This window comes from Psittacula echo (genome assembly GCF_963264785.1).
Source record: "Psittacula echo genome assembly, chromosome: 5".
Taxonomy (NCBI): Eukaryota; Metazoa; Chordata; class Aves; order Psittaciformes; family Psittacidae; genus Psittacula; species Psittacula echo.
In genome coordinates this window covers 21,800,358-21,920,592 of record NC_137739.1, presented here as the reverse complement: position 1 = coordinate 21,920,592, position 120,235 = coordinate 21,800,358, and the positions used below count along the sequence as shown (strand labels likewise).

The 120,235-nt window shown below is 40.7% G+C and overlaps 3 protein-coding genes across 3 annotated transcripts; 2 read left to right on the top strand and 1 right to left on the bottom strand.

Annotated features, from left to right (window-relative positions):
• Positions 1 to 12,171: 12,171 nt before the first annotated feature.
• On the bottom strand, positions 12,172 to 22,643 carry DHCR7 (7-dehydrocholesterol reductase). Its single transcript, XM_080618838.1, has 8 exons — positions 22,553 to 22,643; positions 18,987 to 19,090; positions 17,868 to 18,090; positions 17,076 to 17,166; positions 15,893 to 16,106; positions 15,257 to 15,461; positions 14,204 to 14,335; positions 12,172 to 13,813 (listed from the first exon to the last, which is right to left on the bottom strand). The coding sequence occupies exons 2-8, from the start codon at positions 19,082 to 19,084 to the stop codon at positions 13,349 to 13,351; spliced, it is 1,428 nt and encodes a 475-aa protein (XP_080474964.1). The 5' UTR covers positions 19,085 to 19,090; positions 22,553 to 22,643; the 3' UTR covers positions 12,172 to 13,348.
• Positions 22,644 to 22,835: 192 nt separating this feature from the next.
• NADSYN1 (NAD synthetase 1) lies at positions 22,836 to 41,744 on the top strand (the record flags this gene model as incomplete). The annotated part of the gene is made up of 21 exons (XM_080618699.1): positions 22,836 to 22,920; positions 23,082 to 23,142; positions 23,600 to 23,716; positions 24,792 to 24,845; positions 25,207 to 25,296; positions 26,358 to 26,409; positions 27,108 to 27,196; positions 28,667 to 28,784; positions 29,103 to 29,234; positions 30,187 to 30,261; positions 30,437 to 30,561; positions 30,765 to 30,813; positions 31,518 to 31,620; positions 32,261 to 32,429; positions 32,794 to 32,929; positions 34,812 to 34,918; positions 35,726 to 35,857; positions 36,730 to 36,799; positions 37,539 to 37,667; positions 38,351 to 38,527; positions 41,281 to 41,744. 21 exons carry the CDS (start codon positions 22,836 to 22,838, stop codon positions 41,332 to 41,334), a joined length of 2,124 nt encoding a protein of 707 aa, XP_080474825.1. The 3' UTR covers positions 41,335 to 41,744.
• Positions 41,745 to 44,890: 3,146 nt separating this feature from the next.
• Positions 44,891 to 72,179, top strand: TPCN2 (two pore segment channel 2). Its single transcript, XM_080617911.1, has 25 exons — positions 44,891 to 45,019; positions 47,174 to 47,235; positions 48,462 to 48,538; positions 49,009 to 49,186; positions 49,847 to 49,963; positions 51,752 to 51,858; positions 52,755 to 52,827; positions 55,765 to 55,864; positions 56,163 to 56,228; positions 56,623 to 56,687; positions 59,612 to 59,709; positions 60,038 to 60,119; positions 61,458 to 61,544; positions 62,519 to 62,638; positions 62,932 to 62,991; positions 63,084 to 63,212; positions 63,845 to 63,894; positions 65,536 to 65,635; positions 65,834 to 65,905; positions 67,741 to 67,814; positions 68,174 to 68,264; positions 68,387 to 68,469; positions 69,571 to 69,652; positions 70,557 to 70,642; positions 71,361 to 72,179. The coding sequence occupies exons 1-25, from the start codon at positions 44,920 to 44,922 to the stop codon at positions 71,437 to 71,439; spliced, it is 2,238 nt and encodes a 745-aa protein (XP_080474037.1). The 5' UTR covers positions 44,891 to 44,919; the 3' UTR covers positions 71,440 to 72,179.
• Positions 72,180 to 120,235: the final 48,056 nt, after the last annotated feature.

The window sequence follows — 120,235 nt, the reverse complement described above, 5'->3', positions numbered from 1 at the left end:
GACAGAGATCTGAATAGGTCTGGGGGCTGTGTGTGCAGGGATTTCCATTCTGGTAAGCACAAACCTGGCCTGGCATTTCAGCTGTATTTCCAGCTCAGCATTGCTACCTTGGAGAAGGGATGGTCCTTCACAATGTTCCTGAAGGAGGTCATGCCATGTTAGTGAGTTTGCCAGCTACCAAACTTCCTCTAAGGTGTGATTGCTTGAACGAGAAGGAAAATTTCAGCAAGAAACACTTAAAACACTTTTTGTTGTTGTTGTTTGAAGGAAATAAACAGGAACATGTCACCCCTACAGCCCTCAGGCGTATCAAGTATCACACTGAAAACACTCACAAACCCCACCAGAATGCTGTGGAGAATGATGGGACCATGCAGAGAGAGCAGCTGTCAAGATGCTTTACAGTCACAAAAGCAACTTTATTTTTTTATGACTGCTGATAGTGCTTTGCACTTTATAAAAACTTCAGCTGAGGTTTTAAATCAGTTTACGTATGTTTAAGAGGTGGGTAAGCATTACTCAGAGCACTCCTATACTTGGGGTTTTTTTCTTTCCCTCATCTCTACAGTCTGATATTCCCATTTTTCAAGCTTCATCCTTATACCCTCCTTTGTTATCTTTTGTTCCCAGTTCCAATCCCCCTCTCATCCTCATTTGTCTGAAAGAAAACAGCTACACCGGGATCCACAATAGCTACTGAAAAGGAAGGATGTTGATGTTCATGAGAACACTAAATTAATGTGGTAAGCTATTCCCTATCAAGCTCTTTCCATCAGGTATTGCAAAGTTATTTCTCTGGCCTGTGCTGGGCTCGCTCTGGTGGGTCATGCACTCTACCTGGCCTAAGTCTCCTTCTACAACCCCACAAAGGTGCAGCACCTCCCATTCATGCTGCACATTTAGGGTGGAATATCCTTACTTGCCTTGGATAGGCTCCCAAGTTGACTGAAGGAACAAAACTAAGTGTTTTTTCTACTCTCAGAGAAAAGCAGCAGGAATTCATTTCATGTAGTCAGGCTATTTGAATTTATAGTTGATGGCTGATAATGCAAAAGGCAAGGTTCAGAGTGCTAGTGTGAGTAAAACTCTAAGCTGCCTTAAATGTTTCCTCAAGCACTCCTGACTCACAATAAGAAAGGGCACTAAACATTTTTATAGTCACAATTGACAAGTTTTGCTCATCTGGTAGCTTAAGCCTTTCATATTTCAAGAGCCATATAGCATTAAAAAAAAAAGGCAGGATAGAGATACAAATGACTGTTCAATTTTCCATTAATCCATATATGATCTACAATTGTATGTTAGCTTAAGTGTTGCACAATGCTGTGGGGTTTTTAATCTGGGAGTTACCAAACTGAATCAATTTCCTGCCTAAACAAAAAAGGCTGAAGGAGTTGTCTGCTGGAGTAGCAAACTATGAATCATAGTAGTAGTATAGTTAGGGTTGGAAAGGACCTTAAGATCACCAAGTTCCAACCCCCTTGCCATGGGCAGGGACACCTCACATTAAAACATGTCTCCCAAGGCTCTGTCCAACCTGGCCCTGAACACCACCAGGGGTGGAGCATTCACAACTTCCCTGGGCAACCCATTACAGTGCCTCACCACACTTACAGTAAAGAACTTTCCCTGTTTAAGTTTTAACACATTGCCCTTTGTCCTGTCACTACAGTCCCTAATGAAGAGTCTCTCCCCAGCATCCTTATAAGCCCCCTTCAGGTACTGGAAGGCTGCTATAAGGTCTCCACGCAGCCTTCTCTTCTCCAGGCTGAACAGCCCCAGCTTTCTCAGCTTGTCTTCATATGGGAGGTGCTCCAGTCCCCTGATCATCCTTGTGGCCCTCCTCTGGACTTGTTCCAAGAGTTCCATGTCCTTTTTACGTTGAGGACACCAGAACTGCACACAATACTCCAAGTGAGGTCTCACGAGAGCAGAGGGGCAGGATCACCTCCTCTGACCTGCTGGTCATGCTCCTTTTGATGCAGCCCAGGATACGGTTGGCTTTCTGGGCTGCGAGCGCACACTGAAGCTGGCTCATGTTCATTTTCTAATCGACCAACACCCCCAAGTCCTTCTCTGCAGGGCTGCTCTGAATCTCTTCTCTGCCCAACCTGTAGCTGTGCCTGGGATTGCTCCGACCCAGGTGTAGGACCTTGCACTTGACATGGTTAAACTTCATCAGGTTGGCATCAGCCCACCTCACAAGCGTGTCAAGGTCCCTCTGGATGGCATCCCTTCCCTCCGGCGTATCAACGGAACCACACAGCTTGGTGTCATCGGCAAACTTGCTGAGGGCGCACTCAATCCCACTGTCCATGTCACCGACAAAGATGTTGAACAAGACTGGTCCCAACACCGATCCCTGAGGGACACCACTCGTTCCTGGTCTCCAGCAGGACATTGAGCCATTGACCACAACTCTTTGCACGCAGCCATCCAGCCAGTTCTTTATCCATTGAATCAATCAACTCTTCTGTAACTCTTTTGAAATTACAAAAAATATACAATTTAAACTCTTTGTCAAAACCTTTAACTGAACCTGCATCATAAACCATGTTTATGAACTAATAACAGAATTGCAAGAGTTACTAAGTTTAGTTGTCTGGATTGTCCAGATAAACACAATCAAAAATTAAAATTCTTCATTTCCAGTAGTTACAGGCTCCATACTAATCGCAAAAAAAATGCTTCATTTGTTAATTTCAAGTTTTGCAAAAGCATGGTGGGTTTGTTTCCTTCTGCATTTCTCCCTTCTCAAGTAATCCCGTTGCAGCTTTCACTTCCTTCACCCAGAAGAGCCTTCCTATGGTTTATTCTTGTAATCATTCTCTGATCCTTCTACAATACTTTAGACATACATGGCTCTTTCAACATGTACTTCTTACTTTTTTTTGTTTTATTTTGATTTAAGCTAGGCTAAGAGGATGAAATATGTATTTAAAATGACACTGAATTGCAAATTTGTTACATAATTAAGAGAAAAAGATTAAACCAGAAAATATTTGAATAGCATAATTAAAGAAATAGTAGTTTGATTACCTGTCTACTCATCATAAAGTAGATCCGTATCTGTAACCAAAAAGTCAAACGCAGCTTTTTCCCCTTTCTGATTTGACACACATTTAGACTTCCTCCCCACCTCCTGTATGAACCGAAGCAGAAAAATACACTATTACAGTTTCACTTTCAACTGCACATCACTTTCAACCTTCAATGAAGACAATGCATTATTTAAAACAACAAGTAATGCAGTGCAGCTCTAGGTTAAGCTTAGCACACGATCAGAACTTTGATAATTTAGAGCAACAAATATTATGTGGCTGCCACTGTGAGGCAACAGCATGTAATTCTGTTGTCATTCACATAATCTGACTAAAACTGGAATTGAGCAATCCCATATCATTATATCCTAAGCACCAAGTTGCTCAGAGATCTAGATTTAAAAAGGAAATTTACATATTTATGAACATGTTTAAAGTCTAAATACATTATTGTCATGGTTTAAGCCCAGGCCGTAAATCAGAACCACGAAGTCCACTTCCCCCCCCCCCCTTTCTTCCCTCCGCTTCTGGAGGGACGGGGAGGAGAATCAAAAGAATGCAGCTCCCACGGGTTGAGATAAGAACAGTTTAATAACTAAGGTATAACACAAATCACTACTGCTACCACCAATAATAATAATGATAAAGGAAATAACAAGGGAAGAGAACACGATACTGCTCGCCGGAAAAGAGAGCCCGACCGAAAAGCGGACGTGCCCTTCCGGGTAGCTCCTAGTTACATCCCCTGGCATGACGTGCTGTGGTACGGAATACCTCTTTGGCTAGTTTGGGTCAGGTGTCCTGTCCCCGCTCCCTCCTGGCCCCTCCTCCTCCCTGGCAGAGCATGAGACTCACAAAGTCCTTGGTCAGTCTAAACATTTGTGTTATCAGCTTTGTTTCCAGGCCAAAAGTCAAAAACACAGTGCTGCAACAGCTACTAAGAAGGAGAAAAACTGACTGCTACTGCTGAACCCAGGACAATTATATATGTGATAGTCCTTCACTGAATGGTGTCAGCATTCTTGCTGCCTGGAAAGGAATAAACTTAAGCTGTAGGTTTGCATGGAGAGTTATAAATGCTTAACAACCCTTACGCTGCAAGGTGGAGCTGGGATCTCAGAAATGCTATCGTATTGTGATGCCATCTAGTGACAGGGCGTTTAAATCCCAGACTGGTTTGGGTTGGAGGGGACCTTAAAGCTCATCCAGTTCCAACCCCCTGCCATGGGCAGGGACACCTTCCACTACAGCAGGTTGCTTCAAGCCCTCTCCCACCTGGCCTTGAACACCGCCAGGGATGGAGCAGCCACAGCTTCTCTGGGCAACCTGTGCCAGGGCCTCACCACCCTCACAGGGAAGAACTTCTGCCTAAGAAATCATCTCAGTCTCTCCTCTGCCAGATTAAAGCCTTTTCCCCATTTGTCCTGTCCCTACAGGCCCTTGCCCAAAGTCCTCCTCCAGGTTTCTTGTAGGCTGCCTTCAGATATGGGAAGGCATCCTCCCTCTCTCCAGATATCGGAAGTTCTCTGCTCCCCTCCATCTGTAGATCCAATATTGACAGACCATAGTGATTATACAGTACAAAATTGTCTGTTATTTTTTCCCCTTAGGAAGATATATGGCTCAGCTTGCTAGGCCCTGCTCAGGTAGCCATGTCTTACTTTTCTTCCTACAATAATCCAAACTACTTTGTTACTGCTCCAAGTTGTTACCAGAAGCTTTTACTGTATTCTCCCATTAGTTATAACCCAAGTTAAAAAAGTACCGTTATACAAACACTGGCAATTCTGTATTTGAAATTCCCAACCTACTACAGAAATAAGCTCTCAAAACTCAATAGGTGATATTGACAGCATAGTATCAATAAATATTAAACATCAGGACAAAAGTTAAATCTAATACATGCACCCTCAAAACCTTCAAAGCAGTTTTGTGTTGGGTTTTTTTTGTTTGTTTTTTTTTTTTTTTTTGTTTTGTTTGTTTTTGTTTTTGTTTTAATTCTAGAGGAAGCAAATTTAACAGCACTGCCATGCATACAACAAAATGTGACACAGGCATCACCCTATGTGAAGCTGAGGAAGTTGATAGTAATTCAGATGATTAAGTTTTAAAGGACAACAATAATTGGATGCTGCTTACAGTATCACAGTATCACAGTATGTTAGAGATTGGAAGGGACCTCAAAAGATCATCTAGTCCAATCCCCCTGCCAGAGCAGGAACACCTAGATAAGATTACACAGGAATGTGTCCAGGCGGGTTTTGAATGTCTCCAGAGAAGGAGACTCCACAACCTTCCTGGGCAGCCTGTTCCAGTGTTCTGTCACCCTCACTGAGAAGAAGTTTCTTCTCAAGTTTAAGTGGAACCTCTTGTGTTCCAGTTTGTACCCATTACCCCTTGTCTTATCATTGTTAGCCATTGAGAAGAGCCTGGCTCCATCCTCATGACACTCCCCCTTTATATATTTATATACACTAATAAGGTCCCCCCGCAGTCTCCTCTTCTCCAAACTATAGAGACCCAGCTCCCTCAGCCTTTCCTCATAAGGGAGATGCTCCACTCCCTTAATCATCTTTGTCGCCCTGCGCTGGACTCTCTCCAGCAGGTCCCTGTCCTTCTTGAACTGAGGGGCCCAGAACTGGACACAATATTCCAGGTGCAGTCTCACCAGGGCCGAGTAGAGGGGAAGGAGGACCTCTCTTGACCTACTGACCACCCCCCTTCTAATACACCCCAGGATGCCATTGGCCTTCTTGGCCACAAGGGCACAGTGTTGGCTCATGGTCATCCTGCTGTCCACTAGGACCCCCAGGTCCCTCTCCCCTACACTACTCTCTAACAGGTCGTTCCCCAACCTATACTGGAACCTGGAGTTGTTCCTGCCCAGATGCAGGACTCTACACTTTCCCTTGTTATATTTCATCAAGTTTCTCCCTGCCCAACTCTCCAGCCTGTCCAGGTCCCGCTGGATGGCAGCACAGCCTTCTGGCGTGTCAGCCACTCCTCCCAGCTTAGTGTCATCAGCAAACTTGCTGACAGTACACTCAATTCCCTCATCTAAATCATTGATGAATATATTAAATAATACTGGTCCCAATACTGACCCCTGAGGCACTCCACTAGATACAGGCCTCCAACTGGACTCCGCCCCATAGACTACAACTCTCTGGCTTCTGTCCTTCAGCCAGTTTGCAGTCCACCTCACTGCCTGATCATCCAGGCCACACTTCCTCAGTTTAGCTATGAGGATGCTGTGGGAGACTGTGTCAAATGCTTTGCTGAAGTCAAGGTAGACCACATCCACCGCTCTGCCATCATCCATCCACAATGTTATTTCCTCATAAAAGGCTAGGAGGTTGGTCAAGCATGACTTCCCCTTGGTAAAGCCATGTTGACTGCCCCTCATAACCCTCTTATCCTTGACATGCCTTAAGATAGCATCAAGGATAAGGTGTTCCATCACTTTCCCAGGGATGGAGGTGAGGCTGACCGGTCTACAGTTACCCGGGTCCTCCTTCTTGCCTTTTTTGAAGACTGGAGTGACATTTGCTTTCCTCCAGTCCTCAGGCACCTCTCCCGTTTCCCAAGACTTGGTAAAGATGATGGAGAGTGGTCTAGCAATGACTTCCACCAGTTCCCTCAGCACCCGCGGGTGCATCCCATCTGGACCCATGGATTTATGGATGTCCAGATTGCTCAACTGGTCCCTAACCCATTCCTCATGGACTAAGGCAAACTGCTCCAGTGACCTGACTTCATCTGAGGTCTCAGGAGTACAGGGTTCTTCAGGACTGCCTCCGGCAGAGTAGACTGACACAAAGAAGGCATTCAATAACTCTGCCATCTCTGTATCTTCTGTCACCAGGGCACCCATCCTGTTCACCAGTGGGCCAACCTTGCCTCTGGTGTTAGTTTTATCAGCTATGTATTTGAAAAAGCTCTTTCTGCTGTCCTTGACCCCTCTGGCCAGATTTAATTCTAAGGAGGCCTTAGCCATCCTAGCTGCCTTCCTACATCCTCTAGCAGCAGCCTTATATTCCTCCCGAGTGGCCAGCCCCTCCTTCCATGACCTATAAACTCTGCTCTTCCACTTGAGCATACCCAGCAGTTCCTTATTCAGCCACGCAGGTCTCCTGGCCCTCTTCCTTGACTTCCTACGTGTCGGGATGCTCAGCTCTTGAGCTTGGAATAAGCAATTCTTGAATGTCAACCAACTATCTTGGGCCCCTTTACCTTCAAGCAGCCTTGCCCATGGGACTTCCCCTAGCAATTGCTTGAAAAGGCCAAAGTTTGCCCTGCTGAAGTCCAGGGTTGCAATTCTACTTGCTATTGTACTGGTCCTACCACACAAGATCCTGAATTCCACCATCTCGTGGTCACTGCAACCAAGGCAGCCCTCAACCTTTACTGCTTCGACCAGACCCTCTTTGTTAGTGAGGATGAGATCCAGCAGCGCTCCTCTCCTGGTTGGCTGATCCACCATTTGCATGAGGAAGTTATCACCCATACACTGGAGGAACCTCCTGGACTGTGGCTGGGTTGCTGAGTAGTCCTTCCAGCAAACATCAGGGAAATTAAAATCCCCCACGACGACCAGGGCCTGTGACTGTGAGGCCGCTCTCAGCTGCTTGTAGAAGGCCTCATCAACTTCCTCACCCTGATCTGGTGGCCTGTAACAGACACCCACAACAGTATCGCCCCTGCCAGCCTGCCCCTTAATTCTCACCCACAGACTCTCAACTCGCTCGTCCCCTGTTCCTGGACAGAGCTCAGTACATTGCAGCTGCTCTCGCACATAAAGAGCAACCCCACCACCCCGCCTGGCTGGCCTGTCTTTCCTGAAAAGGACATAGCCCTCCATGAGTATATTCCAGTCATGTGAGCTGTCCCACCATGTCTCTGTAATTGCCACCAGATCATAATCTCCTGACTTAACACAGGTCTCCAACTCCTCCTGCTTATTTCCCATGCTGCACGCATTGGTGTACAGGCATTTCAAGGAGGGAGCTGAGCTCACCAATTCCACCCTAGGATTATAGGAGGCCTCCCAGTCTTCATCAATCCTAGAGTGCTGCCCCACTGGGGCAAGCCCAGTTACAACCCCATCCCCCTTCGAATCTAGTTTAAAGCTCTCCAAATGAGCCCTGCTAATTCATGCCCCAGCATCCTTTTGCCTCTGTGAGTTAAACCTTTCCCACGTGCCATCATCCAGACTGGAGCCTTATAAAACCAGCCGTTATCAAAGAACCCAAAGCCCTGCCTAAAGCACCAGTCTCGTAGCCAATTGTTTACGGACTGAATTTTCCCATTCAGTCCCACATCATCACTGGAAGATGGAAGAACTGAGGAGAAGATCACTTGAGCCCCAGACTCTTTCACCATCCGCCCCAAGGCCCTGTAGTCTTTCTTCATCCCCCTCAGACTGCGGGAAGCAGCTTCCCCCCCACCTGTCTGGAAGACCAGCAGCAGGTAGTAGTCTGTCGGGTGCACCAGGCTGGGGAGCGCCTTGGTGATATCCCTGATCCGGGCTCCAGGCAGACTACACACTTCCCTATGATGAGGGTCAACTCTGCATATCGGGCCCTCTGTTCCTCTCAGAAGGGAATCGCCTACGACAATGACCTTTCTTTCTTTCTTGTCAGAGGCAGTCTTGAGGTGCGAAGTCGACCGCTTTTTCCTATGTGACCTTGTAGGCCGGCCTTGCATCACATCCTCACTTACCTCTCCATCAAGATCCAGGGCCTCAAACCTATTACGGAGGGGCACCTGGGGAAGCAGGGCAGGAAGGGAGGAACGTTGCCCACAGTTCCGAACTGGAACTTGCTTCCAGCCCTCATCGTCTTTTTGGTCCCCTACCTCTGCGCGACAGCTACAGGGCAGGGGCTGTCTCGGGTCATCCCCCTCTGTCTGAGAGGACAGGGCGTCCATCCCCTTGTGGGGGGTATCTCCCTGGAACCGTTCCTGCTGACATGCTAGGGAGTTACTCCACCAGTCGATCTCCCTTTCACAGTCCCTGATGGTCCTCAGCGTCTCGACCTCCTCCTTAAGTTCTGCCACCAAGCTAAGCAGATCTTCTACCTGCTCACACCTCACACAGGTGGAATGCTGGCCTCCCTCCCTCGGCAGCAGCAGGCTCTGGCACTCCCTGCAGCCAGAGACCTGAACAGCCACGGTTTGGGGCAGGGTCTCTGTCTGAGTTGCTACAGTCTCCTTACTGCAGGCTCTCCTTCTGGAGGCGACCATATTGGTCAGCAGTCTGGGACACCAGCAACAGAGCCCACAACACGACCTGCTTGTTCCTCCCTGCGCCAAAGGCTCTTTCAAGGCAAAGGGCAGGGGTGCGGTCGCCGTTACCGCGGGAACGCCCCCTGCCACGTCAGCCGCTCTCTCGCAAGGGCTGCTGGGGCTTCGGGGATCGGGAGATGTCGGGAATCGCGATGTCTCTGCGCTGTCCCCTCTGATTTTCCTAATCTCTTCTGACCCTCGTGGTCTCTGCAGCGTGCCGGCTCCGGCTCTAGCTGGGCTAGCTCTGATCAGCTGACTGACAACAGTACTGGTTACATATTGCTTATATTAGGATGAAGCTAGCAGAATAGGTAAAGTGTTTTTTATGCTTCTCCAAAAATAATTTATTTGTAAGAAATACAAACCTGAACGGAATTAACACTTCCTTTTCCAGCCTGATACAGGCCCCTTCATACATATAGTACATACTTACTTGGTCTGCACTCCACAGAGGTAGAACAGAAAGATATCTGTATGGACAGCAGACAAGTCTGAAGAAGCACCATCTGTCATCTTTACAACAAACAAGATGTGAGTTTAGCCTGGTGATTGCCTTTTGCTTGAAAAAAACTCAACTAATTGCTTCCTACTATGAGTTTGACAATCTGGCTGACAATGAGCTCTCACATGGGCAACTAGGCTATATGCAGGGTAGAGTATTCTCAGCAGGAGTAGCAGTCTGCATCAGAGACATAAAAGTGCTTATTCTGTGCTCCAATGTCAGACAGTACAGAAAGTCCTTTGAACAGTATTAGCTGTAACAGAAATCACTTAAAAGAGGCATTTGAATGCATAAAGCTTTTATTACTCACAAGAATGCCCTTCTGCTTCAATTTTCCCCAATTGAAAGTGCTGATCATTGGTCTTAAATGGGCAATTTCTTCCACTAATCTAGGATTTATCAGTGATAAAAAGACAGCATACTGTGCCACACAAGGCTACAGTGATTTCAAGTCCAGATTACCTTGCAATATTTAAGTAGCCTTGACACTAACAGCAAACTGACAGTGCAATTTCCAAGGCTACATAAGAAAAAGATACAAGTACAGGGCCTTAAAAAAGCTGAGAAAAAAAACTATCCAGTTACTCCAGTAAAGTCAAGGGCAGCCTGAAGTAATGCACTGCCAGAGACTGATGGGGTCCAACAGTCCTAGAAACCCACCGCTCAAGTTTTCCCTTCTTCTGAATTTGAGTTCTCTCAAATCAAGCATTGTGCCTTGATGAACTGTTATGAAATTGGGCTGTGTATTTTCTATAAAGGCAACTGGCATTGATTTCCTCCCCCATTTCAGTATTAAAAGTCTTCTTAATCCATAGGAGTTCAATGTTCAAATGTTCTAACACAGCAATGTGTTGCCAGTGACTGCATTATTGTTACAGCCATCATTCCTTCTCTGTTATTAACAGCACCTTCATGTATTAAAATTCTTACCCCCAAACTTGCAGTAAAACAGTTACAAGGTCTGCAGATAGTACTGGTAACTAGTTAGGTGTACAAGAACTCTCTCTTAGAAGGCAACTCTATGCATCCTTCTACATCCAGCTCTTAAACAAGCCAAGCTACAACATATATTTGTTTTCTAGACTTGGGGAGACCCTTTTTCTCCTGCCAAAATGATCCTTCCAAGCATCACTGCAACAAAACCAACACACATTTACCAGCTTTTTCACCATGAAGATCACTGCATTTAGCAGCTCCTACAAAGAAAAAAAAAAAACCCAAACAAACCAACCCAGCTGACACAGTTATCTACTTACAGTAAAAACTAAGCGTATATTTTTGTGTAAAAATGACCAAAAAAAAAAAATAAATCTAGTCTTTTAGCTTGAATGAAACTACCAAGCTTGTTACAAGATACATGATTAATATTATGATATCTCTTTATTTCTGTGTCCTTTACACATTCCTGAACCAGATCTTGGAATTATACTCATTCTAGAGCTCCTTTTGAATCTGGTAACTTGGAAAGATAACCATGTAATAAGAAAAGAAATAGCTGAAAGTTAGCAATATTTTTTTACTTGTCTTAAACCCAAGAATTTATTTCTTAATTTTTTTTACAAACATTAGTTCATACAAACAACAGAGAACAGTTTTCTATCCACACTAAAGAAATCAACGTGGCCGTACCCATGGCTGCAGTCCCTCCAGGGGTATACCCATTCTGTCATGGGCTTATCCATGGCCATACACTTTGAGGTACTCTAGTGTGACCTCATGCATAGCCACAGATACTTGGAGGTATACCTCCTCCAGCGTGGGCTTATCCTTGGGCCACAATCCCTTCAGAGGTATACCTGCTCTGGCACAACCATGGCCACAGATACTTGTAGATGTACCTGCGCTTGCATGGACTTATCCATGGCCACAGATGCTTCAGGGCATCCTGCTCCCATGTGGACTTATCCACAGGTGACAGTCCCTTTGGCTGAAGTTCACAGTGGAGTTCCAGCCTGCCCAGTAGAGCAGCACAGACACAGAAGCCATGCCTGGCCATTGCCAGCCCAGACACATGGCCATTGCTGTTATCAGATCGTTCCCAGGCGCAGCACAGGAAGATAAGCACTACCGCAAGCATGGAAAGCAAAAAGCAGCCACTAACAAGCACTAGGCTGTAATGTACAGTAAAGCAAGCAAATCCTATGGCAAGCACAGAAGCCTGCCAATGAACAGCTAAACAGCAATAATAGCTACAACTTCCATCTAGCACATTCCAGACAAATCCGTCATTATCTCAAACCCTTCAAGACCTACAATGGGCACTAAAAAGAACTGCCATGGTTTAACCACAGCAAGCAGCTAAGCCCCATATAGCCACTCACTCACTCCCCCTACCGTGGGATGGAGAACTGTAAGGGTAAAAATGAGAAAACTCATGGTTTGAGATAAAGGCAGTTTAATAGGTAAAGCAAAAGCCACATGCTCAAAACAGAAAACCAAGGAATGCATTCATCAATTCTCATGGGAAGGCAGGTGATCAGCAATCTCCAGGACAGCAGGGATCCATCATGCATAACGGTTACTTGGGAAGACAAAGGCCATCATACCAAACATGTACACCTTCCTTCTTCCCCCAGCTATATATACTGAGCATAACATCTTATGGCATGGGACATCCCTTGGGTCAGTCACGGTCAGTTGTCCCAGCAGTGTTCCCTCCCAGCTCCTTGTGCCTGCTTACTGGTGGGGTGAGGAACAGAAAAGGCCTTGATTCTGTGCAAGCACTGCCCAGCATAACAGAAAGATCCCTGAATTATCAACACTTTTTTCAGCACAAATACAAAACATCACCCCATACCAGCTACTATGAAGAAAAGTAACTATCTCAACCAAAATCAGCACTACTCAGTATCTTCACAAAGCAAGTTTGGTTTCAGTCTCAAAATAACACTCAGTTGGTCATGCACCATATTATCAGGCGCTGTAAACTAAACTAACTTCTGAACTATACCAATTTATACCAATTTTCACAAGCTTTATATTAGATTATAACAACCTTCCCACACACCAGTTTATAAGGTCCCCCAGTTAACCTCTTGAAAAGCAAAAAACAGTAAAACCTCCTTTGGGGGTGTTACTGACTGTAGGTATGACCATCACAACCAACCATATCAACCAACTTCTTTCCTACATGGATCACACAACTGTTTTACTCTTCTAAGTCACAGGAAGCTTATTCCAGGAGGAACTCTGTTCCTTCCAGCTTTGGGATATTTCAAGAGTCTCAATACATGAACTTTTCTTCAATTCCAAGTTAATTTTGAATAGAAGGGAAAAAGAAAGTTCCAGGTAAAAGAGTCCTCTCAAAACCCAGGACATTCCAATACCTCATTTCATTTACTTTAAATACAGTCCACCTGCATGTTCCTTTAGTACAGTAAGCATTATTGTCCAGCCACTCCTTCTCCTTCAGAACAGTATAAGTGCCCTTCACAAAAGTGTTTTTGTTAGTTTAACAATGTGGATAAACTCTCTTTGCCTCCAAAAAGTCTTTATCTTTCCCTTGGTTTCTGTGTTAGCTTTAAAACACTCCTGGTAGGAGCCGGTAAGGGACCGCTGCAGTGTAGCGCTTCCAGTCCTTCCCGTATTTGCTGAGACAACGGTGTTCATCCCTAATGCACCGGTGGGTTAGCAGAACAGTCATATAAACTATGTAGAAGTAAGGCAAGATGTGCTCAAAGCCACAAGCCAGGCAGTAGGCCAAGGAACCCATTAGGTCACCTGTGTAGTTAAAATGACGTGCCCACCCCCAGAATCCCGAGGTCATCAGCTTGCTGTAGTACTTGGTGCCTTCTACAGACATGTAGGAGCACTCTATGTACTCTGGTTTCTTCCCCCATATCTTGCAGTTGCCGTTGGTACGACGGAAAAGGTCCTTCTGGTGGTTGGTCATTCTGAAGATGTAATAGCCAATGAAGCCCAGTATCAAGATCCCTATGGCATTGGCTGTGCCCAGCTGGACAGGGTGGTAAACCAAATACAAGCCCTGGAGGGAATGAAAATAAACAATTAGTGATTTACCTTAAATATATGCTCCCATATATGAATTTGTGTTAAAAAACGAACCAACACCCACCAAAAAAACCCTCAACATGCTGGAGTGCAAAAAGGAATTAAAAGGATTTAGAAAAACATAGATACAAGACAGTGATAGAAGAAGACACTGAAGGAGGGGGGGAGAGGAAAAGACATCAAGTCTATGCAAGCACAGTAAGCCTTCCTACAAGTGCATCATTACAAAGGATGTTGTAATGGTTACATTCAAACGTTCAAACTGTCTAGAAACAGTTGAAGATACAAATCAAACTGTCAAGGAGAATGTTTCTGGAAAGTTTCTTTCCTTTTAGCCCCAACACATATTGTATCACATTTTTACCTGCAAAGTGTAGAGGTAAGGCAACCAAACACAGTCTCCCCAGCCCAAATACCATCCAAAATGATCATGGCAGATATCAATGGTTTTCAAATACCAGGCTTCATTCCAGAAGAAGTCCAAAACATAAATACCCTGAAACAGACCAACAACATTATTCACATTAATAATAGAGCACAGTCACCAATTACCCTGTTTAACAGCATCAGCCTCATCTTTCTGTGCTGTCTTGTGATAAGAGCATAAAACTGACTTGTTTTTTTATGTTAACACCTCAAAAATAGGGTAGTAAGAGGAACACATCACACAAATATACTTCATCCAGACGGATAAAGCAATAATAAGTCATGCAAAGCAATATTAACCAAGATGACTAAGGAATTCAGTAAGAAGTTCTTCACTGTGAGGATGGTGAGGCACTGGAACAGGTTGCCCAAAGAAGTGGTAAGTACTCCATCCCTGGCAGTGTTCAAGGACAGGTTGGACACAGCCTTGGGTGACATGGTCTAGTGCGAGGCATCCCTGCCCGTGATGGAGGAGTTGGAACTAGATGATCTTAAGGTCCTTTCCAACCCTAACTGTTCTATGAGTCTATGATTAAGACAAGTGGAAACAGGCATAGCGTGATCTTGAATCCAAAGAGAGCAATCGCAAATTCTATGGCTTTAGTTTGAGCTAAATTGGACAGGTTTTTTTATTGGGGGCAGCACTGCACCTAAGTTGGTTGTTTTGTTGTGGTTTGGTTTTTTTTTTTCGTGTGTGCGTGTGTGTGTGTGTGTATATATGTGTGTGAGCATTTCTTAAGTTCACGCTGAAATCTGCTGGTGCAGGTATGACCATGCCACTAGTGGCACTGCATGAATACAACAAAGTGTTTACATTGGCACTCTAAATGAACGCAAGTGTCCAAAAAAAACTCAAGTTCCATTGCATGTTCTCTGAAAGAGGTTGTTCAAGCCAGGAAGAAAATTCAATTTCAACATGAAAATTTTTTTCTACTTAAATAAAAATAGTTTATTTCCAAATGGAGTTCTTACTTTGCTTCTCTGAATTTACCTGAAGGACGTTGACAAGGATCATGGAGTTAGTTACTTGGCCATACAGCTCCTGTTGTTTAGCAGCATAGGAAAGGTTAATTAGAGTCCAGGCTACAATACCAGGGCGCCCATTGAAGAAGAGCTTGAAATCAAACCACTTTCCTATTCGAGGGTTAAATTCAATCCCCATCATGTAGTCGTAAAAGAAGTTGCCAGTGAATTTGCTAGAAAGCATAAAAAATTGGAAATACATGCAGTTACACACAAATACTATTCTAACTACACATTTCAGATTCACTTGATGTAATGATAATAAAACTGTAAAACCATATAGTGCTGTGCAAGACAACACAAACTGACTCAACCAAAGCATTCCATTAACAGAGACAAATTTTAGCTTCAGAGGTACCCTAGTTTTTTTCTTGGCAACATTTTTGAACAGTTTAACTACAACCTTCCCTAGTTGTCACAAATAGGATGGATTTATCTGTGACACTGAGGCTACCAGTCACATGATATGTAGCATGAAACAGGGGAAGGTGCTAACGAAGCAAAACACCAGTCATATATTGGTCTATCTGTGCCAGTAAAATATATTCTATCATTATTCTGTGCAGCATTCAATTTATATGTCCTATTGTTACAAATCACTTACCAGTCTTTCGGATTGGTAGGGAAAAAGTAGCCTTTAATCATTGCAAATATAGAAACTGCATATCCCAGGATATTGGCACACCACATGAGAGGAATCCAGTTGTCAAAAATGATGGTAGGGGAGAAGTAGTGGAAGTAATAGGCATTTGCAAGCCAAAGCACGTGGGTAAAGATCCAAGCCTGAAGTCCATTTATTTCATACTTATTCACTATACCTAAAATATGAAGAAAATACATGTGTTTAGTGGCATTGCATTAATACAGCTTTTTATTTTAGACATATGCATACAATAGATAGAAGCTTAACCAAGTACTATGACCTTACTCTCCTCAGCCTCCCAATTAAGTATCTTGACATACTTACCTGAAAGTTTCATTAGACCCCACTGTAACCATCAGGCTCTGCTAGGCTGAGTTTTTTCTCTTCAAGCAGTCAAGTTACTGTCTCCCTTAAAATTGCCTAAGGTATGAAGTTACCCTTTCACATGCTAAGTTCACATCACACATTTTGTTCAAGTCCTGTGGGTTAACTTCATTGTCAAATACCAGCAGTAGTCCACTGCTGATTCCAAGTGCCAAAACTACCAGTCTGTATTCTTCCATTGCTGGTGCAGTGCCTGCCACATCATTACTTTTACTAACAGCAAGAGATGGAAATTCTGTAACTTATCCTAAAAGATGACATAGATTGCTTTTTATTTTCCTTTGTAGTGAACACGAGGAAGGTGAAAGCATTTATAGAATCATAGAATAGTTAGGGTTGGAAAGGACCTTAAGATCATCTAGTTCCAACACCCCTGCCATGGGCAGGGACACCTCACACTAAACCGTGTCACCCAAGGCCTCATCCAACCTGGCCTTGAACACCGCCAAGGATGGAGCATTCACAACCTTCCCAGGCAACCCATTACAGTGCCTCACCACCCTTACAGTAAAGAATTTCTTCCTTTTATCCAATCTAAACTTTCCCTGTTTAAGTTTTAAGCCATTGCCCCTTGTTCTGTCACTACAGTCCCTGATGAAGAGTCCATCCCCAGCATCCTTGTAGGTCCCCTTCAGATACTGGAAGGCTGCTATGAGGTCCATGTTTCCTTCAGCTCCACATGGGTTATAAAGAGTAAGTACAGAAATACTATAGTTTTAAAAGATTGTAAGGTTGGCAGGTATTTTAAGGAAGAACTTACCAGCAGGGGTGACAGCACCTTCTTGTACACCTCCTACATATCCAGGAAGAAATTTATGGCAGAAGTCAGGAAGGCCTATATACAAAACCACCTAGAAGAAGAAGAATGTACTAACAGCAAAACAAGACAAGACAAAATCCCCCAAACCATTGTCCTTTTCATGCACATACCAAATATAACACATGGCAGCTTCAAATAAGGATTGGATAAGAAATACAGCACAATTTAGCTGTTTAGTTATTAAACAGCTCTAAAGATGTACTTCATGTATGGCTGGCATTCCTTTTCGGTGGGGAGGCAGGACATTTGGTAACTAGATTCCTTATCCTTTTACTTTGAAGTTTACCTGTATTACAAGTAAGTTGTTCTCAAATTCGGGGGGGGGGGGGGAGGAAGAGTGATATGGTTAAGTCTGAAGATATTTTACAAATATATGTAATGTCAGTGTTCTTTTACAGCCTGTCTATAGAAAATATCACCCCTTCTGCAGTGTTAGTTTACGATTATTTATTGTGTATTCATTTAAGACAAATGGGTATTGGTCATATATAGTTGCTTTTTCTTAAAAACCACATCAAGGAATATATCACACCAGGAGTATTTGTGCATATTCCCTACATACTTATTTTTTGAATGCATAAGTGGCATTTGGATTCCAAAAAGCCACGGCATACAAGACACAGAAAAAGTAAATGCCACTGCGACATTCCATTATCCTTCATGTAAAAGGATTCATCAAGCAGCTGTTTGAAGAAACAGCCACTACATTTAGATTTTAACTCAATAACGTACCTGGAAAGTGACCCAAAGGGCATAGATGCCAGCAGCCCTATAGGTCAGCATAGGAGTCTTGTTCCAGATGTCAGACAGATGTTTATTGCCCGTTAGCAAGTCGATGAGTGGATTCATCAGAGAGCATTGGTACTGGTCACAGGACATTATGAAGTAATATACGATAAGTGGTGCAAACATAAGCAGGAAAAGGACGCTTGCCAAGGAAAACCAGTCTACTTCCCTGTAATCCAAAATAGAGCAATTTTTACCCCCTCAGTTTTCAGTTAGACTAGGAGTTTGATGAAGTCAGGCAATATTTTCAGTGGACCTCCTTGACTAACTGGATGAAAACTGAAAATGTTTTCAGGGCACTTATATTTCTTTGGGTCAAATAGGGTGTTACATACCTTACCACAGTCTGTTACAAAACTATGCTAGTTGATCAGAGCAACAGAATAGATAATATCTTCTTCCCCAAAAGCAGATTATTATTACAACCTTCAATCAAATCACATACGATTGTCTATGATATGGCAATCATAGGTACAACTGGTATTCCGTTGGGAGTGGTAACAGATTCATAAGAATATTGTGCAAAGCTTCGAAACACAGAACAGACACACCTTGGGCAGCCATGAGTTGTACTTGCTCTACCACACACTGTAGTGGCAACCCATATAAACACCCATGGCTGTTTCCAGCTGCAACACAGTACTAACACTTGCACAACTCCTTGAGAACAGGGATACAAGTCATAAGTCTTGCTGCAGCATGAGAAGTCAGCTGGCAATATTGACAGATTCAAACAGATGGATGCCTGTTCTTGAAATCTCAGGAAATATTGAGATTAAAGTTCCGGCCTTGAAGGAACTACAAGTTTGACTAATTTTTATGATCTGCTTTTTGCAAGGACGACTGTGTTTTAACCCAGGCCATCTGGCAAGCTGTTGTCCTAAAAATCTTCAAGGACTCTTCTTTGGCATTTGTTACTACAGCTCATTATCCATGAGCTTTCAAGAGGAGGGCAATGCAACAATCTGTTATTAATAGAGTTAAGTTTAAAAGGAATGTAGCATCTATAGGAGTGTGAACCAATTTGAAATACAATGACTAATTAGAGTCATCAGCTTCTCTCACCATGCTCTTCCCCACTGGACTTGAGATGTTTGGGTATTATTTTGGGTACTTTTGTGTTTTCTTTCTTCAGAAGGTTTTTTCTCCTGCTGGGCTCCCATGATGTCCTGTATGAAATAAAATATTCATGGTATTACTCCAGCTGGTTCTCAGTAATTCTTATGGCTCTACAGAAGAGAAACACAAATAGAAGTTATTAAAAAAACTATCATGTAGTCTTCTGATTACAAGAAATTTGGGAGAAGAGGATAGGAAGGAAAAAAATCCTTCCTACTTCCTTATGATCTGATATTCAGCAAAACATAATCAGAACACTGATTAACACCATTTAACGTCTTCCTAGCAGGAAATTTATTTTAAGATATATTGTATAAGGCCTGGATTATTACTTACCTTTGAGATGCAAAGGGGAAAAAAACCTGGTTTGCCACATGCTTACAAACCTCTGAAAATAACCATCCGTAACTAACTGCCTTTTTTAATTAGAGAAATTCCTACTGTTGCAACACTACCTGTACTGGACCTTGGCATATTATGTACTTTTCCCCAGACCCCTTGCTCCATACCTGTCAGCTACATCACAGAAAACAAGATAGCAGTTTATGATCCCATCTAAATCAGAAATCAGTGGCAAAGGAAAAGGACTTACTAGGCCACACCTAATTCTCTCTGTGGAACATGCATTATAGCTTTCTTTTGCTTTGCCCACATACTTCTGTTGTTAAAAATCATCATTCCATAATGTAAATATTTGGTCATCCCCTCTCCAGCAAAAAAAAAAAAGGGTCTTGTGGGACAAGACAGACTCTAAGACACAGGGAGAGTTGTAGTTTGCCATTTGGGGGGCATTTGCTAAATTGTTAGTTTTGTACCTTTTTGGGCTTTAATATTTAAACTCAAATCAGAAACCAGCAGTTATTCCACTGAAACAGAAATTATAATATAACACTGGCAGTGCCCTGAGGACACTAACAGGCCTTACTGTCCCTGCCCAGCCTGGCCCAGGGCCTGCCCTGACCCATATCAGCCCATCCCAGGGCCATCAATCCCTGCCCCAGTGATAACAAGAGTACTGGTCTCCAGCTCCACCAGAGCCCTGCCTGACCATGGGTCCTGCTGATGTCCCATGGCCTGATGTCCTGGCCCAAGTCTCACCCCCATAGTCCTGTCTGGCCATTCTGAGTCCTTGTCCAGCTCCCTAGGGAGCAGCATTTCACATTAACACAAAGTAAGGACTCAAACAGGATCATCCCAGCTGCAGGGATAACACGCCACACTCAGATTAAAACTACATGGTATGTTACTCTGCAGTGATCTCTTCCACACAACACATTTCAACAGAAGTGCTTATTTTCAGAAACAATCTAAAAATAACATTGCCAGCCTGGTTAGGCAGAAATCCTAATCAAATAATGCAAGAAGATACATGGGTGGCAAGAAGCCTATGTTACTTGCTACTACAGTTATGTACTATTTCAATTATTCCAAGTGCTACCACCCTATCCTTCAGCAGAAACATTCCAAAATACAGTCAAACTTCTGCTTCAATTTGAGTCAGAAGTCTGCATCTTCCTCAGTGTCAATACTTTCACTACAAGATTTCTAAAGCAAGCAATGAAACAACCTCTAGATGAGGTTATTGATCACGTACAAGAAACGGGAATGGCAGGAGAATAATCATATCAAGATTGCAGTGTGTGAGCTTACTCCAGTTATTTGTGTTGGTTTTGCTTTACAACAGTAGTCCAAATTCTTACAATAAGCAGTTACAATAGTAATAAGGATTTTACCAAGATAGAAAGGCTCTTACTCAGGAATTATCAGAACTGGAAATCTTTGGCTCAGATGAAACCTTTGACATCATTCAGTCCTCACTGAGAGCAAGGACAACTTACAACAGGTTGCTCAGCACCTTGCCCAGTTATATTTTTAATATTTCCAAAGATTCCACATGACTTGTCAGCCCTACTGAGAAAGAGCAGGCCTCTTTTCTAAGAGGCTCAGAAAAGAAATTCTAGGTTGAGAATTTCCACAGTGTTTAGGCTTGTAGTAGCCAAATAGCCCAGCTACTCTGCTGAGCTCAGCATACTCTATGTGAGAGCTGTGCTCAGTGAGCTGAGCACTCACAAAAAGCCTGCCTGCAGCCAGCAGCACATGAGATTTGGTGCTACACCATTCTGTGTAATCATACACAGAGCGTATCATTAATCCTATCAGACAACACAGAGACAGGATAATCACCAGATTACTCGTACTGGGAACTAGCTACATGAGAAGTGCTGGCATTCCTTCCCACAGCCTGCAGTTCTTCATAAACTGCTCCAGTATGGGTCTCTCACACGGGGTGCAGTCCTTCAGGAACAGACTCCTCCAGCGCAGGTTCCCTGCATGGTCACCAGTCCTGCCAGCAAACCTGCTCTGGCATGGGCTTCTCTCTCCATGGGGCCACAGGTTCTGCCAGGAGCTTGCTTCAGTGTACACAGCAGTTCTCATGGGGTCACAGCCTCCTTCAGGCATCCCCTTGCTGGTCCCTGGTGTCTTCCCCAGGCTGTAGGTAGATATCTGCTCCACTGTTGGCCCCCGTGGGGGCCTAGCTCACCATGGTCTGCAGGGGAATCTCTGTTCTGGCGCTTGGAGCACCTCCTCCCACCTCCTATACTGACCTTACGGTCTGCCAGGTTGTTTCTCTCACGCATTCTCACTCCTCTCTCCAGCTGAAATTGCACAGTTTGGCTTTCCCCTCCCCCCGTTCTTGAATATGTTATCCCAGAGGTGCTACCACTGTCACTGATGGGCTCAGTCTTGGTCAGTCCATCCTGGAGCTGGCTAGCATGCAAACCCAATAATTTTAACCAGCTTCTTCGCAAGAGCGTGAAACAAAATTCACAATTCATATATCACCTGCACAGAGAGCTCACACTCTTCCTCGGAGTCCAGACTTCAGGGCTTAACAATGAAGTACTGCATTACTGCTCACATTGTGTTAAACTAGTAATCACATCAACCACACAACTCACTTGGAAGCTCTCCCCATTTGGTGCCTAAGCTGCAGATCTAACATACAATTCACAAAGTAAATGTCACATGAAGCCCTTGCAAACAATACACATGCTTGATGCTTTTAACCAGCATGCTCTAAAATCACTGGAGGAAACCTTGATGAGGAAGCATGGTAAACCCCCACATTTTGTCCTACAAAACCAAGGCAGACTCCTGTTCAAGAATGTGTATTTTCAAGAAAAGTCCCTAGCCAACATGTGATATGCTACATAGCCCCGTGCTTTACACAGGAGAGGATCAGAGCAGCAGGCTGCTCGGGGCAGGGAGGCTCAGCATGCCCATGTAGGCAGGTAAGGCAGCACCTTTCACACACCAGGCCCTTCACGAGACACGGGCACTATTACTAGGAAAGGGTTGCACGTTAAAAACACCCTCCGGAGCCAGGGAGCACTTACTGAGCTCCGTACCTGCCCTCACCAAGAACCCGCAGTTACGCATCCACGGGCGGGCTCACCAGCCCGGCAGACAGTCCCCACTTCCCGAAAACAGTGCGGGAGCAACTTACTTACCGGTGCAGCTCAGCACAGCCCGGCCGGTACCACGTTTCCTATTACACCAACAGGCTCAGCTCAGCGTATATCACCTGAGCCGCTACCCACGGCCGTCCCGCTCTCCTCAGGGAAGCCCCGCCCCCGCCCTGCCGCTCTGACCAATCCCCGCCGCACTCTTCTCCCCTCCACGCCACCCCATTGGTGGAGCGCGCTCAACCCATGGGCCGAGGGGACGGAGCGGGCGTGGAGGCGGGGTGCCGGCTCTACGGCACCGCCCCGCCCCGGAAGCGGCGAGGTCGCCATGGGCAGATCTGTGACAGTGGCCGCCTGCGCCCTCAACCAGTGGGCCCTCGACTTTGAGGGCAACCTGAAGAGGATTGTCAGAAGTGAGTGTGTGCACCCATCCGCTCTCGCGTTCCTTATCGGAGCGGTAACGGAGGCAGTGTCTGGTTTCTGCCTTCCTGTTCCCCGAGGCGCGGGAGGGTGGGTGATGCTGAGTAGGGTGGTCCGGTGCTCCCGGCTGGTGTTTGATCCAACCTTCTTCTAGGTATTGGCATCGCAAAGAGCAATGGAGCCCGGTACCGGCTTGGTCCGGAGCTGGAGATCTGGTAAGAGCGCCTGGTTGGGTCTGGGTTCGGTTCACTCCCAGTTAATGACTGAGGGACCATCAGTAAGAAAATGAGCCGTGCCATTGGTCTTTCTATTGCCCGAGATGTTACTTAGAGCACACGGCTGTCACTGCAAGGAAAAACAAGGTAGTTGAAAGCACAACATTTTTTCTCTTGTCTTGGAAACGTGGCTGGTACCCACCACTTCTGTTTGACCTCTCTCTCCAGTGAGTCTTCCTCCACAGAAACCATAGTGCTCTGAATGCCACCCAGGTTGCTGCTCTGGGAAGGAGTATCTCAGGAATTCCATGGAGTTTTAAATGCCGTCAGCAGGGACTGCTGCTTCTTTCTGTTCCACATAAATTCCCTGTATGGATGAGATGTACCTTGCCTGAGGAAGTTCTGGTCCCTTGGTTGCGATGATGTTTTGGCTTATTTTTTCTCTTTTTAAATGCAGTGGTTATGGGTGCTTGGATCACTACTATGAGTCTGACACACTCCTGCATTCGTTTCAAGTTCTGGCAAAGCTTTTGGAGTCTCCAACTACCCAAGATATTATCTGCGATGTGGGAATGTAAGTTTGGTTGTGTACATGTGGTCAAGGGTTAGGTCCTTGGGAAGCGCTGCCTCTGCTGTGTGCCTGGATAGTGAGGGCTCTGCACCAAATGTTTAAACATCTTGGGACCTGCACTACTTTCCCTTATAAATACCATGACTAGGACTGCATCAGGCAAAACACTATTTGAAGGATGATCCTTTGAAAGATTTCTGGTGGTAGAGCCCTTCAAGAGACAAGTAGGAACCCTAATGCCATGGGTAGAACTCTGTACTACATATAACGCAAAGGTCTCTATTAATTGATTCTCCTTCAGCAATATCAGAGCTAACATAGCTGGCTTTGACTGGCAGACATCTTTAACATCCATGTATGTCAGAATGGCTGAAACTGTTGCAAGTCACGTGCTGACAGTGAAGAGTGATAAATTATAGTTATTATGTAGACCTGCTTGTTAGTATTGATACAAACACGTAAAGCTACCTGTATTTCAAACTAGCCTGGTACTATCATAGGAAGTCAGGATTGATTAAATCATAGAATCCCAGAATGGTTTGTGTTGGAAGGGACCTTAAAGCTCATCCAGTTCCAACCCTCTGACACGGGCAGGGACACCTTCCACTAGACCAGGTTGATCCAAGCCCCATCCAGTCTTGCTTTGAACACTGCCAGGGATGGAGCAGCCACAGATTCCCTGGGCAACCTGTGCCAGAGCCTTACCACCCTCACAGGGAAGAACTTCCTAAAATCTCATCTCAGTCTCCTCTCTTCCAGTTTAAAGCCCAAATTAGTCAGCCCAACCAGGGAGATTCTTCTGGTCTGCTTGTTCCTGATGCAAACCAGTGATCTGGTAGTAGCTGATATGTTTGAGACTGACTGAAGGGTCAGAAACTCTGATTTTGGCAAACAGCTGTTTGAGTTAAAGTATTAGAAGCTAAAATTCAGTATCTTGTCTTGTTTAATTCCCTTTTGTGACGTAGCATAGAAGTCCTGTCTTAAAAATAGGTTTTGTTCAGTGAAGTAGATTCTGTGGCTTATTTAGATTTTGTTTAATGAGCTGAGGTGCTGCTAACATTGCTTCTTATTTTCACAGGCCTATTCTGCACAGAAATGTTCGCTACAATTGTCGAGTGATCTTTTTAAATAAGTAAGTTTTGTGAGACAATACATTAGTATATAATTTCAGAGACTTGCGTGACCTTCAAGAAAGATTCTTCAGTGCTACGTAGAGTGATAGAGCTGTCTTCCTACCTGCTACATTTTAGAGAGACAACTAATGTTTTCCTTTATCTCTTTTTTCCTTTCTGAATTTGTGGAAATTTTCACTGTTTTCTGAAAGATTCCAGAAACAAAACAAACCCACTCACTCTGCAAACGGGAGCTTTAAAAATTAGTGTATGTGGTAGTTATTTAATGTAAATAATAATAATACTAAAAAGAGTTGGTATTGTTCTATTTTGTTTGAGTGTACATCAGGTCTTAACTCACCCTTTCTTTTTTGTTGTAAGAAAAATTCTTCTGATTAGACCAAAAATATCATTGGCAAATACGGGAAACTACAGGGAACTTCGATGGTTTACCCCGTGGACCAGAGCAAGGTAGGCTGGCTAGCATTAAAATTGTGTTTAAAACCACAGTTTGCTGCTTGCAGCGCAAGCAGGAGGACTGAAATCTCTATAGCAATGACGAGTGCTGCTGCAGGGTGAGCAGCAGGGCAGAGTCAGCAGAGCTACATAATTGAAGGTCAGTTAGAAAACTTAAGTGCAGTGAAACTCTTGAGTTGCTGAGCTGGAAGGAAGCATTTTCTTTCTGTTTACTTTTAACTATACGTAGTTTGGGATTGGAAGAGCCTGTGTTTATCTGCTCAATTGCTGCATCCTCTTCAATATCAATTAAACTGGAAAGCAACGTGAAATGGATTAGCTTTGTCAGAATCTTAAATAACTGCAGTGGATGAAAGCTGCATACCTTGGGATGCTGCAAAATACGCTTGGTGCTTGTCTCTGATGCTGTGCACTTATTCTGTAGTCCAGAGAATGGTTTTAACGTGATTGTGTTGGTGAAGTACTTCTGAGAGAGCCTCAGAGCATCTGTCCTCTTGACCTCAGGCAATTCCAGATGGATTCTGAGTTACTCATGTAGTAATACTGCAAAAAGAGAAACGTTTATTTGGTGTTCGACTTGCAGAGGGTGTTCAGAAAACCTGTGGCTGCCCCATCCCTGACGGTGTTAAGGCCAGGTTGGACAGGGCTTGGAGCAACCTGGTCTAGTGGAAGGAGTCCCTGCCCATGGCAGGGGATTGGAACTGGGTGAGCTTTAAGGTCCCTTCCAACCCAACCCATTCTGGGATTTTATGATTTTATGGTATAACTGATTCTTTGTCAGGTCTAGTTTATAGTTAGAATGCAGCAGCGTTTACCATGCATTTCTGAAGCTGAGTGTGATGTTGCTATCTTATAATCTTAGCATTTCTGATTAATCTCACAGTATGAATTTCTTTTTTTTTTTTTTGATTTTTTTAAACATGCACAGCTCTGTAGAGCTGAAGTACAGTTTCTTTAATCAGTGTTAGAAGGTGACAAAATGTGGACATGACAATCAGTTGGTATGCTGTGATTTACATAACTCTGTATATTAACAACCTATAAATCTGCTTTAGGCATGTAGAGGAGTATTTTCTACCCAGGATAATTCAGGAAGTAACTGGTCAGGTAAGTTAAAAGAAATTTTTAGTTTTTCTTTTTAACTTTAGCATCTTCCAAATTCAGCAATTTAAATGGATAGAACTGGTGACATAAAACTGTAGTACACCAAATTCTGCTTTCCATTGTGTTGCAGTTTCACAGGTTTCAGTGAGTTCTCAGTTAAGTTATAGAGCATAATTTAACCTTTTTTATGTTAGCATTTGTCAGCAAAACAAGTAAACTTTAAGTTTGCCTGAGTCATTTGTATATACTGGACCTTGATTGTCTCATTTTGCACAATTCTGAGTTTATCTGGGCTGGAGACTAGAGATGACTATGTCTTTTGAGGTAAAAAAAATACCCTTCTTGATTCGGAAGGCTCTAAAACTTGGATTGTTTTCAGCTAAAGCATGAGCATGATTCTTAGCAAAAGACAGTCTCTGTTTTGTAGATTGTTTATTTCGGAAGCAGTTTTCCTGTCCTGGAGCAAGGCACTAGATATGAATACTGTCAACACAGAATATTAGTACAGTCCAGAAATTTGCAGTTTAGAGCTTTTTTTTTTTTTTTTCTTTATTTGGTATAAAATGAAGGAAAGTGTAATGCAATTAATGTGTCACTCATTCCACATAAGAATTCAATTTTTGTATAGTTTTAGGATTTGTGGTTAACTTTTTGAACTGAACAGATTTTTCTATTATCTATGTGTTCTTGTTTTTTCTCAGGAAACTGTTCCTTTTGGGGATGCAGTGCTAGCAACCAAAGATACCTGCCTGGGGGCAGAAATATGTGAGGAACTCTGGGCACCAAACAGGTAAAGGAGATGAAATGAAAAGTAACCTAAAACATACCCTGGACGTGCCCAAAATAAATGTTTGGGGAAAAAATATGCTTATTATTCTGCCATGTAGTATAACCTTCAGAAAGTGCCAGCAAGCTGAAATAGCATTAAGAGCAATAAATACATCATGGGGAAAGATTTCACTAGGCTAGATGCAGGGTAGGTAAGCTGAATTCACCTGAAACAGAAAGTAGAAGAGAAATACCAAAAAAAAGCAGAATGAAAAAGGTGACCTTAGGAAACAAATGACAGATGATTATAGTGCTTGCATTCCAGATATTGCTCAGCTTTTAGTTCTACCTGAAGTTGAAATGTCCTCTCTGGATCCATACTGAGTCAAAATGACAAAGTTATTTTGTATCAGTTTATAGTATTTATTTTTTTGCCTACTAATTATAATCCTGTATTATTCCCACTTACTGTTCCTAGTCTCAGAAATCTGAGACTAATAGATGTTCTTTTTATTTTAATTACCTTATTCTTATCTTTGGCTTTGACCAACTCCTCCAAAGCATTCCACTTAACAGAGGGGGGTTGGAACCAGATGATCTTTAAGGTCCCTTCCAACCCAAACCATTCTATGGTTCTATGATTTGACAAGCTAGAGCATAAGCTTCTAGACAATATCACTTTGAGATACATCACTTACATTTCTTCTATTTAGCTGTTAGCTTAATCCTGCTTTACTTTTTAAGCAGCATCAGACAATGCAGCAGGAAACAGCAAAAGGTTACTGAGGGCAAGCAAAACTTAGTGCCCTTAAGCAATTTTTCCTGTTGCTATTTTAGTTCCTATTGCAATTCGAAGTTCTTCCCAATGACAAAGTAGATCCCATTCACAAAGATCTGGAGTGAGTGGAGATGCGGTTGCATGAAAGCTGTTGCAGTCAACAGAAAATAATATCTTCCCAATGATGTTCAAAATTTTCCAGTTACAGACATGCATTTCCCTGTAACTGCAGGTGTGATATGTTACAGACAAGGATGAGGGGGGTGGTTTCAGTGGTTCTTTTGACATTGGAGAAAGAAAAAGAACAGTAAAATTTTCCTTTTCATGGTTCTGTTTGCTTATGCTTTTGGATTTACTGAGAGAAAGAAAATGTGCCAACTTACCTTGTAAGAATATCTCTGTGTTGCCCTTTCAGACCAGGACTGTCTTGTTCTCTCTTTCCTTGTGACCTGTGTTTCTATCAAGTAGGAGGCGTTTAATTTAGAACAGAAGGAGCAAAAGCCCTTCTGCCCTCTGCAGTCGCTAGTGCTCTTTGAGAGAAGAGTGAGGCAGTGCAAGAAAGCATGTTTTTTAGAATCCTGTCCTTGTTTGAGCCTTAGCTCATGTCTTAACATGCAGAAACCTGTCAGAGATGTTTACTTGTCAGTGATTTTAAATGATACCTCACAGCACAGTATCACCAGCTCAATTTATTTCTGCCTTTTGCTTTGACAGCCCTCATATTGAAATGGGACTGGATGGTGTGGAAATCTTTGCTAACTCTTCAGGGAGTCACCATGTGCTGCGGAAGGCTCACACCCGGGTGGATTTGGTGAATTCTGCCACAGCAAAGGTATATGCTTAAAAAAAAACCCAACAAAAAATCCCCGGTTTTGGTTATGCATCTCATTTATTTTATTTTCTCAGAGCAGTTTTCTGTGACAAGGACATAGCATGAGTGTGGGGGCCTTGACAGTCTGTGTTGTTAAGTTTCTTGTTTTCTTATCTGCAATTACCTTCTCAGCTGTGGGGGACTGTATGTCTTTGGGGTGCCCTATCTATAGCACAAAATTGTTAGGAACAGAGAAATAACGTTTTGCCTTTTAACATTTTGCCAGGTGCAATGTTCTGAAAAGCACTTTTTTTATCTGCATGTTTGTTTTCCTCCCAGAATGGTGGAATATATATTTTAGCTAACCAGAAAGGCTGTGATGGTGATCGTCTGTATTATGATGGCTGTGCCATGATTTCGATGAATGGAGAAACAGTTGCACAAGGATCCCAGTTTTCACTCGATGATGTGGTAATACATTCAACCTATAGCTGCTAGTTACAGCTGAAATTAGTATGGCTACATTTATGCTCAACATTTTCCAGACATTCCAGATACTAGGTCCATGTATCTAGACTAAAGAAGATATATTTTTCTTATGCTATTTAACTTGATCTAAGCTTTTCCTAGTAAAATTGCCCTGACCTGATCTACAGTAGCTCTCCTGCTTTTGTGAGCAAGGAAGAGCTGTCACAGTGGAGGAACCTCATGAAAATGTTAACGTGTGCAATCACTGTGTGTAGGAGAGACCCTGTGAACTTGTATTCAAGACAAAAGGTTTGATAGGTTGAGTTTTATTTCAAGAAACCCTTTCTCAGTAGGTTGGTTATCCAAATTCTAGGTTTCCTCACAGTATGTGCCAAATTAATCTCTTTCCCCAGTGTGTTTATTGCCTTTTCTTTTTTGTCTTTTGCCACCACTGATGGTGAACCTATTTTTTGGCCATCTGATGAGCACTGTAAATTTGCTGTGATTTATGAGTGTCCTGGTGTACTCAGTGAGGAAAGTCAGTTAGAATCATAGTCAGAAACTGGTTTTGGTAGGAAGAGACCTTAAAGTTCATCCACTGCCACAGGCAGGGACAACTTCCACTAGACCATCTCCAAGCCCCATCCAACCTGGTCTTGAACACTGCCAGGGATGGGGCTGTGCCAGGGTCTCACTACTCCCACAGTGAAGAGTTTCTTCCTTATATCCAACCCAAATCTCCTCGTGTCCAACTTAAATCTCCCTTAGTTGCGCTCTCTTGGTAATGTAAGTAGCTGTACCAAGTCAGAAATGACCTGTGAAGTGAGCATGAAAATCTGTATTAAAAAAAAAAAGCATGCATTCTTCTTCCCCAACAGTTTTTGTAGTCCAGGCATGTCAAACATTGTGTATCTGTTTGTGTAGAAGCAATCTAATGTTGCAGACCTTTCCATAGGAGGTGCTGGTGGCCACTCTGGACTTGGAGGATGTTCGAAGTTACAGAGCAGAGATTTCATCTCGTAACTTAGCGGTAAGAATTCCTGATGGAAGTTTGTGTTTTTAAACTCTGCCAACTTAGAACAGTTGCTGAATTTTAAAAGTATTTGCATGTCTTGATTTTCACAGTATTCTATAGATCTGATGTTTTACATGTATATGTTACATTAAAACCGATGCCTTCCTAATTCTTCTGTTCTCTTGCTTAGGCAAGTAAAGTAAATCCTTATCCCAGAGTAAAAGTGAATTTTGCTCTGTCAAGCTCTGATGAGGTAGCTGTACCTACTTGTATGCCAATCCAGTGGAGACATCATAGTCCTGAGGAGGAGATAAGGTAAGTACATACTGAATCTGTTGCTTGAAAATTATTTTGATTTAGAACAAGCAAACCCCAAAACTCAAACAAGAGGAATAAACATAAGATCTTATTTATATTTAAATAAGAAGATGTCTAATTGGAAGACCACAGTAAAAATGTTGACTGGCTTAGGTCTTATTCCGTAACCCTCTTGGAATAAGCATGTTCTCTGATTTCAGCCTTGGTCCTGCGTGTTGGCTTTGGGACTATTTAAGGCGTAGCAAACAGGTAAGAATTGTCTCTCTGTGTTGTCTTGGCATACACATCATCTTCTATGCCATAGGGACACTACACATTGTTGCGCTTTCTGCTGTTAATGGAAAGTGATGTTAGTCCGAGGTGCAAGGTTTGAGTTTTTCACTGGTAGCTCAATCAGACTTAAAACCTGTATGAAGAGGGTGAACTCAGTATGCTCTTCAGATCTTTTCCTTAGGAGACATGCTTTCTTTGAAAGCAACAGTCAAGCTTACTTAATAAAGAGGATTTATTTTCCTTTGAAACCCTGGTTTGTTTTGGGGTTTTTTTGGGGTGTGTGTGTGGTTTTTTTTTTTGTGGTTTTTTTTTCCAGATAGGATAATATTTCAACAACATAATGGAGATGTTTAAAACAAGCAGTGACATGAACTAGTAATTCAGTTTAGCAGTGAAATAGATCTGAAAAATGTAGTATTAGCTTTTCTGTCTTACAGGAGGGTAAAGACATAATGTAAGATTTTCTAGCAAGGGTTTACACTGACTACTTGTTTGATTATCCTTTTGATGAGAGTTTAAGGGAGTTTGCTAGGTCTGGTTAGTTTGCTCTTTCCTAGCAGAATATAGGCAGACTTGAACAATGCATGTGTAATTTTTTTACAAGAGTATGTTTCTGAACAGTACAATATATATTGTTCTAATTTTGCTATTTGGAATGTCTTTCTTGCTCTGTTTTCAAGGCAGGGTTCCTCCTACCTCTTAGTGGTGGAATTGACAGCTCTGCTACAGCTTGCATAGTGTATTCTATGTGTCACCAGGTTTGCCTGGCAGTCAAGAATGGAAGTAAGTAGATATGTGTGTCTGGCTAGCTATGCTTACTAATGGTTATGGACAAGTTAAGAGTAGTTGCAAGAGGTCATTAGTGGTGGGCTCTTGCCCATTTGTTCTAATGGAATCCTTTGTATCTCTTCAGAAATCCCAAATTTTAGTTCTTCGAATTGGCTTAGTAGTTTTCATTTTGGGTTTAAGGATTAGATGTGGAACTCAGACTAGTTTCTGTCTAGGGTATTGTTCAAAATGTTGGCTGTTGTAGTTTTAGGATTTCATTCTATCATGAGCATTTACTCCTTTTGTTGAATTCAGCACTACAAAACATGATTAGGTATGGATCGAGCTCTTTAACTGGCTTTAAGTAGGCTATATGCATTTAGCTGTGCTGTGTACATATGGGATCATATTTTGTATGATGTTTCTTTAAGGCATAGAACAAAAGGATTTAATATTTCTATGCTCAAAAGTAGGAGCAAAATCAGTAATTCTTTTATTCAATATATGAAAATGAGTTTGGGGAGTTAAACGGTGGAGTCGTCTTACTTGTGATGGGCAGTGTAAAGCTTAATTGGAATACAAGACACATACCAGGTATTTGCCTAGCAGCAGCACAATTTCTGTGCTTGCTCTGTTTCTTTTGCTCTGTCCTCAGATGCAGATGTGCTGGCTGATGTGTGCAGGATTGTGAATGATGAGGCCTATGTCCCTGAGGATCCTCGAGAGTTTTGCAAGCGTATCTTTACCACTTGCTATATGGCTAGTGAGAACTCCTCCCAGGATACTTGCAACAGGGCAAAACTGCTAGCTGAGCAAATAGGCAGGTACAAGTTGAGAAGTGCTGGGAGTGGGAAGTCATGTTATGGCATAGACTTTAATGCAAAACTTTCAAACTCTAAAATGGGAAATTATAGAAGTGGGAAAATAGGTACGTTAAACAGCTGTACTACAGACATGACTTACTAAGTGTGTAAACGTGAGGCAAACTTAGAAGCAGTTGGTGGAGGATATGGACATTTGGAAACAGAGTCTGGAAAGTCTTATTCTTCCCTAAGTTTCTTCATACCAAATTGGAGATGGTAGCAGCCTTAAAATGTCATTTGATGGGTGGGTTTTTGGCCTTTTTTTAATGCTGTGTTATCTGGCCAGATGGTGCCAGTGAGTCACTTCTGCCTGAATTCTTCTCAGCTACCACATCAATCTGAACATAGATGCGGCTGTGAAAGCTATTGTGGGAATTTTCATCATGGTGACGGGTCGAACTCCCCTGTTTTCTGTCTTTGGAGGGAGCAAAAGAGAAAACCTGGCTCTCCAGAATGTGCAGGTGGGTTTCATGTGAGCTGCATCAGGTCAGACCTTTGCTTTTTGCCTTCCCCCCCCCCACTTTTTTATTCTCCTTTTTTTTTTTTCCCTCCTTCGAAATGATACATGCCTATAGCTCATCAATAGCACTGGTACAGATGCTGTTTGGAAAAATATCCCAGTAAAAAGGAATTGCCAGGTCAGTAAAATGAGCAGCAAACTATTCTAAGAGACAAATCTGAAATCCGGTAGGATGATGGCAGGTCAAGACTCAAAATTATTGCTGATTGATACTAGACTTTTCTCTGGTGAATGTTAGCAGCCTTTGAAAGGCTCTGTGTGAAGTGTCAAGTTTACCCATCCCAATTCCTAGATGTCCTCTCTTTTAGAAGGAAGAAGAGAACTTTTTTTTTTTTTTTTTTTTTACATTGGAAGGTATTTAATCTTCCATAGACTCATAAAAAAACAACTTAAATACGCATTACCAGTTACGCATTTTCATTGTGTTGGAACAGACTGGTACTGTGCCTGGGTAGTGCTGGTATACATATCCTATAAACTCATGGAAAACAGCTTCCTAGTGACTTCTAGTCCCTGGCTCCTGTACCTTTTGTTGTCTTGACGGCTTTCTTTTCGGCCTGTTCTTAAAAGCTCCCAACCTAACCAGCAGTTCCGTATTGATTCTGGCTAAATGTTGATTGTCGTGTTTGATTGTTTTTGTTAGCAGGAGACTTAATCTTTCTCCCCCTGCTGTTACTGGATAAATCCAGCTGTCTCCTCTGGAAGCAAACATTGAATCCTTTATCAGCTTTTTGGCAAAGGGATAGGCTTTAGTTGCAGAGGAGTACAACAATTTGCCTAACAGCACACAGTTGTGGCTAGAGCTGGAGGCTGAATCTCAGGTCTGTTTGGTGTTATTACCACCTATCCTGGGTTCAGCAGTAGCAGTCGTTTTTCTCCTTCTTAGTAGCTGGTGCAGTGCTGTGTTTTTGACTTTCAGCCTGGGAACAACACTGATAACACTGACGTTTTTAGCTGTTGCTAAGTAATGTTTACTCCGACCAAGGACTTTCTGAGTCTCATGTTGTGCCAGGGAGGAGGAGAAGTCGGGAGGAAGCAGAGACAGGACACCTAACCCAAACTAACCAAAGGGGGTATTCCATACCACAGCACGTCATGCCCAGTATATAAACTGGAGGCAGTTACCCGGAAGTGCTAGATCACTGCTTGGGTCGGGCTGGGTATTGATCGGCAGGTGGTGAGCGGTTGTATTCTCTTCCCTTGTTATTTCCCTTATCATTACTATTATTGGTGGTAGCAGCAGTGGTTTGTGTTACACCTTAGTTACAGGACTGTTCTTATCTCAGCCCATGGGAGTTACAGTCTTTTGATTCTCCTCCCTGTTCCTCTGGGAGTGGGGGGAGGAAGAACGAGGGGAGTGAGCGAACCGACTGGGCTTAAACCATGAGATCACCCTTAGAAAAGGTTGAGTTTCAGGAGACAAAATCAAAGAGAACTTTTTACATATTTTATGTAAATAAATCCCTTTAGTTTAATGCTCTATAAAAGGGTACAGTAGACAGATGGTTTATCTGCATGCTTTATCCGTCATAGATCCTTACTGAAGCTTGCAGGAGGTAGGAAATGGCAACTATTCCCCATTCTGCAATTTGTAATAGAATGAACTTGCTTGGTCATGGAAGTCTGTGGCGGTAGTGGATACTGAGCCTGGCTTTTCTACATGTGTTTGGCATCTTTTCCGCAAGACCATACTTCTTGCAGTAATGCTTGCCCCTCTTGCGTTTTGTCCTTGTGGGTTTGTTTAGGGAATTGATTAAGAAAAGGGATTTGGGAGGAATTATTCTGCTTCGCAAGTTAGCTTTATTTTTCATTTTGCTTTGCAGGCTAGAATAAGAATGATCCTTGCCTACCTGTTTGCCCAGCTGACACTATGGACTCGTGGGATGCCAGGGGGACTTCTGGTGCTAGGATCAGCCAACGTGGATGAAAGGTTGGTAGAAGTTAGAGACCTAAAACCAGGTGAACTGGGAGCAGGTCACTGCATTTTCTTGCAACTCTACCAATCCCAGCGTAGTGTTACCGAGAACAGGTAACAAGCTAAAAGTACACTGATAGCAGTAAAATTAATGAAAATAGTTGGATCGGCCTCAACAGAAAAATGTGTAATTTTCAGAAATTTAGCCAAAGTATTGTCAAAGTCTTCCACTAAAATGTTCCTTTCTTAGCTGTTTTCAGTAGAGCTTGCCCGTGTAGTTATCAGGTTAACTTCCCAATCTCTTATTGGTTGTATCAGTTGCTGTATCAGCAATTCAGCTATGAACTGTCAGCTGAAAAAAGAGCTTTTAGAAACTTGGACTATTGACCTTACAGCTGGCTATTTGAAGATTAAAGCAATCCCCATAAAACTCTGGGATTGATAACCTCTAAAGCTGTGAGAATAGTATGTGCTGGTTCTGTGTTTTGTTGTTAATGTTTTGGGTTTTTTTTAGTTGATCAGGGCAGTATTTTGGAATGTTTTGCATCTGATCTATTACCTTAGCGTGGGCAGTTTTGAAGTGCTTTGGAATGGTTTAAAATATTATTTTCATTCTCCTGACAATTTCCTGGCTTTAGGATAACCCTGTTGCAGCTGAACATGTTTGCCTCTGATGTGTAAATACATTAACAACATGCAGTCTGGTTTTCCCTGTATTCATACTACATATATATATTTTCTCTGTAGTATAAATTGTTATAGATTATACTCATGTTACATTATTATTTCCTGTTCCTCTCTAACATGTCCTCTCTTACTCAGTCTCCGAGGTTACCTGACAAAGTATGATTGCTCAAGTGCTGATATCAATCCCATTGGTGGAATCAGCAAGACTGATCTGAAGAACTTCATTCAGTATTGCATTGAAAATTTTCACCTCACAGCCCTCAGAAGGTGAGTAGTGAAGCAGTGGTGTTTGGTGACTGTATTTGTATGCAGCACACTGTGGACAATATGCTTTGGTGGTTTTTTTTTCTATTAATAGAGTTATGCTACAGTAATATTGCAAATGCTAGTGAAGAAGAGTGTTCTGCACATCGCTCTGTTTTTAAATGATTGTGTAGCTTACACAATGTAAATTGCTGGGTGTTGAAAATGCTGCTAGGCTTAGGAGTTACTGTATGCAAACATTGGTGGTGTTAATCATAGAATCACAGATGCATAGAATGGTTTGGGTTAGAAAGGACCTTAAGATCATCCAGTTCCAACCCCTTGCCATGGGCAGGGACACCTTCCACTAGACCATATCGCCCAAGGTTCTGTCTGATGGGGCAGCCACAGTTTCTCTGCGCAACCTGTGCCAATGTCCCACTACCCTCACAAGGAAGAACTTCTTCCTTATATCTAACCTGAACTTCCCCTGTTTCAGTTTAAACCCATTACCCCTTATGCTATCACTACAGTCCCCGATGAAGAGTCCTTCTCTGGTACCCTTGTAGGCCTCCTTTCAGATACTGGAAGGCTGCTCTGATGTCTCCATGCAGCTTCTCTTCTCCAGGCTGAGCAGCCCAACTTTCTTAGCCTGTCTTCATACTGTGTGAACCAGATGCTTTATGTTTTGGTATAAAGCATTGCTTTTTAAACTTGGAACAGCTTGCAAGTGTCACTTCTTTAGCATTATCTAGTTCTTCAGTAGCTTATGTCCTGAAGAAGTTTTGAATAAAGCATTTGATTTTTAACAAACCAGGCTTAGCAAACTAGTTTGCTAACTAATATTCACAAAGCTGGATAGAATTAACGTTTTTCTTTTTACCTTTTTCTTACAGTATCATGTCAGCTCCACCCACTGCAGAGTTAGAGCCCCTGGTGGATGGACAAGTGGCTCAAACTGATGAGGTAATGGGCAGTGACTTTAAAATGCTCTGGTAAGCCTTACCTCCAAATTTGATTTTTGTCCAGTAACTACTGTTTGTTCTTGCCTGTATCCATGCTTATTGATCAGCACGTTGTAAACTATCTTAAACCTGCTGACAAGACACTAGTATCCCACACCTGACTTACCTATGTTTACAACAGTTTCCAAAACGGCAAAATAACTTAGTATCAAAAGGGAGTCAGGGCCTTAGTGCTGTGGAAATAACTGGTGGCACAGCCCTTCCTCTTCTCCCTGTGCTATCCTGTGCTATGGATAAGAGAGGATGGGGATAGTAACAACTACCCCTGAGGGCTGCTTAATATTTAATTATTAAAGACTGAAGGTCTTTATGATACAGCAGTAGGTTGCTGAACTAGAATTAGTGGTTTTCTTTATTTGGCCTTACCTTACTGAAATACACTATGTTTAAGCCACCTAGAAGGGAAAATGAACAAATATTTGTCTGAAAAGAAATGTTTTCACTGGCCAGATCGAATACAAATCAAATACGTTCATGGAAGGATTTCACATCTCCTATTTCAGAGAGATTTCAGTAGGTACTTTTTCTTTTGCTTGTAATTTGATTAACTATCTTTTTGATCAGTGACGATTTTATTTTGGTGTTTGATTAAACTAGGTTATTGTAATTTCTCCATAAAACTATGAATTATAATTTGCATAGTTAAGATTTTCAGTGACTTCGTGTGTGTGGGATTGCAGGTGGATATGGGAATGACATATGCAGAGCTCTCCATCTATGGCAAATTAAGAAAAATTGCAAAGGCTGGACCATACAGTATGTTCTGTAAGCTGATTAATATGTGGAAGGAAATCTGTACTCCAAGAGAGGTAATATTAAAAAAAAAAATGAAATCATGTAATGTCTTTTCCAAAATAGAGTATGTTTGAAGAAAGGTTGAGTAGAGTTCCTTTGAATGGAAAAGCATAGTTTAATTATTCTGTGTTTAGAGATAATTCAACAGCTATAGCATAATATGCTGGAAGAATTGGTATGCATCTCCTAAATTAATGCAGCCTGTTGTCTGTGTTGCACGTTGTTAGAACAATAATTGGGTAACTTGAAAACAATTACTTCAGAACTATACCTTCAGGGGAAAAGTATTCTCTGAAATACACATGGCTAACTACTCTTGAAGCCTTGTGGTTTACTATTCTGAGACAGAACTTGGCTCTTGCTTTGAAAGAATATCTGTGCTGCGGAGCTATCTGCTTTGCTGTTACGTAGTTTTTCCCTTTTTGTGCATAAAGGAAGAAGGTCAGATTTTCACCTGAATTGGAGAGGTTGGTGTGTACTTTTAAACGTCTTCTGAGTGTCTGGAAATGGTCTTAAATGCCTCTTATAGGCAAGGTCATCCACAGGGATTCATACTAGTGGTAGATAATTTATGAAAATGTTAATGGAATAAAATGGATCTGTAAAGCTAGAACACAGTCTCCAAAATATAACTCTCTAGATTTTTCAAATACTAAGAAACTTCATGGGATTTAAAGCTATATTCTTTGTACACCAGGTGGCATCGAAGGTTAAGCATTTCTTCAGGATGTATTCACTTAACAGACATAAAATGACCACCCTCACTCCTTCCTACCATGCTGAAAACTACAGTCCAGATGACAACCGGTTTGACCTGAGGCCTTTCCTTTATAACACTGCGTGGTCCTGGCAATTTAGGTGTATAGATAAAGAGGTAAATGCCTTCTGCTTCTTGTGTAGTTTTGTGTTTAAAGCCTTCACAATGGGACAAGCTCAGTTCCAGTGAATCTCCAATAGAAGACAGGTAGCTTTTAGGATGTAATAATTATAACAAATACTTGTGAGTGTTCTGTTCACATAGCTGTGAGGCTAAGAATTCTCTGGGTTCAGTGTAGGCCGTGTCATTTGTTTTGTTTTGTTTCTGTTGTTAAGTACAGCATGTTGTAATACTATGAAAGCAAGAAGAGGGAAAAGAAAGAGAATATATGTACTGAGGCCAGAAACTGATAGGTGTATCCATACTCACTGTGCTAATGCAGAGAACGAGTTTATGTGTTTCAGTTTCAGTTCGGGATTGAGATTAAGACTTGACCTGTACCTGTGTAGGAAAAGCCAGTAGGAGGCAGCAATTTGTTGTGAAAGCTTTCCCACCTGCTTCTACAACCTTAAGTCAGTTCACTCACAAATCCGTGTTTGCTCAGATACAGCAATAGTAATGGTACAGTGCTTAGTTTGAGCACTGTGAATTGTGGAGGGGCTCAAGCAATTATCAGAACTGTGCTTAACTTTGTATTTTTTAGTTACGCCTTTGACGTTATTTTAATGCATTTTTTAAGGCAAAAGTACTGAAGAATTTTAGCACCTTGAAGGTTTTTTTTTTTCTGCCAGAGATTTTACACCTCAGTTGCTTTTAAGAATATGTTTATATGTGTAATAAAATATTAATTCCCTCATCTGTGAAATGCCAGACATGTTGAAGTGGTTTATTACTTTTAAACCTAGGATGAAACCTGCCATGTGCAGCACTGTTTTGTAGGTCTGTATGATGGAAGATTTTTTTCCATCATTTTGGACTTTTTCCCACTAAAGTCCGTGACAAAAGTTCCTTTGGCCTCAGTGGGAGTTGGGTAAAATATTTTTGTAGGATCTGGACCAAAATGTGATTATTTAATGCTTACAGGAACTGTGATAAAGATCTTCTCTTCATGATCCAAGATATTATTACACTCTTTAAGTAGATGTGTATGTAATAGCAGTAGTGCTGTGCAAGGGTACTAGCCGTTGCAACTTATTCCTGGAAACTGGGAGTCAAGTTTGGGGAAGAATCTGTTATGTAGGCAGCAGTAACCTGAACTGATATCCATAACGATGAGTTAGCTTTTTGCAAGACTGGAAGATGATGACTTGCAATAAGATGAGTCAGATCTTCCCCATTCAAGAAAGGTTATACTGTAAGCTTTTCCACTTACTGTGCATATCCAGCACAACTGTAAATCTGAAGACAAGCACTCTCTACTACAGTGTCTCACTTATAATTGTGCTCCTGGGACTTAATCTGCACTTAAGGCTTTTTTGATGTAGTAACAGGACTGTGAAAATAAGGCATAAACTCCGAATGATGTAAAATTCACCTTTACTTAGGTAATGCTGGGTTTTTCTTGTAGAAGAGTCAAGTTACATCTTAAGCCCATGTGTGAAGGGAAATGGTTTGGAGTGCTAATGATAGAGAAATCTGTTGGATTTGTGAAAAGTACTTTTCTACTTCGGATGCTTGTACTGTAGTCAAGCCAATGTAGTTACCAACTCTTTGAAGTGCAAAAGTGCATCTGTATTTGCTGCAGAAAGAACAGCAGTAAGAGGAAGTTGAGATAATAGCATTTGCTGGCAGTTGCCAGATTTGCCCTTGGAGTCTTAATATTATTAACCTCTACCTAGCTGAAGATTCCACCTGGGTGATAAATTTCTAGTGGTATAGAGAAGCCCTAGGAACTCCAGTAGCTTCTGCCTTTGAGTTATACCTTACATAAAGGATATGTGGTCAGAGCATGCACTTTAACACTTTTAGGTAACAGAATGTTTATTGGGATTTTAATAGCTAGCATAATATGAAGGACCAGTGACATAGCACAGAAGAAGGCTGGCACGCTTGCCCCTGAGGATTAGGTATCTGCAAGTCTATCTTCTGCTTTTTCCAGTGCTTACACGAGATCAGCTGCATTTGGCCAAACCAAAAGATTTATCAACCTGAGTATCTTTGTGTGTGTCTCTTATGACCAGTAGCAGATGTTGAAGGAAGAACATAAGACCAGGGAATTTTTAATATGACCCTCCCTGTATATCCCCACAGATCTGGGCAATGTACAACTGGATTTTCCAGAGTTACAGATAATGTGGAAAGCACTGGGTTTAGTTCATGCTCTTGTTTGAGTTTGTAGATACTTTCTGAAACTGTTTATATTGTTAGTCTTAACAACAGCTTAGCTTAATAAAAGGTAATATAAGCTTAATAGAAAGTAATTGCTTTTCTTAAGTTTTAAGAACAATGAAGGTCAGTGTTGTTAAATTGTGTATGTGTGTATGAAAAGCATTTCCTCTCAGTTTTAATTACTCTAGACTCTTAGAGGCAGGATTTCAGGTTGTGGCCTGGTCTGATCTGACTGGTATGAAGTCGCCAAACTGACCAAAACACAAAAAATGGGAACTCAGATATGGGAAGGTTAGGGAGGTAGGCAGGAAGAAAGTTTGATCTTATGTTTTGACTGCAACACCCTGTTTAGCTCAGTTGTCCCCAGAGCATACCCTGTCAGTTACTGTGAAATCTGGGCTCTACACTGCTTTGTGATGGAAGTGTGAAAAGACCAGAGACATTAAATGCAAACTTACTTGTACTATTACTTTTTATATATGCATAAAATGTATATATAATTATTTCAATTGTTACTGAATCAATTTCCTTTTAACTTGCAGGTATCCAAGCTAGAAAAAAATGAAGAAAATTCTCTAGTTGAAGATACGGACTGATTTGCTGTCTTGTTTAACTGTGGTAATTAACTTGCTAAGCAGAATGTTCAAAACAGGAGTAATATTGTGATGACGGGCAGAGATGACCGAAACAGTTGTTGACATGACCATAGTAAATGGTATTTATAATTTTTTCTTTTGTTTGTTTGTTTTGTTTTGATTGACTTCCCATTTTATTCCCAATATGCTTACACTGTAGTTTGGCTAAGGAATCATTTATTAAGGATTTTCTTCAACTTCTTGAGTTAATAGCCTTTAATTAAAAATATTTGGATATCAACCATAAATAAATGCAGAGCACTTACTCTTCTGTGAAAGTGAATACATATACAAGTATTAAGTTTGGTTCTGGCAACTTGGGATATGATTTTTGAGTAACATTTAGCCGAAAGTATAAGATTTTAACAGCTCTGGCATGTGCTGTAGAAGGGAAAAGCTCATTTTACTTTGCAATAAACTTGTAATTTTGTAATGCTAATTGGCTCAGTTCTTACTTCACGTGTTTTTTATTTAGCTAGCATGGGCTGTGCAGTTTGATCGAGTGTTTTCAGTGGCCACATAAGGTCTAATTTGGCAAGGGATTGGAAGTAAGTCTAACTTGAAGCAGATGGGTAATCCCATTGTTAGTGGGATCTAAATTAGAGTTCAGCTCCTTGTTTTGCAGGTACTTGCTGTGTAACCTGTGACAATAAACTTTAGTATCTTTGACTTAATTTTCTCAGAAAGGAGCAATACCTACTTCATCAGGATGGTTATCGGATTGCTTCATTGTTACTGCTCACCAAGATCCTCAGTTGTATTTTAAGGAATTTGAATAAAGTTGGCTTGGTGTGATTTCCCTTCTGGCATTTTTGATGTGTAAAGGTAATTGATGTACCTGAAATAAGAAATATCTTCTGGTGCATTATATCTTGAATAGAAAGGACACAAGGTTGGTATCTACGCCACTGTTGTTATTCCTATATGCTCTGGTGCTGTTTGTTTGGGAGGTGTGATCTGTTATCAGTGACCATGCCAGCAGTGAGTGGTTGGACTTGTCCACATAATCCCTTTACTGTTCGAATCAAGCGCGCTTGGGTGTAAACCATCTGGAAATGGAGTCAGTACTGCAGAATGAAGTATAAAGCCAGCTTCCTTTCAGCACGTTCCATCTACTGTTTGCAAAAACTTATTTTAACTTCACAGCTTCATCAATCTTCTAACTGTGTCCTGTGCTGTGGAATAATAAAAAGGTACAAAGATAGGCTTGTTCCTTCTCGTGAGTCTCTCTTCTGCTTATTCATTTAATGTTTGGCCAGTTCTCCTGCTTTAAAAACAAAAAAAATTGAGTTGAAAGGTTGTGCTTTTAATAGGGAAAACTAGAAGTGCATTTCTGAGATTCTGGGCAAACAATGCTGTGACTGCGACAGCAGGAGAGCTTAGGCCAAGTGAGACTCTTAAAACTGGTCATATATTGTGTTAATGAAAAATGCCTGTGGAAAGGGCACGTTCTCCACATTTGTTTTCCACAATCCAGAAAGTCAGAGTTAATTCAGTTGCAGTTAAGGATGCTGCATTGTTCTTGGTGGGTTTGTTATATGGTATGCATTTAGACCTTAGTGGATGTTGCTGGTACTAAGATGTTTGACAGAAAATCTCAGCTGTGATTCATCTTCCTTCACCATGGTTTGAGCACTTCTACTTCCTGTTCCTGCCAGAGGGAAGTGGATGAATTTTGAACAGAAGTTCACTGTACATTTGAAGGCTTCTTACTTCCTTTTTTTTTTTTCAATTCCCTGGAGTTACTGATTCTCTTCCCTGACAATCACAGAAGAGGAAAAAAAGGAAACATTTTCTTTCATTCAAATAAAAAATAATAGCAAAAAATAAAACAGTGTTTACATGTGTTCCCTGTTACTTTGGTTACTCTGAATATTTCAGACATTTAATGACTGGACAGTTGTGCTTCTCAGGAATGGCACAGAATGTATGCAAATTGCATGTTATTTCTTACCTGCTAGTGCTGAATATAGATTGTATTGATACAGAGGTTTAACTAATGTACAGGGGGGTTGCACAGGGGGGTTAAAAGAATTTTGCTTGTTTAACAAAAGTACTGATTGCTCATACTCATTCAGTGAATACTTATCACGCTTACCATGCAGTACCAGAACATAAGCTACTGATAAGGGGGAGAAACAGTTACTTAGTTCCAGTTAAAACCAGCTTTGCAGTTTGGACAGTGACCAGACCCCTAGAGAGCATGCGTGACAACTAGAGGTGAAAAGTTTAAGTTGAGGAAGACTCATTTACCTCATCCTGAGACCTTCACCCACGATCACCAGGAGGCACTGCGCGAGAGCAAAGGACTTTCTAGCTCATTATAATACGAAGCGGGAATAGGTCATGAATATGTATAAGCGCGTTGAGTAACCTCATGCATATGTATAAATCTAGAGGATAACTGTAGTGGGAGACGACACTGAGGTGCGCATGCCTTTGGAGGAGCGATCCCCCGTGCGCCTCAGTGCTGAATAAAGCATACCTACTTTACAACTTTAACGAGTTGTGGAGTCTACCCGCATATCAGTACCAGCCCACCCCTTACTTTCCTTTTACTGTTCTGAATTTTTCACTGTAGTGTGTAGCCCCTAGTTGAACCGTTATCAATACTAACTCCTATTTTATCGGTGCTGAGAACAGGAAATAACTGTAACATGTATCTGCTGACATTCACTGTTTAGTAGTGATGACTTATGGTAAAGGTCATGTCATGGAGGTTTCCTTTTAGCTTCAGCTTCTTAAAAAGGGTGAATTATTTAAATGTCCGTGGAAAACCGATGTTTGACCCATTGGCTGTGTAACTGAAGGTAAAAACTACCCCACCGCTAACTAAAGAGTAGAGGATGGACCTACTTTTGGTGCTCAGGTTGGAACACTAGAGTGAGGGATGGATAAACTTCCCTGTTCATCATTATGCTGCCACAGCTCCCACCATGTGGCAGAAAAGTGTGTAGTTGTAAAATCATCCTCTTTTGAAATCGCAGCTTTATTATATATTGTGTATGAAGGGGACCGTGAGGAAAAGGGGGGGGAGCAGCAAAAGTGAAGCATCTTTTAACAGTCAAAGCAGCATGAGCTAAATATATAGTTGCTTCTGGGCTAAGTAATTAAATACAAATTAAATACTTTCTGCGGCCAGGAAGGTAAACGAAGAGGTATGTGACTACGAGCAGAACGCAGCTATTTCCTCTATTTCCTGAGCCCAGCCCCGAGCGGCGGCAGGCTGTCCCGCAGCTCCCCCTGAGACAGCGCCCAGCCGAGAACACCGGTTTACAGCTGCCGTGAGGTAAAAAATCTCCAGTTCCTCACGAGGGGTGTTTTTTTTCACACTGTAGACGATGCCCGCAGCCTCTTCAGTTCGGGTGAAGAAAACGCACTTTGTACCACACTTACTGTCCGCCCCGCCCGACGCCAAACACAATGGGCCGGGTTGCAGGGCGGGAGGAGCCCCGTTCTCGCCCTCCCCCGGCAGCCGGTCACGTGCGGCGGGCGGTGCTCTCCCGTCTCGGCGGTGGCCCCGGCGTATCGCCGAGAGTGTTGCTGATGGAGGCCGGTACTGAGGCGGAGCCGCTGTTGCCCCCACGGAGCTGGCGAGCGGACCGGGGGCTCTGGCGGGCCGGTGCCCGCTCTGCCGCCGAGGACGGTGAGTGCCGCGGGGCGCGAGGTGGCGGCGTGCCCGGGGGCCCGCGGGCTGGGTGGGAGGTGCTGAGGGAGCCGGCGCCTGAGGCGGGCGGCGCCGCTGCTATTGCTGTTCTTCGGAGCTTGCCCTCCGCAGGGAGCGGGGCGGGCGCCGGAGGAGAACCCAGCCGGGTTTTCGGGTCTCGGCGTGGGGCTGCCCGCGGTTCCATCTGGGACTGTGCTGAGGGACCGGCCACGGCAGCCCCGGCTGGCTGACCTCAGGTGCAAGCCTTGTGCCGATTCGGCTGCAGGGTGACTATTGTTCTTATTTATTTTTAATAGGAATAAAGGTTTGTTGTTTGTTTTTTTTTTTGTGTGTGTGTTTTTTTTTTTTTTTTTTTTTTTCCCCCCCTGTTGTTTGTTTAAAGTTTCTGACAAGTTTTTTCTCTTACTCCGTGAATGTTAGAGGTTAGATTTCTCAGTTACTTCAGGAAAGGATCGTTCGAACACCTCGGCTTCTCTGTTTTCAGGGTATCGCGTCACTGAAGTGAGCCTTCTCTTTTTGTTGCCTGCTTGTTTGGTGTCAAAACTGATGTGGAGTCTCGGGTAGATCTGCACACCCAAGCCGAGCAGTACTTCAGTCATCACTGTGACTAAGTGTCACTTGCTGTGATTAAGAGTTGCAAGATAAATTGAATGTTCTTGATAGCATGCCTGGAGAATGTGTGGGAATTTTTTTTTGTTTGGTTGGTTTTTACTTTTTAATGAAAATTTTCAAATTAATATGTCTCAGTAATTTCCCTGTTTTGTGTTAAGAACAGCTGCTTAGATTCTGCCCTTTCAGAATTGTTGGGATCAATGCCAGGCTTGCTGTGTGCTCCGAGAACCTAAAGTTTTGCTGTTCTTACTATTTCTTTAACTACTACTGTTCGTTTAAACAACTTTGTTTTTCATCTCACTGGTGTGTCATGTCTCGGAAAAGATAGGATCTTCACTGCATGAGTCTAGCTTGTCTCCTGTTTATGCTCAGTCTTTCTTGCACTGTGATTCATATCAGAATTGGTACAAAACTGTGTTGTTGCTCATGCTCTGATAAATGGTGACATTTAAAAACTGTTTGCAGTCTTTGTGGAAAACTGATGCTGTTGAATCATGTGGAAGATAAAATCATCTGGGATGCAAATCATTGGTGTTTCTGGGGTTGCTTGGTGTCTGGAGAACATTGTGCTGGCACTGGGACTGATTCTGTCTCATTGTATCCAGTCTGTGATTGCTGTCTCCTGAGAGAAGATGGTATAAAGTGCTCTTCGGGACTCTTCCCCTCTAGGGGAAGGTTACAGTAGCACCTATTTCCATATCTCTATCTCCCTCAGCTTTCTCTTTTCCCACTTATTCACCCCTTTTTTTCTTTTTCCTTCACATTTGGGGCTTAGCTGCCTTTGTCTCTCTTGTTGGCTTCATTAACAGGTTAGTTACTCAAAGGTCCTTCAAGTGAACACAAATCATTGTCCTTTATTCTTCATACAGACTTCCTAGTAATGGTTTTTGAAACATTGTGTAGTAACTAACTTGGTGATAATTTTATTTCACTTTGTGTACTTTCTCTCCTTTACGTGTCTCGATCAGTTTGATACATTAATAATAATTCTCAGGACAAATTGAAAGAGGACTTAATTTTATTCTCAACTGACTGGAGAATTGTATTGGTTTTGGAGAGAATGAGATCAGTTTTAACGTCAGTACGTTTATTAAACAGAAGTAAAAATGCCTAGAATGCTAGTGTCTTGATTTCTCCAGCTTCAATTGGCTGTATGCTTTGTTAAGGAATATTTTGGTTGAAGCTCTGTTACAATGCCTGTTACTTAGGAGTTGTCTCTGTATAGAAATATTCCAGTCTTGTGACAGCTATTTAACTACTCATGTAATCTAGTTGCCTAAGTTACTTAAGCTAAACATAAGAGAACTTTTTCACAAAACATGGAAACATGCATGATGATGATTATTTAATTTATGCAGGGTGCTACTATTGGAGCACAGTGGCAGGAGCTGTGTCTCTACTTTTTGCACAGTGTCCTTTGTCATGAGAGCCATGGTTGTGAGTTTACGTTAACTAATAAGCAAGCTGTAGGCTTTATCCAGAAACCTCCCAAATGATTTTTATTTCTTTTTAACTTTTCAGGTACTGGTGATAATGACCTTTATATAAACCAAGCTGTAGTATTCATTGAAGATGCAATACAGGTAAATATAACTTGTTTCCTGGCTATTACGCTTCCCATGCTGGATACTTGTCACATGTTCTGCTAGTTTTTGAGTCTGTCTGTTCAGGCAACCAGCATTTCACATCCTCTTGGTGTACAAGGCAGAATCAGAATTCCAGATTCCTGTGGTATGCAAATTCCAGTGAACTTTTGCCTGAGAGAAACATGTTTGTCCACATAATAAAATAGATAGTGTCTTCTCTTCAAGGCTGTCAAAAGAGATGCTGCTTTATGGGGTGTTTTTTTGTTTTGGTTTGTTTGTTTTTTGTTTGGGTAGTTTTTTTTTGGTTTGGGTTTTTTTTGAGAGTGACTGGCCTTACTGCTAGGACAAACTGAGCAAACTCTGGAATTTGCTTCTAAATCTGATTACTTGCTAAGAGGTGATAGAGTTTAAGGCTAGCTTCAGGCACGAAGCTTGAACTGTTTTGCTTCAGCTGAACTTAGTGTCTTTGGAAGTCTCTGTTCTCTCTCTGTCTCTCCTTTACTGGCTTTTACTGCAGATTCCTAGATGCTGTTATTTCTCAGTTACTAGTTGCAGGCAGTGGGAACCCTGGAGTGCAGTTCTTGAGTTCTCTTGCTACTTTTGGTTGGGAGATTTCTGAGGAGCAAGTATATTTAAAGTGCGCAACGCCTTTCTGTAAGTGGATATTTATTAGCAGAGGCAGGGTAACAGTGGTCAAGGAGCAGTCACAGAGGAGGGGCCCATTCTGAAGAATCACAGGTACTTTCTTGAACTTAAAGCACATTTTATTGAAAGATATAGGTTGAGGTCTATAATATTCAGAATTGTTTTGCATCCTATGGCTTTTTGGAAAAGAAAGACAAAAGATCCACGAATGGAATGAGTGCTAGAAAGGTGAATTAAATAGGTGGACAGTTGTGGTGAGTACCTAGACTAGGCACTGAATTATTACAGATGCTGTTATTTGTACTGATGATAATGGCTCTTTCAGGTAACTGCCACACAGTTGGATTATCTGAGCACACAATATTATTTTAGTCCATGCATGTAGAGTACAGCTGTGGTAATTGGTGACTGATACTTTAATAACTTATGCAATAATTTCTCTATCTTATTGTGAAACTGGAATTATTTCAAGACTTGAGATTTGTTGATTAGAGTTTGGTTTATTTTGGTAACCTTATCTTTGTCTTTGTTTCAGACTGAATATAATGTCTGAATTATCCCTTTTGCTTTTCTTTCAGTACCGATCTATAAATCACCGTGTGGACTCCAAATCCCTGTGGCTTTATCGATGGTATTATTCAAGAACTTGCCAGTGGTAAGATCTTGCTATTCTTTTTGCTTTTTTGTTTAGGAGTAAGTCTTAATAAAAAAATATTCTTCATCTTTCATTGTTGATAAATGATTAGATAACTGTGCTTTTATCCTTCTAAGAACTTACAGTAGGAATCAAGTGGATTGACTACATGTGAACATGACAGAAATGGAAAGCAACAAATTATATTAAAGTATGATCGTGTAGATGGCTCTTTTAAACAGGGCTGTTTCATGAATGGACTCTTGGCGTGATTTACAGCACTGTGTGTTAGAGTTTTCCGAGTATCTTTTTCTATTTGGTGGTCAGCAGTTATATTATTCTAAGCAAGTGCGGCATTGTTGCCAAACCCATTTGTGTTAAATGTGATATTGTAAAGCTTGGTTTACTTCTAAGAAAATTGCTTTACTGTAGGTATTTTGTTATTGTTTTGACTTATTCTGGGGGGTTGTGTTTCATCTCTATCCAAATAGGATTTTGAGTTTAATCATCACTATAATCCTGGCTTTGGCTTTCATTGAAAACCCTTCTTCGCTTACTGTCACATCAGATGTACGATACCGCCTTCCTGCATGGAATCCTCCGTGTGGCCTAACGGAAAGCATTGAGCTCCTTTGCTTTCTTGTATTCACAGTTGATGTATCTGTGAAGGTGAGCATCACATTCATGAGGTGTTGAATGAAATGCCAGGCATACTGGGCAGATCAGTAGGTGTAGGCAATGTGGCTTTTCTCCATTTTATATTTCAGGAAATGCCTAGTGTTATGCTAATCTTGGATTTGCATGATAAGGTTGCTTTGCTTTATTAAAGCCTTACTTTCAGCAGAAATTAGAAAATACAGATTTTCTAAATTTTAAAGATTGTATTTTTTTTTAATCTAAGAAATATAAAAATTTGTGTGGAAAAAGTGAAATTTGCTAATAATACAGTGATTTTGGCTTAGCTGCTTTTATTAGGTTATAAAAATTGGTGTATATAATAATCATATATATGCTAGCCATTTAAACTTAATAAAAAGTCAGAAACAGAACCTTTATTTGGATACTTATTTCTGGAAAATCTATTTTATGCTTATGAAATAGACATTTTTCTTACATTCAAGGGGTTCCTCTTGCATGGCCAGTGTACACCTCTCACTTCTACTGACCTTTATTTAGCTCTTGTAGAAAATGTCTCTGATCAGTGTATTTTGGTTTGCATTTTGGGGACTTCTTTATGAGCACTGACATAAAACTACAAATACTTTGAGAACCATCGGTATTGGAATTTATTATTAAAGTAAGTTGGCTTTTTGTTTTTTCCCTTCCCAGAGTTACTTAATTGGATGGGCAGAATTTTGGAAAAATAAATGGCTAGTGGCGTATATACTGACATTAATTATTTCCCTTGCTGATTGGATAGTTTCACTGAGTTTTTTCTGCACAGAGGTAAGAACTGCTTTCTGCAGAAACAAGCAGCTTCACTGTGGACAATGGCAGAGGAGAACAACCTGCAAACTGATGGTGGTTTATTGGAGAATTAAAGGAGGAGGGCAAGATAGTTTGTTTTTGGGTTTTGATAGCTGGAAAATACACTGACCCGTAGAAAATGTTTGGTGTAATGTAGCTTCTCAAGGGATTCTGTTTGTTTCTTAATAGAAGATGTGAGTTCTTTGCTAAAATAAAGCTTTGCTGCTATAATCTGTCAACAATCAGATTATAGAGAGAACTCTGGTTGCATAGCACTGATTTTATTGTACAGTTGGAGAATTATGTTCTTAACTTGATTCAATGGCAGAGTTTGTGTAGTGACATACAAGTAAAAGGTAATTGTACAGTTTTTAACAGCTGTTTCCTAAGATGAGCTTGTGTTGTTTTTGAAACAGTTGTGTCCTGAGAGGAATGTCAGTTTTGTGAAGCTGTTCTTCAAGTGCCCTCTTTTATGGAATGATGCAATCTCCCTATTGGTGGTCTTTGCTATGACATAAATCTGCATAAAATTAGTTGTTCACTTACAGTCATAATAAAGAAAATACTAATATGGTAAAAAGGCTGGGAAGTGAGGCAGGAATCCTAATTTTTGCTGCTTGACTAAGTTCTATTGACTAAGCCATTATCTGTTGCCTTCAGGTAACTTTCAAACCTATTTCCAATAATTGTCTGTATTAGTCAGGGTTAGGTTGGATGAAGTTGCTACTATTAGAAACTCAGTGTGTAGTTGTGGATACTTCAATGGCCATAGTTGACCACTGGACACTGCTGACAAGGTTGTGATGTAGTATCAAAGAGATGATCTTAAAATGCTGAAAGAACATGTCAGTTAAGCTTATAAGCATCTAACTATAAGAAAAATGCATATGTGCTTTTCATATTCAAGTCAAATAAATATAATGCAGCTGAAAGAGGTTAATTACAACATGGGGAATGTGATTTGGAAAGAAATGATTGTAAAATCTTCAGGTGTGGTAGTGAACAAGTTGTTTGACCAGGAGCCTTCCATACAAAGCAGTGGGAGAAGAAGCAGTGTAGCTGCTGCAATGCATGAACAAGGGAATACCAAGGAGGAAAGTGACTCTTTTTTTTCTTTGCTGTGACTGAGAAGGCTGATGCTGAATGCAGGATGCTGAAATACTTGAAGTAGCTGATAAATTAGAGAAATAACTTGAAGGCTGACAAGTGTCTTGAATGCAAGAATCAAAGAGCTTAATTGCTTTAGTGCATGTTAAGGAAGGTACAGGCAATCACCAGAGAGAGAAATTAGAGTAATAAGCAGACCCTTTAATTGTAAAAAGGTGCAAAAAAAAAAAAAAAAAAAAGTGTGGAAAATTGTTGTCAAGCACTTATTTTCAGAATGGGAATCTGTTTTTTATTGAAAGGAGCTTGCTATTAATTCCCTTCTTGAAGTGGACCTTGGCAGAAGATCTGAAAACGCCCTCTCTTGAGCTGCTTATGTCTACTGAGCAGTAAAGCTAGTTTATAATTAGTGGCCTGATGAGGCTATTGAAATGTCACTGTGCTTTTTTAAAGCAGTTTCTTATTCTTTTAACGAGGCACCCATAGGTAGAAAATCTTTTGTGAGCACAGTGTGACAGTTTGAGCTTCTGACCACAGCCTTTTTATGTTAAACTGCTGACTTTGTTGGTATGTGTATCACTGTTTTTTGACAGATTTATATTAAAAAGATTTGTGATGCTAGTCTTAATGGGATCTCAGTATCTGATCTGCTGGCTTTTGCAGAGTGTGAGAATAAGAAGAATTCTTCGGCCTTTCTTTCTGCTTCAGAATTCTTCTATGATGAAGAAAACATTAAAAAGTATCAACAGCACGTTGCCTGAAATGGGGAGGTGGGTAACAGTGTAGAAGACATTATTTCGCAGCAAGCATGTAGTAACCTTCAGAATTCTGGAGTGTGACATGTGAGTAGCTTTCTTCTTGATGGCCTAGCTAAGAGGCTGGTGAGATAAGTAGCAGTGGATGGAGGTTGTGTTAACTTTTTGATTCCTTTACTGTGTAAAATTTCTCTAGAATGCATGCAATGTGACTCTGTATATGACAGATAAGATTTTTTGATGCTAGTTGAGTGGGTTTTGTAAAAATCTGTATGTTATGTACAGCCCTTTTGTAATGGGAGAACTGAGGCATCATCTGGGCAAAGGTCTATGCTGTGTTTCTCTAAGAAGGCCTCTTGGAGGTATGGGTAGACAGATGTGTATTTGTCTTCCAATCATGAGTGCCAGACAAGAAGATCTCTTTCTTTACATCTTCAAAGTGCTTTACTTCATCTTTTTAATTTCTAAATGGTTTTAGCAATAGATGTGTTCTTAACCAAGGCAGCATGATGCTTTTTGAAAGAGATCTTTTCCTGTGACATGGGTCTTGTACGTGTACAGCTTATAAGACTTGCTGTCCATGCCTATTACTTTTTAAGTAACAAGTCCTGGGAGAATCAAATGTATATGCATGCCGGGTTGTATTTTGGTTGGAGTGTGTAAGTGTAGTCCTATTGTTGAGAAACGAATCTCATTGACCTCCCAACTGTCTAAGCTCATGCTGAGGAGTCCTGAGCAAGTATGATTCTTACTTTGAATCAAAACTCAGGTCATCTTCTGTTATCCTCATATAGCTGCCTAAAACTACCCCTGGTTTTCTCTGTACAGCATCCTTTTGCACTTTTAGCAAAGGATATTAAGAATAAGATCAAGTTGGCATTAATGCATATGATATGTTTTCTTTCCAACAGTGTTGTTCTTCTTCTAGCTGTTCATCTGTCTCTCTTTGCCATGTTTGCCATGCTGCTGTTTGCTCGAACAAAGGTAACCAATGATATTTATGCTTTAGTACATCTCAGTGTTGGTTTTTTGTTCTTTGCTCACTTAGCTGCTGCATGTCGAGTTTTATAATCAAACTAGTGAAACCTGTTTCCCCAGAAAAGGTCATGTTACTTGTCAAACTTAGATGAGTTTGAAGTCCATTTGGAGGGATTTAAGGTGTGCATAGTATTTATGTAAAGTGTTGTTTCTGTAAGTGTGCATTAGAAGGCCCCTCAAAATAGTGTTAGAATCTCTGTCTTTTAGTGAAGAATTTATTTTCCCTGTTGTGCTTTTCTTCTGAAGTGATAATGCTCCTTCCAACTCCATAGGTGAAATCTTTCACTCTTGCTGTAGGTTGTTGCATATTATTTTATTAGTCTGGCTCTGCTTCTCAGGGTGAAATAAGATGGTTCCATGCTAAAATGTGGTTGACATCTTTATGGTCCTGCATTTTACTGGTATTGATGCCAGTATCATGGGTAAGAAATTGAAAGTTTGTTTATACAAGAGGCTTCCTTGGTACAATTCTCCATTTTAATCCTTTGGATTACTTTCTCTGCTTTTGTTGAAAACTTCTACGCTGTTCTGTGTCCAAAGCTCTTAATCTTGTCACTTCTTTGTTTGTATTATCACTCATTTCTCTTATCTAGCTTTTTGCTATGCTTAGTTTCCTCTGTGTTTCCTTTTATCATCTAATACTGCTGTCCTTGGCCATGCCTTGGTAGGTTTTCTGATCTCTCTATGTTTTCCTCTGTGGTTTTTGTTTGTTTTTTTCCCCCCCTCTTTCTGCTTCCAGAAAGCAAATTTGAAATTTTGTGGTTAAAATCACTTTTGTGTCCCTGTGTTCCTGGGATGTTGCCTCTCTCCTAATCTTCCTGTATGTTAATATATCATGCAGATCTTTTTTTGTCCTTACTTTAAATGCCTTCCAATAAATGTGTTCCTCTGAGCACAAAGTCACACACTTCTCTCGGTAATATTAGTCCTCTCCTTAACCTCAGTTTTGCACCTTCATTCTTACTGCAGTTTGCACTTGAGCCTGCCTCTAGTTTCCCTTGTGATAGGCAAATTCCTTGAAGTCCCATGTTAAAGAAGTTCTGAATTTAAATCACAGCTCTATTTTCCCCCCTTTGTTTAGTTGCATACTGGATCTTTGTTTTATCTTTGTGTGTCGCATCTAACATCAGTTATGAGCTTTCCCAGCAGATGAGAATATGACTTGTACACCTGAACCAGTCAATTTTGTGTACATCTGGGTGAACAGTAACAAATTAGAGAGCAGTCTCTTTACTTTTTTGAATTGCTAGTCTAATACCATTACAAACTAATAGTACCTAACAAGGCAAAGCACTGAAAGCAAGTTCTGAAAATCTAGTAGTAAAATTCATGCCCACAGATTTTGCATTGTCTTGTGTATGTCCTCTAGAGGTACATTTTTTGTTATTGCAGCAGATTCAGAGGCTGTTTGTTCTGTGCTGTGTGATTAATGTTTGTATTGTTTGCACTCTGCATCTTTTTTTAGCTGTCTCTGCTTGAACTTGGGGGGGAAAAATAAATATGTGAATGATCCAAGATCAGCCTCCCAGTGGATTTTTGATGAAAATTATGATACCATCTGAGCTTCAGCGGATCAGCTGATGCTGCCACTGAGCCACAGAATAAGTTTGATGACCTTAGTCACCATAGTATTTGGAAATAATTTTTGAGTGCTATAACACTGCTTCTCCCCTACTCCATGAAGGAGTTTAAGTGCTATGTGATGTTTTTATTGATAGTGTACATAGCATTTTGAATCTTTAGTCTCTTGAAAACAGAACAGTTCCCTGTTTTCTACCTGTTCAACAGCTCCTGAAATGTGCACTAATTCTAGTTATAACATATTGCTTTATATTGTGTAATCTTACTTGTGTAAATATTTATTTAATTTAAAATAAGATGAGGACTATCCTTGCACTCCTTCTTTTAAGTACACCTTCAGGTGTGTTATTGAAGAGAGTCCTAAAACTTGTCTGGCTGTTCTGTGTAGATCTTACTTTAATTAAACAAAAAACCCTGAGAATGTAAGGGCATAACTGAAGAAAGGGAAAAACTTTTGTTCTGAGTAGTGGTAGTAACATTTATGCAAGTAACTAATACAGAGGATGTTAAGTTTCCTATCTGGAAGTCAAAGGTGAAGCGAGAGACACATTTCTCCCTCAGTGAGTGTGCTAGTAGGGCTGTAAATGTTTGAGAGTTGCTTCTAATGTAAAGGCAAGATTCCTTTGTAGCATGGTAGTTGTTGAGGCAGCTGTTCATTACTGAGGAAGCTGTTTTGTTTCTGTTCTTCAGTATAGACAAGATCTATTTTAATATTGTCCTTAAACTGTATTATACTTCTGGACAAGTCCTGGAGTGTAGTCCTGCAGTATACATTTCAGGGTTGACTAGGTTTCTATCTACAGCATGCTGTAGGGCAGCTTCTACTCTATGCTAATTTTATAATGTAAGTTGAGACTGAATTAGTATGTGATTATTTTTTTAAGTTACATTTTTAAAATCATGTTTAGGGAGTCCTTGTATCTCCAATACACTAATATCTCTTGTGGGCTAAGAGGTGATGCTTTTTATATCAGGGGTGGCTTCAGATTTCTGAATGTTTGTGACATTACTGTCCTTCCTGTGTCCGAGGTGCTAGCTATACATAATTTCTACATTGAGCTTCCTGTGTCTGTCTTAGCTTGCTGTTCTTTATGTTCTTTAATAGCTGTTAATAAGTAAAGTGATTGCACTGTATTCTTACACGTTGTCCTGATTTTTATGCTTGCCTCATGGTTTTTTCATGGGGTAGATGTGATTATGTTTCTGAAGACATTGATTGATTGATATATTTAAAATTTCTTTTCTCCTCCTTGGTAAGACAGTCTGAGTGATTCTTTGGTGTTTCTCCATCTCTTTGACTAGGATGGCCAGCAGGATAAGGAGTGGGTGGGGTATTTCCGGAATTTGCCAGATTCACTGACATCCCTACTGGTCCTGCTGACTACTGCAAATAATCCTGATGGTGAGCAGTCTCTCAGAAGTAACTTCTGTATCTCTTTTCAAAGAATAATAGAGTAAGGTTATCTTCAGACTACTATAACTATTCTTTCAGCTGATAGTTCTTAGCACAGCTAGAGGAAGGTTATGTAGACATTTTTCATGCCTTTAGTAACTTGTTTCTTGCCTTTCCTTTGGTGTAATTATATATGCATCTCTAAAGTGGAGCCATATAAGAGCTTTTACCAATTTGCCAAAAATTGATAGAGTTATCTGGTTTTTATCTTAAGTGTTAAATAATTTGTTTTTTGCTAACTCTACAGTGATGATTCCTGCATATTCTAAGAATCGAGCATATTCAATCTTCTTCATACTTTTCACTGTACTAGGTAAGCTACTTCCTGTCCTCAGTCATTTAAGTGCACTTTGACACTTGTGCATGCCACGTACAGTGTTTTCTAGGAAAGTTTAATTGTAAAATTCTCCTTTTTTTTTTTTTTTTTTTTTTGTGGCGGTTGTATGTGTGTAGTGTCTCCAGTTACTGTGTAGTGGCTTGTAAGATAACTTTCATGGAAGGTAATTTGGTTTGGGTTTTTGTCAGTAACAGGTGATAGGGGAATGGATACGTTACAGCACATTCAGACATGAAAAACATTTTGGAAAACAAACAGAAGAAAACCAATCCTTTTTAAATTTTACATCTGACTTACAATATATGTATCTGTTTGTCAAAGAAGTTTCAGTGTATTTTTGTAATTGTTATTGCCTCTTTTTCTCCAATAGGCAACTTATTTTTAATGAACTTGCTTACAGCAATAATATACAACCAGTTTCGAGGTTACCTTCTGGTGAGTAAAGCATTCCTAATTTCTGTGTTCTACCATAATCTTTAAACTGTGAAGCCCTGAGTATTAAAAGTTTCAACTGTGTTTTAAAGCAGTATGCCCATCCTGGTTGTAAATACAGTTTTAAGATACTAAAGATTCTTTGATGTAGATACTTTTTCCCTTATATGCTGCTGTAGCTTGAAACCCTTCCATGACAAAATTACCTGCTTGTATACTTCCATATACTTTGAATATTATAGGGGGGGAAATAGCCCGAACTATTATAAAATTGAACAAGGACAAGTGAACAAAGAACTTAAACTTGGCCTCTGGGAAGAAAACCTGCTGTACTATTTAAATAGCCGTTGTTGCAAACCCTAGCACTTACTTTCTCTGAGTAGCACAGCATTAGAAGCCTTCAATAGAACAGAATTGCTGATACCAAACAGCTTCGTGTTTGGTATTTTTCACTTCATCCTTACTATGGTGGGTGGATGTGATTTTAGAATGATTAGGGCAGTCTCCTGCTACTGAAAGATGGACTTGAGTTGAGCCTTGAGGTTGACTTGTACCAGAGTAGTTGCCAGTAGGCATAGTAGGTATTCTTGGTAGTATTCAGTGTTAAATAAAAGGGAACCTGTGCTTACTGTCCATGCAATGACAGTTATTCGTGTAATACTTTAGTGTGATTCTGGAAGGTGCCTGATCATTCATGATTCTCCCCATTTTGTGCACTGTGAATCTGAAGTGTATTGTAATGACCTCTTGACTCAGGTATTTATATTAGAGAAGTAGAAGCTGACAAAGTAAGTGTATTTCTACATGTTGTTCAAGAAGTGTGTAATCTGTGGTGACAATTAAACTCATCACTAAAAGTTCTTTTTCCTTTACTAACAAGCTGTGCAGTGTGCTTTGTTGCATTATGTACATGAGTTGTCTGTTTTCCAGCTGAGAGTGCAGTCTGGATTCCCTTAGCAGGAAATAGCGTAATTGCTTTTGTTTTTATACAAGATAGTTCAGTTGAACAATCTGGGAGGAATTTTAATGAGCTGAGGCAAGAGTGTTTTGGAAAGCAGGGACAAAGTAAGTCAAATGAAAGATCATTTCAGTTACTTCCAAGAAAATGTATTTCATGCAGGAGGTTAAATTTGTGACTTTCCTATTGCTGTTCCAAAAAGAAGTAACTGACTGAATAGGTGGTGAAAGGAAGAGGCTGCATGGGTGCATCTGGAGATCTCCAGAATTGGGTTTATTTCCAGGACTGAATACAGAACATCCAAGGCACACCGCAGCTACTTAGCAGTTAACACACACAGTAGATTAGTAGAAAGAGCACAGTGCTAGGCTAAGTATTAATGTTTATCACGCTCATGGCACACAACTGAATCTTTGGTCAGGCAGTCATCAGTCAAAAGGGGAGCTGCCGGTCTCTTGCTCCATGGAACAGGCCGAGTCTCTCTGCAGTGTTATCTTCAAAGTGTTTGAGAGTTTTCTTTAAGCTTTGTAACTTCCATGGTGGGTTTTTCTTTTTTACTTTTGAGTTAGTTCTTCAGCAGTTTCAATTCCACCTCTGTTTTTTACTCTCTCTTGCATATTTTATAAAACTTCACAGCTCAGCAGCAATGTGTTTGGTAAAGCTGAGTCAGGGTAATGCTATGCAAAAACATTGGAGTCTGACAGCTAAATCTCTGAGCTGTAGGTTAAGCTTTTTTCCCTTTGTGCCAGTATGGGAATTGGTCTCTGTAGCTTGGAATAAACAGTGTGGTTCCTGGTTGTGTATGTGCCAACTGGTCTTTTCTCATGTTTATGTTTTCCTTCAGGTTTAGTGGCAGAGAAAACTGGTAGCTTTGACTTTGGGTATCATCTCCCTTTGTTTACATATGGTTTTATAGTTCCTTCATTACTTCTTTTCCCTTCTACTTATATATAGTCTTATAGTTCCTTCTCCTTTCCTAAATACTCTTATAGTTCATTCAGTCCTTCGAGAGGTGGAGTTGAGGGATTGGGGGTGAAAGTGAAATAATAGCTGCTTTGGTAGAGCTACAGACAGAATGTAATGCTTGTTGGATAGCAAGCCTTAGGGCTCTTAGTATTACAGAAAAGGAATTGATTCCACCTTCTTGTGGGAGAGGGGTGTTTAATAAATACAAAGAGGAATTTCTGTAATCCTTTTGTCCTTCTTGGTTTCTTCCAAGAAAAATCTTTATCAGTTTTTTGCTTTCCCATGTGAGAGTATGCAATAATCTGACTCTTAATAAAGCAGTTAAGTTTGAAGGGGGCAGGGGGAGAGGGAAGGGAAAACAGCATGAAGAGCTGTGGCTCTGGCTTTCTTTTTGCTTGGCAAGAAGCTGGAGTTAGAGAACTGGCATGTCAATCCAGAATTAAAAATAAACCATGACCTGGATGTTTACTTGACCTCCAGAGACTTGTTTGCTTGCTTCCTTCCTTCTTGTACAGGGAGTTCTTGAGGGGAGTGAGGCCTAGGGAAATCTCCTGTTCCAATCTCTAATCGTAAATCTAGGGGGTGTGCAAGAGGATCAGTATATTTTCTGACCATAAGACATAGCACTGCATGAGGAGATGAGTAGCACAGATCTTCCTTAAGTTCTTCTTAAGGATACGAGTGAGCTTTGCTGATTTCGGCCCATGACTCTTCATGGTAGTCCTTTTAAACTGTGGAGTGTCTGTCTGGTTGGACCTCATCTTTAGACAGCTAGATCTAGTGGCTGACAATGGGGACTTTAGCAGCAGGGTAAAGAAACCCCAGTATTTTTCCTATGTGAAAAATTGCTCTAGTTGAACAGATATGGCTCTTTCTGAGGCTTGCAGCAGGTTCTGCCAAAGAGCTGGGCAAATAATTTACTGGTCTTACTTATATCATCTAGTTGGGTTTCCTTTAAACAAGTGTGAGTAAGTTGTCTCCCCCTGGTGTTTTGACTGTCCAGAAATCAGTTCAGTCCTCCCTCTTCAGGAGGCGACTGGGAATCCGGGCTGCGTTTGAAGTGCTTTCTTCCCTCAGAGAGACTCCTACTAATGCACAACAGTAAGTGAAGAATGTTGAAACAGTTGATTACCTAGAAGAAAAGAGCGGATTTTTTTTTTTTTAATCATCTTATTTAGTATAATTACTGAAAATCCTGTCTTGGAAAAATATCAATTTGCTTATCTCCTTTTTTTTTTTCTTTAACTGGATGTTTAAAACACACTGTTTGGGACTCCTATGGGGTCTGTTTCCTTTTTATTTCTATGTCTAATTTTATCTGCTTTTCCAAAAAAAACCGAAAACAAAACCAGCAGCAGGAATGCATTTGGAACAACTGTTTTTGCCATCAAGACAGTTACCTCTTTCTTCGGCCATTCTATTTCAATAGGTTGCGAGTCAACACTGGGGCCTTACTACAAGTGCTGCAGAAAGTTGAAATGGATTCTCGCTGCAAGCAAGCCATCATGAGAGTAAGAACTGTATTTTCTTAGCCTTTATATTGGTGACTAGCAAACGCTGTGATAAGACAGCTGTAGAAACTGAAGTTTCCTTAATCACACTGTTGATGTAGGAGCTTTCAGCTCAGTTTCATTAATGCTACTTAAAGTGTGAACAGAGGGCCAGCTCAGTGTTTGTCCTCAGAACAAAACCAGTGTCCAGGCAGTGATTTCACTTCAAGTGTGCTGCAACTTTGATTGGTGTCATGAGGAATGCATTCACCTGTAGAGAGGTGTAGAGTAATGAAAACTCTTGTTTTGGCTAATTTTTTCATTTGCTTTACTTTCTAAGTGAGGCATTTCTCACTGTGCTCTAGAACTGCTGTCTGTAGCAGCTTCCCTCTGCCATTTGAAAACATCTTTTTTTCATTGGATTTTAGCTATGCTGTTCCCTCTAGGTATTAATATTTGTATCAGGGTACAGAGGGGGTGGTTTTGCTTAACTGAAAACTTAATCAACATTGCAGTTCATGCCATGATTTGCAGGGACTAGAGAAATTACTTAGCTCTATCAAGAGATGCCAAGATTGTTGGTGTGGTTTCAGAAAAAGTATCTGAAAGTGATGTTGCTTTTTGAGAACAACATTGTGAGTCCTTTGAAGTCCATATTGTAAAATCTTCTGCAAAAAGAAGGTGGCAATTCCAAGCTGACAGTTACAGCATAAGCAGTTGTCTGCCTCTAATGTGAAGATTGGAGGAGGTACACATGTATTGTTTCTGAAGGTTATTGACTGGAGTAGGGGATGTATAAACAGAATTGCATGAAAATACCGCCCCTGCCCTGTAATTATCCTTAGATGTCCATGGCATTAGTTACACAAATACAGGTTTTAGTTTTTCTTCTTGTAGCTTGCACGTTTTTTCCGTTTCTTTTATTATTATGTGTGCTACAGTTGTAGTTAGTATTTAGCATGCTGTGGACGTGTTTATCATGTTAGTGTGTTGAAATAACTCTATCCTTCCAGGTAGTAATTTCTGCAGAACAGTGATAATTGACATAGTATCTTAATTCTTTGGATCATAACATAATGGCAATACTAGATGACACTAAAAGTTCAAGTACGTCAAAAGAGCATGCTCCTTCTTAACCAGCATGTGATCCCGGAGAGGGAAGATAGAAATGGTGAGAAAAATCCCATCATGTGGCAGTTTTGTGTTAAAGCAAACTAGTATTGAAGCTCACTCTAATACCTGGTGTAGGTTTTATTATATCTCTATTCCTGGACTTTTAAGATAGTCTGAGAGTGTTCACTCTCTTTGAAGATGCATCTATTGCAGTCGTTGATCTGAATGTTTCTCTTTCATGTGAAGTCGCTCAAAACATGCTCCTGTGACCAGCTGTCAGCTGCCCAGTTTCAGAAGCTCTTTGAAGAACTAGACAAAGATGCCATTAAGCAAGTATGTATCTGACAATCATTTACAAAGTGTCATAAGTTGAGTATGGTCTTGCACAAAAATAAGTGATGATATTCTGCTATAAAGCATATAAGCAAACTTCGCAACTTTTTGAACTTACTGATTTTTGAAGTTGCTCATAGATCATTGTTATAGTCACAAGCAGCATTGCTTTGGAGGCTTTTGCAGAATTAGTTTGTGGTTGCCAGGTAGTGTTAAATGTACAAGAAGCATGGTTGTTTATGTTGGGAAGATTCATTGCAAGGAAATGGGGGATAGGATTTAGACCTTATGTCATAGACTTTCTGAAAAGCATTGTGGAGAAATGAATACCTCTGTAGTAAACTGGTTTTGGTGAAATGTGAAGAATTTGTCTTGTTGTGACACTCCTATATTAAAGGAATGCACCTCTGCTATATATTAGTCTTTGCGGGGTAACACTTAAATATACTCAGGCAAAGTCTTTCCTCCGATCCCTGATTGAAAAATGAAATGTGGGTTCTTTAAGTGTTCAGAATGCTTTCTCCAGTTGGGGAAAGAAAGAAAAAAAAATAATCAAACTTTTCAAGGGTTAGGAAATGTTCTCTTCTCTGCTTGCATGTAACTAAGACTTCTGAATCTTTTAATGGAGATAAAATGTTGAGAAATAGGGTAGGAATTTTGCAATTAGTAGCTTGGTGTTCAGTTTAGATGCTTGGGGCATTGGGGAGAGGTTGGATTATCTCCCTTCTTTGCCGTTATCTTGTATTATGCTATAACAGTCAACCCATTTGCTAATCAGAAATGATCTCTTGCTGCTCATAGCCAAAGCTTGAAAACATCTTCCTATTAAAATGTCAAAATAAGCCTGTGGCTTTTAAGTTTTGCTTTGAAAATGTCTGTTTCTTAAAATGAGATGTGTGTTTCCTGCATTATTATTAATATCACTAAAATGCTTATGCTTTGTGCCTTAGCAAATCCTTTATGTTCTTTTTCAGCATCCTCCCAGTCCGGAGTACCAATCACATTTTATGCAGAAAATGCAGTTTGCCTTTGGCCATCCCTACTTTGGCTATTTGGGGAATGTTGTAGCGCTTGCAAATATTGTTTCTATCTGTGTAAGTAAAAGGGTGTCTATGTGGGGGAGGGGGGTTGTTTAATTGTTAGTTTTCTCCCCTGCTACAAACTTCAGTTATTCTTTAGTCTCTAGTCTAATACCACTTTTTGTATCAAATGTCCATGTTTGGCATGCTTTAGTCATGCCAAGTCTAAGAAGAGAATACCTGCAGTTAAAAAATATACAAAAAGTATGTATTAAAAAGATCTCTGGAAAGCATGAAAAACTGTTCTTGTGTTCAAAAATCTACAGCAGTAAAACAGTGGATTCATAAAATATTTCTTGTTGGTTTAGGTGGTTTTGGTGATGGATGCAGATAAGCAGCCATCCAAAAGAGACGACTTCTTCCTGGGGGTAAGATGCAACGTTTTGCTGCAGTTAGTTCTGTTTCCTGAGGTGTCAGTAATTCTAATTCTTATTTTTATTTTTATTTTTGGGGGGTGAAGGCTATCAACTGCTTCTTTATCCTATACTATCTGCTGGAAATGTTGTTAAAAATCCTAGCAATGGGCTTAAGAAGATACTTGTCCTACCCAAGCAATAGATTTGATGGACTTCTGACTGTAATTTTGCTGGTAAGTTCTTTTTGACTTCTGTATTCCTGGATTTATTGGCTAGGATGATTAGGAACTGCAAGAACTATGGGATTGCTTTTGATTCAACGCTAATATGCTAAGCTAAGCATCATAAGACAGTGTCGTGGTTTGCAATGGCTTGAACATTTGTTTCTCTTAAGGTCTCCTTTCTGGAGGTAGGCTTTTCTTACATTCATGGAAAAGGTGAGCTTTCCTATAAGCAACCTTTTAAATGTTGTTTGGCAAAATTCAGCTCTTGGAGTAATTACATAAGGAATTCTGTTACATAGCTAAAAATCACTTTACTTTTTGAATTAAAACTCCCCGAATTCTTCTCTATCTTCTTCTTCTTGTTGTTATTTTGTAGAAACCTGAAACCTGTATAGTGGAAAGCCAAAGTCATGGTGAATGTAATGCACTGTATATCCTTTAATGTGTCACTGTTGGATGATGTGTGTGTGTTGTATTAATTTGGTAAATACTTAGTAAAATATGACAATTTCAGTGCTTCAGAGTGGGTGAATTTAGTTGTTTAAAGCTCTTGAAGGTATTTCTTGTCAAGGAATTTATGTACCTTTTGAAACTCAGAATTACAAATTAAGGTTTTGCCTTTTTTTCTTCCCTAAATTAAGGTTTTGGAGGTTGCAACTTTTGCCGTGTATGGATTTCCTCATCCTGGTTGGTATGTAATCTCTGAACTGTTGCACTTTGCGCGGTGTCTGGGGTGGGTCAGGGGAATATACATACAAGTTCGTACACACTCATGTCATGACGCTACGATTGTCAGTGCAGGCAGAAATTTACCAAACCTAGGAGAATTTCTCATTATTGTAGTTGCTGGTGGCCTTGCAATATGGCTGACTCAAAGAAAATTATAAATTTTTTAAAAAGAAATTTATAGCTACTATATTATAGACTATATATTGAATATAGAATAATATATGCTATTCTGAGAAGGATGCGTTTATATTACTTGCAATCTGATGTAAAATAACGTATTAGCAAATCTATCTTACTGAAGGTGCAGGAATGGGAATTTGGTACACCATACACAACCAGCTAACCTAGTATGTTTCAGTATCGGATTGTCCATAAGATCAGTTACAAATTTGTGAACAGCTGGTGAAACCCCTTGAAGTGTGAGTTTTGTGCTGTAAAATTTAGAGAAAAATTCCCATGGACTTAAACCATTTATACTACCATAACAAGGAGTTATATTTTGATTTTTCTTAAGTTTAAACAGTTCTTGGATACCTATCCTGTATTATTTTTGTTATCACAAGCATAAAAATCATTGTTTTGTCTCTTAAAACTTGAAAACTGCCACCACAATGAAAGAGGAAAGCAAAGGGCTTCGGGAAGATTTCCTAAATCTTGGATATTAGTTGCTAACAGTCTAATGGCATTAACTATTGACCTAAGTTTTAGTTGTTTATATTTGGGTTTGATTTTTTGTCGTTTGATTCTGTTGTAGACACTAGTTTGCTCTACAATAGTATCTTGAAGCACCAGTAGTACTTGTTAGTTTTTTGTGTCAGTCGCCGCCAACAGATAACAACCCAGATGAGTCATTCCAAGTCCTAGCACTGCTTACAGTGTGTGCTGGTGGTAATTGCTTGGTCTGTAGATTAACACCTTTAGGACAGGACTAATGTGACTGTGTTCTAGAATGTGTTCTACGTAATGTTGTCTTAAATAATTTCTTCCATTATTAGGGTTGAAGATACTAATGCTACAAATCATGATTTAGTATCTGTGTTACGAAGGACTTTTTCCATTAACGTCTTCCATCCCCCCACCTTTCCAGGAAAGAAGTATCCAGCATGCCAATGTAAAAGTCTGTTAAAACTCAGGCTGACATTTGAAGTGTATATATATAACCTGTGGAATATGCATATAGGGAAGAAGGCTGTCAAGACAGCCTTCTAATTGGTACTTCTAACTCCAGACAAACATATCCTGAAGGATTAATGCACATATTTGTGCAAGCTTCTGAAGTATCTCACTATAGCAATATCTTTGTATTGCTTTGTTTTCTAAAAGGACCCCCTTTGGTCCCTGTCCCCCAAAGCGGAAGGAAGGCCACTTACTCAAGTATTTTACTACAAACATGCCCTTTAAAGAGCACTGTATGCATATTCAGGAGCCCAGGCTAAATGGACCTCTTCATCAATTATTAGAGTTTACTGTAGCTGAGATTGCTGCTGAGTAAATTAACCAAAAGTTGTGGGGAGTTTAAAGTTACTTGCATGAGTAGATTTTACTGTGTCTTTCTGTCATGAGCTGTTTTCTCTGATTTGTTACTTTCTTCTGTCTTTCCTAGGAAACCCGAGGTCATGGGCTTATTGTCCCTGTGGGATATGGTGCGATTGGTGAACATGTTAATTGTGTTCAGGTTCTTGCGGATTATTCCTAATATGAAGGTGTGTGTTTATTCCTCTGTGCTTCTCACTTCTTTGTGGGCCAAATTGTAAATTTTTAAAACCTTTTGAAATAATGTAACAATCTCTTGCATCTGAGTGGGATTATAACTCAGCTCTAACTACTGCTCCAGACTACTGCACAGCACCTCACAAACTCAGTTTTACCTGTCTTGCATATAAAATTCTGTTTTGTTTTAGTTCATGGCTTTGGTTGTTACTACATTGCTGGATCTGGTAAAAAACTTGAGAGCCTTTGCAGGAATTCTTGTGGTAAGTCATGATGCAAGGTTGTAATTTCCTTTCTTATAGTTAGCAGTGTAATAAGGGTATGTCATCACAAAAGCAAACAAAGTTCTTTGGCAATCTCTGTGAATGGTCATATTGCACCTTAACCAAATAGTTCTTCTCCAGGGCGTGTCTTGCAAAGCCCCAACAAACTACTGTTTTGTTATGGGCTACGCATAGTGGCAGTACCTCAATTATGAGTTTCCTTTAGGAATGCCTTTAAAAAATAGATCGGAACTTTCTCAGAGTGCCTCCCTCAGGCTGGATACTCTAGTTTCAAATAAAAATTCATCCAGTGTGAAAAGTAGCCTAGTTTTCCTTACTCTGGCTTGATTATGTTATATTAAATAGCAAAACAACTTTAATATTCTTTTCAGTTGAGAAGGTCCTCAAATGGCATGTTTGAACATGATTTTTAAAAGCCTCTGCCGTCCTGTTTTTGATGTAGCTGTGTAGAATATGTGTAGATGTGTGATTAAAGGGTGGATCACAACATGTCCACTACAAAAATCCTCCATTCCCCAACTCTTGAGTTTCTGGCTTTGCAACGATGTCTTCCTGGTAGAGCAAAGAAGTGCCTGGGTAGTTTTTCTGTTGCTTGTAGGGTTTTTTAGGGTATCTTAATTTGAGGTAATGGTTAGATACCAAGGATTTGCCTTGTGTTAGTATTGTCTAAAAAGTTGTTCTAGTCTGTATACTTAGCATGCAATTTACCCAGAGTAGCTGGTTTTGTCACTAGTAATCTCTGCTTTTTTTTGTAGGGGAGGGGCCCTAAGTTGCATTCTAGGAAGATGGCAGGAACCTGTAGTAATAGGCTTGATTTTATTTTTAGGAAATATGCATGTTTCAATGAGGTGTCCCTATCCATGTATGTAAGACACAATGCTTGTGAAGTGGTTTAAATGTCTGCTTCTAATTATCCTTAGTGCTGGGAGTGTGAATTATAGTTTTGCACCAATCATGAGGCAAATCTGCCACTTCCATTAATTTAAAGTAAAATTGCTTTTGCTTGAGGCTATGTGGAGGCTATTACTGAGCTTATACTGAAGTCTGACTCCATTACCAGCTGATTCAAAGCATCTTTCATAAGGTTAGCCTGGAACATGTGCTGGGAAAGTCACTGATTAGCTAGTTTCTTAAGCAGTGAGTGTGTTAAATAATTTTTTTTCAAAGAATAAAATTACCTTTATTATTGCCAAGCCAGATACACCATCTTCTGGCAGGCTGTGGAATGTCAGCTTCAACTCACTCTGATAGTGTTCAAAGTGCTGTGGTTCATAGGTCAGGGCTGTTCCTCTTCTGCTGTGCCCAGACTTCCCCCTTGGGTCTGTTTTGTAGCGAAATACAGAAATGTATTAAAGAAGTTTCTGATGTAAATTTAAATACTTAGTTTTATCCTTGGTTAAGATTAGTTGAAGCTTATTTTCACTAAATCTAGCTGGAAGCTCCTCAGATATTTAGATTCGTCCTTAGGAATACAGGTACTGGTTTTGTTTTTTAAGTCGCTATTCTGCAGTGTTAAAAGCTAATTATCATCATTCTGAGACACAGGAAATTAAAATAGATGGTAAAGTAAACTGATCTAATGTGTTTTAACAACTGAAAGTTAAATACGATATTAAAAAGAAGAACAAACAGTTTAATACTGTTTAATACAGTATTTAATACAGACATTGAGAAGTATTTTCACTTAAATAGCTTCAGGCATTGTTTGTTCATGAAGTTCCTTGGACTGTGGTGCTCATGTGAATTCCATATTAATTGCATTGTTACTTAGTGACAAAATACTCAAATCTAATACCTACTTACATTTCTTCCAGGTGGTTTTCTATGCATTTGCTATATCTGGCATAATGCTTTTTAAAGGTGCTGTTGTCCCCTTTGGAAATATCAGGTAACATCACCACTCTGAATGTGTTTTTTCCGCAGCATCTGCAACTCAGTATCTCTGAGTTGTTGCTTGTGGTTGGTTTTGTCGGTTTTTAGCTTGGAACCACCCTTCTTTTAATGTTAAATTACATAGACTTTTCAGCTGTTACTCCTTCTGTTTCTTCTTCCTGTATTGGAATTACAGGAATGCTTATCTGTAGCTTGAATTTTTACCCTTCTGTAGCTTAAATTATACTTGAACTATTTCCCTTGTTTTCCCCCCATATGAGATACTTAAATTTTATAAGGCACTCAGAAGAATCTTGGTTTTAAGGTGTAATGCATAGAAAGCTATACTCACATCGTCCTGTAATTCTCTTATAGTGCTATTAATACAACATATGATAATGGGACTCTGCACTGTGGGACCTACGAACAGCTGGAATATTGGCCAAACAACTTTGATGACTTTGCTGTGAGTCTGATCACCAATGGAATCTGTCCCTTTTCCCCTCTCTGCTTATCCCTTCCCCTCATGTTCTGAGCCTTAGGTGTGTAATGTAGCCACTCAACTCCTGTTTTACTCGTGTTATTTAGGCAGCAGTGGTGACCCTCTGGGATGTGATGGTGGTGAACAACTGGCAAGTCTTTCTGGAGGCGTTTTCGAGATACTCAAGTCCGTAAGTAGCAGTAATGATACTGAAGAAGTCCTGTATAAATCTAGCTTATAAAGTAACTGAATAAGTATTATACACATAGCGCAGTTCCTACAATCTGTGAAGAGGGGTGCTGCTTACCTTTCTTTTGTGTCAATTCAGGTATACTGGAAATGAAGTTAATACTTCATGGCTGTTCTTTAACTTGAGTAACTTGATGGTTGGCCTGGCACTTGTTGGATGCCATGAAGTGCTTTGTCATGTGCAGAAGGGATTGGAAACTTGCTTGGGAGTCATCTTGTTGCAAAAAATGATGGTGGATGACTTAAGTGGGTTATAAACTTGCAACATGTGTCGGATGGGTGGTGCTCTCTGTAAAGTCAATCTCACAGAAGTGAGATACTAGCAAATCACTGTAATTCATTTTGGGCTGATACTGTATTTTCCCTGTGGGTGAACAATCTTTTGTAGAGTTAAACCTTGGACATGTATTTCATTTGTATTTGTTTTATGGGAATGTTTGAAAGGACTGGCTAGTCTCTGGGTTGAGCTGTTCCAGTGGTCCTTGGCTGGTTAACCCAGCATATAGTGAAGTTGTGGAGTGGTCATTTACATCTTGTGTGTGATAAATGGTTAAACATGGTCTGGTGAAGACTGCACAGGTTGTGAAAGAGAAATCCATTGGGATCTGCAATTAGTGGAAGCTACTTCTAGGTCAAGAAATCTCTGAACTGTGAATGGCTTGAGGCTGGGAGAGCACTTAGGGGGTAGCATCTTAGGTATTTGGCCATGATTTTGCATTCTTTCCTGCACTTCTGCTTTGACCACTCTCAGAGGATACTAGCCTAGATGGATCTTTTGCTGTGATCCAGTACAGTTTCTACTAGAGCTGCTTTTCTGTCCCTTCAGACTTCAGATAGGTATGTTAAATGGGGGGAGTGAGTCTCTTTGGCTAACTTAATGAAAGGCTAAGACTTTTTATTTTTCTGTCCCAGACCTCCTTAGACATTAAGATTCATTATACATTATATTTCAAGGAAAAATGTGTTTTCATAGAATCATTCATGGCTCTATTTGGTTGCTTTCAGGCTGAGGTTGTTTACTGTCTACTTTACTTTATTTCAGGTGGGCAAAAATCTATTTTGTAGCCTGGTGGTTGATCTCTTCTGTCATCTGGGTTAATCTCTTTGTAGCTTTACTTCTAGAGGTAAGGTAATGTGTTTATTTGGTATTAGATACTAAAGACAGGTTCTGATTGGTGTGGGGAATGAAAAGAACTCAGACAACTTTTTGGGAAAGTACCTGTAGAGGGCACTTCACCCCACCTTTAAACCTATGCACATTTCTTTTGAAGATGCTCTTGTCTGCATTGAGAAATAAAATTTACTACTTACTACTGCAGGCAGTGGCAAATATTTAGACAGAAACTTAGGTATGAGTCTCATGTGGAGCCTTAGTCTTGCCCATGAGTGTTTCAGAAAATACTTTCAGTTCTAGCTGTCGGCTAACCCCATGAAGTCTTCTACCTGCTTGCTTCTGCAGGGCTGTGGCCTAAGTTTGCTGTGATAGCCAAGATGCAGCATTCTGTAGCAGGAGAGTAGGATGTCACTGGTTTTCTCCCTTTTTTTGCCTCAGCTGTCTGTTTACTCCCTAGGTGTTGATTTGTTAGAGTAGTTCAAAATGGAAAAGGGAACATGACAAAACTAGAAGCTGAGTTTAAGTTGTGATGTCTGGACTTAGGAGTCTGTTTATATATGATCGGATTTTTATAAGAGGAAAAAATTCCAAGCAGGTGAACTCATGTGGGTGGTTCACACAGTTTTCCTGGGGAGGCAGTCCTTGCTAGGAGTAGAAGGCAGCAGGGCTGTTTTTGCTCTGCTGTTCTTCCAGTGTGTGAAGAGAAAATGATCTCATTCTTGAACAACAGGCTTTACTAAAGCAGCCAAAAAATATGCCTGAATAAATCAGCGCTCTGACACTCTGCATTTAAAGTCAAACTTCACCCCATCCCAAGCCTTACCCATAAACATACTGACCAGATAGAACGTCTGTTCTGATGTCACCAGAAGTAGCCTTTATTTTTTTTTTTCCCTATTCCTTTTACACTTCAGAACTTTATTCACAAGTGGGACCGTCGCTGTCATCGAGAGCCTCTTTCAGACATTGAATACCAGAGGACAGTTGATCTCATGTTCAGGTGAGTTGATGTGGGCTTGATAATCAATCTAGTGCTTGATGTTCATCTGTTTTAAAGAGAGTAGGCTGGCTGCAAGAGGGTAAAAGGCTTGTCTTCTGTTTCCTCTCTCTGAAGCAAACTGTGTCATCTGTTAGTTTTGGAAAGTACAGTAAGTATTTTAGTTAGGCCTGGTTTCAGCTGATTTGGTCACCTAACCTTCATATGGTTTTTGACCATAGCATGCTGGGAGAAGAGGTATTGATGGGAGGGGAAACTGTGCTGGCAGGGAGAAGAAAAGGGAAGATGAGCAAAATGATGCACATAGTTGGCTTATTAGGAAATTACGGCTGGTGAGTTGATACTTGATGATCATGCATAAATGGAACTTCTGGTGCACACTAGATATTCAATAGTAGCATTGGGAACATGTTCTCATTTGGGAGTTTCTTCAGGAAAACTCATCTCCTGACCTTCAGTTGTATTGTACTGTGTGCAGGAAATTGCTTCCCTGCTTCTTATGGGAAAACAGCTGCTGGTTTCCATGACACATCTGTGAAGGATGGATCACAAAGGAAAGATGCAAGGAGATGCATCTTTAGGGAGCATCAACTTATTGTAACTTTAATTCCTTGTTTCATTCTTGAAACAAGCCCATGTTACATCTCAGTATGTGCATTGCAAAAATAAATGCTGAGAAGTTTGCTTTGCTGCCCCTAACAACTCGTGCGTTTTCTTGTAGAGATGTTTTGGAAGAACCTACAGAGGAAGAGCTGATGGAAAAACTGCACCAGCATCCACACCTGCAGTTGTGTAGGTGACTGCTGGGAAGGACTGACTTATTTAGACCTCTGTTTTCTTGAGGTTGTCAGCTGGAAGAAACTGAATGGATTTTCTGGGAGGTGCTGTTCGGAGAGAGGCTTGTAGGACAGCATGTGAGGTTTTGCTAGGCAATTTACTGCAGAAAGAGGGTTTTATTTCTGGTTCATCTTTTTTTTTTTTTTTTTTTAATATGAAAGATCTGAATCTTGCTGATTGGATTTGATTTTTAAGCTGTGATTTTAGCGGAGTTTTGCAGCTGTTATTTTTATAAACTGTTGATATCTGAACATTTTTTTATTTAAGGAAGAAGGGAAAGTGTGTTTAAAATGACTATGCACTTTAAAACATGAATTTTGTAACCACTGAGCCTGCTACTTCTTTAATCACAAGAAAATGGAGCTGCCTTTTCTGGTAGGCCCGCGTGGCAAGGGCTGTGCTCTGCAGTTCAGGAATGGATTAGGCAGGACCAGAGCAAAATCCGTGAGCTTTTTGCAGTGAGAGTTGAAACACTATTTTTATTGAAATAAGACACCAGCATATCTTACCACCTCCTGAAAATCTATTCATCATGTCAGAACACAATCTCTTTGTTTTTGATCGAGGGTTGCATCATGCTGGTAACTTTGTGAGCAGTTAGAACTTCAAACAAAGCAATTGCACTTGTGGTTTTCAATGTGGTAAAAATAGAGCTCTCCTTTAGAGTAAGTATTCTCATGTTGCAAATGTTTTTGTTCTACTTTCTCCCAAGTCCTGTTCTACACTGTATCATATTCTGTGAAAAAGCTGAGGGGAATGAACTTTGGCTGGAATGTAGCACTGTGAGTCTCTTGCTTCAGGGTTGGGGGGGAGAAGAAGAGGGAGAGAAAAAAAGGTTGAATGGGATAATCGAAGTGCTTAGCAGTTCAAATTTTCATATGTGTCTGTGGGAATTGGAAAGGCTCAACCACTGTTGCACGATCACATTCTTTTCTGGCTTAATGAACCACATGCTGTATTCCACTCACTTTCACCTGGGTAATGCTTTTTAGGTAAATAACTTTGTCAACAAATCTAAAGTGGAGAATGAACAGTAAGCCATGGCCATGTGCTTTTCATTATCCCTTAGTATTCCGCTAAAAAAGGTGTGTGTGCCTGAATCTTTGTCATGTAAGTAGTAAATCACTATGAAGAATAGAATCGATCCCAACTACTATTTCTGTGTGTAAAAATGAAACTGCCCTTTGGGGTGCTGCCTTCTCGTTGAGACACTGGTCACCAAAATAGACATTCTTGTGATGATCTCTGCATTGATAAAAGCACTGACACTTTTCCTCCTCGTCATTCTTCCAACCTTTCCTTCTTTTCTGCATAAGGGAGAGAAAAATGCCTGGTATGCTGGTGCATTTGATCTCAAAAGCATAGTTCTGTGTTATTGCCTCACTGTTCAGAAGTTGCATAGTGATTCTTGTCTCCTTTATCTTCAGCTTCTATTGGTGTTCTGCTGTGGAACAAAATGTATTGCAGCTTGCATTTATGTACCACAAATCTGAATGGAGCTGTATGCTACTCCTGCAATCTTTCTTTACTCTTGTAAGTTTGCCCTTAAGCCATCCTCTTGTATGTGTTTGGTCTCTGGTCTCTGTTCCAGAATAATCCACCCAGTAACTCACTTGCACTGGTTTCTGAGGCGTTACCATGCTTATTTTCAGCCATGCACTTGCAACACACATTGTTGCAAGTAGATAGAAGCACTGACCCACAATTTTTTTGCTAGATTTGAGTTTTTGTTCAGTATGGCTTTACATCAAGATGGTTTCTGCTCCTAGCATGATGTCATCACTGCCAGCAATTCATTGGCACTTATTAGCAGAGGTTAAATAGTCTATTTTACCTTTCTACTAAGAAATACTATTTTTATTGTCCATTTTTCTAAATACTTGAAGAAGTAGCTTTGTCTTGCCAAAAAGGAAGTGGCCAGTTCTTATCAGCCTGCAAGCTTAATTGTTTTTGTTTATTAAGGTTGTTTGGGTTTTTGTGTTTTTCTTGGGATTTTTTTTTTTTTTAATCATTACATTCCATTGCAATCTACCAAAGCAGTGCAAATTGGTGTGGGATTATCTTAAACATCACAAATGTCTCCATTATGCAGCCTTTCCATCTGGACAAATGTGAAGAAGGCTTTCTGAATGGAATTGTCTTAGTCTTGTTCTTGTTTCACATTTAATTGCCTGAAAGTATAACTAAAATTTAACACAGAATTGTGGTACCTGATGTCACTTGAATTGGAAGATGTAAATGACCACAAGTTTTATGCAATAATTGTATAAATCATGAAAATGAATGTATGTAACTGGGTGAACTTTGAGGTTTGCATTATTATTAAAAAAAAAAACCCAACAGTTCCTTCATAAAATATGAAAATAACTGGGGTGTTCAAATGATTCTTATGGTTTGGTTTCGCTTTTCCCCTTGTGACTGATTTCTGTGGTAATCAGCATCTGTGCTCCCATTATCTTTACTAGTTGAAAGGCTGGGGCTGTGAGAGAAGTTAAATACAAGAGGGTTGCAACTCCCTGGTTTCAAAATACAGGACCTCATGTGTGCTACTGTTAGTCCCCAGTTCTAGAAACACATAGCAGCATCTGTGAGTACTTGATATGCTTAATTATTAAGGTGAAACTTTGCTAGAACTGAGCATTCAGAGTGTTGAACAGCTTGATTTCCATTTGTGTTTCAGTCTTTGCATCTGCAAACTAGGTATTACTTTATCAGTTTTTGTTCCTGAAAAGATCAGTGCAAAAAGCATTCTCATAGCATTTCAAATGGGGCAGATTTTGCACAGAATTCAGCAGGATCCATGGCATTCTTTTGAAACAGGTTCTGGTTTAGAAGATTTTATTTTATTTATTTATTTAAGAACAGAACAAAAACAATTCTAGGTCAAGCTAAAGGCTTAAACTTGCTGTTGCCTCTGACAATGGCTGTTGCGAATGCTTAGGTGAAGCATGTGAAAGCAAAAGCAAGTAGATCATCTTGCATTACAAAATAAGGCTTCTGAAGGGTGGCCTTCATCACCAGACTGTTGGCTAACTTGAGTCCTCAGGTATTACATTTTTGCTTCCTGATTTGCTATGGATATGTATTACTTCAAGATTTAAGAGTGGAAGGAGAGGATGAACACAATTTAAGTGTTCTTGATTCTTTCAGTAGAAATCCAGAAAACCAGTGTCGGGCCTCACAAGCACACTTAAGTATGAAGAAAATTAAAGAGCTCATATTGGTCAGAGCTGCAAATAGGGCAGTTAGAATAACTTAGCAACTGTGTAGAAATGACAGGCAAAGAAAGAAATACTGCCTTGGGTGTCAGGGCTTTATGTGATAAAGTGCGTGAAGCATGCCTTCTTGGCTTCTCTTTGTTGGTGAGACTGTACATCTCTTGACACGTGTTTAGGGAACGTTGCTTTTTCATCCCTCCAACACTTCAGTATGCACAAAAGCACAGGGACATACAAAGCTTTTAGAAGAAATGGGGCCTATAGGAAACTAATGCAGGGTATAGATCAGTTATTTCTGAAATGTTAGGTTAAGGTGTCTCTTTTCTTGTTAGATGGTTTCTCTTTTTACCTGACAGTGTATTATAAGCAGTACATAGTGTTACCATGGCTTCTGCTGTTGTTCAACATGGTGCCTTAGTTAGATGAAGTCACTTCAGTGCTCCAGATGCCTTGGGTTTTTATTGAAAACAAAACAGAAATAGGTATTTGTCTGCTTTTTCGTGTAGGTTTTTATGATTTGTTTTGTTTTTCTTTTTTTTCCACTAGATTTTAGTCTATTTAAAAGCCCATTCAGCCAATAGGAATTTTCCACAAATCAGGTGGGTTTGACTTAATCTGCAGTCTTTATAACAAATGGCTCTGAATGCTGATGTGAACCTTGGGTAGAAATAATTTGGAGATGGGGAGGTGTAGGGGTGAGATTTGGTTTCTGTTCCAACTGTAAGCAGTTCATTGTATAGGACACTTTCAAAATTATCTTAATAAACTAGAGGACATGGGCAAAATTAGCAAGATAAAATTTGAGAAATAAACATGGACTGTTTACAGTTTATAATCACAAAATGTAAAAGTACATTGCAGGAACTAAGTGGTATTAGAAGACAAACATTATAGGGCTTACTAAATATACTACAATTAAATGAGCTAACAGCATCTGAAAGAAATCAAAAGAAAATTGCTTTTATGTAATTAGTAACAATACTTCCCTTTAGGCCCCACTGTTCCTGTTTTGGACCCTGCATTTCAAAATGGGTGGGGTGAGGCATTTGTTACAGGACAGTAACATAAGTCTTAATTTGGAAGGTTTGAGTTGGGAAGAACTCTGAAGGAAATAATTTCAGGGAAACAAAAGATAGGCAAAGAGTTTTTAAAATAATATTTAAGTATGTAAATGGTTGAGGGGCACAAACTCTTTGTGTTGTGTAATCTCTGTGTGCCACTTGTAGAACAAGTTGTGCTTTAGATTTCAGCAAAAAGAGTGATTAGGTGTGAGGGATGCTTCCTAACTCTGAGCACTGTACTGTGCATAATTGCTGCAGACTCCCCTTCATTGGAGTTCCCTTTTAGGAAGGGTTAGACAGTCACCTGCTGCAGCTTGGTCTGGATGTTTGTGGACCTGCTCCTGCTTGGTGGTGCCTCAGCTGGTCCCTGAGATCCTGTTCCGCCTCCCTTTCTGTGGTTTCACTGAGAAGAATTCCCATGGCTGTAACAGACCTAGCTTTTGTTGTTACAGCATGTGCTCTTGGTTCTAGCTAATGGCTTACAAATGTTTACAGCATGCACGTACTTTACAAATAGGGACAGAGAGAAAAAAGTGAAACTCTTCAGCTTCCCATTATAAACAGGAAGATGAGATTTAGTTCCATGTGCTCTGTGGCTGATATTTAACCAGCATCCCTGTGGCTGATACTTGACCTAGTCCCTGCATAGTTGTTTATGCAGTTCTTTGCTGAGTTGCCTTTAATCTCATTTCTACACCTCTTACCTTTTTGGGCAAGAGAAGGAGCATGTCCTTTTCCCAGTTTGTCTTTGCTCACTGACAAGCTGAGCACATCAGATAAGTGTTCTCACCAAGGGAAAGATGAAGTTAATTTGTGCAATCTGCTCTACTTGCTACCAATTGTTGCAAAATGTGTGACGCTTCTGTCTTTGACGCTTCAGCTTGTGTGTCAAACTTGGTTTGGTGAATGAAATTAAAAGTTGTTACTGGGGAAGTGAGGCTGTGTAATGGAGCAGCTAGAAAATCTTAGAAAAAGTAACACTTGGGAATGATGTTAGTTGAAGTTGGTCTGATATTTCACTGGATCTGAAGCCTTCCAATGAGAATTGAGCATTTAGACTCCAGTGAAGAGAAAAGGACATGGTCCAGAGACTTAAGCATGCTCAGTATCATTAGTCAATTTGTAGAAGTGTGGGCTAATATGTTTTCATAACCGTGTACTCTGCTTTCCTGCCTTGCCCACGGATACCATCTCTCTATTTGAAAGATAAAATAGATTATGGAGTATCTATGTAAAAATGTTAAAATGTAGAAGTTAAGGTCATGGGAAATCTGTTGCTAATTCAGGAATAAACACTAGATTCTCAAACTTGCTTACTGATGAAGTTATTTCACTCTGTACTTAAATCTTTTTCTGTATTTGTAGAGGTACTATTTTCCCAGCATAAAGAGAGAAAATGTTCAGGAAATGCTCGAGGCTGAGATGTCACTTTTCAAATACTAAGTACATAGTGAAATGTACAGCAAACTACTGGAGGAACTACCTATCATTTCCTCCTGAAAAGAACACAAAAACACTTCAAAACTGTGTATAAAATGGAGTCACAAGGCAGAATAAGTCTATGTGTTTTTTAAAAGGGTCTTAGTTAACTAAAATTGTAGCAATTCTGAAGGAAAAACTGGTATACAGTTACCTCCATCATATATGCACTTGTTTGCCAAAATGATGTTTTGTCATAAATTGCCCACATTACCTACTGTAAGGGAAAACCTAAATGTCTTCTCTGACTTACAATCCCAGCCCAATTATGTAGGTTTGTTTGGTTTTTTTGCATTGAGTTTCACATCTAGTCCTATACATGGAGTTTTTCCACAGTGATTGTATAAAAAATGATTTACTGGTGCTGATTTCTTTTCTTAACTTTGAACTGTAAGTTGAAGACTTGAAGTTGTCCTTTAATGCTAGAAACTGCTTGTAACAGTCCCAGTCATCTTTTTTCCATTAAGCTAGTTGAGCAGGTGTTATCTTTGTTCTGTACAGATACTTTCATGGTCCCCATCATTGCATTGTTTGAGTGCCTCCCAAGTACTTTCCTGAAAACATCCTGCTGGGATAGGAAAATATTGCTATCCTTAGTTTGTGGATGATCATCTGAGATATTTGGTGATCTGCCCAAAGCCGAGCTTGAAATCCATGGGAGAGTTAAGAAGAAAACCTGCAGTCCCTGCTCACTGCCTTTACTAACAGACAATGCTGCCTTCTTTTTTTGCAGCAGCTGTGAACTTCACTTGTGTGTTTATTAGATGATGTTGACATTTCTGCATCAATTAGTTTCAAGTTTTCCTACTGCTTATTCTTGTATGTAGCTTTTTTTTTTTTTTTTTTTTTTAAATGGCAGAAAAAGTGAAGGAAGCTCTGAACTTCTCACTCTATTTCCCACTGTATCAAAAGAAGACAGGTTTGCATCTGATTGATAAGTATTTAGGAGGGATGATCTGCAGCTGGCACATGTGCTGGAAATTGAGTAAATGTGAATAAACTAGTACCAGTAGTTAATGTACCAGTAGTTAAAGGTACTAGTGTAGCTGCACAAAAATACAGGCTGCCCATCCTAAACAGCAGTTATTTGACAGCTCCAACTTTGATTTCTGTCAGTTCTGAAACTCACTTCAAGAATGCTTGAGTTTCCCTTTAGCCTCATCTACCTTTCTACTGCATGTTTAGTTCTTTCAGGTGAGTGAACGGTCTGATTTTTCAGAGCTGGTGGGTGTTTGCCAACTCATACTGAATTTGGAAGACTGTCTAAGAGGCCAGTTGCCCTCCATGATCTTGCTGACAAAGGATCATCAGCATCTGAGAGAATGGAAATTCATGTCAAAATAGGAACTGGAATGCATTTTTATGACCAAGTCCTATTGTGTAGCAGGTGTGTGCTGGTGTAATGTGAAATACAGTCTCTAACACGGCTACAGGTTGCTGGGCTGGGTGCATAATTACAGAGTCAAATTGTAAGGATTCTGTTACGCAGCCTGTCATGGCAGGTAAGACCAGAAAGGATTTTGATTTTTATGCTTCAAATTTTGTAGAATTCTAACTCAGCTCATACTGGTGTCTGTTAGCTTCCAGAAAAGAATGACTGTCTAGTGTGTGATACAGAACTGTAACGCTATAGCATTGAACTGGCTAGTGACGGTGTAACTATGACCTTGTACAAGGATCATCCTACTGAGAGGAGTTGGAAAGCCAGTCTAGGCTGTCTTATTTTATTATATTAGGTCTCCTTCTTGCATTTAGGGATGAATAGGTTCCAGACACAATGTCCTGAACTGTTGCCGGTGCTTTTATTAAGTAATGATCTTAGAAGGTAGAACTTAAGTCTTTTAATGTGTCTTCACTTACCTGCTTAATACCAGTGAGAATAATCTTGTGTTTCACCAAAACTACAAGTTTTTAGTTTCCAGCATCCTGGATAACTGGTGTTTTCTCTGAAAAGAGTTGAACAATTACTTGGTATAGAAAAATGGCTCTAAAGCAGTTCTCTGCAAAAATCAAAGGTGAAGTTGTTAAAGCCAGACAATACTTAGATCAAAGTAGCCAGCAGCAGGGGCCAGGAAAAGAGCAGATTGTCCTTTAAGCTTCACTGTGGTGTGTAAGGTGTTACCTCTCTCTAATCAGATTTCATGAGGCAAGCAAAGCTATTCTTTCCTGATGTAATTCAATCAGGGGCCTCAGCTAGATCAGCAGGAAAGGCACCTGCTTTTCTTGCTTTAGATTTGGTTGATATACCCCAGTTTTTGATAGGAGTTGGTTAATCCATAACCCAAGCATGTGGCCACTGTAACACCTGCCATGCAGGTGAGATTTTAGTCTTGTTAATATACAAATATAGTATAGATTCTTGTGTTAACCTTGCAGACATACACACCCAATGGTGATCGTCATAAGTAGGAGATTTTAATAAAATGAGATCATAAATGTCTAATGTACTTTTTGTTGGGCAATAAAGTTGCCCACATGTTGTAATTGAGGTCTGAAGTTAACTTGCTTGCTGGGGCCTCTGTAGGGTAGATTACTTAGGCTAATAGAGCACATGAAAAAAACGCGTTTCATGCTCTGCTTTTCTGCCTGTTTTGTCCACTAGTCTGAACTCTGCCTTGGGTTGGGGCCCACTGTTAATATCTACTGCTATCAAACTCAGTACTTGAAAAATAGGCACACGTTGGAAACATCTGCTTGATTGAGACCCTCCACAGTGACTATTAAGATTTGCCTCTGACATTCTCTGAAGTCCTTGGTTCTCTTCTTGTCTTCTGAGTGATCCTGATACAGGCCTTTGGAGATCTGTACAGCAGGTTTCTGTACTTACTCATTGTGCAGATATTTGAAAGTCAAGTGTGGACTGAAGGTTTGGGTTCAGGCTTAAATTTTATGAAAATCACCAACGTTGTATAAGTGGGCACTGTGAAATTTAGATCTGGAGCACCTTATGTTCAGTTCTGCCCCAAAGTTTCATGTGTGTGGTTTCTGATGTGCACTGAGAGAGGTATTATCTGGCTTTTCACCAGAACCTCATGAGCAGGTGTTTGGGGAGGACCACATCCAATTTACTACATGAGTAAGGGTTAAATTAAATCCCATACAAGCAAGATGGTGGTACAGATAAAAAGGGTATAAAAAATATATAAATATAAATTATATATATTATATATATATAAAAATATATAAATATATAAATATATAAATAATATATAAATGGTATAAATCCCATACAGGCAAGATGGTGGTACAGATAAAAAGGGGTATAAAAATCAGTGTATGTAAGAGTCCCACTGAGAGGGAGTTTCATTGCGTAAGAAGGAATTTGACAAGATTTTGTGACAACTATGTTATGTTACAGCTATGTTTTCTGTGTCCAGGAGGATGTTGGTGAGCCTTACCAAGCAGCAGCCCAGGACAGTCTTTGCCATAAAAGCAGCACAGACATGTAGAGGACCTTAGGCTTACCCTTGTAAATTTATGCTAGGTATGTATTTGTAAGCTGAACTGCAACTGTTAACTATTACAGAAAGTCATAGAATCCCAAACTGGTTTTTGGTTGGAAGGGACCCTAAAGCTCATCCAGTTCCAGCCGCCTGCCACGGGCAGAGACATCTTTTGCTAGAGCACATTGCTCCAAGTCCCATCCAGCCTGGCCTTGAACACTGCCAGGGATGGGGTAAATAAAAAGAAAATGGGGAAGCAGGGAGACAGAAGATGTTAAAGACCAGGACAATTAAAAAAAAAAAAATCCCCAAAGAAGATATAAAGATTGTTTTTATTTTATTTTTTAAAGGTGTTTTACGTACTATTTTTCTCTCTCTCTCTTTTTTTTTTTTTTTTTTTTGGTATGGCAGGATATTTTTAATTCTCTAGTTGTGATCTTAGCCAGCAGAGGGAGTTCAAGACCCCACTTTAGACTGACCATGCAGGTTGGGCTGGATGATCAGCGCTTCTGGATGCACTTAATGGAACATTCTTAGCATAGTGAAGTGCTGGGGCCTCAGTCAAGGGATTGGAATACAGTCGGGTTTTGTTTTTTATGGCAAGATGTAAGAAGGTATGTTTTGAGGCACTGAATATTCGGTAATACACATCTGTTTGTATCAGAATATTTGTATTTGGAACAGTTCCGGTTTGTGCTTGAAGTGTGAAAATGTAAGAGTAAGAAGGTGAAACCTCTTGCAAAGTACCCAATCCAGTTTCATTGTCCTAACTGAATGGAATAAATACCAGTAACTGCTAATGAGTCTCAAAACAATCTCTGATCTTTGAGAACCCAGAGAGCAGCAGTGGACAAAACATTCTGGAAATAACCTCAGGTTTTTAACACAGTGATCAGATTTTCTTGTAGATGGGTTTTCTGTGGACAGAATTTTTCCTTTCTTTAGGTTTTTAGTGTGTATTCCAGAACCTGCATGTTCTGGTGGCTACATCTTATTGCCAAAGCAAGAATAATAATGAAATATGTGAAAACAAATCAAGCACTGCTGGGCTTCCTTTCAACCTATAACTGTGGTTCTTCTGTAACAATAAGCTCTCAACTGAGTGTTCATGCATTGAGCAGTCAGGGTCTTTTATACCATCTCAAGCTGATAACTGAAAATGTAAAACACACTTCAAAGTAATTCATTGTACGAACTGGTCTTGTAAATGTTAAATTATACTAATTTGGGCAGATGCACATGTTGCTGCCCTAGCAATCTGGGAAAATTCTTCAGAACTGAGCAGCTTGTTCTTGTCTGCAAGTACCTAGTGACAAAAACTTCTTTGCTAGTTTCTTGAATTTCTTTAAATTGGCTTTTTACAAATGTATATTTATACTGCAATGAAAGCTGAAGCATTTAAACATTTGAAGCCTTATAGGTGGGGTGAATAAGATACAAGTAATAGCATTTTGCCTTTTCACTTAAACCTGATAGGCTGGTACTTGGGTTTATATACCACTGCAAAATTAATTTAGATGTAGTAGTAAGGAATAAAACAAGTTGTGCTCTGTAGAGACCAAAGGAAGGAGCTGAACAGTCCCGGAGTGAAAACAGTAAAGGGAATCAGCATGTCTGGCATTGGCATAATTCAGTGAAATCAATGCTTTGATCAACTATAAAGCATAACAGCTGTGTGAAAGGTTTGCTGTGCTTAGCTGGCATTATCTCTTGTGTAAAGGAAAGTACATTGTAAACCAGTAAAAATTAACTGCCAGAGCACAATGATGTGTTTGTGACTTGGAATTCAGATAAAGTTTTGCTTCTGTTGGCAGAATGATAAAAAGAACTGGGGCCATTTGCATACAGGTGAAGAGAGGAAGCCATGTGCCATGTTTCACAGAGGCAAAGGCACCACAGGTATGTAAGTGCTTCAGCTCCAGGTGCTGCCTTTAATTTGACTTGATGGGTTTTTTTAACTGGTTACAGAGTAGGATGACATCGTCTAAAGAAATGGGCAATACCAGCAAAAATCATTGGGTGGCAGCAGAGCATTTACCACCTCCCATGGCATCCCAACAAAATAAAGGCATCAGGAACTGTAGTTCTGCCTAATTCTGATGCTGGTAGGTGTAAATGAGATCTTGGAATGGTATCTATGTGTTTGAGAGACAAGATTTCTCCCCAGAAGTGTGTCTGCATGTCTGTACGTATCTGTGTCTCTCTCTCTAAAAATATATATTTGTGTATAAACATATATGTACGTGTACATATAAGAACTATGTCTCTGTGGCATCTTCTGTTTTCAGCTCTGTGGTAGAGTAGTGAGGGGCTTTTCTGTCGTGGTAACACAAAGAAGGGTGGCAGCCTTGGAGGCATCAGCACTGCTTTGGTAGGTTCAAAATGAGCACATCTCTCAGTAATGATGTGATGTGCTTCCTGTAGGAAATGTAAGCCACCACTTTGCTTAGGGAGCAATTAGGAGGTAGATACTACAGCCAAGGGAGCTGCCTAGTGGAAGGCACAAAACGGAGCATGAGGAAAGATAGCAATGGTGGTGTAATGGCAGTAAAACTTTGTTCCTTATGTTTGGACCAGGTGTTATGAGGCTGTTTCAACAGACAAGATCATATAATGTATCTGTAGTGATTTAACTATAGTAAATTCAGTTAATCCCTGCCATTTTCACTTATTAGCTTAAGTAATTCCCTTGTTAATTGTTGCATCCACACAGATCTGTTCTTATTTGTGTTTGCCTGTAGAAGGGGGAAATGTCCCCACAGTAACTTTTTCTATATTTACTTCTATGCTTGAACTTTTGCAGAAGACTAAGGTGTAGACTGGGAATTATGGTACTTAAAGTCAAGGGTACAAACTCTTACTATGATACATGTGTTTGGCACTGATGTGCATACTAGGAATGCAGCCGTCAGTGAGAACATGATGGTAGAAACAACGCTGAGCTTTGCCCAGAGAAGCTGTGGCTGCCCCATCCCCGGCAGTGTTAAAGGCCAGGCTGGCCGGGGCTTGGAGCAACCTGGTCTAGTGGAAGGTGTCCCTGCCCATGGCAGGGGATTGGAACTGGGTGAACTTTAAGGTTCCCTTCAACCCAAGCCATTCTATCGGTCCTAGATCTGTAGAAAATTTATTTGAAGCCACTTTGGAAGTTGGTCAACCTGTGGAGACTAAGTGAGTTGGTGGTAGAACTTGAAGGTGACTGGGAGTGCTGCGAATAGTTTGGAGCACATGTAGCAGAATTTTCTTTGTTTTCGATGAAAACACTGGTTTAAGAAAGGCTGATAGCAGAAAAGCTTATAAAGCTATTTATTAGAAGGTCATTATAACTGTTCTAGTACTGATGTTTCATGTCCTTTTCAAGACTGAGTGGAGCTTCTGACTCTTGAGGAGTCAGCTCTCTAAATCTCAACTTTGTAACCCTCAGTTAATAGGCTTTTGGAACAAATCGCCTCTGGCTTTCATTTTCTTCACATTCAGGAGTTGGTCAACCTGATTGCAGAAAAAAAAGTGTCTATTGTCCTGTTCCGGTTTTATATGCTGACAATGTAAAACCTTTCTTTTTCCCACAAGTTTGCAATGACATTCTCATCTTCTCCAGGGGTTACTTCAAGAGGATAACCACCATTTCCTCCCAGTTCAGCTTCTCTGTGTCAAAGATATTTGATGGTTTCCAGTGGGTGGAAAAGGGCAGTTTGCAGGCTAATAATTGCATGTGTACCTCTGTTGTGAGGAATGCTAGGAGACATAAGAACATCCTGTTAACAAACTAGCATGAGGATCTAGAAGATAAGCACTGACTGGTGTGTATAGTTCCTCCAGCCTCAGTGACTGCAACCAAAGGTCAGATCTGCTAGCAACACTAGCAAGAATTCCTGAAGGCTCCCTTGGGTCTTCCTGGGATTCAGCAAAAGTGTGCCCAAACCCTCACATGTTTAAAAGGGTGATTTTTAGACTCGGCAACTTGCCTATTTTAATGGAAGTTTATTTAAGCTAAGAAGCCTGTGTAATTAGGAAATACCCTACACAAATTCTGGAGCAATGAAAGGGGAAAGAAGGTACTGTCATTTGAAGAAGGGCAACCTAAGTCATCAAAGCATTCATGTATTTTTGGGGTGAAATGCAGTTACTGTGAAGTGACAACTCAGAGTACATGTGACAATATGAGCACTGGTGACACCTGGCAGTTTGAGGTGCCTTGGCGTCCTGGTATGGGTACTGTCCTCATGGTGGAAGTGATTTCCCAGGGAAATTTGAACTGACACTGAATAGAAGCTATAATGTTGACAGGTAGTGGTACAGGTATCTCTTCATGTGGTAAATAATCTCTGTGGCTGTGTTGATATGGTGAGTTCTTCTGTAACACAGTCTTGGACATTTCAGGTAAATTCTGTTGTAGATGCCCAAAGAAGCATCTGTGCTTCTTTCTCTTGAGCATTGTGCATGTTCTTGGTTAAGTCCTCACTCATTACCCTTGTTCAGTGGTAAACTGAACAATTGACAGTCAGGGCTTTATGCCTGTTTTCCAGTGTGCCACGGACTGTTGGCATTTCATGTGGCCTTATATAAAAGGAAGTGAATGATTATGTATTATTCATTAAATATTGTTTCCATCGTCTTGCCTGTTTCCTTTCCCTCAGTTCACCAGCAAAGGAATTATCACCAACTTAATTTAGCTTAAATTCAGGGATAAACTACTTGAACTACCTTCCTTAAAGAGCGGTTCCTGCCAAGTTTTGGCCATAGCTCTGAATCACTCTGCTTTCCGAACATGTGATGTATGCTGTTTACTATGCTAAGCTAGGAGGTATTTTCTCTCTGTATCTGAGTAACTTTCACAGCAAAAATGTCAGATGTCCCTTTTCAAGCAGGATGGCGTTTTGAAGCTTTGTTGTTCTACTTCAGAGCTGCCAAGTGGATGCCTTTGTGGAATGTGCATTTAACCTTTTTAGGTCTGCCTGACAGTTCCTGATCTGCATGAAGGAGATGATGAGATAAGGTGACTGTAATGCTCCATCTTGATCTGAAACTGATGTCTCCTTCTGTAGCACTCTTGGCTGACAGCTCAGTGCATGCTCAGGGAAGTTCTTCCACTCTCCTTATTGCATGCTCTATGAAGTTGGGTTAAAACTAGGACTTTGTAGTCTGAGAATGTAGCCAAAGGTGGAAACTCAAGCTCCATGGGAAAGAAAACAGATCCTATTGTCATCTTAGAATGGGTTAGTCCTTCCAATAGCCCAGTAAGTTTTCTGTGACTAGAAGGCTGGGATTCTGAGTTCCTACTTTCTAAAGAGTGGTAGAAGTTCATCTACTACTCAGCAGAATTTGTCGTTAAGTTGCTTTTGAGCTGTTCTGCAGAAGAGGGAATAATTTCTTTATTGCACTTAAGAGTCTGAAATATTTTCCCTGATTTCAGTGGCCTTTGGTCAGACATGTGACGTGCTATGAAAATAGCAGGGAGGGTCTGGTTTTGACCCTCAAAGCAGATAGGCAGCCATAACCTATCTTTTCAGATTTTCCAAGTGCTTTGCCACTAAGAAATGAAGTAAATCATTCCTATAAAATTGTCAGTAAAAAACCTTCGAATGCTAAACATGTTCAGAAACATTTTTCAGGGGGTCATCCTAAGTCTTTTGAAATTGTTCTTTATCGGTCTATAAATACAGTCTCTCATAGGACAATTTTTACAAGTGGAATGTGTTCCTACTTGTATTCAGGCAGCTCAAGGAAGAGAAAGGAGTGATTGTGAACAGGTATGCATTATTCCAAAGTACCCTTGAAAGCATAGCAAGACTTGAATAAAACCGAATTTTCTACCATGATTTGGTATTTCAGAGATGCCTAGAGTAAAAGTGTGGTTACTTCTCATGGCATAAAATTCGACTGAAACTGTTTTTCCAAAGAATTAGTGATTTAGATTCTAAAATGCTTGACATGTTTTTATGTGCTTTCTGGGGTTCCTTTTGCAGAGGTGGGTAACTATAATTGATATCACTCTGGAGACCATTTACCTAGGGGAAAGGCAGTTTCTTTTTATTCTCAGTTTCTTATGGTAGTGACTAGAGTCTGGGTATGGCCTAGGCTGTGTTGTATTATTAGCATTGTACTAGAATGGGGAAAGTGTGAAAGTCAGTATTGGAGAAACATCCTTTTTTTGAATGTGGCTTCCCTTAGCAGCCAGTGCCTCCTTAGTGCTTCCAGTGTTGTGGGCACAAGGTGACATATTGTCCCAATAGCAGCAATGGTGAAGCTCCAGCATGGTCAGTGGTGGAATATCATGTGGTTTGAGGGGCAATCCTGACTTGGCGTAAGCAATGGGATGTTTTATGGCAATGGTTTTGACACAAAGATTATAAAGAAAGCTCAGTTTTTCTGTATGTCATGGAGTTCAGCAACAGCTTTGGTTTCTGAGATCCCCAAATTAAGGTTGTCTTCAGAGACGCATTATTTCTTGGCCAAGGTTCAGCATTCAGAAATAGATTTGGAGTGTAAGGGTTCCTGTTTTCAGTATCTCAAAAGTGTTATAGTTTATCCTCAGAATTTTGATTAACCACCTCCTTATTTGTTGATGGAGAGAAAAGAACAGGTAAGTTGGGAACCTTCTTGAGTTTCAAAACCCCAAAGCACGCAACGGCCTATTCTCTTTGCAATAAGCATCTCTGCTCAGGAAAAAGTGAGGACATGAAACACTGGATTATTTTTTTCTGTGGATTGGAGTTATTTTTTCACTTAGGCAGGAAGGTTAATTATCGTTACTAATGCTACCTCTAATGTTTCATGTTAAGGAAATGTTTGAGCAGTAAGCATTTTTCTCACAGCAGTGAAACAATATACTTTTCCCTGCCAAAGATCATATTGACATATATCCTCCTCATTCCTGTAAGTGGAAGGTGAAGCTTAGAATTTTTCCAGCAGCTCAGCTGCCAATTTACCATCATTGATGATTATCAGGAGTCATTTGAGTGAGGTGTCTCATGTATAGCAGAGCATGTGTGAACTGTTTCTTGGGGTCTTGTACTGGTCTGTGGAAGGCTGCACTTCATAACTGATTGTAGTTTGCTGAAAGATGGCTCCTGTAGTTATAATGAAGTTGTAGAGCTCCGGTGAGTTGCTGTGGGTGTGAGATGAGGAAGCAGAGTTTGCTGGCACCCGCACTATAAACCAAATACCTAATTCAATTCTTTGGCACACAGTGTAAGTTCAGCTATTGAATTCAGTGGGAAGAAGCCCGTGCCCAGTGCTCTTTTTACTTAATATTCAGCTCTGTGTCCCCAACATGTTACATTATCTGATGAGAAAGATACTAGGAGATTGTACAAGTTACTTGCATTTGGTATAATTCTCAGTTAAGTAAAAAGAAAAAGAAAACAAAGACCATAAGGACAAGGAAGCTTTTACTTCCATTCAGAGGAAATCAGATCTTTGTCATGTAAAGATACCTCTAGTATTTAGCACTGTAGAGTTTATCAGTGAGATAGCAACGTGTCATGTCAAGATAATGCACAAGATGCTGTAAATGCTCTGAATGATGATTTGAGTTGCTTTCTAAAACCAAAATTTCATTACTAGTGAGATAATTTTTTTCCTGTGACAGCTAAGCGCTTAGCATCATGCTTTGCATCCATGCCTTGTTTCAGCAGTGGAGCTAGTAAGCTAAGGTATAAACCTAGAAAGAATTAAAATTGGTCTTAGTGTTTTATGATCTTTCTATTTTGATTTAATGATGCTTGTTTAATTTTGAGTTTTTTCAGTTCTGCATTGTTAGGATTACATATGCCATATGAGAATTTGTTTAAAGATCACTTTTATTGGAAGTAAAATAAAAACTGGAAAACTTTCCGTTATGCTAAGGCTTTATAACAGCTCGTGTATACAAAGTCTAAATTTGGAGCCAGATTTGACTCGTCCTTTAAAACAATAGTAGCCTCAGAACACTGCTAATAAATGCTGGAGGATTTGTCAGTACTCAAACAAGTTGGAAGGTATTTGGATTGTTTGCCATGCTTAGCCTTTGCACAGACTTTTGGGCTAGAATATATGGGTCTGCATTGGACTTGCCTAAATAGCTGATCATCTAGTATTAGGCGTGTAACAGCTACCCTTATCCTTTGTAGTTGAGCATACTTTTTTAACATTTTCATAATCTATTAATCATTTAACTCTGTATAAACCATTTATAAATGTACCCTGTATAAAAAAAAAAGTGTGACCATTCAGTTTTTTCCTCAAGTTTAATATTAAAGGCGAGTCCAAGGTCAAGATGGGCACCGGGAGGCTTTAGGGAACTAGTGTAGTTTATATTTTGGCCAGTCAGCTGAGGAACCACGTGGAACTAAAATTAGTAAAGTGTGTGCAGTGAAGAAAGTTCACACGATGTAATATGCTGTGGGCAGTATTAGCGTTGATTTACGAAATCTGTTAATGATGTGGTCTGTCTAGACCTTTGGAACATTCCTTAGCTCCTTATTTAATGTAAGAGGAATCATTTCTGAAATTAGCATATAAATTGTCCAGAGTCAGCAGCCCTTTAAAACAGTGTTCTAGCCTTGTCTCATGGCACAATAACTGTTCAAAGGAACCCCCCTCAAAAAAAAAAATTTCTCAGTAGAGCATATTTTAATGAAGAAGCTCTTGACTTTAGATTGCATGCTGAAAAAGTGCACAAACACTGAGAACATTTATTAAGTTTAAAATGGGGAAATGGTCAGGATTTGATTTGGGTAAGTTGTATTTATTTAGTCATGTTAATAAGGGAAGTGTATTATGATAAGGAAACATCTGGCAAAGTCTATTCATGCAGAAGGTTTACATATATGTAATTGAAACCGGAGGCTTTTTCTGACTTGGACATAAGGTTTTTTTCCTTGGTCTTTCACATAACTTGTTTACAAGCCATACTGTGTGGTGTGGTCATTCCAGGGCTCAGCCCAATTGAGACTCATGTGAGAACAAGCCTGCTCCTGGAACTGAACACCAGGTTGCTGCAGAAAGGAGGTGTGAAGAACCTGTTGGAGGCACATCATCCTCCCTGGATGTTGTTCTTTTGTTGGCTCTTTTGAAGTTCGTTCTTACTTCTTCCCACTTCAGTTGCCAATTGTAACACACAGTGTCCTGTTCCTAGGTTATCATTTTCAAGGGAAGGTAATATAACGTGAAACCAGGTTGAATGGGGCTTGGAGCAACCTGATCTAGTGGATGATGTCCCTGCCTGGGGCAGGGGATTGGAACTGGAAGAGCTTTAAGGTCCCTTCCATCCCAAACCAGTCTGTGAACCTATGCTAACATGCATTCAGCTTGTGAACGTGTGCAGGAATTGGGAACTTGATTTTCAGACACAACAGATGTGTACGCAGAGACAGAAATGACAATATGGTGTGGTAGGTTTATTTGGCATGTGAGATGACCACATTGAGCAGTGAAGCCAATAAAATCTTTGTACTCCAGAATCATGTGTTCTGAACATGCTATGAGCTTTATAGAAAAACTATGCCAGGAATGTTGCTAGAGACTTTGATATGTTGATTTGGTACTTAGTTTTATCTCCTTTGCTCCAAAAGCTGGGTGCTTTAATCACAATGGAATCAATTGCCCAGGTCACAGAGAAAAAGAAATGGAAAATAGTATAATTACAGAAACTCCTAAAACAACATTTCTATATGTTACTGAATAAAAATGTTAGGTTGGGATATTTCCTTACCTCCCAAGGGTTAAATACTGAATTTTGACCAAGAATGCCATATTAGAATGCTTTTTCCGTTGCAGAGAGGTTTGACTTGTGGCTAGGAAAGCCTCCAAGATGCTGGATCTTAATTTTGTCATGGTCTCAGTGTCCATCCATCTGTCACTCTCATGCTCTGAAGAAAGCATGTGTTTTAGAGGACAGGGGGTGAGAACTTTTTTTTTTTCCTAAGAAATGTGAAACAGTGAAGAACTGTTCAAGAAGAAAAACCAAACAACAAAACCAAACCAAATCCACCTCCCTCAAAATGAAATCAGTTGCTTAGCTGATGCTAGAGTAGGGCATGGGAAGAGTCAGTTTGTAAACACTTTAGCCTGTCTTCTGTTCACGTAACCAAAATTATATAGATGGGCAGCCCCAGTGATCTGATTGCCATGTCGTGGTTAAGCCTGTTTTAATTCTAGTATGAAGATCTCAAAGTTTGGATGTTTTTTTTTGTTTGCCTTTTTTTAAGTTTTGTTTTAGAAGATTAATACGGATGGCTAAGCATAGAGTACTGATAGATGCAGAACTATGTGCAGAGAGCAGGGTTTGCATTCCATGCTAGTGCCCTGCCTGGCACAGGGAGGTCTTGGCTGGTGTCTGTGGGATGCAAAACAAAAAATCAGGGTAACAGTGTGACAGGCAAACAGCATGGCTTGAAGTAGAACATCAGAGTCCAGGCTTTGAGTTGTACATTCCAGTTGGGGTGAAATGAGTACACAAGGCCTTCCTGCTGGAGTAAGTGATAGCAGTTATTTTGTGATGGTGAACTTAGCAATGGAAGACTTGAATTTAGTTCACAGGCCTTAGAGAGCGTCTGATCCCAAGATAACTGCTCCAAAGTGTCAGAATGTCCTGGGTGAATCAGTGCAGGCTGTTGCTCTTGCAAACATGAGGTGGGTTGTAGTGCTGTGGGACAGGAATATATTTGGAGAGGTGCTATGCGAAGGCTCAGCACACTTCCCGCTGCACCTCTGCCAAGACGGGGATGATTGTTGTGACTTTGACAAGCACCTCCAGGGGACCAGACTTGGGCTTATTTCACAAAGTTTGTGGCCTAAGAGAGACCCATTCCTGTGACATGAAAACTTGTGGCATTCATGACATCAGTGGGTGGTATCTGTGGGGCACAGGGCTCTATTTTTACAGTCTGCATGTTGTAAGAGCCACATTTTTTTGAGTAGTGGACAAATGGCTTTGACTGTTCTTATCTGTGCTCCTCTCTGATATCTTGTGGTAAACAATATATGCTTCTTTTTATGTTTTCCTTTTAACATATTTCTGCTTCAGTTGCACTTTAAACGTTTGAAGGGTTTTCCCCCTTCTCCCTTATTACTCAATTTAATTGGAATTATGGTGCCCATCAAAAGGCATTTCTGCAAGGTGACCTGGCAATAATAATTTCTTTTCATCTATACCAAACATTTGTAGATCATTAAAATGTCACAAATATAAAAGTCTTATTCACAAAGAAATGGCTTTATATGAGCACAGTAAAATATGAGATTTCATTATATACAAAAAGGCTACATTTTATATTCTTGGTTCACAGAGCAAACCTCCAACACATGTGGAATGCATGGCAGGATGTAAGATTCTCTAAGAGCTGTATGCAGATATGTGAAAGGGAAGGGAGGGGGGAGGAGGAGGGGAAAAAAAAAAAAGGCAGTTGTGCGTCTGAGGAAACGACCCCATTCAGTAACAAATGGAGCATGTGCTCTGGGTCTCCAGGAGGATTTGTGCTGGGATCTTGCTCTCCATGTGCGTGCATTCCTGGGAATCAGACAGGTGTTAAAGTGAAATGGTGCCCAGAGGACGCAGCACCCTCCTATGCTATCAGCAGCCTAACCACATGACAGATCCGAAAGCAGCCAAGCACAACTGCTGAGGGGTTTGCCAAGGGGTTAGATGCCAAATGCTCAGAGAGAGTATCCTTGCCAGCTTGGCACCTTTAGGCCATGTGGCTGCTGCTGGCATAGAGTTGTCATTGTAATGTGTTGGGGAGAACGGAACCAGAAACTGTCTTAATAGTTCCTTGTGAATGAAGATCTCTTATTGTTGTGAGTATAAAATATTAATTACCTTACAAATGCGTTTGAGAGGCTGTGCGTGGCTTTGGCATCTGTCCAGACTTGCAGTGGTGAAATCAGAGGATTGCTTCCAGGCAGTTGAATTTATTTATGTCCTATCCCCCCTGCCTGCCCTCAGCATCACACTGGAAATAAGAGGGGGGAACTATTTGGAAACAATTGATGTCTGGGGATGGATGTTCTTTGGCTTCTGTGATTTGGACCAATCCCTGAGCTGATGCCTTAGGAGTGGATTTAACCAATGCTGTAATCTTTTGGCACCTGTTGCAGTTTTTGGCAGTGGCACGGGACAGCTTTGATTGCACTGTAGCTAGAGTAGTGAGCATATGTCTAATGCCCATCCCAGAAAGAACAACCTAGTGCCCTTAATGCCTTTCCTATTGTTTTTCTTCCACTTTCTCTTCTCTTATTCATCAAGCTGCTGTTAGTAGTTATCATTGCATGCAGACAAGCACCCAACAATACCTTCAAAGCAAATAAATCAAGGATAAAGCAAGAGAACAGGAACTGGGAGAGTTCTGTATTATCAGATTCCAGCTTCTTTTTGCATTTGATTTTGAGTTGGTTTTTGGCCCTGAATCTTTTAGAAGTGTGATAAACAAAGGACTCCAGGCAAAATGAAACATGTGCAAGTGTCTGAGATTTAATCAGATGAGGCATATTTGGGTTTATAAATATGTTATCAAAATAACCAAGTATGTATCTTCAAGGAGAGGGTTCAGTGGACCCAATAAAGTCTCTGCCTACATGTCTCTGTGCTGATGGTACATCTGTAAGTGGCAGCAGTCCAGCAAAGCTCTTAAGTGCATGCTTAACTCTAAGCATAGCTTGGCTACAGCAATGTTGCTAACTTTGGCATGTGAGCTTTTATACGTTTGGGGCATTCACATGCCTAGTGTGAAGCACATGCTTGTGTACCCTTTTGGATAACTCTTTCTTGTGTCCTACAGGCCTGGAGCCAGGGCTATGAGTCCAATTTCCACCTTCAGTTTCCTGCTCCTGTAGAAGGTATTGAAGATGACTTTAGGGCCGTATGTCACCTACAGCTCTGAGGTTTTTAGCTTTCATTTGGAGATCACTGAAACACAGAGGTACAAACCCCTCTTTGTTATATTGTGAAACTGACTGAAACCGCGTTACATTATGAAGCTGACTGATGCTGTGTGTACTTTACCTTTCCTGGTGCCTTAGAAACAGTCCAAGGATGCCCAGGGATCTCTTGGACACAGTCTAAAATCTGCTAACCAAAGTGTGTTTTTTGTTTTTCTGAAGGTGTCTGTCTGTAAGCCACCAGAGCAGTTCATTAGGCTCTGATGGACAGACCCATTCTTAGAGATTGGATTAGTAGGTTTACATAATGAGATTGTCCATAAAGGCCCCTACTGTTTTAAATAACTATTTAAAATACATTAGCAGTACAGTCTGTGCAGAATTTAGTGTTTGCTGGAAATGACTCCAAGTAACCCATGCAGAACTGTGGCAAAGGCAGAGAGCATAGTGAAAAAACTGGCATCTTCAGATATTCCCACTGCTGCATCACAGTGTGTGTGTTCATAGTGCCTGACAGCCTGAGAGTTAGGTATGTTAAACTGATCATTGTGTTTGCTGGCTTGTGTAGTTAGTCTTGAGAGCTGGGGTGGTTAGATTTGAAGAGAAAGTTCTCTGGTTCTTCCGATTGTTCTTGAATTACAACTCAGTTTTGTCATCTAGAAAGTCACTAGAAGATCTTAGGCTTCCTATCTACCTACAGATTTCAAGCAAGAAGAGCATCAGTAAAGGCAGCTCAGCAGATAAAGCTCTCAAATGATAAATAAGGAGAATTTAACCAAGTATAATTTAATATATATAATATATATATAATCCTAGCTGTCACTAAGTGCCTCTGTCAATATACCTGGCTTAGGAAAGGAAAAATAAAAAGGGAAAAGAAACATTCCATCAGTTACAAACAACTGGACTTATAAGTAAAGTCCAAGCAAGCAAACTCTGGTGTGTGCAGTTCAGAGTCCACCTGGATGTTTCTTGGACTACCATCTGCATCAGAAAGTTGCTGGACAAATAACTCTGATTCTCTCCAGTAACTTCTTGGTATGCCTGAGGTGGGATTCCAAAAGAGGCATAGCTGGCAAGCTGTGTTTTGTTTTCACCTTCTCCAAAGCCTGTTTGTATTACAGGGATCATAGTCCATCTCTAGTGTTTGGTACCTGTAGTCATTTATTTTAAGCAAGTTAATTTCTTGGAGATCATAAGAAATCCAGATGGGGGAAAAATATCCTGTTGTGAGAAAGTTCTTATCTGGTGCACTGAAATAATTGAAAATGGCTTTCCAAATATTCTAAAGAAGTCCACTTATGGGCTAAGACCCAAACTTCCTGGTGGGAATGGGAGTGGAAAAGACAGCAAATGCGAGTTTGAGAAACACTGTAAAATATCTTTGTCCAGCTTTTTGCCCCTGGAGAAGGAAGCGAGGAATTTAGAAAGCAGCACATGTGACAAATGCTGATCAAGATGCATAACACATTACTTAAAGATGCTCTGTAACCATGATGTTCTGTGTAATAAAAGAATGTGAATGGAATGGAAGAGGAACAGTCCAGATTTACTGAAACCACATCTGTAGCCTCATCACTCTCACATGATGTAAAGAGGTCAACAAATTCCTGCCAGTTCCTGGAATATTCCTAAACGTATTTCTACAGTGCAAAGCAACATCAGATTAGGGAGCCCTCAGGTTATCTCTAAGTGAGTTGGCATTTCTGTAGTAGATTACCACACAGGGATACTAGTTTCAGTGCCAGAAGTGGTAAAGCTCTGTTACTGCCATCCATAGTTAATTAGCTCGGGTGTCATACCAAGCAAACATGGCTGTATTGCTTCTGGTTGTGCAGCTAAGTTAATTGAGGCTGGCTTGGGGAAATTTGCTCCAGTGTGCAGCACAGACATACCCAGGAATGCACTCCTATTGTTGACTGAATACTGTATTTTCTCATAAATGTGGCAGGAGTATAATTGCAGGGTGGAAAAAGAAGGCCAATATACATTCACTTCACTTTAGAAACGAAATTAAACCTTTGACTTAACTTACTTCTATACCAGCTCCCTGCAGGCATTTCTACAGGCTTCATTAGAGCCAACCTAGGGGCCATGGAAAAGGTCTTACAAAAGACTAGCCAGGAAGCCAGTCACAGTCCCAGATCCTGCTGCTACAGAATACAGTCTGCCTCTTGGCACCTCGGCCTTGCAGCTGCCAGGCACTCTCCTTATGTGGTCACTGGTGTTGGCTCTGGGGCTGGAGCAGATAGATGAGGAGGGCTGAGAGGGAACACATTCATCACTGCCAGCAGTGAGTGGAGGCAGTGCCAAGTCACTATGTAACTAGGCACTTGTGCCAATTTGCTCAGTAATTGGATTGCTATTTGAAAAATTAAAGTGCTGTCTAGAAAATTCAAACCTTTGCCTTTATGAGGTTTGCAGCTGAGAGGCTGAGCAGGAAGAATGGAGGGGATCAAATGTAGGTGTTTAAGGAGAGCAAATGTAGGAGGTAATTTGATTACTTTCCAAAGTGTTACACCAGCCTCAGAAGCAGCCTCTCTGTACCAGAGAGACAAAGAGCAAGGCACAGTGCAGTGGAAAGCTGCAATGTTATGAACAAACTGTAACCTGGTGCTTACTAAGGAAAATCACTGTGGACTTGTCAGCTGAAAGCCATTTGTATAAAGAAAACATGTAATTAGAGGGAAAGGCTTGATATACTTGCTGCATTTTCCTTAAGACAAAACCCTCTTAATTGGCCATTATCTTTTCAGTTTTTTTCTGAGCCTGCAAATTAGTTGCTTCTGTCTGCTTTATACATTGCTCTCAAATACCTGTGCTGAACAAATCTGATGTGCTAATATTAAGCATAAATGATCTTGAATTACCCAGCTACAGAGAGAATTTCTGATTGAGAAGTATGCCCATGCCACAAGCCATTTCTCCTTCCCCTGAAGTCAAATTCAGACCTTGCTTTGACTTTGGTACAAGCCTAATTACATCCAAAAATACAGCTACCTAAACAGTCCTTCAGGCATTTCATTATTACTTGCAGTTGAGCTCACTGGCCACCCTTATTCAGCTGAAAACTTTGAGCATATGGATATGGTGGATTATAAATTGTTCCTAACATAATATTTGTAGTTTAAAGTATAGTGCGGTTGCTAGTAGGTATATAAAAGTAGTGCCTGTGTTCTTCATCACTGTGAGCGGAAACTCAAGCTGGAAGCTCTTTATCTAAAATAATAAAAAGTAAAAATCTATAGCCTCATAACTGAGGAAGAACTATTTGGAACCTCTGTGAAATGTCTGATTATTTCTCATGGGCTCAGTCCTGGTAGAATGAGGTTAACACATGTCAAAGCAGAGGCAAAGAAAATTTGGGGTTGCATTTCTGCCCCTAGATGGAGTACTCTGCACACTGTTTTTTATTTATTTATTTTTTTTTTTTAATATATTTTGAGAGAATGAAGCTGTGTTAGAAGCCTTGAAATGCTTCTTGTTCTGAATTCCCTTTACAGTGTATCAAGTGCTGCCTATTGGGAGTAGACTAACTGGGTCCTGGAGATCATTTAGAAGAGAAAAATCAAATTAGGGATTGTTTGTATAATTGATCGGTTGCTATAAAGGCCACTGCACTTTCTGAGCGTCTCCTGTTTGCCAGTTATTAGTAGATCTATCCATAAAAAACCAAGAAGCCTGTGCTTTACAAAGTGTCACTAATTACTATGAAACATCTGATATTTGCAGCTTGCAGGGCTGAATGTTTCTGTGATTTTCATGGTATTCCCTCCTCATGGTATCCTGTGAGTACCATGGTAACCTTAACCGCTTGTAAAACATTTTAATAGTGACCACTGTAATATAGAGGTTGTGTGCAAACAGCATGCACCATTGCTTCAGAGGTGTTTGCAACACTTTGTTTTTGTCACAATCAGAGTAAAATGTTGCCAGATTTCCAGAACTGCATCCTAAACTTGCCAAACAGGGAGCTGAGAGTCAGTTCTCCTCTTCTGAAGCTTCTGTCTTTGATCACCTCTGGAGTTTCATTGATACATTCCTACCCAGCACTCACAAGTTTAGAGAACCATGGCTCCAGAGAGCAGAGAGTTGCTTGGGGAAAGCATTTGGCTGCAGATGCTGTTTGTGGGGTGGGTGTCTGATTAGAAGCCAGCTTTTGAAAAACCTAGATTGTTTTGTGTGAGTGAGTGAGAATTCAGCTGTAGGCTCTTAGCTCAGGTATGCTCACATGTGGGCTTTTGGGTTAGCCCACTGTAACAGGAGGGACCAGCTGCAGTGTTTGTCCCTGGACTAGGAGCTGAATTCCTGCAGAAGCCAGGATTTTGGTTTGGACCTTTTTAGATATGATGTAAATGTCAGCAGCTTCCTAACAACTGTTCTTGAAACTCGGAGCAGAATGTTGGAGCAGACTTAGGGAATTGCACAAGGTATCCCTTCTCAGAACCAAAAGAAAAAACCCGACAAAACCTAACCCATCTGACTAGAGTCCTGAGAAATACTTTCCAGCTCTCAAAGAAAGAAAGGGTCTTAATTCAGATTTGCCGGAATCATCTAATTAGTCTCTTTAATGCCATGCACCTTATAGTCTGTGCCACCGGATTTGTCCTATAAATGAGACGATGGGCTAATTCATCTTGGCAGCAGTAAACAGACCTTGTGATTGTCCTCCTTACAAACACCGGCCTGCTTTTAGTTAAATGCTTTGCCTAAGCCTGTGTCCTTGCTCCCTCCCCCACAAGCTCCCCCTTCCCCTTTTCTGAGTGCTGCCTGTGCTTCTTGCCCTCCTCCTTCCCCACCAACCAACCCAACCCACCCCGTCTCACACACAGTGACATACCTCACACATTTGCCACTGCTAACAACAACCTGTCAACTCTTTCTTTGCACCGTGCTAGGCGCCCTTTGTTTCTGCAGCCCAGCAAGCCTTGCAGCTGTTGTCCGAGGCCTGCTCCGACAGCCTGTGATCAGTCAGCTGCAAAATCCTCCCTGAACAACTCGGTATTCACAGCTCTAATCGGGCCAGCGGACTGTTTCCTCCTCTCTTGCAGTAAATCTTTATCGCTTGCACTCTGCTCGTCAGTTAGTGGCGCCAGCTCTTTGGGCTGCTCTATCCCTTTCCCATACTCTGTGGGGCTGTGTGCTCTGAATGATAACTCCAGCCTTGTTTAGCCTTGCTGCTTGCCTCAGTACTGCAATCTACATGTTGGGAAGGGCCAAATTCCTGCTCCCTCCCCACCTTCTAAGTTGTATGTACATCAAGTTTATATCTCTGCAAAGGTGAAGAACTTAAAGGCTCCCTCCCTTTGCCTATTTCATACTTTAACCAAACAAGTTAATTCTGTGATTTTCTTTCTGTTTCCCCCCCAGAAGGCTGTTGTGCTTCTGTTAAAGAGCTGTCTTTGGGAGGAAGATGAGGGTGAGCTGCCTGGCCTGGGGAAGCTGGTGATGACAAGGGAAGCCCTGGGGAAACTGGCACAAACCTTAATTTGATCTCATGCCCAGGGCTATTAACCTTCTTCCTAATGGTCTCCCTCACGGACGGAAACACATTTCCCTCCATCCTTTCCCTGACTTGATGCCATCTCAGTCTTTTAAAAGATTTACATCAAAGATGTTGAGTTGTAAAACAGATTTTTAGGAAAAAAAGGATCTAAGTTGGCTTTTTTAGTACCCCAGCTGAGTTGAAGAGAGTCCGTGGAGCTTTTAGGGGTGAGCTGTGGAGTTGCTGAGGATTTATACTTGTGGAGCTGAAAGCACAACCCAACCTGTGCCTGTTGCTGCTTATGATACAGCATGAAAACTCCTGCCTCCTTGGCAAAACATTGTGGGGTTTATTTCCCCATGTGCTGTGTTTGGGCCTGGGGCTGGAGATAAGCATGTAATTAAACCTCAGTTGAACAGCACATTTTGCAAAGAGACTCAACTAGCTTTTAAGCACAGTTTGCTGTAGATTAGTTTAACAAATTATTTAGGTTAGTGGGGGTTATTACAGTTTATGAAGAACCTGGAAGCTCTTGTCTGACCACTGGCCTGAGGACCAAACAAGTAATGGGTTTTGCTCTTGTCTCTGAAGCTTGCTGTGGTATGGTTATAATTCTGTGTTGCTTGAAGTAATGTTAGAAAAATGTCCTAGAGAGGCAAGTTCAGTCATTCTTCATTTTTGCCCAGACCTGCAATGAAGACTGTATTTCTCTTCTATTTAGATCCTTCTGGAAGAGGACTTGTTCACGGCTGTGGGTTGAACTGTATGAGAAGAATTTGAGAACAGCTTCTCTTTTCCCTGTTGTGAATTGAAGGTAGACTTGACTTAGATCTCCTTATGCATCTGGATGCATATATGAAGAGCAGTATATTTTATTGTTCTGCTTTTTTATTTTCAAGGAGCAGTGCCAACTTTTTTCTTAGCTCCTCCCACATTTGTCTTCTAAGAAAGTGTCAGACCCCAGCATCTTTCTATTTGAATTTTCCCCCCTGAGTTACTGATAATATGTTTACACATTAATTCCAGTTTAAAATAGTCTTTTAGTCTAGGAGTTTCCTTGTCTGATTTGCCTCAGACTTTCCAGAAAAATTCTACCTTGGCATAATGTTTGCACCTGTGAAAGTTCAAAAAAATCAGTTTAGCTATTGCTAAATGAGGAAAGGATGCTGCCAAAATTGAGCTTATGATGAAAAGCTAGTTAAAGTATGACTAAATTAATTTATTTATAATTATTCGGTAATATTAGTGTTTAATAAGTCTCATAAAGAAAAAAATATGACTAAATGAATTTTATATTGCTTCTAAAAATGGATGTTTGTTTCTTCTTTGGCTGCTTAGGAAAGCATGCTTCCTTCTAACCTATCGTGTTTAATGTTGTAAGCCACTTCTTGTGTACAAATTTCCTGTGCATCTTGAATAAGACCATGTAAAAGATGAGCAAAGACTGAGGGGAAAAACTATAAACGGATCCATGTGACTGCCTCTTCTTCAGATTTCTCCCTGCTCCTCACTTAAGAAGTTTTAGAGGGAATGCAGGGCTATGCAGTGTTTGTTAAAGCTGATGGAATATCTTTGTCCCGTGGGGTATTTCTTTAATCAATGTTTCTTTATCCCATTAGGTCATCTCCTCTTTATTTATTTAATTATTTGTCTGAAGAAAAGCCTTGTTCTGTATGTTTTCATGGATCCTGACTTCTATTCTTAGAATTATGGGCTGATCACTTCCTCTCTTTTCCTCAAATTTTCTGTCGTTTTATCTGTTTTAAGTGCCAGAGCACAAAGATAATCCCAGCTTAGTTCTCTCATTTTCCCCAGCAGTTCCCTCCTCCCCTTCCCTCCCTGCAATGAAAAAAATGAAAGGTCTCATGGTCTTACAGATTTTCTTTATGCTTATTTTGGCCTATTTGCAACCCAAATACATCATCATGCTAGAAGACGGCTCTCTAAGGCTCTTGGATCAATTAAAGGTAGCCCTATTCATTGCCAGGACAAACCTTTGCCTATTAACTCTTTCAAAGGGCATTTGTCATCGCAAATAGCTGTGAATGCCGTCTGGGTTTGTTGATTAAAAAAAGGTATTGTTTTAAGGCTGCTGAATATCTTAAGTAGTTGTAATCAGAGGGTAGCTTGTGTCTGTGAAGTGATACAGTTACCTTTCACCTACTTGCTTTATTTTCTGTGGTTTTTAAAAGAAGAAACCCCAAAATGTCCAATGCAATCCAAACATCCTGGTTTTAGGGTACAAAAGGAGTGCACTTGCTGATCAAACTATAATTTATGACATGGTTTTGGCTAGCCAAAGATTTCATGTGGTAACCCAGAACACTGTCAGCCAAGAGCGAGGAAGTGGAGCAGCACTGCTTATTGCCAGTGAGCATCATCCTTTCTTCCCTCACAAATCCAATGTCTATAGCCTGGAAATGCAGAAATCCACCCCAGTTCTCCAAGCACTTGCATGTGTGCTTATGTTGAGCGCATGAATCGTCAATTAGTACAGGTTTATACAGCACTGTTTGGCACATCAAGGTAGAACAGGGTAATGTCTTTTAGAGCATTTAAACATTTTTGTAGTTCATTTGCCTCTATTGCCATCTCCAGTGATTTGAAGCTATTTATGGATGTATACCAAAGCTCTGGTAAATTGGCTTAGCTGGAAAAACGTCTTTTCTGCTGTTCCGTGGATCAAAACATTTCTTTCAGTAGTTAATAACATGAATCTGTTTCCTATTTAAAGAGACTTTTGAAAATTAGAGTTGAACACTTTTGCTTGGGCTTCATGGAAAATTTTGTTTGTGCTTATTGCTTTCTTTTTTATTTTCCTGAGAAAACAACATAAGTTATATTTCCCCCTAAAATATTTCACTCAAATCCAGTGGTTATTTATGTGCCTATAATGGAGAGAACCCTTCCAGTCACATGCCTTGATGGTGCAGCATCATTTGACCCTCACTCTCTGAAGGTGCATTTCCAGAGAAGGTGATTTGAGGGGTATCATAGAATCATAGAATAGTTAGGGTTGGAAACGTGCTTTTCTTTCCATTTGTGCAATTATCTTCTTACAGTGAGGCAAAAACAAATCTTACACTAAGTCACACTTGGTAGAAGTGTGTACTTTTGTGCTTGAGTAAGACAGTAAATACAGTGATAAGGTACTTTTGACAAGGGCATGTAGTGACAGGACAAGGAGGGGAATGGCTTTAACCTGACAGAGGGGAGATTGAGATGAGATCTTAGACAGAAGCTCTTCACTGTGAGGGTGGTGAGGCACTGGCATGGATTGCCCAGAGAAGCTTCCCTGGCAGTGCTCAAGGCCAGGTTGGACAGAGCTTGGAGCAACCTGGTCTAGTGGAAGGCATCCCTGCTCATGGCAGGAGGCTGGAACTAGATGAGCTTTAAGGACCCTTCCAACCCAAACCATTCTATGAGTATGATGTATGATAGTAAATAATTTTTAGGTTGTTTCAGTATGGGAAAAGGAGGGGACACAAATGGTGTCTCAAGAGGAGTCCCCCTTCTCTGGGACAAAAATGTCCTTAGAAAATACCTGACAAATTAGCCATGTATATCAAATTGTTTTTGCAGTTTGGTCATCAGGAAAGCAGGGCAATGCCATGTCTGGAAACCACCAGGTAAATTAATCCTAAACACTCATGCTCAACCTGTGGTTTGCTTGATGAATTTTATTACAGGAAGTGCATGCATGCACATGCATGGATTTGCAAGGTAAGATGGCAGAGGCATGGACATGCAAGTGATTTTCAGTCTCTTCCAGTGAATAAGTGTACTAGACAATACATGGCTTGAAGTTTAGAATATGTTTATGACTTACCTGTTTGGTTTTTTGTTTTTGTTTGGGTTTTGTTTGTTTTTTTTCAGAATGTGCCTAGATTCTGCATGAAGTATTTTTTGTGAATACTTTATCTCCTTTTTTTTTTTTTTTTTTTTTTTTTCAATAGAACCATAGAATCACAGAATGGTTTGGGTTGGAAGGGACCTTTAAAGCTCATCTAGTCCAACCTTCAAATAGTTATTTTTTAGTTTTTACAAAACTGCTGCAGAAAACCTAGTTTTGTCTTCAAGTTCTTGTATAGATAAAAAGCCCATTGCCATTTCTATTTTGTCAAAAAGAAGAACCAGTCTGATAAAGATTAAAATCCCAATTCAAGGAAAAGCAAAAACTGAAGCCCATATTTCAGTGTTCTTGTGATTTTGGCACAAACCATTCTGAAATGTTTCTCTGAGATGCTGTCGGTGGCCAAAATAGAATATGCATTTGAGTTGAAGACAGTACCTTCTCTATAGTATTTCTCACTGCACTGCGTGGACATTTTTTTCTCTTGATTCTTAATAAAAAAGTGATGTGCAGGCATCATAGTTGGTGATTTAATTCAATGGTTTATATACTATGGTATCAAAGCTCATTTTGTTGTGGCGATAAATACAGTTCTAATATTTTTTCTTCAGCTTTGTGGATTTTGACACAACTGTGTAGTGTCTTTTCTTCAGTCAGGTGCCTTGGAAATAAATTTGGAGATATAAATATGCACATTTCTCATGTAGCTCTGATGTGCATATGCGTCTCTGTATAATGGTATTGTGTGTCTCGCACTATATAACATTTTTAGGTGTCTGTACAAGTAGGAGATTTATGAAGTGTGACTCATTTTTCCTTCTCCACACTGTTCCAGTGGAAGAGCTCAGTCTGCGATGAGAAAAACTAGTACACGTTATTAAGAATTCTGATAAAGTAGGCTGAATAAATTTGTTTTCTTTGTGAGCCTTAATCCTGTGTTGTATTGGCTTCTTGGACATGGCTAATTTATTTGGAATTCCATTCTGTTCCCGACAGCATTCCTGATTAGCAGTTTGATCACCCGGAGCAAAGTTACATACCAGCTTTCAACTCTTGTAATCTAGCAGTGTAATTTTTTCAAATGGACTCTTTTCTTCCCTTGTTTGACTCAGCTCCCCTTCTTTTTGTGCGCAAAGAGACTTGAAAAATAACAGGAGGACCTGTTAGGAGAATGAAAAACGTGTTCAAAACACAATATAGTTTGCTGAATGCCTGACTCTGCTCTGGCCACAAAGCCTCTGATGCAAAGTTCAGACTAGAATATGGAAACTTCCAAAATCAGAGCTAGTCAGAGCAGCCTGTGCTTATTGTAAATCTGGTGTTGGGTGGCTATCAAAAAGGAGACTTAAGAAAGCAAACGAGTAAGGAGACAAAGCCAAAGCATAAAGCCTAAGCCATGCAAAGCCACACCATTTTTTTTTTTGTTTTTATTTAGTATGATAATAGTAGGTCTGATAATTCGTTATTATTCACATGGTTTTAAATAAACTTAAGGTTGGTTTTTTTTTTTCCTAGTTACACACATACTTAATAAGGACCTTGCTGAATGCAGACATATTTTTTGATCATCTATCTTCATAGTTTCCAAAAACCTGTTAATTTCCAAGTAGACCTTTATAAGAAATATTTCAAATATACCTTTCAAGAAATGTAATTGCATTTTAAAAGAGAAAAACGAGGTTGGGAGCTGTGTCTGTGCAGCATGTGAAATGTTATCCTTGATACGTGATAGAAAGTAAACAGGTTGGGTTTTTTTTTGAGTTTTGTGGGTGGTGTGATACCATCCTCGAGTTCTTTCTGTGGTCTGTATTTTGCCAGAGCACATTTTGCCTATGACATATTGCTGAAACTTTACCCTTGAACTTGTATTTAATAGTTAAGTTTATCACATGCTGGACCTTGCGTGGAAATGGTGGTTGTGTCACTGTTCGTTTCTGTCAATAGTGGCTTAAGCTGTCAAATCAAATGACAGCTAGAAACACCAAATTTAACTGTAGACTAGAGATAGGTTTTGATCTGATCTCTTCTTAGTAGAGCATGGAAGGAGCATTGTCCAAGCGGAGCTTGAGGAGATGCAGCATGTAGCAGCCCCCTTCCATGAGAGCTTAATCTGCCAAAGACATGTCATTACAGATGAGAGGGAACTGGGTTTTCCATCCTGTGTTTGAGGCCCCAGTCTGGTTCTATACACAGTGAGGAGGAAGCAAGGTTTTTAAGTCATGAGAGATCTGGGAATAGGCCAAAAATAGGTGGCCACAGCACTCATCAAAAGACTCAAGCTGTGGTTTTCTGCTTGAGTGCCTTGCCTGGATAATATTTTGAAGAGCTGGATCTGTCTTTCTGGTTTGTTCTGATCTTGTATTTTATGGGTCTGAGAAGCAGCTCTTGGCAAATATTTCATCAGAGCTGGAGCATGTTTTCCCATATTTCTAGATTTGAAAAACTGGCATTTTGGTTGAAATGCTGTTTTGTCAAAAATAATCTTTAGTAGATTGATGTAAATTCTGTTAATTTAGTGGGAGAAAAAAAACCCAACAAAACCCATTGATGAAAGGAGAGCACTAAGAAAGGGTGGTTTAGGGCTAGATCCGTTATGTCTGATTGCATTCAGTGAGAATTCCTTAATTTCCCCAGCAAAAATCCAGAGGTTCTCTCCAACCGAAAAGTTATGCAGCTGAGTGTGAAAACTTAGCAACTTGTATTGGTCTCTGACTGCTAAAGAGAGAAATGGATATGATAATTGCCTGATAATAAGCTATTCTGAACTTGGAAACATAAATTCTAAATATTTATGCTGTTTTTTCCTGCGAGTGGCTAAATACTTTTGTATTTTTCTGTTTGTTCACCATTAGGTGGACTTTTTTTGGATATTAATACATTTCTTAATTAATCGGTATGATTAAATATAATGGCATGCACGTGGTCTATTCTGCTACTTGTAGATCATGTTCTGATCTCACTCCTAGTAAGAAATTCCTATCAATGAAAAAGAAGCAAGATCCTACTGTTGAGCACTGCAGCAGCATATGGAGGTGACAACAGAGTAACAGTGAAAGTCTCATCAAGTCTTGTTTAAAATGCAGATGTCCTCAGGTAATCACTTTTAAGACTGATAAGGTTTTGATCCGTTTCCTCCTAGTCCTTTTCTCACTTTTATTATTGTTTCTTCTATGATCTGTGCTCTTTTCTTGCCTCTAAATCTCACTTTTGACTGTCAGGCCTTTGAGGATGAGCTAGAGCTTTACAAATGCTTCTGATTTTATGCACACTAAAGTAATTCTTAAGAGAAGAAATATGTAATAAATGAAGTCTCTTATTTCTGTTCTTGTGTTTTCTTGATCATGGCAGTAGGCATATGGAACTGACTGTAGTGGGAGGAGTATGTTTGCTGGGGATTTTCCAGTAGAAAACCAGTGGGGGAGGTGTTTGCTTTCCTTTGTTTCAATGCAACGTTGAATGATCTTGATATGTGCATATTAACACAAGTTATTTGAAACAGCAATTGACTTTGTCAGATTTTGTCCTCTAAAGGTAGGAATACGTTGATTTAGCCCCTTTGAAGTGGCATTTTGTTTTCAGTGTGACTTAGAATTGCTTGTTCAGGAGCTTTCACGTATGTAAACTGTAGCAAGGTGCCTTTTTGGCTCTGATAACTATAGGAGGCACGTGATTCTGAGAGATAAGTGCTGGTCTTGGGTTTTGCTCTTTTTCTTAGCAGTGAACTGAGAACTTCGTTAGCCATTCCAACACCTGCAACTCTTTGCCTTTTTCTTTTGTAGATGTCCTGACTTCTGAATATGTGGTAAAAACAGTAAGTCAAATAGCCTATTTTTTACCTCTAATATATAATAGTGCTTTGGGTATATTTCAACTGATGATAAGAGTGGGTGTTTTGTGATTGTTGTTGTTTGCTTTGTTGCTTGTAAATTCACTTGATAATTGTAAGATTTTAGGAATGGAGTGATATTTTAGGAGATAGACTGCTTTATAGTTGGAACTAGAGAATTAGATGTGAAATCTGTTGCCTTACATTTTAAAGGTCAGCAAGAATGCATAATATCTTTTTTTACCCTTCATTGGGCACTGATTACCAAGGCAATTAATTATGTGATAATTTAAAAGCAAAATACGGAACCTAGACATAGTTTCAAATGAAAGGATTTTGATAAACTTTTATAGCAGAAGTAATAGTGATGGTTACACAATGAAAAAATACGTTAGTAATAAAATAACACCCATCAGGAATACTGTTCTATTGTGCCATTGTTCTCTAGAGGTATGATTAGCTGCAAAACGATTGTAGCAAAATAAACTCTGAACAGAGAGGATGCTTTTATGTGTGAGACAGCATTCGTTCTTCAGAAAGGCAAATCATAGAAAGTAGTGCCAGGTATTAGGAACATCTGTTGTGTGAAAAAGTAGATTTTGGGAAATCCAATTAAGTGATCATCAGCATCTAGGCTTTCATAGTGCTCTTCCTCACTCACTGTCAAGCTACTTCACAAAAGAGGGAAGAAAAACTCTCCATATTAAGCTGCATTTTTTAAACTCTAGCCACCCAGTGTTTTTATCTGACATGTAGATTCGTCTTACTTACGCTGTGCCATTCATTTTCTGTGGGAGGAAATCTTTCCTCAGAAGTGAAATTTAAGCAGGAAAGCACTCTCCTTCCATCTTCAGCAACTGAAATGCAGTATTCCTTTGTGTGAATAAATGGAGTACCTACGAAGAGTGCCAAGTTGACAGCCGTGGCATGTGGAGCCATAAACCTACTATTGAGCAGGCAGCCGTCGTGGAAGCTTACCCGGCTTTGTCAGCCTGTCCCAGGCAGAGCCAAGCACCAGGTGTGAGGGTTATGCAGTTTCTGTTCTGGCTTTGACACCTCTTGGGCAGTGCTGGAGGTGGCATAGCTGAGAACCACTTGTGAGCCAGGGAGGAGACACCTGTTCACTTGGCACTGGAGTGAACCCCCAATTCATACTTCATGTGCCCTTAAATAACCACCGGGCTTCTCACTGCCAGCAGATTTAGCTGGAGCCTGATGGCCAAGGCATAAGATATGCCGAGTTACCTGACAGTCCCATTGAACTGTCATTGGCTGTGCCAGGGGAGGTTTAGACTGGATATTAGGAATGATTTCTTCACAGAGAGGATGTTCAGGCATTGGAACAGGCTGCCCAGGGCAGTGGTGGAGTCACTGTCCCTGGAGGTGTTATCACACCGTGTAGACGAGGCCCTCAGTGACATGGGTTAGTGGGTGGCCTTGGAAGTCTTGGGGTAAAGGTTGGGCTTGATGATCTTAAAGGTCCTTTCCAACCTGGCTGATTCTATGATAATATTGAAAATGGTAAAATCCTGTTGGTGGTTGTCAGTGATGCTGCTTGAGAGTGGACAGCAGGACAGCACCAGGGTAAAGGAAGATGGTTGTCACAAAAGGTGCACTGTCAGGTATAGCAATCGCATCCATCCAGAGGAAACAGACACACAGGTGTGTGCTTTCTGGAAAAAGGCATATCTCATTGCCTCAACCAAGAAATTACAGCTACAGAATGAGACAGTTGCCCAAGTGAGTATGTACAGTAAAACCCTGGCTGTGGGCTCACAGTGGTTGTAGTGTAGCAGATAAAGCCACCAAACAATTTGTCAAACTGTTTTTCCTTCTTAAATCCCTTTCAGATGAAGTGAAGATTTCCTTTCTTCTCATCTGTGTGGATATAAGTTTCTTTAAAAAGCAGGTTAGAGAAACAGCTGTCAGGAATGGCATAGTTGATCTTGCTTCAGGGCAAGCTGATAGACCTTTGGGTCCCTTTCATGCTTTTTTCCTATAACTGGAGGTGGCCCTAGTAACATCTCTGTGTAAATGTTTGTTCTCTCTTGCCTGCTGCGTTTTTTCAGCAACATCTTTGCTAGTTGAAAGGAGTAGTCCCTGTAAACTCAGCATCTTTTGAAGTCTGTAGGTATAAAAAGACACTCATTGTTCAGTGCACCTCCACAGATTCCTTCTTAATCCTGATTGTGTGTACTTATCCCTTGGTTGAGCCTTCCCCTGCAGAAGAATTTGAGTTGATTCACATTCCTTCATAAAAGCACGTAGGGTAATTCATCACACTTTCTTTCTTTTTAAGCAATCTGATTAGTTGTGACACTTTCCAACTCCATGAAAAAAATCCCCGTAGTAGTTAAGAGCACCCATTAGTGTGAACAAACTCCTGAAACTCCTCAAAGTATTTGCTTTGCCATGCCATTTAACTGTTTACAGTGCCCGGAACTTTGCTTCTGATAGACAGTCATAAAAAGGAACAGACTTAATTTTTGTGTATAAAAATTTATCTGTGTTGCCCTTGTAGAACATGCTGTAATCTCGTGAAGTTACCCAATCAGGACAAATTTGACCAGCAAATGGTACTTTAAGAGAATACTGACACTCAATATTTAGGTATGACATTTTGGTTCAAGTCAGAGTTCTGACAACTGGGGAAGCAGTCCTGACACTGTGCTATTGCTTGGACCTTGTCCAAGTCATTTCACTTCACATTTCATCTTCACATTTTTGTCTTCACAACTCTACTTGCCGAGGTCCAGTTCATGAAGTCCAGGCAAGGTTCAAACATCTATACAAGTTCCTTGGTTTCTTCTTGAACTGGTTCCTAGAGATTGAACTTGTTCTAATAGGGGCTTGGCTTCAGCAAGGATCTCGAAGTGTTCCTGTACCTATTCCCTGATTTTAAAGGAAAAAGAATGTAAAATTCACAGAGCTTTTTCTCTGACAGAGGCTTTAAGTTCTTTTTAGATGGAAAGTGTGGTTTCTGTGGAAAGGAGCTTGCTAGTTGAGTATGTTCAAAAAGTGTTCAAAAAGATCTTAGCTGTTCCGGTAATTATTCATTTCATCAGACCATCTATATTTAAAGTGAACTACACTGAGTTCTTTCCTATAATGTCTATTTCAAATAATGCTGCTTTACACTTGGAGAGCCAAATAAGGAAATAGAACAGAATCTCACAGGAGTTTCTTTCCCTTTTATTTCATATAGCTCAGAGACTTGCTGTAACGAAAGCCTTTCTTTCTATCAAACCTGTTTAACATATTCAACCAAACAAACTATCTCCTAAAGAAAGCAGGAACATTTTTTTATGTGTGCCTTGCTCCAGCACTGGCTCTTGAGGACATTTCTGCATTTATCAATGTACTAAATGAGGGATTTTGGACAGCTTCTATGTTCTGATTTGTTTTGTTGTGCCTTTCTTTTCCTCCCCCCTCCCTCCCTTCTTCCCCTTTTAATTTGTCTAGGAAAAAAAAAGCAGCTCCTCCAGTGTTGTTTCCTGCAAAGACCATTCTTCAGAGCTTGTTGGACAGCGCAGGGCTCTTGAAGTGATAGCTAATTGGTGAAAGAAAGGCCCTAATTGTCTTGAGGGAGCTGGAAAGTGCTGCGTGTGCTGCTGAAAGGGACTAGGGAGAAGGTGCCTGGTTTCGCCAAGCAGCTGCTGCTGGAGATGTTTGGAGATTACATCAGCACTGGAAAAAAGGGGCAAAAAAAAAAAAAGGAGAAGAGAGAAGTCCAACTTCACAGAGACTGAGTTTATGGAGGGGTTTTTTCCCCTTCCAAAGGTCTTCTGACAATACTGTCATTGTCAATATAAGAGTTGTTAATTCTTTATGAATAGCACATGGGGCCTCTTGACTAAATAGTACGTTACATGTCCCAAATCTGTCAGCTGGACTCTTCTCTCACATGCTAGTGAGATCACTTTGGTTGGAATGCTACAGGAATTGCTGGGCTGGCCGCACAGAACTGAATACTGCATTTATATAATTAGACCTCCCAGATTTTTATATTTTGCATTACCTCATTATTTTAGCTTAAATATGGAATCAGCCCTTTTGATGATTTTACTGGTTGTCATTATATTAGTACGGTTCATTTTGTGGTCTTGTCTTAGTGCTTATATAGATTATAAACTGTCCCGAAGGTTTCCTGACACAAGAAAAGAGGACTAAGAGACTTCAAAAGGCTCTTTGGGATTTCAATTGACAATGTGGGGAGCTGGATAAGGTAAATAGAGCTAGAGCAGATTTTACCTTGGGATCTGATGAGAGAGAAATGACCTGTTGAGCCTGCAACAGAAGTGAAAATTCTTCAGAAAGCCTCATGCTGACAGAGGGGAGAAAAACTACAACTGATTGAGTCAAATAACTTCCTATCAAACTCAGGCATGAATTTGTTGTTGGGAACAGACTTGTGGACTTGTGCCAAGTAAATGCTCTGGACAAGCTGGAAGGAATCCTATTACTGGGCAGTCCAAGACTGCCAGTGGCCTGGTCTTGATCTGTGGCACGTGATGGTGTGCTGCCTGCTGGACTGACTGCTGGTCTGTACGTTGTCAGCTGCACAGCCTGCCTGGATGCAACAACTGACAGCTCCTGAAGGAAGCTGAAGATCACTGGCCAAACTCAGTACCCAAGTGCCACTGCGTGGACTTGCAGGAATGGCTTTTTACCTGACTGGCTGGTTCATTAAAATTCTTTGTGGTTCCTCCTGGTCAGTTGGATCTGAAGATGACTGAATGTTTTGAACTGACTCTGACCTGCTGAATAATCACATTTCTTAGCAAGCATTATATCTGAATGCCAGAAGGAGCTGGCTACCACTGGAATAGTCTCTTTCATGTAAAACTCATCTGTGCCACAGAGATTGTCTGACTCTAGCTGTGCTTCAGCAGCAAGGAGGACACATGACAGCATGGCATGCAGTGAGTTTTGATTCGAAAGTCTTGCAAGGTACCTTCACTTCTAGCCTTTAATAAGGAGCTAAGACACCGAAGGATTTGGCTGCTTTCCCAAGGCCATAATGACTTAAGATATTTTGGTTAACTTGTCTTGCAAAATGAAAGTTCCAAGTGAACTGTCTGCTCTCAAATAGATGTTATACTAAGACAAGCATCTGAAAATCTTCCTATATATACAGCTCAATTTAACATCTGCTTTTAAGAACTGTATTTTTCTACAGTAAAAGTAGGAAATCTGTATTGCCTTGCATGAGAGATGCAGTGTCCTTGTCCCAGTCACCTTTAAAACATATTAAAAAAAATAAAGAGTCGTTTTGGGGTGGATAATTTTGTGTGTCATCTAAAAGTGAAAGTTGCCACCTCAGAACCTGGCTTGTGTATTTCTTGGTATCTCACATGATGACATCAGAGTTTAGCTTGGGTAAAAGCCTATGTTTCTGGTCCATTCATGACTCACATTCCCACAGGCTTGTCTTGTTGGTAACTGTTAATCAGCCCTTATCATTTTGTCTTTTGAAGCCTCCTTAAAATTCAGCCCTGAGGACTGTTACGTATTTAGGCTGTGGAACAGGGTAAATGCCAGGTCAATTGATTTCAGCCTCAGATTTCATTTATGGTGGATGACCAATCTACAAACCAGCCTGTAATGCCTGAAGATGCACATCATTGACCTGAAATTGAGACAGATGACAATAAATTAAATGTAAATGTAACTAACCCCCTTGTCCGTTTCCATGGATCTTAATTTTAGTGATGATTCTGTCCTTTTTTTTTTTTTTTTTGTTTCCCAGCATCAGCAGACCACAAAAGAAGAGTGAAATGTTGCCTACATGATGTGCAGACGTACCTCTGATAATAAGTAGCTGGAAAAACAGGCAGAGTGATCCATTTTTCTTCTTTAAGTTAATCATTGCTATTCTTAGCTGTTGTATGCAAAACGAAGCTTGTACATAAATTGATAGTGTCTTGAAGAAGCAAGTCTTTTAATCCTTTATTTCAATAATGTTGAAATTGTATTTGACAGTGTTATATATTAAGTATTTAAAGAGGTGAAAGTAATGAGAAATGATACAGTTGTGGGTTAATGCCTTTAACATTTGGTGATACACAGAACTGACACTGGTATGGAATTCACAGCTTAGATTTCTTTATCCCTGCAGAGCAGCATCTGAAATTTTCCATGCAAATCAGAGAGCGTGGTCTTGTTATGGACCATATTCTTACAGAGGCTGAATTTTCATTGCTCTGCATGGCACGGTCAGTAAGGAATGTTTCAGAATGTTGTCATGCCTGAGATGTCTTAACCATTCCCCTTATTGACTGTGGGGGAAAAAGAGGGCTGTTACCGGGTGAACTTACTGGTTGGTAGGCTTAGTGAGTACTAGGTGTTTATTCTGTAGCTGATTCCTGTCCCAAAACTCATCCCTGGCCTGATAGAAGGAACAGTCTGTCAGAGGGCTGGTTCTGTTGGGATTTGTCTCTTTAAATAATTTGCTTCGGAGGTTAGGTGAGTTTAGGTGAATTTCACTCTGATTATTGATTTTGATTATTGATTCATTGGTTATTTTGATTATATAAGATTGGTCTGGGCAATGTTTGGCATAATATTGCTCTGCATCCTATACAGGTAAAACTGGCTGGAGCCCTAAGGAGTTTATTAGAACACTGAAGTTTTGAGGCCCATTTAATTAATTTAATAAAAAAATACATATTTTGATTAAAGAATTCCCTGGGATCTTGTTGCCTACTAAACTCCTTATGCATTCAAACTGATTTTAATACTTCTGTGGATTCAGACTGGTTTATATTCAGTGCTGCAGGACCTTTTTAACATGGGAGGCTGCCCTTACAAAATTGGGGCTATCACACCTTCAAGAGTGCAAGTATAAAGGAAGGGACGATCTTTCTCTTTATTCCCGTAGGCATTTGCCCTTTCTCTTCTCATGGAGATAATAAAAATCTAGTCTCTTTATGTGTTGGTCTGGTGTTATGTGAGTGTCTACTAATATATATATCCTGGTGTGATCTGATGGAGCACTGTGCTAAGATGCCTGAATTAAGAGAGAGAGTGGCAGCTCTAGAGCTGAAAGCAATACAGCTCTCTTCCCTCCAGTTTGTGTTAATGTGCCTTGACTAATCTTGGCCCTGAAGCTGTGTCCCTTTGGGACTGTGCCACCGTGCTAAGCCACCGCCGTGCTTCTGCTGGTATTGTCCTCTAGTCAGTACAGGTTGTACTTGTGAACTGCTGCACTGAGCACCCACATCCCCTTTCCATAGCAAAGAATAGAGGTGGTTTTAGGAGCATTCCTTGGGGCTTTGCAAACAACTGGAAATGGCTTCTCTCTGCACCACCACCCAAAAAGCACATCTGGAGTGTGGGGAGCCTCTGGCACTGATAGCATCACGGTATTTCCAGGAGCTGGGGTGCGGAGTCAGAATTCAAAGCAGAATTGGCCTGTGGATTTGGAGGGAGCTCATCTGGAGCCAGCTTCTGTTCTGCCTTCCACCTAAAGTAGCCACATTTAAGGCTGGAGTTATTTTTCACTGCAAATGGTGTGATTAGCGCTGATTTGTGCTTCCTGAAGTATCCTCAGAGAATTCTTCTGGCATCTGAAATGGTATCTTCATGATTATTAGAAATTTTGTCATAAATGGATTGGGTTTATGCTGTTATACTCTGATGTAACCATACTTTTTTTCCTTCAGGAAAATATAATAAAAAGTTATTAGTTTAAATAGCAATTATTTAATTTTTTAATGTAAAATTTAGCTTGTGCCTGTGCTTACAAGTGACTTTCTTTTTACTGGTCGGAGTGCAGCAGAATAAAACATTTTGGAGAATAATTGCTTCATGTCAAGTAATTGTAGTTTATTTACGATTCATCCTGAAGCCTGGATTTCAATGGGATTTCAATGGACTTGACTGGAAATCACCTTGGAGTCTTCTAGAATTCGTTCCATTTCATTTACTTATTATATTCATTTAGGTACCTTTAAGAAGGCACTTACATCCCACTGATTTTGTTTGCATTTAAGGATGTATTTAAAAATAAGCCTGTGTTTAATGGCACTGTGGACAGTGGGAATGCAGGTTGCAGTGTGGAGACCCCTTTCAAGACATGACACAAAGGTATGTCTAAAAAATAAAAAAGTAATAGCTAAATAGCTGTGGTGATAATAAAGTCCTTACAAATGTAAAATTAATTGCATTTCATACACATAGATTAAAATCCACTGCATATAAATATATTTTGTATGTATTTATTAATTTATATCATTAACATGCTAAATAGTAACCAAAATTACTGTGTAATTTATTGGGAAGAAACTGTACTTTTTGCTTTAAGACATTATCCCAAAGAACCTCAAAGATGGGGTTAGATTCTGTTCCCATTTATTGTTGGAAAACAAGATTTTTGTGATTCTGCCAACAGACTTAACTGCAGGTTTTGTCTCACACTGTGTTTGTTACTGCAGTACCATCGTAACCAGCAACTGACATGGACCTGTTAAGGCACTACTAAAAGCAGATATGTAATTACAGAAGCTTATGGGCCACTTGTTAAAGTGCAGTTAAAAAAGCTCTCTAATATTCCACTGTTACTCATAAGAATTTTCCTTTGTGTGAAATGATTTCTTGATTATTTTTTTTCTTGTCTTGAAATCTATATATGTATGTACAATGCATTTATATTTATACATACAAACAGAGAATAAAACTGATGTATGGATGCAGAACTGTTACTGTGATAATGTAATGATATTTATGTTTATAGGATTATGCTGTGGTTTGGTTTTAGCCAGTGTTTTAAACAGAAGTATAGGAGTCTTTATGTAAGTACTGTTTCTCATTCTACGAGTACCTTAGGAAAGTTGTCATGACTTCCATGTCTGAATTTCCTCCTCCAGAAGTTAGTTCGGCATTACAATGTGTGTCCTGGGTTCAGCAGCAGCAGACAGTTTTTCTCCTTCTTAGTAGCTGGTGCAGCGCTGTGGTTTTGACTTTCGGCCTGGGAATAATACTGATAAAGCCGATGTTTTCAGTTATTGGTCAGAATGTTTACCCTGACCAAGGACTTTGTGAGTCTCATGCTCTGCCAGGGAGGAGGAGAAGCTGGGAGGAAGCAGGGACAGGACACCTGACCCAAACTAGCCAAAGAGGTATTCCATACCACAGCACGTCATGCCCAGGGATGTAACTGGGAGCTACCCGGAAGGGCATGTTCTCTTTTCTGTCGGGCTGTTTTCCGGCGGGTGGTATCGTATTCTCTTCCCTTGTTATTTCTCGTGTCATTATTATTATTGGTGGTAGCAGTAGTGATTTGTGTTATACCTTAGTTACTGGACTGTTCTTATCTCAACCCGTGGGAGTTACATTCTTTCGATTCTCCTCCCCATCCCTCTGGGGTGGTGGTGGGGGGGAGAGTAGAAACTGCGTGGTTCTAATTTACGGCCTGGGCTTAAACCACAACAGTTCTTTTTGGCGCCCAACGTGGGGCACGAAGGGTTGAGATAACGACAGATCTGACCGGAGTGTGTCTAATCGTATTTGTGATAAGCATTCAGTGTTTTGGATTAATAGTCACTCGTCACAATGCTGATTTATTGGCTCTCAAAGTTGTTGTTTTTGACCTCACAGTTTCAATATGCCGTAGCTTACTTAGAGCCGGTATTTGCTGTGTTAGTGTTTTTCAAGTGTGGGGCTTGGGCTAAGGTTATTGTCTCATTGTATTTTATGGTAATGACTTGTAATACAATAGAAAAATTGATCATGAAACTGATCTGGCTTATGTTCCCAGTTTGGTCACCACCTTTATACTTTGGGAAGTATATAATACAGGTGCTTAGCAATTATACATCTTTTTTCTCCTTCCTGGCTGGTCAACCTATGAAGGAGACATTCTTTTACCCTCCCAGTGCCCCTCCCAGACCGTTTACAGCATCATTTGAGAGGTTTGAAGTTTTTGAATGGCCTTTTAATATTGTTGAGACCTGTTTGCTGATTGTGATGGGGATCACCATGTTGGCACGCATACAGAGTGTGTTTTGTCCACAACCATTATGTCTGATCTCAAGAGTTAAGCAGAGTTGGGTTTGGGTCTTGTCTGGGGTTAGACGACAATATAAGGAGACCGAGAGATTTTCCCCGAGGCTGGACAGCCATGAATGGCAGGGTGTGTGGGATAGTATGGGCAAGTATCTAGGTCAGTGGGCCCCTCCAGTGCTTTGGAATTTCACCACCGAACAACTGCAAAATCCAGAAGAATTAGTAAAACACTTAAATGAGGTGTGTTGTCATCCTGGTCATACCAGAGAGGGACAAATCATGTCAACGTGTTGGGGCTTGGCCTATGCTTACCGGGCCTTGTTCAACCCTATCCAGCACCTTCAAAAGGGAAAAAATGTCCCTGGATCTGAGGATGAAGCAACAGACAGCGCAGCTACTCCAGCTCCGAGCACAGCAGCTACACCACCCCTAGCGACAAGTACAGCCACTACTCAAACTTCGACTGCATCAGACAGTGCAGCTACCCCAGCGACAAGTACAGCCACTACTCAAACTTCGACTGCAACAGACAGCGAAGCTACTCCAGCTCCGAGCACAGCAGCTACACCACCCCCAGCGATAAGTACAGCCACTACTCAAACTTCGACTGCATCAGACAGTGCAGCTACCCCAGCGACAAGTACAGCCACTACTCAAACTTCGACTGCAACAGACAGCGAAGCTACTCCAGCTCCGAGCACAGCAGCTACACCGCCCCCAGCGACAAGTACTGTTGCTACTCAAACCACAGTGATAATGACTGCAGCTAAACCAGAGGACCAATTCGTACCAATATCGATTGCCCCTGTACGCAAGAGAAAAAGCAAAAAAGAGGCAAGAAGGGTGAAGCAAGATGAAGAAACAATGTATTCACCACCCGGGCCACCATCTGATCCGGAGTCATCATCACATGATGAAGAAGAAGAAGAGGTGACTTCTCGACCTTGGACCTCAACTGAGCTACGGAATATGCGAAAAGATTTTACCCGTCAACCAGGGGAGCACATCATCACCTGGTTGCTCCGATGCTGGGACAATGGGGCCGATGGTCACGAACTAGGAGGTACAGAAGCCAAGCAGCTGGGATCACTTGCTAGAGAAGGGGGAATTGACAAAGCAATTGCAAGAGAGAAAAGGTCCCTCAGTCTTTGGAGGCGGCTCTTGGCAGCTGTGAAAGAAAGATTTCCATACAAGGACGATGTTATGAGTCGTTCGGCCAAGTGGACTACTTTAGACAAAGGCATCCAGTCTCTGAGGGAATCAGCCATCGTAGAGATGATCTATCACACCAAACTGAATAACGGGGATATGCCCATAGACCCAGATGACGTTGAACGTACACGACCCATGTGGCGAAAACTTACACGGAATGCACCGTCATCATATGCCCATTCATTGGCAACAGTAACCTAGGGTGACATAGTAACACCAACAGTGGATGAAATGATTCATAAACTCCGAGAGTTCGAAGACAATCTCACCCCTTCCATCATCTCAGCTGTGGAAAAACTGTCCCAGGATGTCAAACAATTGAGGGACGATCTATCTGATTTATCCAGCTCCTCACGTGTACCAACACACGTCTCAGCTATTAACAAAAGACGTCCTATTGTTCGAGAGAGAAGATATAGGAGGCATACACCACGGGCCACCCTATGGTTTTACCTGTGGGATCATGGAGAAGACATGACGAAGTGGGATGGAAAACCTACTTCAGCTTTGGAGGAACGGGTGCATGAATTGAAAATAGGAACAAGGGTCAAGGCTGATCATCCCATGAGAGCTGTGGCTTCAGTCTCTGGTGAGCAGGTTCCCAGATGGAGCGGAAGAGCTGATTTTACTCCAGCTCCTGTGATAACGAAGAATAATCCCTTTCAACACGACTTAGGTGTCCAACGTTGTGATGACTGTTAGAGGGACCCTGCCTCCAGCCAGGTGGAGGTAGGGGACAATCGGATTTACTGGACTGTGTGGGTCAGATGGCCTGGCACATCAGTCCCACAAAAGTATAAAGCTCTCGTAGATACCGGTGCACAGTGTACCCTGATGCCATCAAGCTGTCAAGGGGTGGAACCCATTTATATTTCTGGAATGACAGGAGGATCCCAAGAGTTGACTGTACTGGAGGCTGAGGTCAGCCTGACTGGGAGGAAATGGCAAAAGCACCATATTGTGGCTGGTCCAGCGGCTCCATGCATCCTCGGCATGGACTACCTCAGGAGAGGGTACTTCAAAGACCCAAAAGGGTACCGGTGGGCTTTTGGTATTGCTGCTTTGGAGACTGAGGAAATTGATCAGCTGTCCACCTTGCCTGGTCTCTCAGAGGATCCTTCTGTTGTGGGGTTGCTGAAGGTCGAACAACAACAAGTGCCAATCGCGACCACAACGGTGCACCGACGGCAGTATCGCACCAACCGAGACTCCCTGATTCCCATCCATAAGCTGATCTGTAGACTGGAGAGTCAGGGAGTGATCAGCAGGACCTGCTCACCCTTTAATAGCCCCATATGGCCAGTGCGAAAGTCTAACGGAGAGTGGAGACTAACAGTAGACTATTGTGGCCTGAATGAAGTCACACCACCATTGAGTGCTGCCGTACCAGACATGCTAGAACTTCAGTATGAACTGGAGTCAAAGGCAGCCAAGTGGTATGCCACGATTGATATTGCCAATGCATTCTTCTCAATTCCTTTGGCAGCAGAATGCAGGCCACAGTTTGCTTTTACTTGGAGGGGCGTTCAGTACACTTGGAACCGACTGCCCCAGGGGTGGAAACACAGCCATGGACTGATCCAGACTGCACTGGAACAGGGGCAAGCTCCAGAACACCTGCAATACATTGATGACATTATTGTGTGGAGTGATACAGTGGAAGAAGTCTTTGAGAAAGGGAGGAAAATAATCCAAATCCTGCTGAAAGCCGGTTTTGCCATAAAACGGAGTGAGGTCAAGGGACCTGCACAGGAGATTCAATTTTTGGGAATAAAATGGCAAGATGGACGTCGCCAGATCCCTACAGATGTGATCAACAAAATAACAGCAATGTCTCCACCAACTAATAAGAAAGAAACACAAGCTTTCTTGGGTGCTGTGGGGTTCTGGAGAATGCACATCCCAAATTACAGTTCGATTGTAAGCCCTCTCTATCATGTGACCCGGAAGAAGAACGATTTTAAATGGGGCCCTGAGCAACAACAAGCCTTTGAGCAAATTAAACGTGAGATAGTTCATGCAGTAGCCCTTGGACCAGTCCGAACTGGGCCAGATGTAAAAAATGTACTGTACATAGCAGCCGGGGAGAATGGTCCTACCTGGAGCAGAAAGCTCCAGGGGAGACTCGAGGTCAACCCCTCGGCTTTTGGAGCCAGGGATACAAAGGATCTGAGGCCAGCTATACCCCAACTGAGAAAGAGATACTGGCAGCTTATGAAGGGGTTCGAGCTGCTTCGGAGGTGATTGGCACTGAAGCACAGCTCCTCCTGGCACCCCAGTTGCCCGTGCTGGCTGGATGTTCAAAGGCAGGGTCTCCTCTAC

Coding starts and splice junctions, on each gene's coding strand:
- DHCR7 (XM_080618838.1), bottom strand. CDS start 19,084: ATGGGAGCCCAGCAGGAGAAAAAACCTTCTGAAGAAAGAAAACACAAA. Junction 14,336..15,256: donor TCCTTGTCAACGTCCTTCAG/GTAAATTCAGAG, acceptor GGTCTGTTTCAG/GGTATTTATGTTTTGGACTT. Junction 13,814..14,203: donor CTTACCTCTACACTTTGCAG/GTAAAAATGTGA, acceptor CATTCCCTCCAG/GGCTTGTATTTGGTTTACCA.
- TPCN2 (XM_080617911.1), top strand. CDS start 44,920: ATGGAGGCCGGTACTGAGGCGGAGCCGCTGTTGCCCCCACGGAGCTGG. Junction 59,710..60,037: donor ACTCCTACTAATGCACAACA/GTAAGTGAAGAA, acceptor CTATTTCAATAG/GTTGCGAGTCAACACTGGGG. Junction 61,545..62,518: donor ACAAAGATGCCATTAAGCAA/GTATGTATCTGA, acceptor GTTCTTTTTCAG/CATCCTCCCAGTCCGGAGTA.